The sequence below is a fragment of the Heterodontus francisci genome, chromosome 7, assembly GCF_036365525.1.
Source record: "Heterodontus francisci isolate sHetFra1 chromosome 7, sHetFra1.hap1, whole genome shotgun sequence".
Lineage (NCBI taxonomy): Eukaryota > Metazoa > Chordata > Chondrichthyes > Heterodontiformes > Heterodontidae > Heterodontus > Heterodontus francisci.
Window position 1 is genome coordinate 52,351,631 of NC_090377.1, and position 121,896 is coordinate 52,473,526.

Sequence of the window (121,896 nt, forward strand, 5' to 3'; positions counted from 1 at the left end):
GTGCAGAGCACTCACCAGCCGGTGACCCTGATTCTAAGGCCAAGCAGAAACTGACCAGGTGAAAGTATCTGCGCTGGTGGAAGATGCAGGAGAGTCATGTGACGGTGCATCCTCTGACTACTCCTCCTCAGAGGTTAATGGCTGCCCTCCTTCAGCCTCCTGTGGATGACGACCTGCATGAGCATCCACACTCACAATTCCATTCTCTTATTTGACTGGGCTCCCAACACAAGGAAAACATGTACAGGGATTCAGGTCTGCAAACTGACTGGCTGACAATCAGCTGCATTTAAAGAAAAGTCTCAAAAGAGAGCTAACTTTGCAGATATATCAAACTTCATCGAATCTGCAGTCATAGTTATAAGGAACAACATGGGCAATAATAAGTATGATTGCGTCATCCTGAAGGAAAGTCTGAAAAAGCTGTGGGAGAATAGTTTTGATGTTTTGACTCATAGAACTAAAATGTTCTGCCTTTCTAATATATAGCTTTTTTCTCTTCATAGAGACCTGGATGACTCAGAATAGACTGGATCATTACATCATATTCCAAACAAAAGCCAAGCATACATCCATCATGATTGTGTCAGGGGCCCCCCAATGTAGATGAGAATCATTTGCACCTGAACAAGTTAGTGAATCATCACAGAAGCACTTAGAATGGATGATGTAACAACTCAAGTAGTTGTTGAAGAAATCAATAAAAGGTCGCAATCACCCTAGATGATGGCAGGTGGTACTGGGAATCTTGGGGGACTGGTGGGGGTGGATGATTCCAAGGGTGAGGTTGGTTATTGCAGGAGGGTTGGTTACACCTGTAGGGGGGATGCAGGGGGGTGGTGTTGCAGGTCAGCGATCGCGGGGTGTGGGGTTTGGTAACCACGGTAGGGGGTTGGTGATTGCAGGTGGGGACCAGGGATCATAGGCTGGTTGGTGGTAGTGGTGGGGAGTCCATCGGGGGTGGGGGAGTCTGTTTGTGGGGTGGGGGTGTCTGATTGCGGGGTGTGGGGGTGGGGGAAGCTGATCGTGAGGAGTGAGAAACAGGTTTGGTTGGAGATATCGGCGGGGGTGGGAGGATTCCCAGTCAGCCAGCCTTAAAGTTGGAAGAGAGATCAAATCTGAGCATACAACCTTATTAAAATATTTAAATAAGCAACCTGCCTCCTGGGAGCAGATTAGTTTCCTACCCCCACAACGTGCAACCCCCACCCACCCCCCCCCCCCCCCCCTCTCCCCCGCTCACCACCATCCTCTATTAAAACCAGTAGTGGGCAGGTTTGAGGCAGTTTATGTTCAAGTTTGAGATTTTTTGCATTTTAACATTTCACCCAACCCAAATCCATTCGCTTTTTGGGGGTTAAAATTACTCACTTTGATCCTACCAATGTTTCGCATGGGATCTGCTATCAAAGGAGGCCTAATGTCGGGGCTGAATATTTGATGATGTGGTTTATTAGGACTTCTGAGACTGCTGATAAAACTGAAATCCAAGGGAACCAAGGGTAGAATGTGAGGCTTGACGTGCATATGGATAAAAGTAGGGAACAATGATAAGTGTAGTGTCAAAATATGTGCAGTGCCACAGGTTGCATTTATCCATGAGAGTAATTTCTCCAGCTTTTTGGATATACAGTGGTTTGCCCTCATATAAATCACTTGATCGGATTATAAATATCAGTGACGTAAGTAGACAACCACAATGGATCCAGGCCAACAGTCTTTCTTCAAATTCAATGTTGCCGATCCTCAAATGTTAAGTAAAATGTCAAAAATGATCTGCTTTCCTTTATACTTGACAGGCACCCTGATGTTAATACATGATCATGCGCAACTTAAAACTGAAGGAAGTGAACCCACCATGGCAACTATTAAAGGCCCATCACTCCCAGATATTTCACCATCAGGGAGTTCTGCAGATTCCTGTTACTTTGTGCATTATGTCATTCATTTGTGGATATGTTTCAAATTTGTAAAAGTTGTCAATGAATGTATTGAACCCATTTGCCACCAAAACCAAGTTGTCATTGACACAATCAGATTGCTAGATTAGAAATCAACTGAACGTGGGGCTATTTCTCTCACTGCCATCATTAATAATTAACTTTTCTAATATTATGCTTCTTTCTTTTAGCAAGGGGGTCAATAAAATAAATCCCAAACTTCAAGAAAATGTCATATTGATGCATTGTAATTTTACATTGTCTCCAGTTATTTTTCATACCTCTCATGCCATTTAAAATCTGAATGAAATGTAATTTTATTTAAAATTTGTGATCATAATCATATTTATTTACCCTAAAGTTTAACCCACATTGCATGTGTAGAAAGATATTAAAAATTCACATTACTTATTGTGTTCACATTTGTAAAAATATCAAAAAGCACAGATAAATCAGAAACAAGTTAAGTCATGGTGGTTTTCCTATTACCAGCTGACTCTGCATGTGTGTTTGTATTTGTTTGCCACTAGTAGGACTTGCAAAATGCCATTGACCCATTAGGTACAATGAACTTCAAGTCATGTACCTTCACCTTTAGACAGGAAGAGTTTAAGTATTTAAAGCTTGAAGCCATTAGTTACTATTTTCCAAAGTAGTGAAGCAGACCAGCAGAACTGACAGTAGCCATGCAGACGATTCTGTTTTCTGTTTTCTACATTGAATAAATCAGGTGCGTTAAACAGGATTGCTTAGTAGACCTCATATCTATGCATAGCACGTATTGTTGAAGTGCAAGATAATTTTAACTGTAATAATATTTATTACATTCTTTTCTAAGTGTTTCAATTAAGCTTGTTGCCATGTGTGTCGATCTCAACTAGTATTTTTTGTAAGTTTTGTAAATGCGTTGAAGTATGTGAAAGAAATAACAATTACAAAGTATTTGGAAATGACTTTCTTGGCAGTAAACATTCATTTCTCTGCTGCGTGAAAACAAAAGTGCACTAAAGTGCAAATTGCACTTTTCATTAATATAGAATTATTACAGTATTTTTCTTTCTCACATGAATTCATAAATTCAATTTCCTTTAATTTTGGTAAAACAGCTGTTGTTCATGAATTCAGAAATATTTAAATATATACAGTCTTATGTTCCTTTTTATTTGTACTTATCGAGTACCATAAACAGAAAACCTTCTCATTGCATTGAAGTGAGCTGGGACTTTTGGAGCTGAGATCTCATTTTGATGTGTCAAAACTGTGACTAAAAAGTATGAAATCTCAGAATTACTCACAACTGAGACAAAAAGATAAATAATTTCATGAATTATAAATTTGCATCAATGCTTTTGTTTTTCCTACCATAAATAGTCTGGCATATTTCATTAAATTGTTCATTGTTTGAAGATTCCTAACTCACATAATGTTAATCCAAGGATTGTGACATTTACTGAGGTGATGGTTTGATCTAACTACTGGCAACATTGCTTTAGTTTTTTCTAATGATGGAAATGGCTGAAATTTCCAATATTTTATGTTAATTGATAAATCCTGGCAAGAAAGTCTAAAGGGCTTGTTCTCTGAATGGAAGACAGAAAATTACACTTTCAAAGGAAAAATATCCATCCATAGCATTTTTAAGTCATATAAACCAGACTGACATCTCTCAATTATCCCTCAATATCTCCTCCAGGTCTCTATCTAGAAAGAGAAGGCGGTGGTTGGTGGGGGTTAGTGGGGTGATGGTGGTGGCACTGGCCATACTAATCTGGAGGGCCACTATACATCAATGATAGAAAATCAGAGACACACAACACATTGGTCACAATGATCTGAACAGGAACTGAAAATTGGGCATAGAGGTCTACAGAGCACCCTCCTCCCTGCAGCAAGGTGGTTCTACATTCTGTATTAATATTCCTAGACCCTAGGCTGAACGCAAGTACTTTTAAACCCCAATGCTCCCTAATGCATCTAATCCTCACACTCACCCCACTGTCCTCAAAAGAATAGACAGATCCCACATTCCAGCCTCTTCCACACACTGTTCAAGTGGTATATTTCCGACTTCGCTACCTCAGTCATACGAATCATCTTCCAATTGTAGAACTCGGCCAATTTTGATTCCATTGAGTTTAATAAACACCAGAACTTCCTCTGGGCCCTATTTATATATTGAAGGGGTACTCTGGGTGTGCATGAAAGTGCAATATTGAACATAGGTCAATATGGAAGAGGATGTCTGGGCACTTCTGGGGCCTTAAAGGCAGCAGCAATATTAAAGATGTAAGTACAGTAAAAGTCCCAGGAGAGATCTCACATCATGTAAATTTCAGTATTATGGGAGTAGGAAAGTTACCATTTCAGCTGCTGTTGAATAATTTTGAAGTTTTAAAATCCATTTTTTGCCTGCCAGATATTTAAATTTGCATGTACCTGCACTGCTCATTTATCTTAATGTGCCGTCCCCTAGCAATGTGCTCATGAAGCTGTACCAAGCTGGATGGCAATAGCAGCCCAAGCAGGAGTTAGGACCTCTCTACAGTTAGTCTTGGAAAGAGGGTTAAAAGGGGAGCACCATGATGTAAAAGGTCAAACACATACCCATGCACTTGTTTCAATAAAGCTGTACTTTTGAAGTATTATTAAAGTGAAGGAACAGGGAAATCAAGTGCGGGTGTGAAGAATGAAGGTGCAGGAATAGGAAATGGAAATAGGAAATGTTGATTTGCCTGTAAGGCTTCTCTTTTTATTCAAGGTGGCATGAAACAGTTGTATGGCTGGATGGGGGAAGGAAGAACCTTTTTCTCTGTGGTAAGACGCAGCTGTTAGTGGCTCAGGAGAGGAGCACATGAATTTTATCATCATCTGTCAGCTATGGTTGTTTCTCCTCGTCTGCCTCCAAATAAGCCACATTGCCAAAGACCCAGTGCTGAACACAGTGTAAGAGGATAGCAGCATTCGGCAACAAGTTCTGAAACAAAAAGAAACAATTTTCTAATGCAAAAAGGCCAAAAATAGAGCTCGTTATTGACTATACCACTACGTCACTGCATCTGAAAGTATCTATATGGCAGCTCAGTAAGCAATAGCTTACCCTGATTTGTGCTCAGAGCTATTAAAGGAAATCTAGATGCAGACTCATTTGACATCCACTGGCATGTAATTTACATTGCTGGCCCCTCTTCAGGCACAGTCAGATGCAGATATTAGAAAAGGCATAGAAATTTGGAGCAGTACTATTCAGACCCAGAATTGGGTAAAGGATTAGTGCCTAATTTTTCTCTGCATTACACCAGTAATTCAACTTTGCTTCCAATTTCCACCCTTCTCTGACGTTTACATGGTCCATCGCCGACACTTCCCTTCCCTTCCTCGACTTCTCTGTCTCCATCTCTTGGGATAGGCAGTCTACTAATATTCATTATGAGCCCACCGACTCCTACAGCTACCTCGACTACACTTCTTCACACCCTGCCTCCTGTAAGGACTCCATTCCGTTCTCCCAGTTTCTCCATCTCCGACACATCTGCTCTAATGATGCAACCTTCCATGACAGCGCTTCTGATATGTCTTCCTTTTTCCTCAACCGAGGATTCTCCCCACCCCCCCACTGTGGTTGACAGGGCCCTCAACCATGTCCAGCCCACTTCCCACACCTCTACCCTCACCCCTTCCCCTCCCTCCCAGAACTACAACAGGGTTCCCCTTGTCCTCACTTTCCACCCCACCAGCCTCCACATCCGAAGGATCATCCTCCGCCATTTCCGCCACGTCCAGCGTGATGCCACTACCAAATGCATCTTCCCCTCCCCTCCCCTGTCAGCATTCCGAAGAGATCGTTCCCTCCGTGACACCCTGGTCCATTCCTACATTACCCCACCACCTCGTCTGCTTCCCATGCAATCGCAGGAGATGTAATACCTGCACTTTTACCTCCTCTCCTCACTATCCAAGGTCTCAAACACTCATTTCAGATGAAGCAGCGATTTATTTGTACTTCTGTCAATTCAGTATACTGTATTTGATGCTCACAACGTGGTCTCCTCTACATTGGGGAGACCAAATGCAGATTTGGTGATCGCTTTGCGGAACACCTCCGCTCAGTCTGGAAGCATGATCCCGAGCTTCTGGTTGCTTGCCATTTCAACACACCCCCCCTGCTCCCATGCCCACATATTTGTCCTGGGGGCTTGCTGCAGTGTTCCAGTGAACATCAATGCAAGCTCAAGGAACAGCATCTCATTTACCAAATAGGCACACTACAGCCTGCCGGACTGAACATTGAGTTCAATAATTTCAGAGTATGACGGGCCCCCCTTTTTATTTTCACTTATTTTGTTATTTTTTTGTTATTTTGTTTCATCATTCATTTTTCTTACCATGTGCCTGCCCACAGTCTTTTTTCATGTTTGTGCTTTGGGCCAGGGTTGTTCATTTTTCTGTTCATTAACACCCTCTCTTCACTACAGCTTTGCCTTTCAGCACACCATTAACATACCGTTTGCCTTTTCTCCATGACCTTCTAGTCAGTTATTCTCTGTGACCATGTCCTGTCAATACTTTTACTTTTGTTATCTCTTGCCCCACCCCCGCTTTATTTGCTTAAAACCTATTACATTTCTAACCTTTGCCAGTTCTGATGAAGGGTCACTGACCTGAAACATTAACTCTGCTTCTCTCTCCACAGATGCTGCCAGACCTGCTGAGTATTTCCAGCATTTCTTGTTTTTATTTCAGTTTTCCAGCATCTGCAGTACTTTGCTTTTATTATATCAGCAATTCTGCTTTCCTTGGAGAAAAGAAGGTTAACAGGATATTTGAAAGAGGTATTCAAAATCATGAGGGATCTGGACAGAGTAGATAGGGAGAAACTGTTCCCAATCATGAAAGGATCAAGAATGAGAAGGTACAGATTTAAAGTATTTGGCAAAAGAATCAAAAACGACATGAGGAATGATTTTTTCACCTAATTTGTGGTTAAGGCCTGGAATGCACTGCCCGAGAGTGTGGTGAAGGCAGGTTCAATTGAAGCATTCAAAAGGGAATTAGACTATTATCTGAAAAGGAAGAATGTGCGGGGTTACGAGGAGAAGGCAGGGGAATGGCACTAAGTGAATTGCTCATTCGGAGAGCTGGTGCAGACACAATGGTCGAATGGTCTCCCTCTACACTGTAATAATTCTGTGATTCTGTGATTCAAGCACTATTTGGGAACAAGGTGCAGGAACATCTACCCTTGTCTTCTGCCACACAATGAGCAACTCCATGGAATATCTGTTATAGGAGTTTTGTGTGCTCTCTGATCTCCTAATACCTACAAAGACTCTCTTTCAATTTAATCATTCCGTTACTATTATTGCCATTTAGTACGTTATTTCATGTTCACACTTGATGCCCTCTGGTTATGTATGAACTTTGCATTTAAACATAAGATCAGCCGGAGTTGAGACAAGCCCGTGGAAACTCCTCCCCACAGTACATTCTCTTTCCTATTTTGACATGTATAATCCTGCTATTACACTTTGCATCAGGGTCCTACATGCAATAGGACAGTTTGTACATTACAAATGGTCTCTTAGCTGAAACAGGCAGGTACTTCAGCCACCCACCTCAGGATCCTACCTAAGATGGAGCAGCCGGATTACCAGCATAAATGGGGCAGTAAATGATATGATGCCATTTTCAGACTGGTCCAGGTAGTGGGAGTTAAAATCAGCCCTGCTATTTCTGTAACAGAATGCCATTCATATGACTGCTTTTGCATATCTGGGGCTGGTGTTTTCCCATGCAATAAATTCTTAATAATTGTCCTTGACAGAGGTTATCATGCAGCCTTGCTCCAAAAACTTGGCTTTTCTTATTTCATTGTGCCATTCTCCACAAATTCTATATTCTCCATAGCTGGATCAATAAAGTTTTTGATAGTTATCCTGGTTAAATGGCTAGTTAGCTGCTTGTCATAACTAGTTGCTATTTCTTTCATTCTCAGTAACAATCACATTTTCAAAAATGGCACATTTCAAACCACACTTTTCTGTGATTTGGTTAGCAGGCCATAAATTACTAGAAGATGGAAATTTCTCTGTTTCTATTACTCAGAGGGAAATATAGCCAAGACCATCCAGAATTACACAATGACTGTTAATTTTGTTTATATTTTTTATTATCTGCTATCTCCTAGCTATGATGTTCTTTGTATCTGCGCTTAAATGTTTCCTTATTATTTTCAGTCAATCAACTGAATTCAGTAGCCTGTGAAAGCAAAAATCTTGAAAATGTCAAATTCTGTTGTCCTGCATCGTTTTCGAACACTTGGTGAAGACAATAATGCTTTTGAGTCTGAATACCTCGGTAATAAAAACTTTTAGATGTAACATTGTTTCGGCAAAAACAGTGATTGCACAGTATCTCTCAGAAAAATTACATTCTGTTCTTTTTAAAATTATCTGTGGATCGTAAAGTATTTTGCCAATAATTTATTTTGGCTATTTTTCTCAAATTCCTATTTAATTTTGGAGTGGAATTTCTATGATGACTGTGAAGGCAACAACATGGAGTAGATTTTAACTTTCAGTTGGTCTATGCAGAAGCAGAGAAGTCAGAGCCATTGTAAGACCTGGGCCTCAATTAATTAGAATCAGCAATGCCTGTCACAAACAGGCTGAATTCAAACCAACACAATATCTGTTGGCTCAGAGACCTGCTTGGCTGGCAGCAGAGTAATTGAACAAAAGGCCAAAGCCTGTCCACTATCTACAAGGCACAAGTCAGGAGTGTGATGGAATACTCTCCACTTGCCTGGATGAGTTCAGCTCCAAAAACACTCAAGAAGCTCAATACCATTCAGAACAAAGCAGCCCGCTTGATCGGCACCCCATCCACCACCTTCAACCTTCACTCCCTCCACCAATGGAGCACAATGGCAGCAGTGTGTACCATCTACAAGATGCACTGCAGCAACTTGCCAAGACTCCTTCGACAGCACCTTCCAAACTCAGGACCTTTACTACCAAGGGCAGCAGACGCAAAGGAGCACCACTACCTGAAAGTTCCCTCCAAGCCACACACCATCCTGACTTGGAATTATACTGCCGTTCCATCACTGTCACTGGGTCAAAATCCTGTAATTCCATTCCTAACACCATTGTGGGTATAGCTACACCAAACAGATTCATCGGTTCAAGGCAGCAGCTTATGACCACTTTCTCATGGGCAATTATGGCAACAAATTCTGGCTTTGCCAGCAATGCTCACATTCCAGGAATGAATAATAAAAACAATTCTTCCAATAAAACTTAGATACATAACGCATTTTAATTTACTCACACAGACTGGGATTCAAGATAACTTGATGTCACTGTGTGTGCCAGTCAAACCTTCAGCAGCTCAACATTATTTGCATGACAAGTTAGCTCATAACTGAAGGAGTAAATGTAGACTGAAGAGTCTACATTTCAGGCCTCTGTCAGTCTTCAAGGAGGCAGTTCTGGGTACCAAGCGTATATAAGGAGTTGAGAGACTGAACCTCCCCTGACCTTTGGACTAGTATGATCCTTCTCTTGTTAATTCCTCTTTCCCTACTTAGGGACTCAGTTACTAACATCATCATGACACGGTGTATATGTAAGCTTTGTTGGAAAGGGTATTTTGCAATATACTGCTCTTGCAGGTTGCAAAGGGATTTCCATGCTGCTCAACACTCTCCATTCAGCACTTTGACATCAACATTTTCTTTTCCCCTCTCAATTACCATAGATGACCATCATTTGGTCCACTAATAGCTTATTCTGCACCACCAGTAAATAACCTTTCTGGACCAAATAGTAATAAAGTTAAGCCAATGTTGAATTGAGTGAGGAACAAATTAACTGGATCTCAGCCCAATTACCAAATCATCATCGATCCTTTCTTGAACCAGTCAGAATCTGACCTCTTGTATACTAACTGCACATGGCAATATGGAATAGAAAAGATTTAAGTTCAAGTGAATGCCATCCATGGAGCAGTCTGTTCAAGATAAAGATAGAATTGTGCAGTAAAGAGAATGATAATGCTACATCCACATTGTTGTCACTACTAGATTCAACTGTAAAAATACTTACCAGCCAGCCTCCTATCCGCCACCCTCTTTAAACTTCACTTCACCCAGCAGTTTGTTATCCATCTCCTATCCCACACTAAGTCCTGCTCACCCATCACTGCTGCTCTCAGTGACCTACATTGGCTACCTTTTCTACAATGGCTCAGATTTATAATTCTCATCCTTAAATTGCTTCACAATCATATTCTGTAAGCGCCTCCAGCCCTACATCCCTCCCTGAACTCTTGTGAAGCTCCCTCCTTTTGCCCACAATTTTCAGCCATGCCTTTAGTCTCCGAGGCCCCATTTTATAGAACTCCCTTCCCAAACTCCTCCACCTCTTCACCTTTCTCTCCTATTGGCCTTGGAAGGAATGTAATGCAAATTTGCTAGAATGGTACCAGAGCTCCAAGGATTAGATTATAAAGAGAGATGACATGAACTAGGCTTCTATCCCTGAAATAGAGAACGTTATGGGGTGATTTGAATAAGGATTTTAAGATTTTGAAAGGAATGGATACTGTCAATAGAGAGAAACTTCACTCGCTGGTGGGAGCGTCCAGGACAAGGGGACATATCCTTAAAATCTGAGGAGGCCATTCAGATTATGAAACACTTCTACATTAAAAGGCTAATAGAAATGTGGAGCTCTCTCCCACAAAAAGCAGTAAATGCTAATTCAGTTAATAATTTTATATCTGAGATTCGTTGAGGTTTGGTAGCCAAGGTTATTAAAGGTCATGGAACCAAGGTGGGTGGATGGAGTTAGAATACAGATCAGCTATGATCTCATTGATTGATGAAATAGTCTTGAGGGGCTGAATGGCCTACATCTGTTCCTATATGCTTATTTCCCTATATTACTTTAATACCCTCATTAAAGAACACCTTTTGAACAAGATTTTGGTCACCTCTAATATCTGCTTCTTCGGCTCAGTTTCCATTTTTTTTTTGAATTGCAACTTTGTGAAGTGCCTTGGGCCATTTTCCAAATTAAAATGATATGTAAATACAAGTTGTTGCTTGGTTCTGTTATCTTGTATGATGAACTTTTTTTTCTATTACAGATATTAATGTTTCTCATCGAAGGTAAGTAAGCTGATATAGTTTACTTAGGTGCTTATAAAATGATGTGCCTTTGTATCTGTGTTTTATTTTATGGACAATAAAATGTTCTGCATTGGATGCTGTCAGAATGGGAATGACGACCCTTTTCCTCTGTTTTACTCATTGACTCACTCCAAGTCATATTTCTGTTTGCTGTTTTATAGAAATGCCTACACAGTAAATGGACAACCCTCCTCAAAAACTGAGAATAACAGTGGAGACATGTAAGCCCAGAACAAAGTATTATACAAATAGTCACATAAATGTTGTCGGCTATATGCTGCTTGCAATTTATTCATGTTGGGCTGTTCAAGGGTTAAATTAACATTTAATTTTGTTGTATTTAAAGATTAACACAGAAAAAAGAAGACAGCATTAGGATCGGTTTTTTTGAGCTGGTAACTCTGAACTTTCTTATCACCATTGTTTCTGTGCTGTAAATTTTATATAATACCTTCAAGTGTTTGGAATACATTTCTGAAGAAGAATATTTAAATTAAAGTGAATTTCTTTGTGATTGTTTCTTCCCTAGATTATAACCCAGGGATTTCAATTTCATATTTGGGACTTTTGGGTGGAAGCTGGCCAGCGTATCAAACTTTTTAAATATCACAGGCCATTTTCTTTTCGTGCAAAAATTGGTGTAATTCTGGCATAAATGACCAGAATGTCGGGCATAAATCAAATGCATGGACCCTGCTCTTCATTGCTTTCCATCTCACCATGGCCTGCCATGATGGCACTCTCGTAATGACCAATGCTGCTTCCTCCATCAATATCAGATTGTGCAGGTCCAGCACACCACCAGCCATACTAGGCATCTTGAAACTGTTGTGAGCTCTCTTTTCCTGCAGGATAAGGAGACAATGATGTATGAGTGGTCTAGCCTCCCTCACTTATTGCAGCATGACATTGACAAGAACCGTTGGGCTTCTCAGTGATTTCCACTTCTCAATTGTGCCCCACATTGTGAGGGTGGCTAACTTCTCACTGATGTAACTGGCCACTTGATCTGACCATGTTAGGGAGAACCACAGGCACTCAGTCTGCTCATTCCGTGTACATGCTGGTGTATACAGAGTTAGGGCCCTGTCAGCTGAGTCTCGCTTGCCACTCACCTTGCCAGACTTTGTCAGGTCATTGAATCTTTTCCAGCACAGGACCCATGTCCTTCTGGTCACTCCTGTACTGCTGACTTCCGTCGCCACCTTCATCCGGGCCCTATGAGTGTCTCTGGGCGGATTTCTTCTGCCAGACACCAGGAATAATAGCTCTCGCCTCAAGAGAGTGTTATGACCAGGTGAAAAAGGGGTCTAGGGTTCCCTCTCTGCCTTCACCTGGTCTTACCGTAACAGGATTTAATTTTAAACGCACTTTTGTTTTAGTTTATCCTTGTTCACTAACTTCCAATTATAAGACAAAGAAACTTGCCAAACAGGTTTTCTTAGGTTTAAAGAAAAAAGGTTGACCTTTATTAAAACTTAAACTCTAATTTGGTTAATGCCTATGGATACGCGACGCACCCCCCCCCCCCGCCATTCTAGCATGCATACGCAATACAAAGATGCAGATAGAGACAGAAAAGAGCAGAAGAAATAAAGTGGAAAAGATTTAGACGATATCTGAAGATGGTTTTAGTTACTGTTCTTCGAGCTTGTTGTAAAGTCCTTAATTGTAGGTAGGTCTTGCTTTTCGTTGGGGCGCAGTATTCTTCTTAAACCTTGTTCAATGTTGGAGACTTTTCTTTCTTGAACTTCATGTGTCCTCAATGGTTCCAGAGGCTTGTGAGAAAGAGATGGGAGCAGACAGGAAGGATCTTCTCACTCTGGGAGCAAACAATCTTTCTCAGTTCAAAAACTCTGTGGCTAGTTCAAAAAACCCTGGACCAACCAGTTAGTCATGTGACCAGCGGGTTTAACCAGTCCTGATTTTTGTGGATTGTAACACTTTAACAGTCTCTGGAGTGCTCTTCCTCATACCTTCAATGTCTGGTCATCAATACCATTGTGGGTTGAACATGTCAGGAATGGTCCTTTTTGTCTCCACAAGTTAGTATGCAAATATTTTTCAGCTAAGTGTCTGGCAGCCCTTGTACCAGGCCTTCTTTTCCCAGCAAGTTTAAAATCAATGTTCATATGACAAAATGAATATGCCTCATTCTTGGGGGCCTGCATGACAAGAGGCATCTGCGAATCTTGGGGCTGCCCGTGGACGCCTGCCTGTGCCAACGCTGCGCCTCTGCGAGCCCTCCTGCACCATTTCCTCAGCAAATGGCAAGCCCTGTCATGCAGGGCTGCCGGTCACCCTTTTCAAAGGGCCTTCCATTTCTAGCTCCCACCTCCAGACAGCTCCTGGCACTGCTCATTGGGCACTGAACACGCCCTTGGGCCAATTAGGCTCTATGTATTTGAAAACCGCGTTGCATCACTGGCAGTGACATGACATGGGGTTCAGACCCAGAAACGTTCCGGCGTAGGGTTCCTGACCCTGGATTGAAAATCTAGATCCTGGTTTCTGTTCTTAAACATAACTTAGGTTTAGGCAAGCACCACACACTTGGGTGTGTTTCAGTGATGAGGAAAGAGTGGATGAATCACTTTTCTTGGGTGTGGATGAGGCATATGTGATAGCTGACAAAGGGCTGGCTGCTACTAAGTGGAGTCATAGCATTGTCGCTGAGTCTTGCTGAGTCACTTTGAAAGATTTCTTGCCTCACAGAACCAGCTGTGATATAGAGGATAGTTCAACAGTGACTTATCATTAGTCACTTGCCTGTTTGCAAAGTATGATAAAAACAATTGATACACAGTTAGGTTATGCTGTGCATCATATTCTCCATTCTCCAGACTGTCAACGAGCAGCCTGCAGCATGAGTGGCATTTGCAGGGTAGACCTCAAGTTGCTGAATAGCAAGCTCAGTTGTAGCCACTGCCACAAACACATCCACTATTCATGTTAAAGAGATATGCTCTGCACTCCATGATACAGTAATGGTTTTAAGACATTTGGAGGCAATCTTGTCTGGTAAGTTGGCATTCTTCCATCTATGAAAGGTGATGGACACGAAACAAACAATCCATTTAGGTGGAGTGTCTTCTCTTGGTACACCTTTGCTGACGGCTGTGAAGGCCAATCCTTGAGAGGCAGGTTCTGCCACAAATGTCACACGTGAAGCTGCCAAGTGACGCTGTGAGTTGTTGTTTTTAACATTGATGCCAAGCTGCTGTAGCAATTGGTCATCATGGTAGTGAACACCAGTCCATAGAATGTGTCGCTATTTCCCTCTTTCACCAGCTGGTGACTCCCAAGTGCAATAGTCGACATTTAGGGCCTTCATGTCACGCTTGCAAGCATCCGTGAAGTGGAATTTTGGGTGCCCCACTGGACATTTGGCCCCGGCTACCTTGCCATACTGAAGGTCCTAGGGAATGCAACCGTCTTCCATTCTGCGGACGTGTCCAATCCACCTCTGTTTGATTAGTGCCAATATGTTTGGGAGCTCTGCCTTTGAGAGGACTGCCGCATTTATGATTTTGTCCTGCCAGGATATACTCATAATGAGTGGCAGAGAGTAAAGATGGAAATTATTCATTTTCTTTTCAGGGTAGTTTTAAGTCATCCATGATTCGCAGCCATACAGCTAGGTGCTGAGAACACAGGTCTTATAAACCATCAGCTTGGTCCTAAGGTTCAGCTTGCTGTTATCCCATGCATGTTTTGCGAGTTGGTCAAAGGTGGTAGCTGCTTTTCCTATGCATGTATCAAGCTCTGTATCAAAGGAAAAATTTTCTGTCACTGTGAACCCAAGGCAGCAGAATTTTCTAACCTCTTTCAGTGAGGTGTTTAGTATGATCAGGGGTGGAGATGCAACACCTTGTCCCATGACCACAGTTTTCTTGATGTTTATAGTCAAGGCGAACAAGTTACAGGCATGGGAGAGACAGCATCATAAGCGTAGAGAAGTTCTCTGATCAGGACACGATGTGTTTTTGTTTTTGCTTTCAGCCTTCAGCTTTCAGCAGTGCAGTGTTCTGGTTTCAAACAGCATAGTGGCTAATGTGAGAACTAGTCTCAATTAGGGGCATAAGAATAGGTGAGTGATTCTCAAATCACCACTAATCCCTTGCCTGCAGATATCTCTGGACTATTGAAAGGAGAAACACCAATCACACGCCTGTAGCTGTCCCTGGTCAAGTGGTAGGAGAAACCCTCAAAAGGAAGGAAATAATTGCAGTCAGAAGAGAATAGACTATTTCTAAGTGGGGTAAACAGAGGTAAACAGAGTTGAATCACAAGCAGGTCCACCCCAGGATTCTCATAAAGACTCAGTACCTACTCCTACATTCATCTTTAATTGATGGTTAACAAACCTTTAAAATCCATTAACATCAAGCCTATGCAACATGTGTTAAACCGAGTTAGTCCCGGCAGGAATTTTGGGAGCCTGGCAAAAATGCATCAATGTTCCATTAATGCTACTATACTGAATAACAATGCATTAGCACGGAATAACTACATATTAATACAACTTGACCCATACATCAGCTTTAATACACAGGGTACTTTTAACCCTAGGCTAAACATTTTTGAGAGCTTGTCAGCAGTGAGGAACCTCAATCACTGCTAGCATATAGCAGAAGATCACACATTCCTCAGGCAGCCACCAAAAAAATCTTTAATTTTCTTCCCTGTTTTTAATGGATGAAGAATTTCAAAAATGCCTTTTGAATATTAAAAGTGATTGCACAATTTTTAGTGGCCTTAAACTAATTCATTTATCGTCATGTGTTGGAGTTCATACACATTGTAATTCAAGCATCAGTGACAGAAATGTTTTAAACAAAACGACTGACAATAAAAAGGCTCTCTTGAAGTTCTTCGAAATAAAACAAAATCTGTGTAAATTACCAATTTGTATGCCCAATCAAACTGCTCTGCTCTGATGCATTGTCAGTAGTGACCACATTCAACTTTTTTCCTGCCACTACTGATTCTCACTTATCAACCTCATAGGTATGTATGTATATATAGATACATATATAGATTATATATACACACAATTCGGTGGTGTGGAGTTCAGTCCTAAGATCAGCCATGATCGCTTTGAATGGCGGAGCAGGTTCAATGTATTATATGGTCTACTCCTGCTCCTATTTCTTGTGCTCATGTGAGCATCGGCCACATCCCGAGAACAAATTAAAAACAAATTGAATGTTCAGTTTCATTGGCTGGCCTGCTGTGGGGAATTTAAAAAGTATTCCTTCGTCAACCCGACAATAATGCAGCAACAGGAATACAAAAGCTGCAAATCTGAAATAAAAACACAAAATGCTGGAAATACTCGTGGTCGGACATGACAGAAGAAATTTCTTCTCTCAGAGTGTCATTCACGTTTGGAATTTTCTTCCCCAAAGAGCAGTGGAGGCTGAGTCATTGAATTTATTCTAGGCTGAATTAGACAGATTTTTGATCTACAATGGAGTCAAGGGTTATGGGGGAAGGCTTGAAAGTGGAGTTGAGGCCACTAAATTTATTGAATGGCAGAGCAGACTCGAGGGGCCAAATGGCCTACTCCTGCTCCTATTTCTTATTTTCTTATTGACAATATCTATGGAGAGAGACACAGAGTTTATGGCTGAGAATTTGTGTTGGAGACGGGGCTCCTGGCGCCAAGATGAAAAGGTGGAGGAAAGCCTTTAGTGCCCCCACCACCCCCCCCCACCCCGCCCCCGGAGCGATCTTCTGGTCCTTTTAAATCTAAGTTTCAAGAGCTTGTTATCCCACCTCCAAGAGCTGCCTGCCAATCTGAGGGCTGGCAGCTCCGCAGTATCAGCACTCCACCAGGAGCGGTAGCAACTGCCAGTAATGGAGAAGCCTTGGACACAGGCCCAGCATTGGAATCCTGGACCTCAGGTAAGTGAGGCAGGGACGCTGGGGCCAGTTCAGAAGACCCCAGTGTGGGCGGGTTGGGGGATTGTCGTGCAGTCCAAGGGGAGGAAGGCTCATGGGGGTAAAGTCATTCCCCACGGGTGTCCTCCGTGGGCCACAGATTATCCATGGAGCAGGGACGCCCCCAAGATCACAGGGAATGCGCCTCATGTTACAAGGCACCCTCTCCGCATGGTGGAGGCACCCCCGCCGCTGGTAAGATCCCAGCAGTGGCATTGGCCTCTGAATAAGATGGCCGTCGTCATCATATCCTGTCCCCAATAAGATCACTTGGTGACAAGGAGGTGACAGGCCACCCGTCGCGATTCTCTGTGCCCCCCAACCTCCGACCCTGCCTCAAGGGGGCCCATGAAATCCAGCCCTATGTTTCAAGTTGATGACCTTTCATCAGGACTGGGAAAAGTCAAAGATTTAATAGATTTTAACAAGGTAGAAGAGAGAAACAGAAATCCCATTAGAGACAAGAACAGCACTTCTTCAAGATGGGCATTCCTGGAAGAGAATTGGCAGCGAATTAAACAGTAATACAAAATCAAAATACTGCCGATGCTGGAAATCTGAGATAAAAGCAATAAATGCTGGAAATACTCATTAGATGTAGCAGCATCAGTGGAGAGAGAAACAGAGTTAATGGGCACGATTTTATCCTGCTTTGGAGACAGGAATGGAGGCAGGGTGGCACACAAAACGGCCAGGTATGGCATGCCAATGTTTTCTTGCTCCCTGCCATTTTGCCTCCCACATCCGCTCTTATTTTATGGAAGACGGAGAGGCCTGCCATTGTGTGGAGATGCTGTCAAGTAAGACCTGGCAGCCTCCTGGCGGCTTGGCGGGGGGTCTCTGCTTTGGGGGCACCATGACCCCCGGAGGCCACCCCAGTGGCAATGGCTGCCTCCCTGGCAAGACAACCCCCACCTTCACCAACAACCCCCGCAACCCCATCGCCGGGGCCTGTCTGACTGGCCCTGACAATCCCAATTCCACTTGCCTGTGTCCCAGTGTGTCCTACATTTTTGGCCTGCTGCAATATTGGCAGAGGCCACCACTCCCAGTGGCACTACTGGTACTGCAGAGCTGCTGGCCCTCTGATTGACCAGCAGCTCTGGAGGCGGGAGTTTGTCTCTTAAAAGGATGGCATCCCTGACGGCGGGCAGTTACTTGGCTGCCCACTGTGAAATTGCAATGGGTTCCAATGGAGGGCTGAGGTGGGGTCTCCCCCCACCTTCTGGCCTGCTGCCAGGACACCCATTGCATGAATAAAATCTGTCTCTGGGCTGTATTTTATGATCTCAGCAGCAAGCTTCCAAAATGGCGGTCTACCTGCGTGGACCACCTGTCGCAGAGCCGCCGTCATATTGATTGCGGCGGCTTATGATCACGGTGGCTCATTTAAATGGCCAGGGCGGATTGCTGCCCCCAATGACATGGAGGGGGTGGGTGCTCCGTCCCCGGCAACAGTGTCTGGTGCCACTGCACAGGCATCGGTGCCATTTTTAAAGGGCTTCCAGCCTTCAGTTTAATTTAAACTTTTGAAATTACAGGAATTATAAAGTTAAAGTTAAAAATTTAATAAAAGTTTCAAGCCCCTCACCCCCACCATTGACTAAAAAATGTAATACTTTCCCTCTCGCCACCCCCCCAAAAACTTGCCTTGCGATCCCAACCAACCGCCACCAATGTTTATTACCTTTTACCTTCAACCCTTTCCCACCATCTCCTCCACCAATCGCAATAGTTTTCCCCATTGCCCCCCACCCCCGCCCTGAAAACTTAACGGCTCCCACCTCCCAACAGGTGTTCTGCCTCAGATCTCTGTTCGGAGATCCGAAGGCGCAGGAGTCCCGTAAACCTGAAAATCGCAGCGGAACAGCCGACGGGAGCAGGTAGGTGATTAATTAATTAATTAACATAAATTTAAATATTTAGATCCTGCTCCCATCGCCGAGCGGTGGGGAGGAGTGCCGCCAGGAGGCCTCACCACTGCCGGTAATATGGGGTGGTGCCTTCCTGGTGTCCAGGCGGGCCTCTTCCGGAGGTATTTTCCGGGCCCCCCGTGCCACGACCCCCGATGTTGGGGGGGCCAGTAAATTTCGCCCCATTGTGTGGTGAATCATGGACACCTTTACCAATTTGTTTTGCCACTGCTTTACCCCAGTTGTTGGGTCTTTATTTGAAAATGCATACTTTTCTGTGAAAAAGAACTGTTCCTCTTACATATTATGTTAAATGGTATTTCTTTCAGTTTAGGTTTGCTTCCTGCTATGAAATCACCCTGATGGTATTTGGAGGCCTCTGTGCTCTGTTTCATGGAATAGCCCAGCCTGCTGTGTTACTGGTGTTTGGTTTGTTGACGGATACATTCATTGCATATGACATAGAATTACAAGAATTAAATGACCCTGAAAAAATATGCGTGAATAATACTATCATTTGGGCTAATGGGTCAGAGTACCAAGACCTAAAAAATGAGACAGTGCCATGTGGGTAAGTTGATGAGTGTGTTACTTACTTTCTTTTCATACTCTATCCTGTTTTTGTTCGCATGCAGGCTATTCATTGGCATCTCTTCTGCTTCAGGCAGATAGACAAGGTGATGGGATCTAAGGATGCTATGCAGCATTCTGTCAGTGTTGTTTCATTGTTAGCCAGTGGGATCATCCAGGAGAAAGCTGCAAATATCAGTTATCCCTTACAGTTTCCTGTACATATATTGTAGAAAGCGACAATGGCTGAACATCATAATCACTGTTGCCATTTCAGTGATACTGCCACAGTCAATGCTTCTCTGAACTTCCTTCTTTGTTCTTCCAAAGCTCCAGGCTTGTCATCCTTCATGGTCTTCCTAATTCTTACATATTTAGTTGGTAATATTTTTGGATAGTGGGATGGGCCTGCTGATGCAGGATTTATGAGAACAGACTGGGAAATTGATCCTTGCAGGATATGACCTACCGGTTCTTTTACATGAAATGCCCAAGAGTGTAAAATGCATTTAAATTAAGAGCATTGTGATTTCCCATCTGTTAATAATGGAATCCTACTGTGCATTCTACTCACCCATCTGCAGTGGGCAATTGATAAGAAGTCATGTGCAAAAATTCTCTTAAAGCGGAAGTGGATCTTATGGAATTTAAAAGATGCCTTTTCCATTTCTTTTGCTTTTACTGAAAATAATATTGTTATCTATTAGTTTTGTTTGTTATTCATTTTTAGAATTTTAGAATAGTTGAAAATGACTGTCTTGAAACAAAAAGAATATTCTCAAACTTAGCAGAAAACACATTATAATTTGAAGTGGGATGATCTTATAAATGTTACAACAGAAATGTCATGGCAGATCAGGAATCAACATGACTTCGAAGTAGAATCTAAAGAAACACATGGTAATCACCAACTTAAATTAAATTTAACAATGAGGGTTGACTTAAAAGTGCCCAAAATATAATATTTAATAGCTGTAATGATATAAGATAAAAGAAGTCATGCTAGAGAAATAAAGTATACCAAGGACATATAAGAAGTAGATGGTATTTATGCTGAGCTTGAAGCAGGCTTGTGGTTTCTCCTCCCTCTATTCCCTTCATGTTTCATAAGCAGGAAAATCAGGTATAGCTTTCTCCAAGGAAGTCAATGACTTTTAACCTCTGAGCTCTCTTCCATTTCAGATCTGTTCCCTTTTATTATCAAAGAACCTTGCAGCACTGTAGGCATTTGGCCCATCATGCCTGTGCTGGTAATTATCAGCCATGTTGTTGTGCTCGTAGTCTTGTGACGCTGTGAATAGAAGGAGCACAAATAGAGTGACAAATTTATGTCCAACTGTACTCCACCCTGAGTGCAATTAAGTGACCATACATTGTGAAAGCTAGGCTGCTTTATAATAATTTTAACTGTCAAGTCCTTTGAAATGGTTTCAGTTGTACATTGCAGGTTAAATGTACGCCCGACTAGAGTATGGGCATGCATGACAAGCAATGAAAGCACTGTGAGAGTGTGTGAAAGCTTGGTTTGGGCCAGCAATAAATATGGGGACGGAATTTCAACACAGTTCCCAATCATTCATCATGACTTCGGCGAAAGAGCAACTGAAACCCGGAGAAATGGTGCAATCAGGTTCTCAGTGCTTCCCCTGTTCTCCTGATAAAGTTATGACAGGACCTCAAGAGAACTCTGCAGAAATACAACACAATGGAATAGATTGGGAAGCAACATTTGTTGGTGGCATACTTTTACCAAGCTGTCAGTTAAATAATAGGGGTGGGTCATGATCAATGTTCCCTTTCAATTGCACAACAGCCCAAAAGTCCCTGCGCAAGGCATGCACAAGTTGGCCCTTTAAATTACAGCGTTGCACGGCCACGCAAAAAAATTTAAAGGAGCCATACACTTGAAGAAATCGTCTTTGCCTTCAAAAAAAATTACAGGAAATGTTGGCCATCTTACCTAGGCAGTTTTCTTTAAGTGTGCCTCCTTATTTTATTTTTTATTTATTTATTTTTATTTAGAGATACAGCACTGAAACAGGCCCTTCGGCCCACCGAGTCTGTGCCGACCATCAACCACCCATTTATACTAATCCTACACTAATCCCATATTCCTACCACATCCCCACCTGTCCCTATATTCCCCTACCACCTACCTACACTAGGGGCAATTTATAATGGCCAATTTACCTATCAACCTGCAAGTCTTTGGTGGTGGGAGGAAACCGGAACACCCGGCAAAAACCCACGCAGACACAGGGAGAACTTGCAAACTCCACACAGGCAGTACCCAAAATTGAACCCGGGTCGCTGGAGCTGTGAGGCTGCGGTGCTAACCACTGCGCCACTGTGTTGCCCACAGCATCTTAATTTATTCAGTCCTCAAATAGCACTAATCCATCACTTGCTCAGGGACTGGAGGCACGTGGAGTGGGTCTGCCACTCACCTGATGAAAGTGGTCATAAGCCTTGTGACCATATTCGTTGTGAGCTGCCTGAACATTTGGAGAAACTTGTCAATCAGGCGAGAAGGACAAGAAATCTAGTCAATTAATTGGGGGCGGGGGAGAGAGGCAATTTCGAGGGAGTGCCATGGATTGAAAGGCATTGGACAGCTCAACGTTTGTCAGGTCAGGACCATTACTGCTGCTCCTGACTTCACAAGAATCATGAAGAAAACCTACCTGCCCCATTTTTGGAGCAGCCACCCGACGTCCCTTTTAGGACCACAGGTTAGGTCTCTTTACCTCTAGTATCATTATTCAATTCATTTTGTTGTCATTAAAGTGAAGAATGATGTTGATCTGGAATGGAACATCCAATGATTACTGCTCCCAGGTCAGGTAGTAGTAAGATGGTACCCTAAATAATTCTGACGATTTACCAAACTACAGCAAGTTAAGAAATATTATGGTGATATTCATTTGTGCAAATATCCATTATATTTTAATGTGTTAGAGGATATTCTTTCTTATATGAATTTATGAATTTCTAATAAATTAACAATTCATTATGAAAAAGAGGATATTTATTTCACAGAAGTCTAATGGTGTACTGTACTATAAGCTATGACTTAATTAAGAATCAGATAGTGAAGTTAGCATTGCCTAAGTTGTAGGAATAAGACCGCTACTGGTACAAAGTGTGTCTCAGCAAGAAATGAAATCCATAAATGTTGTTATTGTCGTTCCAGGGTTTTAGACATTGAAAAAGAAATGGTCATGTTTGCTTTCTATTACATTGGAATAGGAGCATCTGTGTTATTATTGGGCTACTGTCAAGTAAGTTTTAATGCTGAATCTCATTTTCAACTGAGAATTTCCAACAATTGGTCATCGGTTTCTACCTTGAGAAATATTTTCATCCTGCAGTTAAACTGATCGGAAGCTATCAGCAAAGTTAAAATGTCTTAAATTTCCTATTATTAAACAAGACAGTAATTGGGATAGGGACCCCATTTAGCTGAATGCTGCTCAAAAGAGCCAATGTTTCCAGAAGGCATTTGATAAGGTGCCACCTCAAAGGTTATTGCAGAAAATAAAAGCTCATGATGTAGGGGGTAACATATTGGCATGGATAGAAGATTGGATAGCTAACAGGAAACAGAGAGTAGTTGACCTGTAGTTGCTGGGCTTGTCTTTACACCCTTTTTTGAACAAGGCTGTAATGTTTGCAATTCTCCAGTCCTCTGGCATCACCCCTGAGTCTAAGGAAGACTGAAAAATTAGGGCCAGTGCCTCTGTGATTTCCACCCTCACTTCCCTCAGTATCCTTGGATGCATCTCATCCGGTCCTGGTGCTTGATCCACTTAAGTACAGACAGCATATCTAATACTTCTTCTTTATCAATTTTAAACCCCTCTAATGTCTGACTTACCTCCTGTTTCAACCTTGCCTGGGTTGCATCTTCTTCCTTGGTAAAGACAGATGCAAAGTATTCATTTAATACCTCAGCTATGCCCTCTGTCTCCATGTGTAAATCCCCTTTCTGGTCTCTAATCGGCCCCACTCCTCCTTTTACCACCCTTTTACTATTTAGATGCCTATAGAAAACATAGAGATTTCCTTTAATGCTAGCTGCCAGTCTGTTCTCATGATCTCTCTTTGCTTCTCTTATTTGCTTTTTCACTTCCCCACTGGACCTTCTATATTCAGCCTCGTTCTCAATAGTATTTTCTACCTGGCATCTGTCATAAGCATACTTTTTCTTCTTTATCTTAATCTCTACCTCTTTTGTCATCCAGGGAGCTCTGCATTTGTTTGCTCTACTTTTCCCCTTCGAGGAAACATACCTTGACTGTGCCCGAATAATCTCTTCTTTGAAGGTAGCCCATTGTACATCTACCGGTTTTCCTGTCAGCTTTTGACTCCAATTTATTCGCCCCAGCTCCATTCTTACCCCAATGAAGTTGGCCTTCCCCCAGTTAATTATTCTTACCCTGGATTGCTCTTTGTCCTTTTCCATAGTCAGCCTAAACCTTATGATGCAATGATCACTATCCCCTAAATCCTCTCCAATTGGCCCACCTCATTCCCAAGAACCAGGTCTAGCAGTGCCTCCTTTCTTGTTGGACTAGCAACATACTGTTGTAGAAAATTTTCCTGAACACACTCTAGGCTGTCTTGCCCCTCACTGCCCTTTACACTACTATTATCCTAGTCTATATTTGGATAATTAAAGCCCCCATTCAAATAATTATCCAATTCTCTTTTGAAGGCCTCAATTGAATTTACCTGCACTCTCAGACAGTGCATCCCAGATCCTATCCACTCATAGCATAAATAATGTTTTTCCTCATGTCACTGTTGCTTCTTTTGCCAAACACCTTAAACCCGTGTCCTCTGGTTCTGAACCTTAGACCAATGGGAACAATTTCTCCTTTTCTACTGTGTACAGACTCCTCATGATTTTGGACAAATCTATCAAATCTCCTCTTAATCTTCTCTTCTCCAAGGAGAAAAGACACAGCTTCTCCAACCTATCCATGTAACTGAGGTTTCTCATACCTGGGATCATTCTCATGAATCTTTTCTAAACCCTCTTTAATGCCTCAACATCCTTCCTAAAGTGTGCTGCACAGAGCTGGACACAAAGGTCCAGTTGAGGCCGAACCAATGCTTAGAGAAAATTTATCATAAATTCCTTGTTTTTGCACTCAATGTCCCTACTTATAAAGCCCAGGATCCCATATGCTTTATTAACTGCTTTCTCCACCTGCCCTGCAACCTTCACTGATTTGTGTACATCTACCCCCAGGTCCCTCTGCTCCTGTACTCCCTTTAGATTTATACAATTAATTTTATATTGCCTCTCCTCATTCTTCCTACCAAAATGGATAACTTCACACTTTTCTGCATTAAATTTCATCTGCCTCTTGTTCACCCATTCCACCAACCTGTTAGGTCCTCCTGAAGTTTATCACTATCCTCTTCACATTTCACAATACTTCCAAGTTTTGTGTGATCCACCACTTTTGAAATTGTGCTCTGAACACCCAAGCCTTGGTCATTAATATATAATCAAGAAAAACAGGGGTTCCAACACCAACCCCTGGGGAACTCTACAATATACCTTCCTCCAGTCCGAAAAACAACAATTCGCAACTCCTCTCTGTTTCCTGTCACTCAGCCAATTTCATATCCATGCTGCTACTGTCCCATTTATTTCATGGGCTCTAACTTTGCTGACCAGCCTGTTATGTGGCGCTTTATCAAATGCCTTTTGGAAGAACAGAATACTGGTTGGTGAGTGAGATGCACTCAGGGGACTCCTGCACTACCTGCCTGGTCCTGCTTAACTGCTTGGCAGTCACCCATTCCCTCTCTTCCTGCATACTCTTAAGCTGCTGGGTGACCACATCTATAAACGCGCTATCCACAAAACTCTCAGCCTTGTGGATGTACAACAGTGAGGCCAGTTGCTGATCAAGCTCCAAAACACGGAGCTCGAGCTGCTTCAGCTGACGACACTTCCTGCACATATGGAATCCTTTCCTTTATTAGCCGAGGCATAGAATATCAGAGTAGGGAGGTTATGCTGGAACTGTATAAAACATTAATTAGGCCACAACCTGAGTATTGTGCACAGTTCTGGTCACCTCATTGCAGAAAACAGGTAATTGCACTAGAGAGGGTACAGAAGAGATTTACGAGGATGTTGCCAGGACTGGAAAATTGTAGCTATGAGGAAAGATTGGATAGGCTAGGGTTGTTCTCCTTGGAACAGAGGAGGCTGAGGGAAGATTTGATTTAGATGTACAAAATTGTGAGGGGCCTGAATGGAGTGGATGGGAAAGGCCTTAGCAGAGAGGTCAGTGACTAGGGGGCATAGATTTAAAGTGATTGTTAGAAAGACTAGAGGGGAGATGAGGTAAAGTCTTTTCATCCAGAGGGTGGTGGGGGTCTGGATCCCACTGCTTGAAAGGGTTTTTTTTTATTCATTCATTCATGGAATGTGGGCGTCATAGGCTATGCCAGCATTTATTACCCATCCCTAATTGCCCTTGAGAAGGTGGTGGTGAGCTGCCTTCTTGAACCGCTGCAGTCCATGTGGGGTAGGTAGACCCACACTGCTGTTAGGAAGGGAGTTCCAGGATTTTGACCCAGCAACAGTGAAGGAACGGCGATATAGTTCCAAGTCAGGATGGTGTGTGACTTGGAGGGGAACTTGCAGGTGGTGGTGTTCCCATGTATTTGCTGCCCTTGTCCTTCTTGTTGGTAGAGGTCGCGGGTTTGGAAGGTGCTGTCTAAGGAGATTTGGTGCATTGCTGCAGTGCATCTTGTAGATGGTACACACTGCTGCTACTGTGCGTCGGTGGTGGAGGAAGTGAATGTTTGTAGATGGGGTGCCAATCAAGTGGGCTGCTTTGTCCTGGATGGTGTCGAGCTTCCTGAGTGTTGTTGGAGCTGCACCCATCCAGGCAAGTGGAGAGTATTCCATCACACTCCTGACTTGTGCCTTGTAGATGGTGGACAGGCTTTGGGGAGTCAGAAGGTGAGTGGTAGAGGCAGAAAATCTCATCTCAATTAAATGGAGCCTGGATGTGCATCTGAAGTGCCGTAACCTGCAGGGCTACAGATCAAATGCTGGGAAGTGGGATTAGGCTGGATGGCTCTTTTTTTTCTTGGCTGGTGCAGACATGATGGGTCAAGTGGCCTCTTTCTGTGCCATAAACGTCCTATAATTCCAAGATTCTATATGGTTTTCCAGGACACAAGAAGCACTCCACTGGTCTGAGCTGCCCTGCCATGCCTCTATTTATTAGACTCTTAAACATACTACTTAAAAATAAGCGACTCACCAATCAGTTGCTTCCAATCTGCTTCACACTGCTCCCAACCTGCTTCACGCTGGTGCCAACCTATGTAATAGCGATCCTGGTCTGCTTCACACTGCTTCTGAACTGCATCTCAGTGAATCTGACTTGCTTCACACTGCTCTGATCCCAGTCTGCTTCACAATACTCCTAGTCTGCTTCACATTTCTCCGATACCAGTCTGCTTCACAATACGCACAGTCTGCATCACACTGCTCTGATCCCAGTCTGCTTCACAATACTCCTAGTCTGCTTCACACTGCTCCGATACCAGTCTGCTTCACAATACGCCCAGTCTGCATCACACTGCTCTAATCCCAGTCTGCTTCACAATACTGCTAGTCTGCTTCACACTGCTCCGATACCAGTCTGCTTCACAATACGCCCAGTCTGCATCACACTGCTCTGATCCCAGTCTGCTTTACAATATTCCTAGTCTGCTTCACACTGCTTTGATCCCATTCCCAGCCATGTTTCTCACAAAATCTACTGAATGATAAGAAATAATTTCAGTAAATTAATTATCTCTGATAAAGTATAAAATCATACCAAGCAAATAAAACTTTTTCCAGTGCTGGTAAATATCTTTTTTTTTAATTTAGCATTTTACAAATAGGTAGCGGAACAGAAGCATAGTGGTTATGCTACTGAACTAGTAATCCAGAGGCCTGGACTAATGATCTAGAAATATGAGTTCAAATTCCGACAGGGGTAGTTGGGGAATTTAAAATCAACTCATTAAATAAATCTGGAATTAAAAAAACTAGTATCAGTAATGGTGACCATGTAACTACTAGATTGTCATAAAAATGCATCTGATCTACTAATGACCTTTAGGGAAAGAAATCTGCCATCCTTACCTGGTCTGGCCTATATATGACTCGAGACTCACAGCAATGTGGCTGGCTCGTAACTGCCCTTTGAAATGCGCTAGCAAGCCAAGAAGGTGGGCCACAACCACATTTTTAGGACAATTAGAGATGGGCAATAAATGCTGACCTTGCCAGCAATGTCCACATCCCATGAATGAATAAAAAAATGCAGAATTATATTTCACACCTGGAGCCATTGCACTTCACTTCTGTATTAGGTCACTAAAAGATACATTCCATTTCAGGAAAAAAGTCCATTAAAACTTCACAGGTCTGAAATTCCTGGTGCAGCAGGGTTGACAGCTGTACTAATAATGGCACTCACTGGACATTTGCCCCACAGGAGGGCTAAGAATTTCAGAGCTGCAATTCAAAACGCCATTGGGTTAGTAGACAGATTCTAGCTGAGGATATATAATCAATTTTACCACATCTGCTTTCCTAGTGCCGTCATTAAGGAAGTGTCATGGTGGGCCCTACTTCTGCCAAAGTTTTATCCTGACACTCCACATGCAGCCTGTCTTTCGGGCAAAGAAATTTTAGCAGGTGGCGTTAGTCCCACCTATTCCTTTGAGGTCATCATGGGGGCAAAGATGCAAGTAACTCCCATTCCCGCACCAGCTCCCCTCCCCCCACTCCCCTCCCACCAGCACCGTCAGAATTTTTCATTTTGAAAAAGAAACAAAGACCAGCTAGTATCTGGTCCTGCCCAAATTCCGTCCCTCTGAGCCATCAAAGGCCCAGGAATTTCAAGACCATTATTTTGTTTATTAATATTTGCTTTGATACCCTATGTCTGCATCTTACACTCCGAGTCAAGTAGCTTGCCTGGATATATAGTAGAGCTCTACTGTAATAATATGCCTTACCCTTAAAGGAACCTCACAAATGCATCTTTAGGGACTAAGTTTAGATTTCCCAAATTCATTTCCTATTGAACACTTACACCTGACAGGGAGAGAAGAGACTTTCTTTCCATCATTCTGGCCTGAATTGAAAGTCCAATCTAGCTGTGAAAAAACAGTGTGTCACCTATTCTCCAAATTCTGATGGTAGTAGTAAATAGGAATTTTCTTACATCATTTTGTTGCATCTACCTTTGATAGATATGCTTCTGGGTGTCAGCAGCAGCCCGGCAAATTCAAAAAATAAGAAAAGCTTACTTCAAACAAATTATGAGAATGGAGATTGGTTGGTTTGACTGTAATTCTGCTGGAGAATTGAACACAAGGATGTCAGAGTAAGTATGTGATTTAACTTCATAAAACAGTTGTACTCTGGCTATAAAATCAATGTCCCAATAAAGAATAAAATTGGGCACACATTTAATTACACCAATAATATTCTCAACTAATAAAATAGAAGTAATGAAAATAGACTTTAAATAATTCCCCTGTTTTATATTATATGAATGCAGTACAATAGTGCAATTTATAAATTTGGCTGATGAATTATGCTTGAACTGCTATTAACAACCATATTTGAGGATATTAGTAAACTATGACATTACTCCTGGCCAATCAGAAAACATATTTGTCTTGCTAAATGGCATTCTAAGCACAATGAGCCTGTGAGCGGAAAGAAAATCTAGTTCCTACATTACAATGGTGATTGCATTTTAAAAAGTACTTTATTGGCACTTTGGGATGTCCTGAGGTTGTGAAAGTCACTGTATAATTGCAAGTCTTTCTCTCTCTCTCTCCTATGTGTAGTAAAATTTCTATCACAATCAAAAAGACTTTCGCCTTCAGCAGACTTTGGGCAGATGATGTGCATTAGGCAATCTAATTGTGCGCCCTCACCTAATGTTCTTGGTGAGAAGCGTGAGCCATTTTGATGGCCAGACTTTATTTCCATGATGCTGGAAAGCTGCGAGCACTAAATCAGTGCTTACAGACAGCTGGCGGTTTAAGGGGCAGCAAGAAATCCAGCAACTCCCTTGAGCAGCTAAATCAGCAGTTCAACATTAAAAGATGGAATGGGGAGGCATGGCATGGAGAGGCTAGCAGCAGGCTGGAATATTTTGGTGGGACCAGGAAGAGCATACATGGTTTAAGAACAGCTGGTTAGGCCACTCAACGCTTAATGCCAATGGGCATTACATTTGGTACCTCAAGATTGCATTGGTGTCCTTCAGACTACTAGGACCCCAATTTGCATATTTTAATTAAGTTTCCACCTGGATGCCTGAGCCACTCATGTAAAAGCCAAACTAAAACACAGCCAAGTGGATTAGGAGCGGGAACAAGCAGTAAATTCAGTTTCATAATTTTCAGCCTATTACTACTGTTCTGTTCCCATCCAAAAACAGGGTGAAAATCACACTGAAAATGTTGATGATGTCACTATACAAAATGTAAAATCTACTTCTTTCCTCACAAAGCCTTTGGATTTAAGTTTTGTTATACCCCATTACATTCCTCCATCTTTGCAAGAAAGTAACTGGTCTCCATTCTGTGCCTCAACATAATGGTCCAGCTGATAGCCGATAATTTCCACATGGGAATTCCAGACATGGGTTTGTCTTACTACTTCATGGCACAGAGACTGCAAATAGAAACCAGTGCTTAAAATTAATGAGTGAATACGAGCAAGATTATGCTCAGGCTATAGCATACCAGAGACCACTTTTGGAAGAAGTGAAATCTGTTGCCTAATATAGATACTTCATAATGATTTGTTTTGCTGTCAGATGTCAATGCAGAGTTTGGCTATGATTGCCTTTGTTGTCTTTGATTCTTTTGGTTTTACAACTGCAGCTCTGTTGCAGAACAATATAGAGCTAGAAACCAGGTTTCAAATGTTAGTTAAGCTCCAAATTTGCTGTGTATGTGTGGGTGCAGGAAGAGGGTGGTATCGTTTGATAACTAATATTCTTTAACTACAAAAATAATCTGATAATTCTTTAACATTGCAACTCTATCAAAGTCATTTGATGATACAAGTGCCATCAATGTTCTTCATCTTTTTACAGTGATATTAGTAAAATCAATGATGCCATCGCTGATCAAGTTGCAATTTTTATTCAACGTTTCACTACCTTTGTTAGTGGATTCCTCCTAGGATTTGTCAGTGGTTGGAAGCTTACACTGGTTATTATTGCTGTCAGTCCTCTGATTGGTCTTGGAGCTGCTTTCATGGCATTGGTGAGGAAACAATTACGTACACAAGGAGACATGATTTGTGCCATAACTGTGCATTCATCACATACTCAAGACATCAGATTTCAATTACTTATTAGTACTCAGCTAGCTAATTTGTAGACTGAATAGGGAAGCCCCTTCATGACATTGATCCAACAGTTTAATAATATGTTATGCTTTTCAGATTACATAGAATTGCACTGAATTTACAGCACAGAAACAGAACATTTGGTCCAACTGATCTGTGCCAGTGTTTATGCTCCACACTCCTTCCACCCTACTTCATTTAACCCTATCAGCATATCCTCCTGTTTCTTTCTCCCTATTGCACTTATCTAGCTTCCCCTTAAACACATTTATGAAATCAGTAAGTTCCACTTCTACTAGATATTTCCATTAGAAACCAATTCTTGTCACAGAAGTAGAAAGTATATGTATGATAATTACTTCCAGGTTATTTCTGCTGAATGTTAACTGGGGATGTGTGTGTATTGAGAAGAGTACCCACTTTCAAATATCTGCAATCTAAGACCCTTACCAGTGGCAAACCATGACCGGTAGCTGGAACCTGGAAGATCAATATTAGTACAATGGTAACTAGTCCCCTTGGGATCAGGATACACATGATAAATTCAAGATACTCAGAAAATTATGAGCTGGCAGATCACATAAGATGGGTAAAAAAGACTAAAACAAAAAAAAACTGCAGATGCTGGAAATCTGAAATAAAAACAGAAAATGCTGGAAATGCTTAGATCAGGTAGCATCTGTGGAAAGAGAAACAGAGTTAATCTTTCAGGATGATGACCCTTCATCAGAACCTTTCTCACAAAAGGTCATCAACCTGAAATGTGAACTCTGCTTCTGCCTGACCGGCTGAGCAATTCCAGCATTTTTGTTTTTATGTGGATGAAAAAGACTGTTTAATTGTATGTGGTACAGTTTAATTATCAACCAGACTTGATAATTTTCTGCTTTATTAATTTTAACAGAAGGATACAAGAACACAAGAATTAGGAATAGGAGTAGGCCATTTGGCCCCTCGAGCATGGCTGGTCTGATTGTAGCCTCAACTCCACTTTCCTGTCTGCCCCCCATAACCCTTTATTCCCTTGTCGATCAAAAATTTATCAAACTCAGGCTTGAACATGCCTCCACTGCTCTCCACATAACAAAATTCCACAGAAAAAATTCTTCTCATCTCAGTCTTAAATGGGAAACGCCTAATTTTTAAACTGTGTCCCCTATTTCTAAACAAAAGGGGAAACATCCTCTCAGCATTCACCCTGTCAAGTCCCCTCAGGATTTTATATGTTTCAATAAGATCACCTCTCAGTCTTCTAAACTCCAATGGGCATAGGCTCAACCTGCTCAACCTTTCCTCATAAGATAACCCCTTTATCCCAGGAATCAGTCAAGTTAACCTCCTCTGAATTCTTTCTAATGCAATTATAATCCCTCCTTAAGTCAAGAGACCAAAACTGTACACAGTACTCCAGATGCGGTCTAACTAAAGCCCTGTACAGATGTAGCAACACTTCCCTACTTTTATACTTGATACCCCTTGCAATAAATGCCAACATTCCATTTGCCTTCCTAATCACTTGCTGCATGTGCATACTAACTTTTTGTGATTCATGTACCAGGGCACCGAGATCCCTCTGTACCATAGAGTTCTGCAGTCTCTCTCCATTCAAATAATATATTGCTTTTCTATTCTTCCTCCCAAAGTGGACAAGTTCACATTTTCCCACATTATATTCCATCTGCCAAATTTTTGCCCAATCACTTAAACTATCTAAATCCCTTTGTAGACTCTTTATGTCCTCTTGACAGCTTACTTTCCTACCTATCTTTGTGTCATCAGCAAATTTACCAACCATACCTTCAGTTTCTTCATCGAAGTCAGTAATATATTAATTTAAATTCAGTTTGAAGGACCAAAGTCTGAGGATTCCAGGAAGAGAAATGCAGAGCAAATATAGTAACTAGTGAAGTGCCACAGGTATCAGTGCTAGTGCCTCCACTATTTACAATCTATATTAATGATTTGGATGAAAGGACCGGGTGTATTATAGCCAAATTTTCTGACAAAAATAGGGAGGAGGATACAAGGAGTCTACAAATGAATATAGATAGGTTAAGTGTGTGGGTAAAAATTTGGCAGATGGAGTATTATGTGAGAAAATATGAGGTTGTTCACTTTGGTGGGAAGAATAGAAAAACAGAATATTATTTAAAGAGAGAGAACTGCAGAATACTGCGGTACAGAGGGATCTGGGTGCCGTTGTACATGAATCACAAAAAGTTAGCATGCAGGTACAGAAAGTAATTAGGAAGGCAAATGGAACATTGGCCTATATTGCAAGGAGAGTGGAGTATAAAAATAGGGAAGTCTTGTGACAACTGTACAGGGTGTTATTGAGACCACACCTAGAGTATTGTGTACAATTTTGGTCTCCTTATTTAAGGAGGGATATACTTGCATTGGAGGTAGTTCAGAGAAGGTCCACTAGGTTGATTCCTGGGATAAGGGTGTTGTCTTATGAGGTAAGATTGAACAGGTCAGACCTATACTCATTGGAGTTTAAAAGAATGAGAGATGATCTTATTGAAACATATAAAATTCTGAGAGGCCTTGACAGGGTCGATGCTGAGAGGATGTTTCCCCTCATGAGAGAATCTCTAACTAGGGGGGCACAATTTCAAAATAAGGGGCCTCTCATTTAAGATGGAGATGAAGAGTAATTTCTTCTCTCAGAGGGTGTTTTAGGCACACAGATCAGTCATGACCTTAGTGAATGGCAGAGCAGGCTTGAGGGGCCAAATGGCCTACTGCAGCTCCTACTTCTTGTGCCTTTATGTTCTTATAGTGGAATTAGAGCAAATCATAGTTCCTCAATATGGATATATTCAAAGACATGGTGATTGGCATGAGCTGCAATGCACAAAGATGCTACATATATTAACATAATGGTTAATTTATTTTGATGCATTAAAATGGATCTGGTCTAGGCTTTAGCTGCTCTTTTTCAGAAGAAAACCATGAAAATATTGTTGCAGCCATTCAATTAGCTCATTGTAGGTAAAATAGCATAAAATATTTTAAAGTTCATGAATCTTGTTGAAATTATATTGCTAATGGTAATTTTAACATTAGCTCTGGCTTCTGAGATTTTATTCTACTACTGCATAAATTCGTGCTTTTCAATACATCAAAGATACTTTTATTAATCTAGCCATAATACTGCAATATGTTGAGTGCTGAGTTTGGGGACATTTGCAAACTCAAGGGAATACAACTCAAGTTTATGCACTGTTCTCATGATTTAACCCTTTTAGCCCAGGTTTGATTCTGTGCTGTACCCCTTCCTGGGCTGTGGTGCCAAGACTAAATGTGGTGCACCAAAATTATTCTGATCAAGGCTCTGTACAATTAAAGCTTCCTCCCCTTTGTATTCCAGTCTCCTTGAGGTGAAGGCCAAAATTCCATTAGCTGATCTGATAATATTTTGTACTTGTTCATTAGCTTTTAGTAATTCATTTACCTGAACACCCAAATCCCTTTGCTCCTCCACAATTTCTATTCTCTTGCCATTTAGAGAACATTCTGATTTGTCTTTCTTGGAGCCGACATGGATTACCTCATACTTCCCCGCATTGAACTCTCTATGCCACAGCTTTACCTACTTATTTAATCTAAGTTCCTTTGTAACTCCCTGCTCCCATCTACTGAACTTACTGTTGGTTCGACTTTAGTGTCATCTGAAAATTCCCTGTCTGCTACCTCCGAACCAATTTTCAACTTAATGTCCTAAAGTTACTTCCAATTTCATGCAGTCTTATTTTTGAGAATAACTTTATCTTCTGGAAGCCTGTATAGGCAATATGCATTGACACTCTATTCACGTCATCAGAAAATTCAATTGGATTAGTCAGACATGACCTATCCTTCACAAATCCATGATCAGATCATAGTTGTTCAAATCCTCAGTCTCTCTCTATCTCTGATAATAGTTTCTTGTAACTTCCCTACCAATTATGTTAATTTGACAGGTCTGTGGTTTCCTGGTTTCTCCCTCCCTCCTGTCTTACATCATTGCATTTGCAGTCGCATGCGGAATTTGTTGAAAATCACTGAAAATGCAAATGGATTTGCTAACGGTTTCTATGTAGGGCTCATACATTTTTATTTTTCAGGACATTTTAAAGCTGCTAAAAAAAAGTACTCAACTTGCAAAATCCCTTTTGCTACAGCTAGTGCTGAAATTTTTGCAGTTGCGTAGTAATATCAGTAAGAAATAAAGAAAACCTCACAGCTCCAGCGACCCGGGTTCAATTCTGGGTACTGCCTGTGTGGAGTTTGCAAGTTCTCCCTGTGTCTGCGTGGGTTTTCTCCGGGTGCTCCGGTTTCCTCCCACAAGCCAAAAGACTTGCAGGTTGGTAGGTAAATCGGCCATTATAAATTGCCCCTAGTATAGGTAGCTGGTAGGGAAATATAGGGACAGGTGGGGATGTGGTAGGGAACATGGGATTAGTGTAGGATTAGTATAAATGGGTGGTTGATGGTCGGCACAGACTCGGTGGGCCGAAGGGCCTGTTTCAGTGCTGTATCTCTAAACTAAACTAAACTAAACTAAAAATATGAAAGTAGTACATAGATAATATTTAAATAAGGCTTCGAAAGGGACTAGGAATTTGGGTCCATTTCATATCAATTTGATACAGCACTACAGCTCATAGTATCTATTATAATGCAAACAATTGAATATTTAAACTAACTTGTATACTGTTACATGGTTCATTTAAATGTTTTAATAAAGAAAATAATTAGTATACTGGAATAATAGTAACTATAATTATGTTACAGTCTGTCGCAAAACTGACTGGTCTTGGACTAAAGGCTTATGCTAAAGCTGGTGCTGTAGCAGATGAAGTGCTTTCATCCATAAGAACAGTGGCTGCATTCAGTGGTGAGAAAAAAGAGGTGGAAAGGTTAGTTACCATGATAAGGTTTCCCTTTTAATTATTATTTCAGTTATTAATAAACAAGAAAAAAGTGATAAGAAACATACAGTGAAGTATCTATTACAGATTGCAAATCCATAGTCCCAATAATAGATAAGGATTTAGATTTACAAACATAAGAAAGAGTCAGAGATGAGGAAATGCCCCAAGCTCCAGAATGTTTCAACGTTCCTGTTTTGGATATTAGGAAATTTTTAAAAAGTACTGAAAAATAAAATAACTTGCTAGAGAAAGATTTATTCATTCATTTCCTGATGGATCCATATAAAAATAATCACCACTCTCCTACTTCACTGGCACCACACAGCTCTTACATATTTAACAAAAGAATGATATAGAGCATGGATAGAACAAATTGCTTGCATGTATTCTGCAGAATATTTATGTTTCGAAATTTATTATACAGATATGACAAAAACTTGGTGTTCGCTCAACGCTGGGGTGTTAGGAAAGGCATGATAGTGGGATTTTTCACAGGCTACATGTGGATGATAATCTTCTTCTGCTACGCTCTAGCATTCTGGTATGGGTCTCAGCTGGTTATAGAGCAGAATGAATATACACCTGGAGGTCTTTTACAGGTATGTTTAGAGAAAAATATCCAATTATTAGTTGACAATTAATAAAGTCATAATGAATATAAAAGAAAATTTTAGACCGAGACAAATAGGGTAGACCTGGTCGGCCAGGAGTAAAATTAGCTTTGCAGATCAGCTACCTGTTATAAAAAGATGCCTGAATTTAATTTCCTATTGACCATAACTTTTAATACATAGTTTAGAACAAACCTTGTTTCACATTTACTTAAATAAATACAGGATCTGCACCATCATATTGTGCTCGTATAACTGACACCACAAGTGTTTCTGACTCAGAAAATTATGAAATCTTCAATGGGTTATTCCAAATTTAGATTGTGATCTGTTCCACTCAGTCTCCCTCAAAGTGTGATGGCAACTTTCAGATGTCCAGGGTGCCTGCCTGAAACAGGCATTAGGCACCAGAAATATGCGAAACAGGGTCCGAACACTGTCATAGGACCCTGCTCAAAACTCAACATCAACTGGGCAGAGCATACACTGCGGGCTGAATTTTCTGTGTCCCATTTCGGTGGCGGGTGAAAAAAAACAGCCGCATGTCACGGAGCCGCCGCAATCTTCCCTTTGGTGGCTCATTTAAATATCCAGGGTGGGCCGCACCCCACTCCCCGATGATGTGGAGGGGGCTGGTTCTCCGTCCCCGGCAATGGCATCAGCTGCCTGTGCGCAGGCGCTGACGCCATTTTTAAAGGGCTGTCAGCCCTACCGGAAAATTTAAATATTTAAAGGTAAAGTAAATAAAAATAAAAAAACATTCCTTCTGCCCCTCTCCCATTCCCCCAATAACAATTAAGTTAATTATTTGCCCTTTCCTTCCCCAAAACACTTACCCTGTCCATCTGACCCTCCCCCCCACCCAACCAAAACTGCATAAACTTTAAACTCTAACCCTTCCCACCATCCCCTACACCCATGACATTAATTTGACCCCATTTCCCACCCGCCCCCCCTACCCCAGCACTAATAAACTGACCTCCTCACCCCTCCCCACAGTGGCACCTCGTTTTCCTGGATGGGGATCTGAAGGCATGGGAGTGCCAGCCACCGGGCCAAAGATCGCAGCAGGACATAAGGCGGCGACATGAGTGTCACTAATTAATTCACTTCAATTTATTTAAATATGAAAATTGGGGTCCCATGCTGAGCGGCGGGAGGGCCGCCATGAGGCCTCGCCGCTGCTGGTAATATTGGGCCAGGCCCTCCCGGTGTCGGGGTATGTGGCGTAGCAGCCCTCTCCCGGAGGCATCTTCAGGCCCCATCCTGCCGTGGAACCCAATGCCGGGGGGAGAACAAACTCCAGCACTGCGCGTGCTCCTTTGAGTTTTCCTGGTTTACAGTGGTTTAACCAGCATTCTTTCAAGGGACTGCTGGCGGCTGCCCACAAGAAGGTGAGTAATCCTTTTATTCTGTGGTTTAGAAAGTTTCCTCCTGTTGGTTCCACAAAAGTATTGCAGATGGCCTCCACCCAGGACCTACCTATGGTCTGGCTCAGCTTTGGAGCTGACTGAATTTCCTAGTGTCCCAACCTAAGGCCTGATTGGCATCTACAGTTTGGTGGTTTTATGGAGCCCTATTTGCAGCGAGCTTCGGTCCAACATGGTCTGGTGTGTGTTTTAGCCATGACATCCATTTTATGCTGGATTCTGGTGCTACATGAACTTCTCCACCACAGAATTTGCAATGTTCAGCATTTGAATGATTTCTGAAAATAATTTTTCAATAGTAGTTATTTATAGGGATTTATTTCCCTTTTACATAAATATTCTTACATCAAGATTAGATTTAGAATGAGTTTTAAATATTTCATTTTATTTTAGGTGTTCCTGGGAGTACTAGTAGCTGCTATGAATCTTGGTCAGGCTTCACCTTGCTTGGAAACCTTTGCCTCTGGCCGTGCTGCTGCCACAAAGATATTTGAAACTATAAACCGAGTGAGTTGAAATATTATTATTCAAATCACACAACCTAATTCAGAATAAAATGGTGTGAACTCAGCAAACTAGTGTAATAAATTAGCTCTTCTAACTCACCTTAGGAACCTGAGATTGACTGCATGTCAGAGGAAGGATACAAGCTGAATAAAGTAAAAGGTGATATTGAATTCCACAATGTGACCTTCAATTATCCCTCCAGACCAGAAGTCAAGGTATTTAAATGCTTACCAAGACACACTTAGGTTTATTAAAGAAAAGGTTTTTGAAAAAACCTTTTGCTAGTGACAGATGCTCTGCAGTCGTAATGAAATGATTGGCAAATGTAAAAGATTAAAGTAATTAATTGATGTGATGTTAAGTGAAGCCATAAACATTCTTACAGCATGTTGACCCTGAATTTTCTTGCTATTATCTGCATTTATGCCATCATTACACTGTCATTACACTAAAAATGATCGTGGAAACTCATGTTTAGCACATTTCACTGATTATGTGCTATTAATACACTAAAATTAGGTTTCATATTAAAAGGTGAAAATGACAGACTAGAAATGTCCCACTAGTCCATCACTCCTGTCCCATATATTGTGATGCCTCATGCATCATAATACAGATATTCCTGACCCACTCAGAGCCATGTAATCTCCAGGGAAATGTGAGAAAACAAATAAAATCTCAGGACAATTAGACAAGAGGGCCCAGAATATTTCCTTTGGAGCCCCTTTAGGCAATCAAACTAGTCCAGGATATCACATAGACCTTAATTTATATTTAAGGATACTTAGCTCTTGTACAAGGCGATCTCTGCTCCAGCCAGAAACATTTTTTAAATTTCCAAAACATACTTTATTCATAAAAATCTGTAAAAATACATTACAAAATAGTTCCAAACAGCACCAAGTCAAAAAATACAAACAATGCAAAGGAGGTTTCCTTCAATACGGGAGTGAGTTGCCTCACAACCCTTCCATTTCATTTTTCATGCCATATACATTTTACAGCAAATGAAAATTTTCCCGATACAGTTCGAGGGGTTTTCCATGGATCCAGCCCCTCAGTTCACCTTGGTGGGGGGACCTTACACAGTGGTCTTTCCCCATTGAGCCTTTGCTGCGGCTGCCCCAAGCTTTAGTGCGTCCCTCAGCACGTAGTCCTGGACCTTGGAATGTGCCAGTCCGCAACAGTCGGTCATGGACAACTCTTTGCACTGGAAGACCAACAAGTTTCGGGCAGACCAAAGGGCGTCTTTCACCGAGTTGATGGTCCTCCAGCAGCTGTTGATGTTTATCTCGGTGTGCATCCCTGGGAACAGACCGTAGAGCATAGACTTCTGTGTTACGGAGCTGCTTGGGATGAACCTCAACAAAAACCACTGCATCTCTTTCCACACCTGCTTTGCAAAGACACATTCCAGAAGGAGGTGGGCAACCGTCTCTTCCCCACCACAGCCACCTCAAGGGCATTGTGCGGAGGGGGTGAGACTTCGGGTGTTCAGGAAGGATCTGACGGGGAGGGCTCTTCTCACCACCAGCCAAGCTACGTCTTGGTGCTTGTTTGAAAGTTCTGGTGATGAGGCATTCTGCCAAATGACTTTGGCAGTCTGCTCGGGGAACCATCCGACAGGATCCACTATCTCCTTTTCCCGTAGGGCCTTGAGGACATTCTGTGCAGACCACTGCCTGATGGATTGGTGGTCAAAGGTGTTTTTCCACAGAAACTGTTCCATGAAGGATAGGTGCTACAGCACAGTCCAACTGGATGGAGCGTTCCGCGGCAATCTGACCAGGCCCATCCTTCGCAACACTGGGGACAGATAGAACCTCAGCACGTAGTGACTGCTCCAGCCAGAAACAGATCTAGCACTTCCTTAAAGGAAGATGGTGAGCATTCACTGATCCACAGATCTGCTACTTTCAGGGAAAAGAACAGCCACCTCACAGCCAACCTAGTTGTGCCCTTACATAATCTGTAAGTGTGACCCCTGGTCCTCCCTAACTTAATCAGCTGAAATAATAATAATAGCAAATGATTCCTTTAAGCATCTTTCCTATTATTGAAGTTAAGATAATAGGCTTTTGGTTACCCGGTTCTACTTGGAACTAGCCACACCCCCAGCCAAGCTGTAGCAGTACAGCTACAACACTGGCATTTGCCTGACAATGTGAAAAATTACATAGGTATGTCCTCTACACAGAAAGCAGGACAAATCCGATCCGGCCAATTACTGCCCCCATTAGTCTACTCTCAATCACCAGCAAAGTGATGGAAGGTGTTGTCAATAATGCTATCAAGCAGCATTTACACAGCAATAACCTGCTCACCAATGCTCAGTTTGGGTTCCATCAGGAACACTCAGCTCCAGCCCTCATTACAGCCTTGGTCCAAACATGGATAAGAGAGCTGAACTCCAGAGGTAAGGTGAGAGTGACTGCCCTTGACACCAAGGCAGCATTTGACCGAGGATGGCATCACGGAGTCCTAGCAAAACTGAAGTCAATGGGAATCATGGGGAAAACTCTCCGCTGATTGGAGTCGTAACTAGCACAAAGGAAGACGATTGTGGTTGTTGGAAGTCAATCATCTCAGCTCCAGAACATCACTGCAGGGGTTCCTCAGGTTAGTGTGCTAGGCCCAACCATCTTCAGCTGCTTCATCAATGACCTTCCCTCCATCGTAAAGTCAGAAGTGTGGATGTTCGCTAATGATTATACAATGTTCAGCACCATTCGCAACTCCTCAGATACTGAAGCAGTCCATGTTCATATGCAGCAAGACCTGGAGAGCATTCAGGCTTGGGCTGATAAGTGGCAAGTAACATTCACACCACACAAGTGCCAGGCAATGACTATCTCAAACAAGAGAAAATCCAACCATCTCCCCTTGATGTTCAATGGCATTACCATCACTGAGTCCCCCACGATCAACATCCTGGGCGTTACCATTGATCAGAAACTGAACTGGAGCAGCCACATAAATGCTGTGGCTACATTAGCAGGTCAGAGGCTGGAAAATCTGCTCTGAGTAACTCAGCTCCTGACTCCCCAATGCCTATCCACTATCTACAAGGTATAAGTCAGGAGTGTGATGGAATATTCTCCACTTGCCTGGATGAGTGCAGCTCCAACGACATTCAAGAAGCTCGACATCATCCAAGACAAAGCAGCCCACTTGATCAGCACTGCATCCACCACCTTAAACACTCACCCCCACACACAGTGGCAGAAGTGTATACCATCTACAAGATACACTGCAGCAATTCGCTAAGCCTCCTTCGACAGAACCTTCAAAGCCCGTGACCTCTACCGCCTAGAAAGACAAGGGCAGCAGATGCATGGGAACACCACCACCTGCAAGTTCCCCTCCAAGCCACACAGCATCCTGACTTGGAACTATATCACCATTCCTTCACTGTTGCTGGGTCAGAAATCTGGAACTCCCTCCCTAACAGCACTGTGGGTGTACCTACGCCACATGGACGGCAGCGGTTCAAGAAGGCAGCTCACCACCACCTTTTCAATGGCAATTAGGGATATGCAACAAATGCTGGCCTTGCCAGCAATGCTCACATTGAAAGAATTTTTTAAAAAGCCTGTATGGACAAGTAACTGCTCTCAATACCATTCACAAGCCAGCCAGCAGGTGTATGACAGCACCTCTGATTTTGCTTGTTACAACCATTAGCACTCCCTTTGCCTTTTATTCTGTGACATTTCTGTCATTTAGTCTCTCCTGACCTCCACTGTATCACATACCTTCCCTTTTGTTCTTCTTCCCCCAACCGCCCCCCCCCCCCCCCCCCCCGCCCACCCCACCGTTACATGCTCAAAACCTATTACATCTCTAACTTTTGCCAGTTCTGATGAAAGGTCACTGACCTGAAACGTTAACTCTGCTTCTCTCTCCACAGATGTTGCCAGACCTGCTGAGTATTTCCAGCATTTCTATTTTTATAACTAATATGACTCATCTGGTTTATAACTTGCTTTTAATTCAGCTTTATGAAGTTATCTTGTGTATACATTTCACAGATTCTTGATCGACTCAATATGGTGATTAAAGCTGGTGAAACATCAGCCTTTGTTGGGCCAAGCGGGTCTGGTAAAAGCACAGCAGTGCAGCTCATTCAGAGATTCTATGATCCTAAACAAGGAATGGTATGCTTTCAAATTGTTTACAAATATTATAAATAAATACTTATGCAATTGTATAATTGCCTGCCTTTAATTATATGAAGCAACTTTCATATTGCTTACAGTCATAGTCACTTGGAATATTATAAGCTGCAGCACACACCATTACTTTCTCAGCTGTAATTGCTCACTTTCTATTCACGCCGACAATATTCAGTATGCGTTTAAAAACAATGTCCTTACCTCAGGTTACTAATTTATTGATCAAGTCCCTGGTCTTGATTTTACTCTGAGGTTGATCTCCACTCTAGATGTGCCAATGCAGCATTTCCAGTCACATGTGTAACCCAATTATGGCCCTGTTGCCTTTCCTGGGTTGGGGGTCATTATCATTTGTAGATCAAGTTCCCAGACCAGCAGTAGAAGAACTAAGAGCAGCTAACTGAGACCAAAGAGGCTTGCCTGGGGGTATGCTGCAAGGCACAGAGCCTCCAAGTTTTTAGACTTCTCAAAAGAGGTTTTATTGGCCCAAATAAGGGAAAGGGAAAGCAGTTATTTGGCACCAAGAGAGGGAGGCCCAACAAAGGAATGGCTTAAATACAGTGCAAGAAGATAGCTTAGCCAATCCATGAATCCTGTGTCACAATTACATGCTGAAAAAAATTGCATAACCTCCCCAGACTAACCAAGGTAAGAGAAGATAGTTGCAGTGTGAGAAGTATGTTTCACATTTGGAGCCATCTTACTTTTACTGTGATGAACACCAACTGCAAATTACTGGAAACATCCTTTTCAAATAAGTCTGCATTCACTTAACAAAACATGCAGACAAGCAGTAAAAGCTTCATAAATATGTGCAGTTGTCCTTTCCTGCACAGAACTTGAGCACACAATCTAAGCAATTGAGTACAGTACTGAGGAAATGTTGCATTATTTCAGGTGAAACATTAAAGCGAGGCGTTGTGTACCTGCTCAGATGGATGTAAAAGATTCCATGGTACCTTCCTCAAATAAGAGTAGAAAATTTCCTGGTGTCCTGACTAACTTTCATCCCTGAATCAATAAAGCAAAATTAGCTAGTCATTCATCTCATTGTGGGACCATGTTGTGCACAAATTGCCTGCTCTCTTCTTCTCCTTCTTCTTTGGCCTCCTTGTCTTGAGAGACAATGGGTAAGCGCCTGGAGGTGGTCAGTGGTTTGTGAAGCAGCGCCTGGAGTGACTATAAAGGCCAATTCTAGAGTGACAGACTCTTCCACAGGTGCTGCAGATAAAATTGGTTGTTGGGGCTGTTACACAGTTGGCTCTCCCCTTGCGCTTCTTTCTTTTTTCCTGCCAACTGCTAAGTCTCTTCGACTCGCCACTCTTTAGCTCGCCTTTATGGTTGTCCGCCAACTCTGGCAATCACAGGCAACTGACTCCCATGAATTGTGTTTACCTAATTAACAACATTTTTTTTTGTTATTCATTCAGGGGATGTGGGAGTTGCTGGCCGGCACTTATTGCCAATCCCTAATTGCCCTTGAGAAGGTGGTGGTGAGCTGCCTTCTTGAACCACTGCAGACCTTGGGATGTAGGTACACAGTGCTGTTAGGAAGGGAGTTCCAGGATCTTGACCCAGCAACAGTGAAGGAACGGCGATATAGTTCCAAGTCAGGATGGTGTGTGGCTTGCAGGGGAACTTGCAGGTGGTGGTGTTCTTATGCATCTGCTGCCCTTCTCCTTCTAGGTGGTATAGGTCGCAGGTTTGGAAGGTGCTGTCGAAGGAGCCTTAGTGAGTTGCTGCAGTGCATCTTGTAGATGGCACACACTGCTGCAACTGTGCGTCGGTGGTGGAGGGAGTGAATGATTGTGGATGGGGTGTCAATCAAGCAGCTGCTTTGTCCTGGATGGTGTTGAGCTTCTTGAGTGTTGTTGGAGCTGCACCCATCCAGGCAAGTAGAGTGTATTCCATCACACTGCTGACTTGTGCCTTGTAGATGGTGGCAGGCATTGTGGAGGCAGGAGGTGATGAGCTCCTCGCCACAGGATTCCTAGCCTCTGACCTGCTCTTGTAGCCACTGCATTTATGTGGCTACTCCAGTTCAGTTTTTGATCAACAGTGATGCCCAGGATGTTGATAGTGGGGGACTCAGTAATGGTAATGCCATTGAATGTCAAGAGGAGATGATTAGATTCTCTCTTGTTTGATATGGTCATTGCCTGGCACTTGTGTGACATGAGTGTTACTTGCCACTTATCAACCCAAGCCTGGATGTTCTCCAGGTCTTTCTGCATATGGACATGGGCTGCTTCAGTATCTGAGGAGTCACGAATGGGGCTGAACATTGTGCAATCATCAGCGAACATCCCCACTTCTGACCTTACGATGGAGTAGACTGATGGGGCGGTAATTGGTTGGGTTGGACTTGTCCTGCTTTTTGTGCACAGGATGTACCTGGGCAATTTTCCACATTGCCGGGTAGATGCCAGTGTTATAGCTGTACTTGAACAGCTTTGCGAGGGGCACAGCTTGTTCTGGAGCACATCTTCAGTACTATTGGTCGGAATGTTGTCAAGGCCCATAGCCTTTGCAGTATCCATTGCTTTCAGCCGTTTCTTGATATCACATGGAGTGAATCCGATTGGCTGAAGACTGGCATCTGTGATGCTGGGGACCTCAGGAGGAGGCCGAGATGGATCATCCACTCGGCACTTCTTGCTGAAGATGGATGCAAATGCTTCAGCCTCATCTTTTCCACTGATGTGCTGGGCTCCTCCATCGTAGAGAATTGGGGATGTTTGTGGAATCTCCTCCTCCTGTCAGTTTAATTGTCCACCACCACTCACAACTGGATGTAACAGGACTGCAGAGCTTAGATCTCATCCATTAGTTGTGGGATCGCTTAGCCCTATTTATTGCATGCTGCTTCTGGTGTTTGCCATACAAGTAGTCCTGTGTTGTAGCTTTGCCAGGCTCATACCTCATACTCAAAAGTAATGCATTGGCTATGAAGTTCCTGAAGGTGGGAAAGGTGCTGTCGTAAATGCAAGTTTGTTTTTGTATAAAGCAATATATAGTTAATGAATTACCAGATGTGAGGAGAGGAAGCAGGTCACAAATTAGTTTGGGTTTGTACTTGCATTGTGCACCTATTAGTCAAAATGAATATTTAAAACTGTGTCTATGTTTATGATTCAAGTTAGACCATATCATATTCCATATAGTCAATATTTCTTTAAAAAATTAATATTTTATAGGTCATATTTGAAATAATATATATATTGCATCAAATTAACTTGTTTAATACAGAATGATTCAGATATATTGTGTTATAAATTTGATTTGTTCTTGCAGATCACTCTGGATGGCCATGATATCCGCTCTCTGAATATTCAATGGCTGCGTTCTTTGATTGGAATCGTTGAACAGGAGCCTGTCTTGTTTGCCACCACCATCGAAGAGAATATTCGCTATGGTTGTGACAATTTGACAAAGGATCAGATTATCAGTGCAGCCAAGGAAGCCAATGCATACAACTTCATTATGGATCTGCCAGAGGTACCATCTAACTATCACTATTCTCGTGCGACTAGAGTAGATATTATCCAAATAGTGCAGTAGCTCAATGGAACAGGTTCCCAGGCAATGTAATTAATGCTACCTTAATTAACCTCTTTAGTTTAGAATTGTAAAGGAGCAAGTATATATAGAAATGATCAAATACTGTAATGAACATAATAATCCAAAATAAAAATGGTGCAGAAAAATAAAATCGATATTTAATAGGATCACCAATCATTTGTACTTCTATTTCAGTGTTACTTTTTCATAAGTTAGATTTGCAGGATATTATCACTGCACCGACATGATGCAGTCAGAAGCTTGTTATTCTAATCTCCTCCATAAGAGGGACACATTAGATTATTTTTGCAAATATCCTGAACGTCAGTGTTATTATTATACTGTAGTACATGTTCTGTAATATAGAAATTGAAGAAAAATATACTTGTAATCATTTAAACTATGTGAATGACTTTTTATTAAATGCTACAAAATATTTTAAGAATAGTATATTATTCCTTGTATTAGGTTCTTTGTATCTTTTTAGCAATAGCCAAGATATCTTTGCAGCCACAGAGTATTTGAATGATGTGCCATGCTCTGAAAACAAATACCTGTTTTAGTTAAATTTAGTTATTGTTGAATATTTTGTATTCTTACAAATGTCGGATGGTACGATTGGGAATGGGATAATTTTTCACTTTTTGACACATAGTCTTGATGTTAAACACTCAACTTCAGATACAATAGTCTAGGAGTAGAGTGATGTTCCTTATGCTTTGCCCTAACAAAGAAACTGAGTGCCAGCCCCCAAAAAGCAACCCTACTGCACTATTGTGCCATTTTTCACATTCCCCACACTGATAGTTAATTAGCAGTTTTGAGCTGTGCACCACACCTACATAGAACTGAGTTAACTCTAACTCACTTTATATTGAATTCTTACAGTTGTCAGATAGATAGATAGATTTTCTGTTCATCTGTCTATGCAAAATTGAAGCCTAGGTTACAAAGAAAGAATTGATAGTATGCTAACTCACTGCACCTACCAATCCTATAAATATCCTTTTTATATTTTTCTAACTCTACTTTCTCATTCATATTCAAATTTTTCAGAAATTTAACACCCTTGTAGGCGAAGGTGGAGGTCAAATGAGTGGAGGACAAAAGCAACGTATTGCCATTGCTCGAGCTCTTGTGAGAAATCCCAAAATTCTGCTGCTGGACATGGCAACTTCAGCCCTAGACAACGAGAGTGAGGCGGTTGTTCAACATGCATTGGACAAGGTGTGTTTTCATTACAAAGATTCAGAAAATCATTGAGAAATATCTCCTCTGAAACCTCCTTCAGCTTTACAACCTCCCAGAGTCTCCATTCTTGTGATTCTGGGCTTTAGACCATCCTTCCCCACCTCCTCCCCTCCCTTCATCCTATCATTGGTGGCTGTGCCTTCATCTGCCGAGGCAACTTATCTCTTTGACCAAGTTTTTGGTCGACCTTCTTCATCATTCATTCCTTGGCTTCATGTCCTTTTATCTTTACAACTTTGAGAAGCGCCTTTTGACATTTTTCTACTTAAAGATGCTGCATAAAAGGATTATTGTTGTTGCCCTATCAATTTCTCTGCCCCCGTCACTCACTCTAGCCTGTCCCCCTCTGAACTTGCTGCACTCTGTTCTCTCAGGTCTAACCCCGACATTGTCATCAAACCTTCAGACAAGGTTGGTGCTGTTGTTGTCTGGCATACCAACCTTTACCTTGCAGAGGTTCAGCACCAACTCTCAGACACTCCTTCCTACTTCCCCCTGGATCATGACCCCACCACAGAAATCAACTGTCCACAGGACTGTCACTGACCTCATCTCCTCCAGAGATCTTCCCTCTACAGCTTCCAACCTTATAGTCCCGCAACCCCAGACAGCCCGCTTCTACCTTCTTCCCAAAATTCACAAACGGGATTGTCCTGGAAGATCCATTGTTTCAGCCTGTTCCTGCTCCACTGACCTTATTTCTTCCTAACTTGACTCTATCTTTTCTCCCCTGGTCCAGTCTCTTCCCACCTACATCCATGACTCTTCTGACACCCTATGTCATTTTGACAATTTCCAGTTTCCCGTCCCCAACCGCCTCCTCTTCACTACGGACGTCCAATCTCTCTACACCTTCATCTCCCACTAGGATGGTTTGAGGGCTCTCCACTTCTTCCTTGAACAGAGGCCCAACCAGTCCCCATCCACCACCACCCTCCTCCGCCTGGCTGAACTTGTTCTCACATTGAACAACTTTTCCTTCAGCACCACTCACTTCCTTCAAGTAAAAGGTGTTGCTATGGGTACCTGCATGGATCCTGGTTTTGCCTGTCTTTTTGTGGGATATGTCAAGCATTCCTTGTTCCAGTCCTACTCAGGCACCCTCCCCCAATTCTTTTTCCGGTACATTGATGACTGTAGCGGTGCCGTTTCCTGCTCCTGCCTTGAACTGGAAAACTTTATCAACTTTGCTTCCAATTTCCACCCTTCTCTCACCCCTACATGGTCCACCTCCGACACGTCCCATCCCTTCCTTGACTTCTCTGTCTCCATCTCTGGGGATAGGCTGTCTGCTAACATTCATTATAAGCCCACCAACTCCCACAGCTGCCTCGACTACACTTCTTCACACCCTGCCTCCTGTAAGGACTCCATTCCATTCTCCCAGTTTCTCCATCTCTAACACGTCTGCTCTGATGATGCAACCTTCCACGACAGCACTTCTGATATGTCTTCCTTTATCCTCAACTGAGGATTCCCCCACACTGTGGTTGACAGGGCCCTCAACCGTGTCCGGCCCATTTCCTGCACCTCCACCCTCACCCCTTCCCTTCCTTCCCAGAACCACAACAGGGTTCCCCTTGTCCTCACTTTCCACCCCACCAGCCTCCACATCCAAAGGATCATCCTCCGTCATTTCCGCCATGTCCAGCGTGATGCCACTACCAAACACATCTTCCCCTCCCCTCCTGCCCCCTGTCAGCATTCCGAAGGGATCGTTCCCTCTGCGACACCCTGGTCCACTCCTCCATTACCCTCAACACCTCATCCTCTTCCCACGTCACCTTCCCATGCAATCGCAGGAAGTGTAATAGTTGCCCTTTTGCCACCTCTCTCCTCACTATCCAAAGCTAATGCTTTGTCTTTCAACACACCGTTAACGCACCGTTTGCCTTTTCTCCATGACCTTTTGGTCAGTTATTCTCTATGACCCTGTCCTATCAATACCTTCCCTTTTTTTAATCTCTTGCACCACCCTCACTTTGTTTGCGTAAAATCTATTACATTTATAACCTTTGCCAGTTCTGATGAAGGGTCACTGACCTGAAACATTAACTCTGCTTCTCTCCACAGATGCTGCCAGACCTGCTGAGTATTTCCAGCATTTCTTGTTTTTATTTCAAATTTCCAGCATCTGCAGTATTTTGCTTTTATGTTATTGTTGTTAGTGTTGTTCTTATTGTTGAATTGAATTATGCTTTGCCACTCACTACCAGCTATTTGTTATCCTATATAATTTAATTAATGAAGTAAATAATTATATTTAATTATCATTTTGAAAGAAAATAAATTCAGAATTTCTGAAAACATGTTGAAATTATTTTTGTGCAAAGGTTCGGTTGGGTCGAACAACAATCTCCATCGCTCATCGTTTATCCACAGTAAGAAATGCTGATGTGATCATTGGGTTTGAACATGGAAGAGCTGTAGAAAGGGGAAAACATGCAGAACTACTTGAAAGAAAAGGGGTTTATTTCACTTTGGTAACCCTACAAAGCCAGGGAGATAGAGCTCTCAATGAAAAGGCAAGACAAAGTAAGAAACTTTAAATTTTTTTGTGAAGCAATCTGTTTATTCAAACTGTTTAAAACAAAAAACTCATCAATTAATTGTATATCGAATTGCAGAAATGTTTTCGGTTACTTTCCATGTTTATTCATTTCTCAGTGGCAGCAAACTATACAATTAAAGAACCAACAATTGAAAAGCAACAGTCTTTCAGAAGAGGGAGCTATCAAGCAAGTTTACGGTAGGAAACAAATATTGTACCACAGATACCTTTGACCAAGATCTGACCTTATTATTAAGCAAATGTACAATGAGGGAAGGCTATTGCCAGTATCCAATAACACAATTTAAAAGGAGCTACACTGCCATTTAAGGAGCACATTATGTTTGTTCGAAATAAGAACAAAATGCTAGAAATACTCAGCAGGTCAGGTAGCATCTGTGGAGAGAGAAACAGAGTTAACATTTGACCCATTTAAAGACTGTCTGTCTGTCAAGAATAATTTCACCCAGATAGATGATTTGGTTTAACTCTAATGCACTTTTGTACCTAGTTGGTATTTAATCTTGTTTAGTTTAAACAATGATAGGCAGCTTAATCTGATGAAATTCTTCAAATTTTAGTAATGTTAAAGGGCAATGATAATCACAAATAAACAAATCTTTTCTTTCCTTAATACTTTCCAAATGACTAAACTGAACCTTTGGTTATTTTAAAATACATATTGGAAAATGTAACTATGTTAGAAACCTCTATGTATTTGCAGATCCTCAATTCGCCAACGTTCCAGATCTCAAGTATCAAATATACTTGCCGATCTGTCTATGCCTGGAGACATTGCTTCAGCTGTCCGTCGTCCCTCTGAGTATCTTGATGATGAAGACAAGGTTGGAAATTCTATTGATTTAATGTATAATCCATTGTCAAATACCTTCTTTAGATTTATTATTGTAAGCAGAAGAAAAGTCATTTATTTATGTATTAAGTTGACAAGAACAGGGGTAGAATTGTGTTGGCAATGAGTTGAGTTCACAGTGAATTCCTCAGAATCCAGCAAGGTGATCCATTCCTTTCTGTAATACTTTATTCTCAAAGAAAATAATACATTTTTATTGTCCAGTATAATCTTTTGAGGAAAGGTATTTGCCATTAGTTTTATCTTCAAACTTGCACAACTAGAGTACAATCTTTAAAACAAGTGTTAAATTTGTTGCTTTAAGTTCTGGTGTATTATATTTCATAACAGACTGAGTAGATCAGGAACTCTGTGGCATAACAATAAATAGCACAAAGCAGAATATTGATGTCATGGCACAATAAACTCTCCAGTCCCTCTGGAGAAATCACATTTATAATTAAACTCTAAAGTGTTCTGTCTAGGAAGTCTGCTTTCTCACTAAATTTAGGAATTTAACTGATACCTTATTTTGGGTACCATGGAAATCAGGTAGATCTGAATATTATCATCCTCTAGAGATGGACAGTGAGGCGTGGGAGCCCATAAAATTGCAACCAGGTTTCTTATATTTCTGGCACTTCAACTATTGGATTATACCATTGTAAAAGCACATTTTAAACTTGCAAATTGATGATAAAATTCCCATCTCTGATCCATGAAGCTCCTGGAAATATTAGTTTGAGTCTTGCTTGAATTCTTTGATGAAGTAACAAAGAGAGTGGGCTAGGGTATTGCAGTAGATGTAATATATCTAGATTTCCAAAAGGTCTTTGATAAGGTACCATATAATAGATTAATGAATAAGGTCAGAGCATGTAGAGTCAGGGGACAAGTAGCAGAAAGGATAACTCGCTGATGATAAGACAGAAAGCAGAGAGTAGTGGTATTGAACTTTGGTTGGACCATTCTTGGAATACTGTGTACAGTTCTGTGGGCCACATTATAAAAAGAATATAGGGATACTGGAGAGGGTGGAAAAAAGATTACAAGGATGATACCAGAATGGGCGGCACAGTGGCGCAGTGGTTAGCACCGCAGCCTCACAGCTCCAGCGACCCGGGTTCAATTCTGGGTATTGCCTGTGTGGAGTTTGCAAGTTCTCCCTGTGTCTGCGTGGGTTTTCTCCGGGTGCTCCGGTTTCCTCCCACAAGCCAAAAGACTTGCAGGTTGGTAGGTAAATTGGCCAATATAAATTGCCCCTAGTGTAGGTAGGTGGTAGGGAAATATAGGGACAGGTGGGTATGTGGTAGGAATATAGTAGGGATTAGTGTAGGATTAGTATAAATGGGTGGTTGATGGTTGGCACAGACTCGGTGGGCCGAAGGGCCTGTTTCAGTGCTGTATCTCTAAACTGTGAGGTTATACCTATCAGGGAAGGTAGAAAAGCCTGGGTCACTTTTCACTTGAAAAAGAGAAGGCTGATGAGTGAAGTTATGAACAGCTTTGATACAGTAATCACAGAAAGAGTGTTTCCACTTGTGGGGAAAAGGAAAACTGGAGGTCATCAATATTAAACAGTCACCAAGAAAACAAATAGGGAATTCAGAAGAAACTTCTTTACCCAGCGAGTGATGAGAATGTGGAACTTACTAGCATAAGGAGTAGTTGAAGCGAATAGTATAGATGCATTTAAAGGGGAAGCAAGACAAGCCTATGAGGGAGAAGGGAATACGGGGTTCTGCTGATATAGAGTTATATGAGGAAGGATGGAAGAAGGCTCAAGTGGAGCATAAACACCAGCATGGACTGGTTAGACCGACTGGCCTGTTTCATGCTGTATATTCTATGTAAGAACTGGTCGACTAATTCTATTAGGAAAGTTAACCAAAAAAAGAGGGAAAGAGGTGAGAGTCACACATACGCAAAAATGGAAAGAGGCAGAAACATACTGAGGAGGGTCCTGGTATATAGAAAGGAAGGAAATACAAAATACAGAAAAGTGTTGAGAGTGCAGAGACAGAAGAAAAGGAGGCAAGAGATGCAGAAGGGAAGATGAGAAAACAAAATATAGAAGACAAGAAGAAATAAAGGGCAGGATTTTATTCTGCTCTTGAGATGGGGAGGGAGGGGGGGGCACAAACAAAATGGCAGGGGACGCCATTCCCAATGATGCCCGGGCTCCCTATCGTTTTGTCCAAGGCAGGGAAGGCCAAGGATGGCTGCTTAAGGGCATCTCCTGCCTCAACTTCAATTTTAATGAAGGCAGAGAAGCCCACCACCGCAGGGAGAGGGAGACTCTGCCACCTAAACCTGGCGGCCTCCTAGTAGGGTTGGGGTGTCCCTCCTTTAGGGGCAATCCAGAGCCCCCCAGTGGCGATGGCCACTCCCCCCCGGAAGACCTCCCTGCTGTCACCAACCATCCCCCCCACCCCATCGCTAGGGCCTGTCTCACTTGCCATGGTGACCCCAACCTGACTTACCTGTCCTGGAGTCTTCTCCTTTCTTCCACACAGTGGCACCAGCTCCGATTGGCCGGCAACTCTGAAGGCGGGGACTCATCCCTTAAAGGGATGTCATCCCCGATTGCTGGCAGTTAATTGGCTGTCTGTTGTGGAAAAGCAACAGGGGTCTGACGGAGGCTAAGGCAGGTTCGCCTCCCACTTTCCGGCCTGCCGCCGGGATGCCCGCCACCAGAATAAAATGCTGCTAAAAGTCAAAAGGGAAGGACAAGAGAACGCAGTTTAGGCATGAGGAATTGGCTCCCTAAATTGGACTTCCCTTCTGCCTGGACAACGAGTGCAGCAAAGTCCAGTTTCACCTCCTCCCCCGCATCAGTGCCTTGACTTTGTAAAGGAAACTATTGGCAGATAGGCAGAGAATAATGGGCAAGGCACTGACTGGAGAGGAGAGATGGGTGGAACTCTTCATGTGTCTATTGTAGATCAATGCTATATTCAGTAATGAGATAGAGGAACACTTCCAAGTAATGTTATCAAATTTACAAATGACTCAATTTGTGGAACTATCATTGAGGTTCCCTGGTTCCAAGCTTAGCTGGAAAATGATACAGTCTGCAAAGGTTGGTACTGGTCATTTGCAAGTTGTTTTAATATCCCACTTTTTGTATTTTTTTGTTGTTGCTCTGGTTTTCCCCTAAACATTAGTTTGACTGCAATGCAAATCGTAATGTAAAAGAAAAAGCCATCAAGTTTTATTAGTTGGTTTCAACTGTCCTTCACTCAAAATTGAAGGACACCCAAGAATCAGTGACATCTCAACATTCAGATGAGTTTTGATTGGATACACAATCACATTCAACTAATTTACATTTTTTATTGCCTGTACTCACTTTACTCTATCACATCATAAAATTTGATTGTTTTTTTTTTGTAATAGCTGCCATCTAGTAAATTGTCTATAAATTCAATCTGGACTAATTTAATTACAGCCTAAAAGAGATTTATTTTACAATAAGGTTGTGAAGGAGGAGGAGGAGAATATTGAGGCTGCACCAGTGACTAGAATTCTGAAATACAATGTTGCTGAATGGCCGTATATGTTGTTTGGTTCACTTGGTGCTGCTGTTAATGGTGGAGTCAATCCAATGTATGCACTGTTGTTCAGTCAAATTCTTGGGGTAAGAAGCTTCTATGTCCTATTTTACTATTAGTTCAATTTGGAATACACAATCAGACTAAAAGTAATAATTGTTTCTTTCATTTTCCCAGACATTTGCTATGCAAAATGAGGAAGAGAAAAGGAATCAGATCAATTCAATCTGCTTATTTTTTGCTGTTGTTGGAATTGTATCATTCCTGACACAGTTCCTACAGGTATAAACATGTTTCTCTTCAGCAAAATATTCCTTTTTGATTCTAGATTCTTCTTGGTAATTTTTTGTCCTCATCAACCTTATATGCTTTGTGGCCTCACTGTCTGCAATAACGTCCTCAAGTCAGGTGAAGCGCAGCCGAGGTGCAAGGACAAGTTCTGTCTACTTCAGCCCAGCAATATATCTTACTCCAAACTCAAAAATACATCCACATGCACCGTCCATCTGACTGTTCTGAGCGAAGTAACCAATTACTATTGAATTTTGGACAATTTTATATTTTCAATTCATTCCCAAAGGAATATATATTCGTATGACTAGGGAAGCAGTTATAGTCCGATGTCATGGTTAACAATCCATTCAACAGCTTCAGCTGATGCAGTTTGAATGGTTGTGATGCCACCAGGAATGGATCTCTCAGGGCAAGAGTTCAATATGTGGGCAATGGTCTGACACAGTCACAATCTGGCCTGGTCCTCGTGTTCCACTGTCCCCAAAGTAATGTAACCTAATCTGTACAAATTAACATTAGTTGGGGCTTTTACATTTTGGAAAGGTGATTTACATCCCATTCAAACCCAGGCCCCAGATATGAAGGGACAGCCTTCCACTGCACCATCCAATCTTCCATTATTTCTAATTCTATTCAACACTGCAATTTTATTCTGTATCTTGTTGTCAAAAATAGGCTTCATCTTTTCATCCTACTAGGGTTATTTTTTTGCCAAATCTGGTGAATTGCTGACACGAAGACTGCGAAAATTAGGTTTCCAAGCAATGTTAGGACAAGAAATTAGCTGGTTTGATGATCGCAAGAACAGTCCTGGGACATTAACAACAAGGCTTGCGACAGACGCATCACAGGTTCAAGGGGTAAGCTATGATAATTAATATCAATAATATTAAAAAATATAGATTGTTTCATATTGAGCCTTGGTGAAGCCCAAAACATGAAGTCATGATTTTGTTGAATATTAAATTGGACAATGAAGTACAACTATCCTGAAATAAAAACTGCTACTCTTTGAAACCACCAAGGCTGATTGTATGCACTTGTAGCTGTTCAATCATTAGCGTACAATTAAAAGCAGATAGGGCCCAAAAGCTGCCACAGTCTGGGATTTCGTATAAGATCGCTGGAAATTAAATTGTGCAATTACAGATACTCAGCACAAGGCTGTGTGTTTACACTGCATTAATTTTAGCGATGATATATGCCGTAGAATCTATTAACTGTTTTTTAGCGTCTCAACATTATAGCTTTTTTAACTTTTGGAGTTTAGACTTTATAGCTTTTGGAAAGCCATTTAGAATGTGATAAATATTAAGGGAGCTAAATTCGATCACCCCTGAAAACGAGTGAGGGGATTGCGATCCCTGTTGACAGCAATGCAGACAGCACACCAAATGGTGCTACCTGCTGTTTTAAATGATTTCAGTGTCCAGCCAGCGCTAAGTAAGCTGATGATCGGCTGAAAGCCTGAGCAGTGGACTGATATGTGAGTGGCTGGCACCAGTAAAAGCTAGTCTACACTGCTTAAAGCTTGTCTGCACCTCTTAAAAGGGTGGTGCATATTGGCTGAAGCAGATGCTGACAGTCTTGCAGGAACTGAATTAGACCTGTGAAACATTGAATAATGGCACAAAAAGGCAGAGAACAGGCTCCAAGGTTTTTGGATGTTGCATTGGAGGCCTTGGTGGAGGCGATTTCCTGTATCCGCAAGAGATCCTCCAAACACACGTTCAGAAGGCAGTGGGAACGGATAGTGGTGGAGGTCAATGCCAGGAGTCAAGCTCCAAGACCTTGGATGCAAAGCGACAAGAAGTTCAATGATCTCACACAAGTGGATGCATCTTCAAATGCAATATCCTACCAATTGCACCACTAACCTCAGACACTAGTCAATTCACCATGCCCCGTTACTCACATACCTACAATCTCCATCAATCAGGCCTCATCCTAGACATTGATATGCTTCACCTCACATACTGCTGCAAACCTCACACCCATAGCTTACAGCTTGCACATCCTTCCAGCTACTCAACCATGAAAGCCACATCACCCAAACAGGTTGCACAACACACACTGGAACAATTACCTCTCTCTTGCAGGGTGAGGTAGCACAAAACTGCAGGCAACAGGACCTGACTGGCAGAGGACAGGTGCACTTGCATGTCCTGACCCCTATTATTGGGACATCCATGGCTGAGACCATGGTCAGTGGAGGGGCTGGTACCATCGAAGATGACAGTACCTTTATACTTAATCCTCCTTCTCACATTCCACCTTTCCCCATCCTGCATTCTTCTGATTTACAAACTGTAGATGGTGTAAGCTTGCACCGCAACCTTATCCTTGTGCCTTTATTCCTTTTAGATACCCAAGAAATGCAACCTGGTCAAGCAATGAAGGAACACCAGGAAGAGAGTGATGATGTAGACACATTGTCACTTGATTTCACACTCACAGCCACCAGCTCAGATACTGTCACTGTACATATCTTAGAGAATAGTTAGAGGTGGGATCTGTACGTGGTGAGACACCAGGCACGAGTGGGCTGCAGCCTGCATATGAGGCAAGGATAAGGGAGGTGCCAACGCAGCTGAGGGTGAGGTCACACATGGGTTCTGCTGCAGAGGACTCAGATGAGCACTTCAATGGGGCAATCGTCAGCAGAAGGTTGATGGATATGCACAACAAAACGTTTGGTACATTGGGAAGCCTGCCAGAAAGCCTACAGTCAATGCCAAGGAGCATGGAGGAGTCCAGCACCAAATGAGCTTTATGTAGAGCTTTGAGCATGAAAGTGGTGGCCAACTCTATTCGCACGCTTGTGGACCCAATCGTGATGCATCATTTGGTGGCCAATGTTCCAGCTTCCATTGCAGCACAAGCAGCTTCCCCTAGAAATCTGGGTGCTGCAGTGGAAGCTCAGACTGCTGCCATGCAAGCTTAGACAGCTGCCAGTATGGCTGTGGATTACAATGTGCAAAGGATCTTGCAGCGTATTACAGCAATCCAGCATTTTCCCAATGACAGGAATTAGGCTAACTGGCCTATAGTTTCCAGCTTTCTGTCTCCCTCCTTTCTTGAACAGAGGTCGTACATTTGCAGTTTTCCAATCCACTGGGACCTTTCCAGAATCTGGGGAAGTTTGGAAGATTACAACCAATGCATCCACTATCACCGTAGTCACTTCCTTTAAGGCTTTTGGATGCAGACCATCAGGTCCAGGGGACTTGTCAGTCTTTAGTCCCATTAGTACTCCCATTACTTTTTCTTTAGTGATAGAGATTGTTTTAAGTTCCTCCCTCCCTTTGCCTCCTGATTTTCTGCTATTCCTGAGATGTTTTTTGTGTCTTCTAATGTGAAGGCAGATATAAAATACTTGTTCAAAGCCTCTGTCATTTCCTCCTTTCCCATTATAAAGTCCCCAGTCTTACCTCAAAGGGACCAATGCTCACTTTAGCTACTCTTTTCCTTTACATATATTTGTGGAAGCTTTTACTATCTGTTTTTATATTTCTTGCGAGTTTTTTCTCATACTCCAGTTTTTCCCTCTTTATTATTTTTGTTCATCCTTTGCTGGTTTCTAAAGTTTTCCCAATCTTCTGGCCTACCACTAATCTTTGCAGCCTTGTATGCCTTTTCTTTCAATTTGATACCACCATTAACTTCCTTCATTAGCCATGGATGGTGCATCCTTCTGGTAGTCTTTCTTCCTCAATGGAATATATCTTTGTGGAAATTTATGAAATATCTTGTTAAATGTCTGCCATTGCTTCTCTACCTGTCTTACCTTTTAACCTATTTTCCCAGTCCACTTTAGCTAACTTTGTCTTCATACCCTTGTAATTGCCTTTATTTAAGTTTAAGACACTAGTTATGGATCTACATTTCTCACCCTCAAACTGAATGTGAAATTTTATCATGATATGAAGACTGTTGCCTAGAGGATCCTTTACTATGAGGTTTTTAATTACTCCTGTCTTATTACACATTACCAGATCCAAAATAGCCTGGTTCCTGGTAGGTTCTAAAATATACTGTTCTAAGAAACTGTCCCGAATACACTCTATGAACTCATCCTCTGGGCTACCATTACCAATTTGATTTGTCTAATCGATGTGAAGATTAAAATCACCCACGATTATTGCCATATCTTTCTTGCAACCCTGTCCTACTTTGTAGCTACTGTTAGGGGACTATAAACTAATTCCACTAGTGACTTCTTTCCTTTGTTATTTCTCTTATCTCCACCCAAATTGATTCTACATCTTGATCTTCTGAACCAAGGTTGCTTCTCACTATTGGACTGATCTCATCCTTTATTAACAGAGCTACCCCATCTCCTTTACCTTTCCCTCTGTCCTTCTGAAATGTCAAAAACCCTTGAATATTCATGTGCCAGCCTTGGTCACTTTACAATCACGTCTCTGTAATGGCTATCATATCATACTCATTTATGTCTATTTGTGCTATCAATTCGTCCATCTTGTTATGAATGCTGCACACATTCAGATAAAGAGCCTTTAATTCTATTATCTTGCCATTTTTCCCTACTCTGGCCTTATTTGCAGGTGCACTCTTGTATTCTTTCCCTTCCTGTCACATTCTGGTTCTCATAACCCGTATCATTACCTTGGAATTTTGCTTTGTTCTTTCTCTTTAACTTTCCAAATCTCCCCTCACGTGAACCCTCCCCACCACTCTTTAGTTTAAAGCCCTCCCCACCAGCCTAATTATATGATTCACCAGGACATTGCTGCCAGCGCGGTTCAGGTGAAGGCTGTCGCTTCGGTACAGTTCCCTCTTTCCTCAGTACAGGTGCCAAGGCCCCATGATATGAATCCCACTTCTCCCACACCAATCTTTGAGCTATGCATTCAACTCTCTGACCTTATTGACCCCATGTTAATTTGCTTGTGGCTCAGGTTCTGCTTTATAATTTAGCCCCTAGCTGCTCATATTCCCTAAGCAGAACCTCTTTCTTAGTACTACCTATGTTGTTGGTACCCAAATGGAACATAACAACTGGATCCTTCCCCTCCCACTCCAAGTTCCTCTCCAATCCTGAGGAGATGTCCTTAACCCCTGGCACCGGAGAGGCAACACAGTCTTTGGGACTCACGCTCTCAGCTGCAGGGAACTATCTCTATCCTCCTAAATATAGTCCCTCCTACTACAACCACATTCCTTTTAACTTGCCCCAATTGAATGGCCCCCTGCACCATGGTGCCATGGTCAGTTTACTCATTCTCCCTGTAGTCCCTGCTCTCATCCGCACAAGCTGCAAGAACATCGAAGCTGTTGGACAATTGCAAGGGCTGATGCTCCTCCAGTGCTACCTTCTGGATCCCCATACCTACCTCTCTTGCAGTCACACCCTCCTGTGCCTGGCCACAGACCAAATAAGAAGTACCTAGCCTAAGGAGTGTGACTGCCTCCTGGAACAAAGTGTCCAGATAACTTTCCCCCTCCCTGATACATCGCACTGTCTGAAGCTCAGACTCCAGCTCATCAATTCTGAGCCAAAGTTCCTCAAGCTGCAGACACTTACTGCAGTTGTGGTTACTGTGGATCACAGGTGTCCACCAGCTCCCACATACTACAGCTGCAACACATCACCTGCCCTGCCATCTTTACTGTGTTTTATTTAACAAATTAGTTCTAGAAATAACACTCAACAATTACCGGTTGTTATATCAATTGGTTTAACTAGCAATAAATTTAATGCATAATTTATATCTTCCCAGTACCAGGTAAACTACTGTCCTGTTCAGAGAAAAAAAAAACTAAAAACTCACCAACCACTCACTTGCCTGCTCACCTAATTAATACATGCGGGCTTCAGCTCTCACATCTCATTGCTGGTCTCTGGCTCCCTTTCTCAGACCATTCCTTTGTTGCAAAAGGTCAGAACAGCACCTCCCCCTCACCACACCAAGTTCCCACACTTACCAAATTCCCAAGCTCACACTGTCTCGAGCTGCGTTTAGTCACGAGCTGCTACCTTCATGCCTGCTTATGTCATGACTGCTGCTTGGATTCTGGCCATTGAACTGCATGAATCTCTGCCTATGGTCACACACCAGCTGCATGTTGAGGGAGAGAAATCCCTTTCAGTTCCCATATAGGGTGGAGTTGGCATGCGATGCCCGCAAAGCGAACCGTATTCAGTCAACAGCACCCTGCGTCATGGGGAAGGCTGAAATCCTAATTTCATCTGCTTCTCTCTGGAAAGAGAGGATGAAATGCAGTTAGCTTTCAATGAATAGAAAGCCTCAGTGACCTCCCTTATGCAACAGTGGATGACAAACTGAGGTGTTGCAAATAGCTCCAGCTCCAGCTTGGAAGGAGCCAGATGCATAAAAGTTCATCACAGTCACTGACAATGTCCGTCCTCGCCCTGCTCTGAGGTTGCAGCAGCTGACAAATTTCAGTAAGGATAGCCTAGGTGGATATGGTCTCCTGCTGAGAGTTCTTCTTCCATCTTCCTACTCCTCCATCTTCTAGCAGCTTGATCTGCTCCATGTGGCCTCTGTTCATTTTCCAAGTCATGCTGTATTCCAAGGGGAATGGCATATAGTGCACCATGTCTAAGAGCAACTGATTTGTGCAGAAGCCATAAAGTCAACAAAAAAACTCCTTTAGCACCTGCCACACCACTCCCTGTAGACTTTTGCAACTTTAAACAGCTATAGAAAGCACCAAACACTTGTAGGCCCGGACTTTATCCAGGCAATGGGGGTCTTGACCGCCAGCAAAGGTGTAGTGAAAGTCCCGTGTCACCTCCTCAGGGAAAGGACTGCCAGATCAAGTTCCAGTTAGGGACTTAAATGGCAGAGGTGGGCCTTCCCTGGGATCAAGGACCCCAGTGGCAGAGGTCCCGCCTTCTGAGAGTTGCCGGCCAATCAGAGGCCAGCAGCTCTTTAACTGAGCAACGCCACCATAGAGGCAGTGGCTGCTGCTGGTAATGGACCCAACCAGGTCCCGGGATGCAAGTCACATAAGTCACAGTGGGAGGGGTTTTGCGGTGTGCGGGTTGGGGGGATGGGTTGTAGGGGTTTGGCGGCAAGGTCAGGGGTTTGTCACTCAGTGGGTCCCTCCCTTCCTGATGCCAGTTTCCTTGATCAGGCACTAAGTAAATGCCTGCTACCCAACCCGAACCTGGCGGGTCCCGACAATGTGTCGGGTTCAGGTCGGGTCGGGTTGCACTTCCGGGTCCAGCATTCGGGCTTGGGTTGTGCAGGGTCGGACATGTTCTATCACAGGTAGGTGGCTCCAATGTTAATTTAATTTTTGGACGAGAAATGTGGTTTTGTTACAGTTATTTTAAGCTTGTGCAGATCAGCAACAAAGTGAAAAACGGAAGGTAAATTAACTGATGGTCAGGTTGGGTCGGGTCAGGCGTAAGAAAAAATGGAAGGGCTTGGGCCGGGTAGGGCTCAGGTCGGATGTGGTTCTGTCGGGCTCAGGTCAGTTTTTTTTTGCAGACCCGAGCAAGTCTTTAACACTAAGTGTCTTTTAACAAGGTAAGCAACTTGCGTGTGTTTGCTTGGCATGCTCCCCATGCAGACAGACCAGCCCCCCTCAGGCCTAATTCTGGCAATGGTGGGATGAGGCCCTTAATTGGGCATTAATTGCCTACTTAAGGGCCTCAATTGGTGGCAGGGCGGGAAGGTCGTTCACAGACCTTCCCGCCCCGGATTTCATTTGGGTGGAGGCAGGAAGGTGGCGGGGTCCCTCCCAGCCACCATCACACCTGATTATATGCTCTCCCTGCCTCAAAACCTGACATGGGGAAGAGCATAAAATTCCTCCTGTTCCTGATGATCCCTTTAATAGCAATGGTGGAGGGTCTTTCCTACTGCTAAACATGTGTGCAGCTATGCAAGATTAATAGAGGGCATTAACTGGAGCATTAAATGCCAAAAAGGCACTGCTGGCATCAAATCAGCATTACTCACTGATTGATATTATAATCTACCTGCCCTACATACTTCTGGCAGCCATTTACTGCGCCAGCGCTAATGTCCTTACCAATACAGTATTCGGTGCAACTCATCCAAAAAGTCCCCAAATGGCATAGTCAGCACTCAAAGAATGGACACTACTAATCCCAATTTTGTGCCAGTAATCTCTGTTTCCTTTGGAGAATTTAGTTCTACAGCAATGTTACAATAAGGATTATGAGTTTTTTTCAGCCTGAACAATAACAGTTATGTAAGTGAAACAGTGCTTATTGTTTGTTTAGTGGGTACAATTTCTAAAACTGCTTTACGAATGTTTCTCTTCCCTTAGGCTACTGGATCTCAGATTGGAATGATAGTGAATTCTCTCACCAACATAGGAGTGTCCTTGATCATCGCTTTCTACTTTAGCTGGAAACTAACTTTGGTTATACTCTGTTTTCTACCCTTTCTGGCACTGTCTGGTGCGCTGCAAGCTAAAATGTTAACAGGATTTGCAAATCAGGATAAGCAAGCCCTTGAAGTTGCTGGCCAGGTATATTTCAGATTATTATGTTACTTGCCTCATTAGATTTTGTCTTATTCCAGTAAACATATTCTCATTTCAATGTTCTCTTACTCTTTAGATTTCCAGTGAAGCCCTGAGTAACATCCGAACTATAGCTGGCTTAGCAAAGGAGAAAATGTTTGTGCAACTGTTTGAGACACAGCTAGAAGCCCCTTACAGAGCTGCAATTAAAAAAGCTAATGTTTATGGTTTATGCTTTGGTTTTTCCCAATCTGTAATCTTCTTGGCCAATGCTGCATCATATAGATTTGGTGGTTATTTGGTTGTTGCTGAGGGACTTCATTTCAGCATAGTATTCAGGTATGGTTATTCTGTTATATCATAAAAATATTGTGTCACATATAATACACAAAGTTTAATAGTTTTAGAATTAGTAATGTTACTTTATTTCAGAGTGATTTCTGCCATAGTAACAAGTGGTACAGCACTGGGAAGAGCCTCATCATATACCCCTGACTATGCAAAAGCTAAGATTGCCGCTGCACGCTTTTTTCAATTGATTGACCGCGTTCCCAAAATCAATGTCTACAACGGTGAAGGAGAAAAATGGGTATTGTATCAATTTTCCATCAATAAAGAGCTAGGTTTTAGTTTCAGAACAACGATGCATATACTGTTCAAAAGTTTCAGATACATCTTTTAAAGGTAATAGTTATAACAGTTTGATCAGTAACCAATAAGACAGCAACTGAAGCCAAACCCTTTATTAAACTGGTTTACCATTCCAAGCGGGGTAGTTCAGTTGGCTAGATGACTAGCATGTGTTCAATTCTTATTCCAATCTTAGGAAGGCAATGGGAAACCACCTTGTATGCCCTCTTGCCCAGCCATGCTCATCATTCCTGGGTGGAGAAAAAGAGTAGAGGACCTGCCCTTGACCAGACCACCACCATGGCACGGCACCATTCCAAGAGTGATTTATGAAAGCAGTTACCAATTCTATACAAAGTAACACAGACAGGAGTTGAGAATTGAGGCATTTTAAGTAGCCATCGACACCTAATGCTTTATTAAAGCCCATTTTACCAGCCCTTTGGGGACAGGCTGGGAGGCAGGAAGGCTGGCAAAATGGTGTGGCACATTATCGGGTGGGGTGCCCGTCATCTTCCCACCACCATGCCATTTTGGTGGCGGGAAAGGTGGAAGGCAGCCCACCCACTGGAGCCAAATTGAGCCATTTAAGTGGCCAGTTAAGGGCACCTTCCCTCCTCTACTGGCACATTACCAGCTGCTGGGCGGCCTGCCACTGCATAGGTGGACTGCCAGGTAAACCCTGATGGACTTCCAGCAGGCTCCCGAGGGAGCCCTCCTTTTTGGGCACTCTGTGGCCCATGGAAGGGTCCCCTAGCTGTAATGGCTGTCTCCGCAGCAATGGCGCCACCTGCCCTCCCCCCTGGCCAAAGCCTCCCTTACTGGTCCCGGTGCCCCCAGACACCACTTACCTGACTTCGAGGGTGCACAGCCATCAATGCACCCTCATCTTCTAGGTGCAGCTCCAGCAGTGCCACCACTAGCAGTGGTACTGCTGAGGCTGCTGAGCTGCTGGCCCTCTGATTGGGCCGGCAGTTCTTTGGGATGGGCCGCTGTCTTTAGTAGGGACAGCAGTCCCAGTGGCCGGCAAAATGCATTCCCACTGCCCACCGAAGCGGGCTCGCCTTCCCCGTTTTTGGCACTGTGGGGGGGGACACCCGCCCCTATGTAAAATCCAGCCCACTGAATCCAATGTTTTTGAAGATTATACATTATACAGAAGGTATGACAGATTAATAATAAAAGTTTTCAGTTATGTTGTATTGTATGATATAAAATGAAAGTAATAGTAAATGTTTCTTCTTACTGATCATTCATTTCTTTCACCTATTTTTGAAACTGTGCTGTTGAGAACCTTCGATAAAAGAATTGACTTTGGATGAAAGTTGGCTGATCTGTCTTAGCATTGAAATAGATCCCCTTCCAATAATGATTGAGAATTCAGTATAGTTAACAGATTGAATCAGTAGTAGGGTGGGTTTTGACTTCCACCCAAACAGGTGCAAACTCAGCAGAGCAGGTCTGCTATCTGCCCACAGCCAGTACCCAATGGCCCAAACTATATTTGCAGACAACATAAATATTGACCATGTGGTTGAAAGCAATTAGATAGCTGTAGACTGCAGGAAGATATCAATGGACTGGCCAGGTGGGCAGAAAAGTGGCAAATGGAATTTAACCCAGAGAAGTGAGGTGATGCATTTGAGGAGGTCAAACAAGGCAAAGCAATACACAATAAATGGGAGGATACTGACAGGTGCAGAGGAAGTGAGGGAGCTTTGAGTGAATGTCAACAGACCCCTGAAGGTAGCAGGACAGGCTGATAACATGGTTAAGAAAGCATATGGAATCCTTTCCCTTATTAGCTGAGGCACAGAATATAAGAGTAGGGATGTTATGCTGGAAATATATAAAACATTGGTTAGACCACAACTTGAGTACTGTGTGCAGTTCTGGTCACCTCATTACAGAAAGGATGTAATTGCACTAGAGAGGCTAGAGGGGAGATTTATGAGGATGTTGCCAGGACTGGAAAATTGCAGGTATGAGGAAAGATTGGATGGGCTGGGGTTGTCCTCTTTGGAAAAGAGGGGGCTAGGAGAAGATTTTATTGAGATGTACAAAAGAGTGAGGGGCCTGGATAGAGTGGAACGGAAGGGCCTATTTACCTTAGCAGAGAGGTCAGTGACTAGGGGGCATAGATTTAAAGTGATTGGTAGAAGGATTAGAGAGGAAATGAGGAAAACTATTTTCACCCAGAGGGTGGTAGGGCTCTGGAACTCACTGGCCTGAAAGGGTGGTAGACAGAAACCCTCAACTCAGTTAAAAGGTATTTGGATGTGCACCTGAAGTGCCGTAACCTGCAGGGCTACGGACCAAAGGCTGGAAAGTGGCTCTTTTTCTTTTGGCTGGCGCAGACACAATGGGCCAAGTGGCCTCTTTCTGTGCCATAAACTTTCTATGATTCTATGATATTCAAGTTCTGGCCTCATTTAGGAACGTAGGACCAGGGGTTGGCCATTTGACCCCTCAAGCCTGTTTCACCATTCAACGAGATCATGGCTGATGTGACCTAACTCCATATGGCTGCCTTTGCTCCACATCCCTTAACACCTTTCCTTAACAGAAATGTATCAATCTCAGAGTTAAAATTAATAATTGACCTAGCTTCAAGTGCCAATTCTGAAAGAGAGTTCTAAACTCCTAGCACCTTTTGCATGTACAAGTATTTCCTAACTTTACTCCTGAAAGGTCTGGCTCTAATTTTTAGGCTGTGTCCCCTAGAGGAAATAGTTTCTCTCTATCTACACCAGGGTTGTCCAATGTATGGCCCACATGCCAGGATCCAGCCCGCAGATATATTTCAGAGATGAGAAATTTTCCATTGTCTTCTTTCAGACTGGCTTTTAAAAAACTCGTGCTGTCAGTTTCACAGCTGACAGGTGCTGACATCAGGAACAGCAGTTTCTGAACTTTGGACAGATTTAGGTTTTCTGTCGGGTTCTGACTTTTTTTTAAAAGGCTGCTGGAAAACCCAGAATCTGCCCGAAGCTGAGAAACTGCTGTTCCCAATGTCAGCACCTGTCAGCTGTGAAGCTGACAGCGTGATGTTTTTTTAAAAACTAGCCAACCACAAAGCTGCTATGCTAAGAGCTCCTGCTCCCTGAAACTGTCAGAGAGAAAGAGAGGGGGGTGCAGAGACAGAGAGGGACAGAGAGAAAGGGGAACAGAGAGAGAAGAGGGGGAACAGAGAAGAGGGGGAACGAACAGGGGGGAACAGAGAGAGAGGGGGAACAGAGAGAGAGGGAGGCGAACAGAGAGGCGAGATAGGGAACAGAGAGGGGGCAGAACCGAGAGAGAGAGAGAGGGGGGTAACAGAGAGACAGAGAGAGAGACACACACACAGAAAGAGAGAGAAAGAGGGGACAGAGAAAGGGGTGACAGAGAGAGAGAGGGTGACAGAGAGAGGGAGAGGAGGGACAGAGGGAGAGAGATTGAGAGGGGACAGAGAGAGAGAGAGAGAGAGAGAGAGAGAGAGAGAGAGAGAGAGAGAGAGAGAGAGAGAGAGAGAGAGAGAGAGAGAGAGAGAGAGAGAGAGAGAGAGAGAGAGAGAGAGAGAGAGAGAGAAAGCGAGTGAGAGAGAGTAATCAAGATCATTCCTGGCAGATGGACATCTATCCCGAATACTCCGCATTGCTACAAGTAGTGTGTGGGCAAAGATTGACTACTTGTGCAAGCAAAAACAATGCCAGGTATCTCACTAAATCAGTGTCCAATATAGTGAAATAAGTCAATAAATTAATCTTCTCATTTAAAACTTTTCACAAAAATGCACATTTGTTGTTGTTTTCATTAGTAGTAAGATTCATTTTTAATGCCTTTATCTTTCTGAAATTGTCTCACCTATGTGAGACAAAAATTGTAATGTGACTCCCCATGCAAAAAGGTTGGACAACCCTGATCTGCACAATCAGTTGTCCTTTATAACTTGAAAACTTTAATTGTATCACCCCTAATGTTTTAAATTCCAGGGAGTACAACCTTAGTTTGTGTAATTTTGCTTCATAATTTAACCCTTGGAATCCAGGTGTCATTCCAGTAAATCTAAGCTGCGCTGCCTCCAAGGCCAATATATCCTTCCTAAGGTGTGTTGCTCCGAACTTCTCACAGTACTCCTAGTGTAGTCTAGCCTTGTATAGCTGAAGCATAACTTCTAACCTCTTGTAGTCTACACTCTAGACATAAAGGCTAGCATTCCATTAGCCTTTTTTGAATTCTTTTGTATGTATCCATGATTTTAATGATCTATGTACATGGACCCCAAGTTTCTTTGGACCTCCTCTTTAGGTCCAAAGTGGATGACCTCACACAAGCATATATTGAAATCCATTTGCCATAATTTTACCCACTCACTTAATTTGTTACTATCTCTTTGTAATTTTCGACTTCCAGCTATACGGCACAAAATGCCATCTCTATTTGTGTCACAGCAAATTTGGAGATGTATGTCGGACATGCAAAATTTGAATGTAGCTAGTTAGCTAGAGGCATCACATATGCGTTCCACTGTAGCTCGTTGGATGCAGGAGTGGGGAGATTGGCTGGGACCCGTGCTAAGCCAGCCAGCAGGCCAGACCTGGGCACAGGTGGAAGCTGAATTCTGCTCCTGCTGGCTCCACAAAATCCCTGGAAAAAAAACATTCTGGTCCCTTTAAGGCCATTCACTGCCTAATTTCAATCTGATTTGATTGTTTGCCCCTCCCTACCCACCACAACACATCACCAGCAAAAAAGCAAGTGACAAAAATTGTGTAAAACTATCTCTCCCATACCTGCATAACATAGAGGAAATCATGAATTGAACTGTGTTTCACTGACTTGATACTTTCTCTGGGTCAAAATGACACTAACGAAACATTCAAGCTTCAATGTCACACTTCATGACTTTACAATCCAGTTAACCTTTTATCCAGTATTTATTTATATGATTACTGCTTTAGTTTTGGAATTCTGTAATGAAAAGCAGCTGGCTAATCTTAGTTGGTCCTGTTGGACTAATGACACATTAAGCAATAGACCTTTATCAGAGCAGAACAATGGTTAAATTCCATTTAGATAGAATATTAAATTTTGGCAATTCTGTTGGTTGAGAGCAGAATTAATCTGCAGTAAAATGTCTCATTCCTTCAACAGCACATAGCAATATAGTCAAATAGCATACTGCAATAAAAACATAAAATGTGGGAAATACTCAACAGGTCATGCATCAACTGTGGTGAGAGAAACAGAGCAATTGGGGTAGTTTTAACCCTTAAAAGCAAGTGGGTTTGAGATGGGTGGGATCAAAAATGTTAAAAATCGCAAAACCAAGCCCGACCCGCCTCAAATCCACCCACTTCCAGTTTTCATGGAGGCAGGACAAGGTTCGGGCAATCAACCCACTCTCAGGAGACGGGATGATCTTTTAAATATTATAAATGAGTCTGCATGTCTCAGATTTATTCTCTATTTTAATTTTAATCCTTGGGGAATGGACCTCGGGAAGCCCGCCAGCTCAACGGATGTAAGGACTGCTAGATCCAGCAGATAAATGGCTTTCCACTTATCTGCTGGACCCAGCTTACTGCTTCTGCCACTTGCTCCCCTGATGATCGAGCACCCCACCGAGCCACAATCTCCTTCTCCCCCAGTCTTTTCACTCACTCTTTCCCCTGTTCCCCGGCTACGGCCTCCATTCTCGCCACCATTCCCACTCCCTGACCCTCCCAAACTCATCCTTGCAGCTCCAGATGTCTCCCCATTCCTCCAACACCAACCATTTCAATCTCCTCCCTCCACCAAAACATCCAATCTGCTCCGCCTATTACCCTATCAATCCAACTCATGACCCTTCTGATCACTCCGCCTCTCCCAAGGCCTCTGATTTCCTCCACCACCAGCCCTCCCAGTCTTCAACTACCTGAGCACCTTCCGATATTCCCTCCCAAAGCCTCCAATTTCCTCCACTACCAAGCTTTGCAATTTGCTCCCACCCTTTCCAAGGCCTTTCCGATCATTCCCCGGAGGGCTCTGATCCCTCCCTCCTCTCCACTCCCCAGCTGAGGCCTGGTGCTGAAGGCCTACCCACCCAACAGACAGCCAACCTTTCAATCTGGCTGGCTGCAGTCTGGCAATGAAGACAGAAATGTCAATCAGGTCCTGCCATTAAATTGGGCAGGACGTGAGGGAAACCCATTCTTTCAGATCTGATCTTGGTAATATTGCTAACACCTCATTTATGTAATAACTTGGTTACATAATTACCTTAGACACTAAGAAGTTGAGAGTCCCAGAAGTGCCTTATAACAGGTGCTAGGCCCCTCATTAGCATATGTATTGTGGTAGCATAGTGGCTAGACTAGTAGGGCAGAGGTCTGGACCAATGATCTGGAGATATGAGTTTAAATCCCACCACAGCAGCTGGGGAATTTAAATTTAGTTAATAAATAAATCTGGAATAAAAAGCTAGTCTCAGTAATGGTGACCATGAAACTACATAAAACCCCATCTGGTTCATCAATGTCCTTGAGGGAAGGAAATCTGCCATACTTACCTGGTCTGGATTATATATGATTCCAGACTCACAGCAATATGATTGACTCTGAAGTGACCTAATAAGCTCCTCAGTTAAGGGGAATTAGGGATGGCAAAAAATGCTGGCCTTGCCAGTAAACGCATATCTCGTGAATGAATGAAAAAAATGCGAGGAATCTGTTTTATGTGGCTGATAGGGTTGTCTGCAAAATTGCTCGACCCAACATGGGATTGGATCTATTTCAGGCAGTCTTGCAGCACGGGAGACAGCACTGTGAAATTGGTGCGTTGGTCCCTGTTCTGTGTTTTAAATTCTGTGGAAGCTAGACCATCTAATGCAAGTGTGAAAGGCATATGAAATAAAAGCAGGAAATGCTCACCAGGTCTGGCAGCATCTATGGAGAGAGAAACAGAGTTAACATGAAGCATTTCCAGCATTTTCTGTTTTTATTTCAGGTTTCCAGCATTGACAGTATTTTGTTTTTGTATTCGTGTCAGAGAGATTTCTCTGATTCTCTTTGTACAGGGAATAAATGAAAGAATTGTTATATTCTGAGCTGCTAGCAGATGCTTTTCTCATGTCTTAATACAAAAAACAACTTCCAATGCCAAGTACCATGACTTCCTATCAAGGATAATATGGTATGCAAAGTAATCTGAGATAGTGTGCTCTTGATAAACAATAGACTAATTTATTGTTTCCACTTAACACCCATGAGGGTGATTATTAGTCATACCACTTTCCCAAAATTAGCCAACAAACTTAATTGAGGACAGAATCTTTTAAAATTGTAGTAAAGTGCAGCCAAAATGAGCACAAAGTTAGTTTAAATAGCAATCATTTTGAAGTAGTTTAGGAAAGAATTAAACAGAGAAACCAATCAGTTGAGTTCCTATCTATAGTTTTGCTACAAAGACTTTTCAGGTAATAGATGGTAGATTTGTTTGGCACCTTGATAGTGCCCTAACCCCAACTAATTGTGATCATATTCATTCTTATGTAGCCATTTCTTTTTATTTGTTCATGGGATGTGGGCATCGCTGGCAAGGTAAGCATTTGTTGCCATCCCTAACTGCACTTGAGAAGGTGGTGGTGAACCTCCTTCTTGAATTGCTACAGTCCTTGTGGTAGGTGCACCCACAGTGCTGTTAGGAAGAGAGTTCCAGGATTTTGACCCAGCAACAATGAAGGAATGGCAATATATTTCCAAATCAGGATGGTGTGTGGCTTGGAGGGGAACTTGCAGGTTGTGGTGTTCCCATGTGCCTGCTGCCCTTGTTCTTCTAGGTGGCAGAGGTTGCAGGTTTGGAAGGTACTATCGAGGGAGCCTTGGCATTGTAGAGGGAACTCATTACTGCCACTGTTCATCGTTGATGGAGGCAGTGCATGTTTAAAGTGGTGGAAAGGGTGTGAATCAAGTGGGTTGTTTAGTCCTGGAAGGTTTTGAGTGTCTCAAGTGTTGTTGGAACTGCACTCATCCAGGCAAGTAGTGAGTATTCTATCACATTCCTGACTTGTGTTTGTAGATGATGGACAGGCTTTGGTGAGTCAGGAAGTAAGTTACTCACCACAGAGTTCACAGCCTCTGACCTGCTTTTTTAGCCACAGTATTTGTGTGACTGCTCCAGTTCAGTTTTTGGTCAATGGGAAGTGCCAGGATATTGATGGCAGCGAATTTAGCAATGGTAATGTTTTTGAATGTCCAGAGGAGGTAGTTAGTGTTCTATTCCAGAAAGCCAGTTGGTGAAGCATGGAACTGGAGCAAACCTTTACACCCCTTTATGTTTATTTACAGTTACACATTACAAGCATATGCCTCCTAACCCAATAACTACAGTTTTAATCTGTGTATTTTTATAGGGGCTCAAGTGAATCCCCAGTTAATGCCCACCACTTGCATACAATTAAACAATCATCAGCAAACATCCTCAATTCTGACCTTATGATGGTGGTCTTTATTATAAATGATGATGATCTTTATTGATCTTTATTAAAACAGCTGAAGTTGGTTGGGCCTAGAACACAGGCCTGAGGAACTCCTGAAGTGGTGTCCGAGGCTGAGATGATTGGCCTCCAACAACCACAACCATCTTCCTTTGTGCTAGATATGACTCCAACCAGTGGACAGTTTCCCCCCTGATTCCCATTGGCTTCAATATTACAAGGGCTCCTTGATGCCACACTTGGTCAAATACAGCCTTGATGTCAAGAAGTCACTCTCACCTCACCTCTGGATTTCAGCTCTTTTGTCTATGTTTGGAACAAGGTTGTAATGAGGTCTGGAGTCGAGTGGCCCTGGCAGAACCCAAACTGAGCATCAGTGGGCAGTTTATTGTGGAGTATGTGTCACTTGATAGCACTGTCGATGATACCTTCCAACACTTTGCTAACAATTGAGAGTAGTCTGAAGGGGTGGTAATTGCTGGATTGGATTTTTCCTTTTTGTGGACAGGATATACCTGGACAATTTTCCACATTGTCGGAAGGATGCTGTACTGGAAGAGCTTGGCTAGGGGTGTGGCTAGGTCTGGAGCACAAGTCTTCAGCTCTACTCCCAGGATGTTGTCGGGACCCATAGCCTTTGCTGTGTCCAGTGTGCTCAGCCATTTCTTGATATCATGTGGAGTGAATTGACTTGGCTGAAGATTGCCATCAGTGTTGCTGAGGACCTCAGGAGGAGGTCGAGATGGATAATCCACTTGGCAATTCTGGCTGAAGATAGTTTCAAGCACTTCAGTCTTGTCTTTTGCTCTGATGTGCTGGGCTCCATCATCATTCAGGATGTGGGTGTTCAGGCAGACTCCTCCTCCCATTAGTTCTTAATTACCCACCAGCATTCATGACTGGATGTGGTGAGACTGCAGAGCCTTGATCTGATCCATTGGTTGTGGGATTGCTTAACTCTGTGTATTCCTATGTTTTATCCCATGCATCTGCTGCTCTTGTCCTTCTAGGTGGTAGAGGTTGCAGGTTGGAAGATGCTGTCAAAGGAGCCTTGGCAAATTGCTGCAGTGCATTTTGTAGATGGTACACACTGTTGCCACTGTGCATTGGTGGTGGCGGGAGTGAATGTTAAAGGTGGTAAATGGGGTGTCAATCAAGTGGGCTGCTTTGTCCTGAATGGTGTTGAGCTTCTTGAGTATTGTTGGAGATGCACTCACCCAGGCAAGTGGAGAGTATTCCAACACACTCCTGACTTGTGCCTTGTAAATAGTGGACAGGCTTTGGGGAGTCAGGAGGTGAGTTACTCACCACAGAATTCCCGGCCTCTGACCTTCTCTTGTAGCCACCATACTTATATGGCTGGTCCAGTTCAGTTTCTGATGGTAACCTCCAGGATGTTGATAGTGGGGGATTCAGCGATGGTAATGCCATTGAATGTCAAGGGGAGATGGGTGGATTCTCTCTTATTGGAGATGGTCATTGCCTGGCACTTGTGTGGTGCGAATGTAACTTGCCACTTATTGGCCCAAGCCTGAATGTTGTCTAGGTCTTGCTGCATATGAACATGAACTCCCACCCATAGTGCCTTTTCCAAGTGATCTTCAATGTGGAGGAGTACAGCTGGGGGGGAGGTAGGTGGTAATCAGCAGGAGGTTTCCTTCTCCATGTTTGACTTGATGTCATGAGACTTCATGGAGTCCGAAGTCAATGTTGAGGACTCCCAGGGCCACTCCCCTCTAGCTCTATATCAGTGTGCCACCACCTCTGCTCAGTTTGTCCTGCTGGTGGGTCAGGACAAACCTAGGGATGGTGATGGAGGAGTCAGGGATATTGGCTATAAAGTATAATTCAGTGACTATGACTATGTCAGGCTGTTGCTTAGCTAGTCTGTGAGACAGCTCTCCCAATTTTGTCATAACGTCCCAGATGTTAATGAGGAGGATTTTGCAAGGTTGACTGGGCTGGTTGTGCCTTTGCCATGTCTGATGCCTAGGTTGTCCATCTATTTTGGTCTTATTTGACTTTCCCATAGCGGTTTGATTCAACTGAGTGGCTGGCTAGGCCATTTCAGAGCAAAGAGAAAACCACATTGCTGTGGGTCTGCAGTCATATGTACATTAGACCTTAGATTTCCTTCCCTGCAGTGCATTATTACTAAAAGATTAGTAAAGACAAATGTAGGTCCCTTACAGTCAGAAACAGGGGAATTTATTATGGGGAACAAAGAAATGGCTGACCAACTAAATGCATACTTTGATTCTGTCTTCACAAAGGAGGACACAAATATCATACCAGAAACGTTGGGGAACACAGGGTTTAGTGAGAGAGAAGAACGAAAGGAAATCAGTATTAGTAGAGAAATGGTGTTGGGGAAATTGATGGGATTGAAGGCCGATAAATCCCCAGGGCCTGATGGTCTGCAGCCCAGAGTACTTAAGGAAGTGACCTTCAAAATAGTGGATGCATTGGTGGTCTTCTTCCAAGATTCTATAGACTCTGGAACAATTCCTACAGATTGGAGGGTAGCTAATGTAACCCCACTATTTAAAAAGGGAGGTAGAGAGAAAGAAGGGAATTATAGACCAGTCAGCCTGATGTCAGTAGTGGGGAAAATTCTAGAGTCCATTATCAAAGATTTTTTAGCACAGCACTTGGAGAACAGTGGTAGAATCAGATAGAGTCAGCATGGATTTACGAAAGGGAAATCAGGCTTGACAAATCTACTGGAATTCTTCAAGGATGTAACGAATAGAGTTGATGAGGGGAAGCCAGTGGATGTAGTTTATTTGGAGTTTCAGAAGGCTTTCGACAAAATCCCACATAAGAGATTAGTGTGTAAAATTAAAGCGCATGGGATTGGGGGGTAGTGTATTGCGATGGATAGAAAATTGGTTGGCAGACAGGAAACAGAGTAGGGATAAATGAGTCTTTTTCCGAATGGCAGACAGTGACAAGTGGGGTACCACAGGGATCGGTGCTAGGACCCCAGCTATTCACAATATATATTAATGATTTAGATGAGGGAACTAAATGCAATATCTCCAAATTTGCAGATGACACAAAACTGGGTGGGAGGGTGAGGTGTGAGGAGGATGCAGAGAGGCTTCAGGGTGATTTGGACAAGTTGAGTAAGTGGGCAAATGCATGGAAGATGCAGTATAATGTGGATAAATGTAAGGTTATCCACTTTGGTATCAAAATTAGGAAGGCAGATTATTAGCTGAACAGCTAAAAACTGAGAGAGGGGAATATGCAACGAGGCTTGGGTGTTCTCATACACCAGTCACTGAAGGTAAGCATGCAGGTCCAACAGGTGGTAAAAAAGACAAATGGTATGTTGGCCTTCATAGCAAGAAGATTCGAGTACAGGAGCAGGGATGTCTTGCTGCAATTATACAGGGCCTTGGTGAGGCCACACCTGGAATATTGTATGCAGTTTTGGTCTCCTTATCTGAGGAAGGATGTTCTTGCTATAGAGGGAGTGCAGCGAAGGTTTACCAGACTGATTCCTGGGATGGCGGGACTGACATATGAAGAGAGATTGAGTCGGTTAGGATTATATTCGCTGAAGTTCAGAAGAGTGAGGGGGGATCTCATAGAAACCTATAAAATTCTAACAGGACTTGACAGGGTAGATGCAGGAAGAATGTTCCCGATGGTGGAGGAGTCCAGAACCAGGGGTCATAGTCTAAGGATACAGGGTAAACCTTTCAGGACTGAGATAAGGAGAAATTTCTTCACCCAGAGAGTGATGAGCCTGTGGAATTCGCTACCACACAAAGCAGTTGAGGCCAAAACATTGTATGTTTTCAAGAAGGAGTTAGATATAGCTCTTGTGTCTAAAGGGATCAAAGGGTATGGGGCGAAAGCGGGAACAGGTTACTGAGTTGGATGATCAGCCACGATGATAATGAATTGTGGAGCAGGCTCTAAGGGCTGAATGGCCTACTCCTATTTTCTATGACTGAACCAGATATATTTTTACAACAATCAGTAGTTTCATGGTCCCCACTACTGAGATTAGCTTTTTGAATTTATTTAATGAATTTAAATTCCCCCAGCTTCCGTGGTGGGATTTGAACTCATGTCTACAGAACATTAATTCAGGCCTCTGGACTAGTCCAGTAACATTACCACTATGCTACCATTTCTCATAATTTCTACTGTTGGAGTTTACAGCTTGCTCCATATCCACTACAGTTTAGTCAAAGTCATAACACTGGAATCTGTGAAACATCCAAAACCACTGAGCCAAGTCTAACACCTTGGCTCACGCAATTACATATAAAAAAACTATTATATATATAAAAAAAACCTTTTGAAGACCACCAGTTGAAGATACAGTTCTTCTGAATAGATTGTGGCATTGATATATGTTAAGTACTTTTAGCATTCGGGTAATTGATTTTCTTTGAAGGTTATGGCCTTGATATTTACAGAGATGCAGACAGAGTACAGGGGAGAGCGGTAGTGCAGGGAAACCCATCAAGGCCAGGGAGACAGAGATTCTGCTGAATTTAATGGCAGGACCTCATTATAAGCTTTTTCTTCCATTTCCCAATCAGCAGGAGGCTAAATTGACAGGTTGGCCGGTTGCTGGGTGGGAAAATCAGCGGCAGGAGGCCTTGAGTTGGGACGCTTTAGATGGTCCCCAGCAATCGCATCGCAATCACAGGGCTGACTATAGATAGGCGGTTGGCGAGGAGGGATGGCTGCAATCGTGCTGCAGGCTTCAGTTTGAGTTTTGGGGTCACCAATTGTGGGGCAAGCTGCATATGTGAGCTTGGGAGGTGGGTAGTTGCCAATCATGGCAGGACTAGAGAGAGGTCATGATTGGCAAAGGGGAGGCGAAAGGCTTCCTTTAGGGTCCTATGGAGAGCTCTCCTGTTCTGAAGGGGTACTATAACAAGTACTTATGAAGCTGGCAGCTCTCATCTTTTTGCTGCCGGGTTTCCCCGAGTCTGGAGAAACCAGCAGGACAACTGTTAATTATAAATCAGATTCCCAATTACACTGTGGGAGCCTGATTTCACAGAATTACAGAATTGTTACAGTGCAGAAGGAGGCCATTCAGCCCATCATGACCACACCGGCTCTCTGAAAGAACAATTCCCTCAGTTCCATTCCCCTGCCTTCTCCCTGTAACCCTGCACATTCTTCCTTTTCATATAACTGTCTAATTCCCTTTTGAATGCTTCAATTGAACCTGCCTTCACCACATTCTCAGGCAGCGCATTCCAGACCTTAACCACTCGCTGTGTGAAAAAGTTTTTCCTCATGTCACTTTTGCTTCTCTTACCAAATACTTTAAATCTGTGCCCTCTCATTCTCAATCCTTTCACGAGTGGGAAGTTTCTCTCTATTTACTCTGTCCAGACCCCTCATGATTTTGAATACCTCTATCGGATTATCTCTCAGCCTTCTCTTCTCTTCTCCAAGGAAAACAGTCCTAACTTCTCCAATCTATCTTCAAAACTGAAATTCCTCATCCCTGGAACCATTCTCGTAAATCTTTTCTGCACTCTCTCCAGTGCCTTCATGTCTTTCCTCAAGTGCGGCGCCCAGAATTGGACACAATACTCCAGCTGAGGCTGAACTAATGTCTTTTACAACGTCAACATAACTTCCTTGCTCTTGTACTCTATGCCCCTTTTAATAAAGCCCAAGATATTGTATGCTTCATTAACCACTCTCTCAACCAGTCCTGCCACCTTCAATGACTTATGTACATATACACCTAGGTCCCTCTGCTCCTGCAAAATTGTACCCTTTATTCTATATTGTCTCTCCATGTTCTTCTTACCAAAATGAATCACTTCACATTTCTCTGCATTGAACTTCATCTGCCACCTGTCTGCCCATTCCACTAACTTGTCTATGTCCTCTTAAGTTCCACACTATCCTCCTCACAGTTCACAATGCTTCCAAGTTTCGTATCATCTGCAGGCTTTGAAATTGTGCCCTGTACACCAAGGTCTAGATCATTAATATATATCAGGAAAAGCAAGGGTCCCAACACTGATCCCTGGGGAACTCCACTCATAACTTCCTCTAGCCCGAAAAACATCCGTTAACCACTCTTTGTTTCCTGTCGCTCAGCCAATTTCATATCCATGTTGCTACCGTCCCTTTCATTCTATGAGCTACAAGTTTGCTCACAAGTCTGTTGTGCAGTATTTTGCTTTTATTTTAGTGCTCACAAGTCTGTTGTGTGGCATTGTATCAAATGCCTTTTGAAAGTCCATGTATACCACATCAACAGCATTGCCCTCATCAACCTTCTCTGTTACCTCCTCAAAAAACACCAGCAAGTTAGTTAAACATGATTTTCCCCTAAGAAATATATTTACATATGATAAAGAATGGATTGACTATCCACACTGATCATAATACTGTTACATTTTCCGGCACCTTATTTTCAATGACTGCATCTAAAATTATACCTTTTTTTAACAGAACAACTTTAAAGGAGAAATTAACTTCATTGACTGCAAATTTACGTATCCTTCTCGGCCGGACTTCCAAGTTCTCAATGGCCTTACAATTTCAGTCAGGCCTGGGCAAACACTTGCTTTTGTTGGCAGTAGTGGATGTGGAAAAAGCACTAGTGTGCAACTGCTTGAGCGATTTTATGATCCTAATCAGGGGAAAGTGGTGAGAGCATAAATTCTATTCCACTCTGTTGTGTCTGTTTATAAACAGTTTACTTTAACAATAGCCTTTTCTTAAATTGGTCCTTTTGTCCTGTTCCATTAATTTCAGTTAATTGATGGCCGTAACACAGAGACTGTAAATACTGTCTTCTTAAGATCAAAAATTGGAATAGTGTCCCAGGAGCCTGTGCTTTTTGCCTGCAGCATTGCAGAAAATATTAAATATGGTGACAACAGCCGTCAAGTCAATATGGATGAAGTCATTGCAGCTTCAAAGAAGGCTCAGCTCCATGACTTTGTGATGTCATTACCAAAGGTTTGGTTTGTTATATTCTAGATTTAGAATTGGAATTTATTTTTACCGTATAACATGCTCTGGCCATTAGTTATCATGTAATATGAAATCACCAGAATTGTATAATAGCTGCAAGTTTCTTTGATGGCTCAGTTGATAAAGTCAGCATTAAACTAAGCCATCCAGTAAGAAAGTTGGATATTCAATTCCTAGCATGTGTTGAGCTAGCTGACCTCAGCTGGGATGATATCAAGGGGAATTGCAATAGACCTCAGTTTCCTAAACTAGGAAGGGGAAAATCATCCAGAGTTCTTGCTTCTGATTGTTATCCAGTGATTCCATCCTCAAAGTTTGTATGCGTGGGCATCAGGTGAGGGCTGGATTGGATTCAACCACAAAGAATCATGAAACAATCATAATCAATGACTTTTCAAATATTGAGTTGACCAAGATACTGAATTTTTTATTTTCTGTAATATTATAATGCCATATTCTGGAATAGTTTTAAATGTTCACATCTGATATAAAATGCTAAAACTCCTAAAAGTTGCCTCATTCAAATAGGTTTCTTTATGTGTATTTTTGTACTTTTTCATTCAGAAATATGATACTAATGTGGGTGCCCAAGGTTCTCAGTTATCTCGTGGACAGAAACAACGTATTGCTATAGCTCGAGCAATCGTCCGGGATCCAAAAATTCTTTTACTGGATGAAGCAACATCTGCACTCGATACAGAGAGTGAAAAGGTACTAATAATGAAAATATTGTTATGACTGGTGGGAAAGCTTTTAGAAACAATGGGCTGTATTTTACAGCCCCTCCCAATGTCGGGGGTCGTGGCGGCGGGTGGGGGGAGCCGGAAATTACCTCCAGGAGGCCTTGTGGTGGCACCCCCGCAACTCAGCAATGGGACCAAAATTTACATAGGCAAATCTATTAAAATAAATGAATTAATGACTTATCCCCTCCTGCTGTCCGTTCCAGGGTGATATTGCTGCCAGTGGCCAGCACTCCCGTGCCTTCAGATACCCATTCAGAGTTCCGATGCGGGACACTGGTGGGGAGGGGGGAACAGGTAAGTATTTCAGTGTGGGAGTAGGGGGAGCAGGGTCAAACTAATCTGAGTGGTGTAGGGGATGATGGGAAGGGGTGAAGTTAAAAGTTTGTGAACTTTAGGGGGGGGGAGAAGGTCAGGAACACAAGGTAAATATTTTGTGGGGTAAGAGGGCAAGGAAAGAGTGTATAGTTATTGGGGGGTGGGAGAGGGGCTAGAAACATGTATTTAATTTTTAAAAATACATTTTAATGCACTATCGCTTTAAAACTTTCAATTGTAATGTAGGGTTCGAAGCCCTTTAAAAATGGCGTCAGCACCTGCCGTTGCCAGAGACGGACCCTGTCTGCCCCCACCCAATCATCGGGTGGGGGGGCAGTCCGCCCTGTCCATTTAAATGAGCCGTCGCGTTGAATATCACGGCGGCTCTACCGCATCTGGTCTGCATGGGTGGACTGCCACGGTGAGCTTGTAAAATCCAGCCCAATAATTTGTGGCAAATGTGGATTAATTAAGGAAAGCCAGCATGGATTTGTTATGGGCAAATCATGTTTAACTAATTTGCATGAGATTTTTGATGAGGTAACTGAGAGGGTTCATGAGGTTGTTTTGATACCATGTTGCATTTACCTCCAAAATTAAATTTTGAATAAAATAATTTTTTAAAAACCTTACAAAAAAATTGTTACACATGTCCATTAAGATCAATCTTTAACATTGCCTTTAATAACTTTCCCTGTACAAATGCATTTCTTTCTCCAAGACCTCTATCTTGCTTGCCAGTATTTTCTGGTCTCTGTTGATTGAGCTCAGAACTTCTCTTGGAACCTATGTGTACGCATGGCCTACCTATGATTTCATCCCCAAAAATGTTTGCTATTCGAGACATCACAAATTCAGCCTTTGCCAACTGGCGCATAGAGGAAGTCAGTGATCCAACATGTGAGCTGGCCACTAGGTGAAAACAAAGTATGTTATGACCAACCAACAAAATGGCATGATGACACTGATGGTGATATGTATTCCACCACCTGCCACAGTCAACGCCTACGACCATACGACCATATGAATTAGGAGCAGAAGTACGCCATTTGGCCCCTCGAGCCTGCTCCACCATTCAATAAGATCATGGCTGATGTGTTTCTGACTCGAATTCCATACTCCCATCTACCCCCGATGATCTTTGATTCCCTTGACTGACAAGAATCTATCTACCTCCGCCTTAAAAATATTCAATGACACCGCCTCCACCACCTTCTGAGGCAGAGAATTCCAAAGTCGCACAACCCTCTGAGAGAAAATATTTCTCCTCATCTCTGTCCTAAAAGGGCGACCCCTAATTTTAAAACAGTGCCCCCTAATTCTGGACTCACCCACAAGAGGAAACATCCTTTCCACATCCACCTTGTCAAGACCATTCAGGATCTTATATACTTCAATCAAGTCACCCCTCACTCTTCTAAACTCCAGTGAAAACAAGCCCAGTCTGTCTAACCTTTCCTCAGAATGCCCTGTATAACTGAAGCATAACATCCTTGCTTTTATTTTCAATTCCTCTCGTAATAGAGGATAGTATTCCATTAGCCTTCTTTATTACTTGCTGTACCTGCTACTAACTTTTTGTGACTCATGCACTGGAACACCTAGATCCCTCTGCACCTCGGAATTCTGCAGTCATTCTCCGTTTAAGTAATACTCTGCTTCCTTATTTTTCCTGACAAAGTGAACAAGTTCACATTTTCCCACATTATACTCCATCTGCCAGATTTTTACCCACTCACTCAACCTATCAATATTGGTCTGCAACCTCCTCATGTCCTCCACTCAATGGCCTGAATTTTATTCATGCGCCACACTCCTCAGCAGCGCGCTTTCAACTCGGCGGCCTTCCAACGCCGCTGAGGATCCCCCGCAATATCACACGTGGGGACTCATTTAAATAGTGGGAACGCAGCAGCTGCCCCTGATGATACGTAGAGGGCAGCCACCACGTCCCCAACAACCGCATCCGGCACCACTGCATAGGTGCCGGCGCCATTTTTTAAAGGGCTTTAAGCCCTTAGCAGAGATTTTAATTTTTAAAGGGACCAGGACTTTAACTTTTAATAAGAACAGTAAATTTTACATCAAAGCACCACTTCCACCTCCCCAATGATCACACAATAAATTTATTTCCCTATCCCCAACAAAAACCATTCTTGACAGTCCCGAACATTAAATCCTAAACTTTGCACTCTTTGACCTTCAACCCCTTCCCACCATCACCACAGCCAATGAAAATTGTTTTCCGTCTGGAGTTCCGAAGGCACATAAGCTGCGTTCAGAGTCGGTAAAATCGCGTGGGTCATTCGCCACCCATGGCGTCGAGGGGCCGGTAAAATTCAGCCCAGTCTGTCAGTATTTCAAGTGTATTACTTATTGTCTGACATTGTTTGATAAAAATGTAATGCATTCTCTTGAATTTAGATTGTCCAAGCTGCTTTAGATGAAGCAAGACAAGGAAGGACCTGCATTGTGATTGCACATCGGCTGTCGACCATTCAGAACTCCGATATCATCGCTGTCATGTCTCGAGGAGTCATTATTGAGCAGGGATCTCATGAGGAACTAATGGCTATTAAGGGGGCTTATTATAAACTTGTCACAACTGGTGCTCCTATCAGTTAAACAGCATCAGAACAAATCCACACCATTTATTAGGCAAATTGGTTTCTGAATGACCATTCAAATCTTGCCAGTTACTCCAGGTTTTTTGTCATAAAGTAAATACAGTAACTTAACGACAGTAACAGTGTAAAGTATGTGTATACTCTATTTTTTATGCCTGCTCCTTTGCAAGTAGAATTCCTTTCTACACTGCCTTTGTAGTTTTTATATATCGGCAGCACATTCACCTCAAATTTCTTTAGCTCTGCTAGTGCAATCTACTAAAATGTGATTTCTCTATAGTATCAGTGACTTTAAATCAAAACTGTAACTTCAGTAAGAGTAACATTACCAAGAATTTCGTAGAAAGTGTATTAATAACATTGAAGAATTTAAAACACTTACAATGAATTGCAGAAATATCTTTAATATATAATTTTTGTCCAAGTTAAAATGACTTTCTTGAATTGCAAAAATAAACATGATGGTATTATTGTCCATATGCAGTGTTATTAACATAAATAATGGTGCAGATTTTGCGGTGCCAATAACGGCAATGCATACTGTTATGGTCCTATCGTTTTTTTCGGAATATGCAGTTTGCCTTAAAGGCTTGCAAAGGATCAGTATTGCTTTAAGAGCTGGCAAGCCTTAGGAGTTATAGGAAAATGCATTTTCGTTGCCTTAGAAACAGCCATTTGGAGACTGCGATTCAAAGGGTGCATTCTCGTTGCCATAGATATAGCCACTGGGAGTGAGCCTGATGCGATACATTTGTTACAATTCAGTTTTGAACTGGCTTTTAGTGGAGACAGTTTGTGCTAACAGAAGACAGACACACAGACACACAGACACGGAAGACACAGACAGCTGTGGTGTTCAGTCACCTGAAAAAGAGCTCTCAACCATTTAAACTGAAGGAATAAGGTTTTAGTCTGTTTAATTATTATCTCTTAAAATTCTAAAAACATCAAGTCAAAACAGAGATCTCTGGTAATTTAAATTGAAGAAAGGGAAATTAGACTGGGACAATCTTTTATCCCTCAAAAACTCTAAAGTCAGATTGATTCTGTTGAAAGTGTATGCAAGTCATTAATTGTTGCAATTCTCTGGAGAAGGAGTAATATCCTGTGAGGACTTCAAGAAACATCCTGGACTGTAAATTTGCAAGGACTCTAAATTTTTTCTATTTAAATGTTGTTTATATCTTCATAGTGTTTAAAAATTTAGTTCTTCTAATTAAAGAGTTAATTTATTGATGTTGATAACCTGGGTTGGTTAGCCTCATTCGATGGTACAATTTGGCTGGTCTTTCTTTAATTTGAAAAGTTTTAAATGATATGTTAGGTGATCTGTGGAGCAATGGGATTGAATTATCAGTGCGTCTCTCCCACCACAATCAGAATCGTATATTTTGATTGGGAGCTTTGACAGGAGTGGTTGATCGTAACAATACACCTTCACCATTATCAGACATTGGAGTAGTCACCCAGCTCCCGGTGGTGCTGCTGGGACTGAGAGCTTCTGGCCTGCTGATTGGCCAGCAGCTCCATTAGGTGGGACTTCCTGCCTCAGATAGGTGGAAGTCCCGTCCAAGGCCAATTAAAGGGCTGGGGAGCATAAAATCCCAGTGTGGCTCCCCAGGCCCAGAGGAGGCAGGCTCGCCCTCGACCTTTTGGTCGGTAGGCAGGGCCTCCTGCCCAATGTAAAATTCCAGCCATAGATGTTACTTTTTATCACACTTTTCAAATGTTTCAATGTATATCACCATTTAAAATGATTTATCTGCCTTCCTCAAAATATGAATAAACATGTTTTTAATTGAAATTATCACACTTTTTAAAAATGTTTACATTTTTAATTTTGTAAAATAATTCATGTCAAATAAGTCTGATGAAATCATTTGTTCAAATGCCTTTTCACTGAAGCAGATTGGTTTATACAGATTTTGTGGTGCAGTGACTGGAAGCCCTGCCCACAATAGCCTGCCGTTTTTGCCTGAGCTACACAGCACTGCTGAGCCTCGCTGAGGCCAATGCTGGGAGGGAATCCTCCCTTCTTCAAGTTGAAATTCTTGCCATGGGGATCGCAGTTTGGCAGTTCATAGTTTGATTCCAGGTCAGTGGCGATCACCGTCACTGTGCTGCTGACTGTGAAATCTGGCCCCTTATATTTACTCACTTGGTTTTATTCTTAGCTGTCCAATCATAGTCAAAACATTTCCATAATGGCTTCTATTCCTGCCACCACACCACTACCTCTGGAGTCTCTGAAAGATTTATCCTTGGCCCCCTCCTCTTCCTCAGCTATATCCTTGGTGACATCATCTGACGATATGAGATCCGCTTCCAAATGTACACTGATAACACATGGCTGTACGGCTGTGTTGTGTCTCTCACCATACATGTCAAATAAAGAATTTAAGATGAATTCCTTTATTCGGAGAATGGTGAGAATGTGAAACTTTCTGCCACATGGAGAGATTATCAAATAGAATCACTGAATAGTTACAGCATTCAGCCATTGAGCCCATGCCGGTATCCTACAAGAGCAATTTAGCTAGTCCCACATCCCCTATCCCCTGAACCTTTCCCCCTAGCCCTGCAAATCCTTTCCCTCAGGTTTATCCAATTCCTTTTTGAAAACCACAATTGAATCTGTCTCCACCACTCTTTCAGGCAATGCATTCCAGATCCTAACCACTCGCTGTGTGTAAACGGTATTCCTCATATCAGTTTTTGTTCTTTTGCCAATCACCTTAAATCTTTCTGAGTTCTGAAGAAGGGTCTCTGACCTGAAACTTTAACTCTGCATCTCTCTCCACAGATGCTGCCAGACCTGCTGAGTATTTCCAGCATTTCTTGCTTTTATTCCAGATTTCCAGCATCTGCAGTATTTTGCTTTTACCTTAAATCCTTGTTCTCTGGTTTTCGACCCTTCCGCCAATGGAAATAGTTTCTCTCTATTTACTCTACCCCTCATAATTTTGAAGCAGATGGCATTGATGCATTTAATAGGAAGTTTGGTGTGTACATGAGGGAGAAAGGAGTAGAGGGATATGGGGAGGGGCCAGGGTGGGAAGTGGTAATTAGAGTGCGAAGAGGCATGTGTAGAATGTAAATACTGGCACAGTCCAGTTGGGCCAAATAGCCTGCTCCTATGCTGTGGATTAAATGTAATTCTATGTAACCACTGCAGTGCCTCTGTGCTGCCAGACTGCCTGTCTGAGATCCAGTCTTGGATGAGCAGCAACTTCCACCAGTTGAAGATTAGGATGATGAAAGCCGTTGTCTTCGTCTTCGACCCCACCACAAACTCCAGAAACTTGCCGTGGATTCCATCCACCTCCTCAACCAGTTTCCCAGGTTGAACCAGACTGTTTGTAATGCCATATCCTTTCCATCATGAAGACAACCTACTCCCACCTCCATAGCATTCCTCACCTCTCCCTTCTTCAGCCTGCCAGCTGCTGAAACTTTCAACCATGCCTTTGTCACCTCTAGACTCAACTACTTCGATGCTTTCCTGACTGGTTTCTCATCCTTCATGCTCTGTAACCTTCAGTTCATCCAAAATTTTCCTGCCTTTATTCTCTGGACTCCCTCCTATTGTTTCCTATACATTTTCCATTTACTATCAGCCTTTTAATGTATCCTAATAATGGCTATGTAACTAGGCTTATGTAATTTGAGTTTTCCTGTGTCCATTCACAAGGGAACAAATCCTATCACGGCAGCTGGTGGAATTTAAATTCAATTAATTTATTAATAAAAATATGGAATTTGGGGCAGCACAGTGGCGCAGTGGTTAGCACCGCAGCATCACAGCTCCAGCAACCCGGGTTCAGTTCTGGGTACTGCCTGTGCGGAGTTTGCAAGCTCTCCCTGTGACCGTGTGGGTTTCCTCCCACAGCCAAAGACTTGCAGGTTGATAAGTAAATTGGCCATTATAAATTGCCCCGAGTGTAGGTCGGTTGTAGGAGAATGGTGGGGATGTGGTAGGGAATATGGGATTAATGTAAGATTAGTATAAATGGGTGGTTGTTGGTCGGGCACAGACTCGGTGAGCCGAAGGGCCTGTTTCAGTGCTGCATCTCTAAATAAATAAAATAAAAAATAAAAGCTAGTCTCAGTAATGGTGTCATGAAACTAGCATCGATTGTCATAAAAACCCATCTGGTTCACTAATGTCCTTTAAAGAAAGAAATCTGTTGTCCTTACATGGTTTGGCCTGCATGTTACTCCAGACCCACAGCAATGTGGTTGACTCTTAACTGCCCTCTGAAATGACCTAGCAAGTTACTCAGTTGTCAAGAGCCATTAGGGATGGGCAAAAAATGCTGGTTTTGCCAGCGACACCCAGATCCTGTGAAAGGATTTTAAAAATTCATAGATCTTCCAATTTAGATATCAAGTTAATCTAGTCTCTAATTACTGCAACCCATATCATCTAATACTGACATTTTGACTTAGCTGGAAACAGATTGGGAAATAAACAGAAAAGATGCTCTGAGGATTTCCTACAGTTGATATAAAGTTTACAAAGTTCTGCTAGTTCCAGTAGTTTGCTTGTTGATGCTGAATGGACTTCATGTCTGTATAAAGATTCATAATTCATGCACACTTACTGGGCTGAATTTTACCGACCCCCAAAGTTGGGGGTTGTGGAGGGAGGCCCGGAAAATGCCTCTGGGAGAGGCCCACCACGGGCCTTGACGCCAGGAAGGCCTGTCCCCAAATTGGCGGCAGCGGCGAGGCCTTGTGGTGGACCCCCGCCAATCGGCGACGGGAGCAGAATTTAAATATGGTAATTAATGCAAAGAAATGAATTAATGACTTACCTGCTCCTGCCGGCCATCCCACTCCAATATTGTGGTCGGTTGCCTTGACTCCCGCGCCTTCGGATCTCCATCCAGAGATCCAATGTGGGACACTGGTGGGTAGGGGGGGTGGAGATAAGTATTTCAGTGTGGGAGGGGGCAAGTGGGTTCAAACCAATATGATTGGTGTAGGGGATGGTCGGAAGGGTTAAAGATAAAAGTTTGCGAACTTTGTGGGGGGGGGGTGTGGGTGATGGTCAGGTACACAAGGTAAGTATTTTGGGAAGGAGAGGGTAAGGAATGAGCTGTCTGGTTATTGGAGGGGTGGGAGAGGAGCTAGAAACATTTATTTATGTCTTTTCATTAGCAGTGGCACCAGGCGCCATTGCCGTGGATGGACCGCCCACTCCCTCCATGTCATTGGGGACGGACCACCTGCCTCGGCCATGTAAATGAGCCGCCACATTTAATATCACGATGGCTGCTCAGAGTAAAACCCTTGCGTGCGCACCGCCATCTTTGAAGCTCGCCACCGATCTCGGCGGTGAGCTTGTAAGATGCATCCCATCCTATTGATTGAAGCTGCTTTTATTGTTAAACTGATTTCTGATATCTTGGCATTATATGAGTGATGAGATTAAATGCTGTTGATATGGGCAGACGTGTGGACCTAGCACATAAGAGGAAAAGCCTCTGCAAATCAAGTGGGATGTTATACTACAACACAAACTGAATTGCAGTATCTGATTGGGTTAAAATTCTAAAGTATATGTTATTTACCCTCAAACTATCTTTGTTTCAATTCTCCATGAAGCTTGGAGTGCTTAGTCACATACAGGACTTATTAAATGTTAATGGCTCCACACATTTTGAAGCACTGATAGTAATTTACTTTCATCCTTTGTTCACACTAATTTTGAAATTATTCTACATAAAACTTTAAGCCAGATACTCCTACATATCAGGCAAGAAACTGATGGTTAGACACCCAGACAGATTGCACACAAAGCAAAGTTAACTGATATGGAGTACATAAGGTACTTTCTGTCATCTGTTCAATTAAATGCAACTTCGGTATTATTTGAGTTTCCAGCGAGGAGAAATTTCCATTTGATAAGCTCATGTTAAGTGCATTAATTATATACCATTACATTGTAGCTCTGGGGCACAGACTAAAGGAAAATCCCTTAATAGTTAATAGTTTAGGTTGGTCTGCTGCACTGTTTCCAGTTTCTGTTTTGGGGAATGCAACATTTTTCAAATGAAAGTAGCTGATTCTCCCATTAGATTGCCCATGGTTTTAAGACTGGAGAATTATACTAAATAATGGTCCCAAGTTCCACAAGCTCCAATCTCAGTAGTTGCACCAGGATCACGCCGGCTAGTGCCAACACTAACTTCTGTTTGAATTTGTGGTGTCAGTGGGGCAGCACCCCAATTGCAAGTGCAGGTGGGTGCAAGTGCCATTTTGGTGTATCATTGGCATCTACCTGTACCATAACCCCCAGAATAAAACAGACCAAACCAGGTATCTTTAGACAACAACAAATTAACTATTTATTAATAAACTAAATCTTAAACACTATTAAGATAAATTAATGTCTTATAACTCCTTATTTATTCTAACTCCCCAATTCTCACAGATACATTCAAAAACTAATGGTTAATTGGTTTTAAAGATGGTGTTTTAAAAATTAGCTGTTTCTTAAGAATAAATAAATAACTGGGTTGTAAGTCTTTGTGAGTTACGTTCCTGGTTGATAAGGTGTCCAGATTAGAACAATCAGATGCCAGTCGACGTCTCCATGCGAATTTGATGAACATTCTTTACTTGACAGCACTTTGGCTGCAGCAGGTATCACACAGTTCTTTCAACATTGTAGTATAACGACAGGTCTATATTTGGATTTTAAAATTGGCAGTCTTTAAGCCAAAACTTTACTGCCAATTCCATAAAGACAATCGGCCAAGAGAGAGTCAAGCTTGAAGCAAAGACTTCTTGGATTGGAAGTAAAGAAAAGGAATTTTGCTACCTCCAGCAATACAAATGATCTCTTCAAAAGGGTTTCTTTTTCTCCTTAGGCAATTAACACAGCTTGTGTTTCATTGTAGAATTTCTGCTGAGAGATTTCTCTTCCTTCAAGGTAAGCACGCTTCACTGGGGCATACGGCTGCAGAGAATGCGGCTGGTGCTGCTGCTGGTTGTTGGTGTTGATGTTGCTTCACTTCTTGTTCCTCATTAGAGGTGCAAGGTGGATCTGCATAAGCTGCTCCCATGCTGTGGTGAAGGCTGGCAGCAGGGAATTGCAGCTGAAGGTGAGTGAAGAGCTAGACATGTGAACTGACTTCCAGCAAGTTGGCAATCACCTGTCAAGCAGTGATAGCACTCTCTGAGAGAAGTGTTTTGAATAGCAGTCTCTCAATGGCCACAGCGGTGCATTCATCTCGACCCTGGCAAGTGGCTGATAGGTTGGGAAACAGGTGCTCTGGCTGTTAAATCCAGAATTAAGGCTTAAAACAGTGCTTAATGAGCTATTTGATTATTGTAATTACTTTACCTGACAGCTGCACTGGGGGTTCCCCGCTCATCTTCAATCCTGCCCCAGTAAAACTCAGAAGAGGGAGGGATGATTTCTAACCTAACGTCACTTTTAAAGGATTTAACTCCCTGCGTGCACCCAAACCCTCCGCCCATTGCCTGGGAAGATTCCACCCAAGATTGCAAATAACCCACTTCCATGCTGTAAATGTTAGCGAATACATATACGACATAATGGTTGATGACAAATAGGCAAATTAGTGTTTTCTATTGTATACAGGATATATTTCATAACAAATGGCTAATCACCTCACTAACTTCCTATCTAATATTAAGTCCCAGTAAAAATGTTAACACTTGCAGGATTGAATTGATAGTAACCTATCAAATGAGTTGAAAGCATTTTCATAGGAGACAATCATTAGTTAGCATGCCATAATAATGACTGGTTTTATATTTAGCACTTGATCTGTGACTGTACAAAATAAATCATTTATATAACATTAAATGGACTGTAAAAATCACATGAATGCTAAGCTAGTAGATTTCAACTGGCACTATCAATTTATGAAAAGATGTATTTACTAAGGCTGTTATGAGTTTGATCAGTAACTGCTCAAAGAAATGTGGAACCAGAAGTGTGGAATTTTACTGCCAGCTCTAAATTCTGACTTCTCTGACCAGGAAAAGCAGAATTCCACTCAGTAGTACACAAAAGCAGGTCAGATATTTTATATTAGCAAAAGCAAAAAGACAGTTCTGCCTTGGCGAACATCAAAAATGTTCAAAAAAATTATGCTTAAAAGGGTTTCCAAGTGGTCTCACACCACTTGCCACAATTTCATCTTGATGTCTGCTTTCTTGAATTATATTTCATGATTTGCATTAATATAAATAACAGAAACTGTCTATATTGCCTCAAAATGTGTACTATTATCAGGAGAAACAGCTTTGCATAGGGTTATGAAGGTGTCGAACTCACTTCCAGGGTTAATGACTGCAGCAGAAACTCTGGGGAGGATAATTTTACCAGGCCCTTGGAGGGAGGTTTGGAGCTGGTGGTGGTGGTGGGAGGGTGGAGGGTGGGTATGGTGCTTCTTCTTTAGCCTCCTTGTCTCGAGAGACAATGGATACGCGCCTGGAGGTGGTCAGTGGTTTGGGAAGCAGCGCCTGGAGTGGCTATAAAGGGCAATTCGAGAGTGACAGACTCTTCCACAGGAGCTGCAGATAAAATTGGTTGTCAGGGCTATTACGCAGTTGGCTCTCCCCTTGCGCTTCTGTCTTTTTTCCTGCCAACTGCTAAGTCTCTTCGACTCGCCACACTTTAGCCCCGCCTTTATGGCTGCCCGCCAGCTCTGGCGATCACTGGCAACAGACTCCCACGACTTGTGATCAATGTCACAGGACTTCATGTCGCGTTTGCAGATGTCTTTAAAGTGGAGACATGGACGGCCGGTGGGTCTGATACCAGTGGCGAGCTCGCTGTACAATGTGTCCTTGGGGATCCTTCCATCTTCCATGCGGCTCACATGGCCAAGCCATCTCAAGCGCCGCTGACTCAGTAGGGTGTATAAGCTGGGGATGTTGGCTGCCTCGAGGACTTCTGTGTTGGAGATACGGTCCTGCCACCTGATGCCAAGGATTCTCCGAAGGCAGCGAAGATGGAATGAATTGAGACGTCGCTCTTGGCTGACATACGTTGTCCAGGCCTCGCTGCCATAGAGCAAGGTACTGAGGACACAGGCTTGATACACTCGGACTTTTGTGTTCCGTGTCAATGCGCCATTTTCCCACACTCTCTTGGCCAGTCTGGACATAGCAGTGGAAGCCTTTCCCATGTGCTTGTTGATTTCTGCATCGAGAGACAGGTTACTGGTGATAGTTGAGCCGAGGTAGGTGAACTCTTGAACCACTTCCAGAGCGTGGTTGCCGATATTGATGGATGGAGCATTTCTGACGTCCTGTCCCATGATGTTCATTTTCTTCAGGCTGATGGTTAGGCCAACTTCGTTGCAGGCAGCCGCAAACCTGTCGATGAGTCTCTGCAGACACTCTTCAGTGTGAGATGTTAATGCAGCATTGTCAGCAAAGAGGAGTTCCCTGATGAGGACTTTCCGTACTTTGGTCTTCGCTCTTAGACGGGCAAGGTTGAACAACCTGCCACCTGATCTTGTGTGGAGGAAAATTCCTTCTTCTGAAGACTTGAACGCATGTGAGAGCAGCAGGGAGAAGAAGATCCCAAACAGTGTGGGTGCGAGAACACAGCCCTGTTTCACGCCGCTCAGGATAGGAAAGGAGTCTGAGGAGGTGCCACTGTGCTGAATTTTGCCTTTCATATTGTCATGGAATGAGGTGATGATACTTCGTAGCTTTGGTGGACATCCGATCTTTTCTAGTAGTCTGAAGAGACCACGTCTGCTGATGGGGTCAAGGGCTTTGGTGAGATCAATGAAAGCAATGTAGAGGGGCATCAGTTGTTCGCGGCATTTCTCCTGTAGCTGACGAAGGGAGAACAGCATGTCAATGGTCGATCTCTCTGCTCGAAAGCCACACTGTGCCTCAGGGTAGACATGCTTGGCCAGCTTCTAGAGCCTGTTTAAAGTGACTCGATCAAAGACTTTCCCCACTATGCTGAGCAGGGAGATTCCACAGTAGTTGTTGCAGTCAACACAGTCACCTTTGTTTTTATAGAGGGTGATGATATTGGCATCGCCCATGTCCTGTGGTACTGCTCCTTCCTCCCAGCACAGGAAAAGCAGATTGCATATTATTTTCATGGTGCTCCGACCTCCTGTTGTGCACTCACCTCCTGTGAGGTGACAAGCTGCAGTCACTGCAGGGTCCCCGTGTGCCGCTGGTAAAATTCGGTGGGCATGGTGCACAATGAGGAAAATTATAAAAAATTACGTCAGACAGGAATGCCAATGCAACATCTTCCCACCTCCTCCCCCAGGAGGCAGTTACTGCACTGACAACAACCCAGCTGACAGGTTGTTAATGAAGCAATTAGCAGGCATTTTCTGATGGCAATGGAATTTGACCAGCGGCACACGGGGACCCTGCAGTGACTGCAGCTTGTCACCTCACAGGAGGTGAGTGCACAACAGGAGGTCGGAGCACCATGAAAATAATATGCAATCTGCATTAAAGTGCAAATCAGCAAGGCTGAGGTCGTCTGCAGGCAGAAGTTTGCAATTGCATGATTATGTCCCAGAGACTGATGTCATGGATAGTGCTGGTGGTGAAGAGGTGGCTGCCATTTCCTCCAACCGTTTCATGCCTGCATTTCATCCTGCCCTCTCTTATCCCATTCACCTCGGCAACACTCTCATTGTAGATACAGTGAAGGCTGCCCTTGTAATCACGTGCCCTGAATCGCACTCCCGCCTCCTCAACCCACCCGCTGCGCTTCCGGAGGCGCCCTCTTAATTGGACGCCTCTTGGAAGATTGGCCAGAATTTTACGTTGGGCGAGAGGCCCGTCAGGGGTGAGCCCACCTCTGCCGGGCCTCGGGGCCACACCAGGATTCTATGTGCCACAGGCCCTTCATTGGCCTTGGGTGGGACTTCCACCTCTCTGGGCTCCAAGAGCTACCAGCCAATCAGCAGGCCGGGAGCGGTGGCCACTGCTGGGACTGCAACCAGTCACAGCAGCAGGAGGGACACCGGCTTGGAAACAAGGCAAGTGTCTGGGGCCTCACTGGGAAGAGTTGGCTGGGCCCTGGCAAGAGGGGGAGTCAGTTTGTGCAGTGGAATGTAGTGCAGTGGGGGCAGTGGCAAAATACCAGCAGCAGCGGGAGGAGGCCCTTAAGTGGCAGTTAATTTGCGACTTAAAAGCCTTGATTGGCCTGGGGAGGGCAGGCCATTTCTCACCATGCAAAATTGCAGCAGGAGCAGGAATATGTTGAGAACGGCACACATCCCGCCTCCCACTTAATTTTACGACCCTCCTGCCAACAGCCCATTTCTGTGGGGTGGGGGCGTAAAATTCTGGCCATTGTACCCGTGTTCCTGCTGTTGCAGTGATCGGATTTGGGAGCAGAAAACTGTCCCGCCATCCAGAAAAAAAAGGCCGGAATTTTCCCATCTTCTGTCACCATTCAAGATTAGATGGGATAGATGGATAAAGAAAAAGGGGCTGAAGGCATATGAGAACAGTATGTACTGAGAAAGTGTTGCAGTATCAAAGGTGCCACATTTCATATGATGGGCTGGATTTTAAGGAGCCCTCAATGTCAGGATCCGTGGCACGTGGGCCTGCAGATGGCCCCGGATGAGGCCCGCCAAGGACCGCAACATCAGCAGGGCATGGCCCGATCCTCCCAACGGCAGCGAGGCACCATGGCAGCCTCCCCGCCACTGGACGACGGGACCATAATTTGAATATTTAAATCAATTAATTTAATTAATTTAAATATACTTACGCCTCCTCTTGATGGCCCGCTGGCACTCCCAAGCCTTCAGATCCCTGTCCAGGGAAACAAGGCGCAGCATTGGTGTGGAGTGGGGAGGAGTTAAGTTTCTCAGTGCACAAGGAAAGGGGACGGGATTAAATTGGTCATGGGTGTAGGGGATGGTGGAAAGGGTTGTAATTTAAAGTTTGTGCATTTTGTGGGGGTAGGTCAGATGGTAAAGGTAAGTGTTTTGGGGGGAAGTGCAAATAATTAATTTAATTGTTTTGGGGGTGCGAGAGGGGCAAAAGAAATGTATTTATTTAATTTCATTCAATTGATTTTAAATATTTAAATAAGCTGGTAGGGCTAACGGCCCTTTAAAAATGGCATCAGCGCCTGCGCACAGGCAGCTGAGGCCATTGCCGGGGACAGACAGCCCACCCCCTCAACGAGATTGGGGGGCAACCCACCCCGACTATTTAAATAAGCCACTGCACTTGGGATCACGGTGGCTGTTTGGTGTTTTGAAACTAAAATCCAGCCCGATATGTCAAAACAAGGCCCTGCTTGTCTGTTCAAGTGACAAAAGATCCCATGGAGCTATGAAGGGCAAAGAATTCTCTTTTCTGCCCTGGTCACCTGCATTCCTTCACCAAAAACAAATGATATGGTCATTCATTTGCTGTTCGTTGCACCTTGCTATGTAGAAACTGACCTCATTTCATATGTAATCTATTGATTGAAAAACATATAGGGTTGTGACAAGGTGCTAAATTTACATTTAATAATGTATTACTTGGGAAAGTGGCAAACATGCCACTGTATAGTAAAAAGATCTGCTATTTGGCAGTCTCATACGTGCACACTTTATCCTGTATCTTCCTCTGCCTCAAATATTTATCAAATTTTTGCTTAATAGATGCAATGTTTTCTGTCTCAACCACTCCTTGTGGCAAAGAATTACATTCTCCAACAAAATTTCTCCTTACCCCCTTGGGAATGACTCCCCAACCACAGGAAGCATTCTTTCCGTATTCATTCACAATTCACAATGATCAAAACACTTCATCATTTTAAAAACCTCAATTAACCATCATTGCTCCAATGGAAATAGTCCCACTATCTCAAGTTTCTCCTCAGAGTAATAGTTTCCCATTGTGGTGAATCTATGGCTTTAAAGCCTTTTCCATAATGGGACTCCCAAAACTGCACACAGTCTTCTAACTTTGGCCTAAGCAATGTTCTGTACAAATTTATAATTACTTTTCTACTCTTGCACTCACTCATCTATTTTTAAACTCCAAATTGTTGATGGCCTTCTTTATGTTTCTATTTATCCACACTCACACTTTCATGGAATTATGACTCAGAACAATATAATTACAGTTTAATACCAATTTTTGGCCACAAACAGATAAGGAAAATTGGGCATAAATAATGTCTGCCCATTTTTTTACACTAAGCCCCAATTTCCTCAATCTTTTGTGCTTATGAAGTGAAACATCTTCAGAAACCCTCCAACACATAGCTTTGCCCACCAGAAAATGGTGGGATAAAGAAGCAAGGTGAAAGGATATAGCGAGGGGCCTACTGGGCAGAAAAGGTGGCCTCTGATGATGGACTAGAAAAAGCAGAAAATAACAAAAACAACAGAACAGTGGGTGTATATTGGGATATATGGCTGAAGATGATCACAAAGGCAAGGCCAAATAGGAATGTTGAAATCATATCACTGGGGCACATTAGCCAAAGAAGCCCAGTAAGGAAGAGATGATGGGAATGTTGCACTTTGAGCAGATGAGGACATGGGTCATGGCATTGTAAATAAATTACAATTTGTGGAGGGAGGATGCTGACTGGGAGAGTGTTGGAGATGTCAACCCTCAAGTAGTGAAAGCCTGGATTAAGGCTTTGTCAGCTGTGGGGAGAGAGGTAAACGTGGAGATTGCCAGTGTTGTAAAGGTGAAAGAAAACAATCCTGGTAATGGAACTCAACGTGGTGAGGAAGGTTAGCTAAAGGTCAAGTAGTACACCAAATTTCTGCTTCATTCTGCACCTCCAGACTTGCCTGACGCAGCAGCTGAAAAGATTTCATGCAGACAAAGCCAGAGGCATGTTGGTGTTGGAGGGAGTCAAATACAATGGCTTAGGTTTTCTTAAGATTAAGCTACAGGAAATTTCAACAATTCATAATATCTTAGTTCTCCACAAGTATGAATCAAGACCAGTAGTGTTCTAGGCCAATTTGCATCTGGTCATCTTGCCTGAGGTACACAGTCAAGTAATGGAACATGAGATATAAAATGATACAACTTAAAGTGGAAAAGAAAACATAATTTGCTACTTTTATGACAGCGTCCTACTTTTTCCAGGACACTGTTATGACCAGGTGAGAAAGGTGTCTAGTGGTCCCTCTGAGCCTTCACCTGGCCTATCGTAACAGGGTTTAATTTTAAACACACCGTGTTTTTAGCTCCCCCTTGGTAGTTCACTGCCTTCCAATTAAAAGGTAAAGAAACCAGCACAAACAGGTTTTCTTAGGTTTAAAGAAGAAAAGGTGAAATTTATTAAACTTAAACTCTAATTCAGTTAACGTCTACAGATACACGACGCGCCCATGCTAGCATGCATACGAGATGCACAAATGCAAATAGAGACAGAAAAGAGCAGAAGAAAAAAATAAAGTGGAAAAGTTTGAGGCAATATCTGAAGAGTTTTTGTTACAGTTCTTTGAGCTCACTGTAGAGTCCTTGATTGTAGGTAGATCTTACTTTTCGTTGGGGCCCAGTATTCTTCTTAAACCTTGTTCACTGTAGGAGACTTTTCTCTCTTGGGGTTCATGTGTCTTTGGTGGATTTAGAGGCTTGTGAGAAAGAGATGGGAGCAGAAGAGATCTTCTCAGTCCAGGAGCAAAAGTCTTTCTCTGAGTTCGAACTGTTTTTATAATTCAGAAAACCCAGGTTGCCAAGCAGGTTAGTCATGTGACAAACTGGTCTGACCACGTCTTGGATTGCATCACCTTAGCAGACTCTGGAATGCTCTTCTTACATACAATACCTGATGATCAAGGTCCATTGTGGGTTGAATGTGTTAGGGAATGGTCCTTTGTCCTTCCAAGCACCATCTGTTAATGTGCAAATGTTTTTTCAAGCCACGATTGATCTGTTTAACAAGTCGTTTCTTCACTCCAGTAAAATCAATGTTCATGACAAAATTAATGTGCCTCATTCTTGGCAGGTGGGGGTGGGGGGCCCAGCATGATAATACAAATATTAAATTAATTGAAGGGTTTTAAATGCTGCCTATCTTCAGATCTAATTCCTGGTTCTGCATCACCAGAAAACTTCTAATCTAACCTAGTCTCTTTTGTCATGTAATTACTTTCATCCACTGATGATATGCTTCACTTCTCCCTTTGCCCACAGAAAAGCTCCACTACAGCTATAACTTGCAACCTACACACAAGCCACTGGGCGTAGAGACTTTACCCACTGATCACAAAATCAGGATTTCTTAGCTCTCATACTGCTGAATGGGATAGTGGAGGATATTGGGATAAATGAGAGGAGTCTGCAACCACTGACACAAAGACTATCCACCTGAAAATCTGTGAGAAAATCTCTGAATAAAACACAAATCACACGATTAAGAAACTGTGCTGAATTTCAATGCTGACACAGAGCTCTGAATTTCTGTGAAGAATAGCTTTAACTCAATCAGCAACAGGTTCATTTTAATCTTTTCATCCAGTTTTAATGTTTGGAATAGTGTCTGGAGTATAGGTTTCTGTTTGTAATATTTAAAAAAAAATTCTTAGACAGTGAGACAAAAGATGAGGCTGCTGACCAGCAGATCTGATTCATAGAATCATAGATGTTTATGGTACAGAAGAAGGCCTTTTGGCCCATTGTGTCCATGCCAGCCAAAGAAAACCTTTCCAGTCTAAACCCACTTTCCCGTAGCTTTGTAGGTTGCAGCACTTCAAGTGCATATCCAAGTGCTTTTAAATGCAAAAGGATTTCTGTCTCTGCTACCATTTCAGACAGTAAGTTCCAGATCCCCATCACATCTGGGTGAAAGATTTCTCAACTCCCCTCTAATCCTTCTACCAATTACTTTAAACCTATCTCCCCTGGTTATTCACCTCATTGCTCAAGGAAATAGGTCCTTCCTCTACCGTCTACCAAGGCCCTCTCATAATTTTATACATCTCAATTAAATCTCTCCTCAGCCTCCTCAGTTCCAAAGAAAATAACCCCAGCCTATCCAATCTTTCCTCATAGCTAACATTTTCCAGATCTGGCAACATCCTCATAACTTTCCCCTACACCCCCTCCAGTGCAATCACATCCTTCCTGTAATGTGGAGACCAGAACATAATGCAGTACTCTAGCTGTGGCCTAACTAGTGTTTTATACTTTGTAGCACATGATTTCCCTTTCATTAATCCAAGTGTCCAGTTAGCGCATCCTTTATAATGGATTCCAGAATTTTCTCTATTACTGTTGTGAGGCTAACAGGACTGTACTTCCCTGTTTTCTCTCTCCTTCCTTTCTTAAATAGTGGGGTTATACTTTCTACCTTCCAATCTTCAGGAACAGAATCTATAGAATTTCGGATGTTTTTCCCACACTAAAGGCACTATATGAATGCAAGTTGTTGTTGAAACAACAACAGATGTTCCAGTACTCAGCAAGCAAGGCCCAGCATTGTGGGGTGGAGTGGAGTTAATGTTTCAGGCATTGCCCATCATCAGAACTACAGTGAAACATAAATACGAAAGCAAAATACTGCAGGTGCTGAAAATCCGAAATAAAAACAGAAAAATGCTGTAAATACTCAGCAGGCCAGGCAGCATCTGTGAAGAGAGAAACAGAGTGAATGTTTCAGCTGATGACCTTTCATCAGAACTTCAGAGAGAAACATTAAGATGTCACTTCTTTCCACAGCTGCAGGCATCGGTTGCTGACTGTTTTTAGTGTTGTGCTGTCTCTTTTTTAATGTAGAGCAGTTAAGTAGATCAATGAGTCTTTTCAAGGATGGACGCTGGCTTGATATTCAGTTTCAACAAAACATCCTTCATTACCTTAACTATTTACATTGTACACGTTACTCAGGTCCAGGTCTTGTCCATGCTGCAGTGTGTCATTTTTTATTCTTTCACGAGATGTGTGTGCCGCTGGCTATGCCAGCATTTATTGCCCATCCCTAATTGCCCTTGAGAAGGTGGTGGTGAGCTGCCTTCTTGAACCACTGCAGTCCAGGTGAGGTAGGTACACCCACAGTGCTGTTAGGATGGGAGTTCTAGGATTTTGACCCAGCGACAGTGAAGTAACAGCAATATAGTTGCAAGTGAGAATGCTGTGTGGCTTGGAGGGGAACTTGCAGGTGGTGGTGTTCCAATGCATCTGCTGCTCTTGTCCTTCTAGGTGGTAGAGGTTATGGGTCTGGAAGTTGCTGTCAAAGGAGCATTGGTGAGTTGCTGCAGTGCATCTTGTAGATGGAACACGCTGCTGTAACAGTGTGTTGGTGGTGGAGGGAGTGAATGTTAAAGGTGGTGGATAGGGTGCCAATCAAGCAGGCTGCTTTGTCCTGGATGGTGTTGAGCTTCTTGAATGTTGTTGGAGCCGCACTCATCCAGGCAAGTGGAGAGTATTCCATCACACTCCTGACTTGTCCCTTTCAGCCTTAACCTGGTCTTACTTGTAATAGGGTTTAATTTTAAACACACCGTGTTTTGAGCTCCCCCTTGATGAATCCTTATTCACTGCTTTCCAATTATAAGGCCAAGAAATGAGCACAAGCAGGCTTTCTTAGGTTTAAAGAAGTAAAGTGAAATTTATTTAAATTTAAACTCTAATTTGGTTAACGCCTACGGAAATACGCCACGCCCCACGCTAGCATGCATATGCGATATACACATGCAAATAGAGACAGAAAAGAGCAGACGAAAAATAAAGTAGAGAAGTTTGAGGGAATCTCTGAAGAGGGGTTTCTGTTACTGTGCTTTGGGCTCGCTGTAGTCCTTGCTTGTACGTAGATTTTGCTTTTCGTGGGGGCCCAGTATTATTCTTAAACCTTGTTCACTCTAGGAGACTTTTCTCTCTTGGGATTCATATATCTTCAATGGATTCCGAAGCTGGTGAGAGAGATGAGAGCAGACAGGAGAGGCTGTGGCAAGCCAGCCACGAGAGGTCTTTTCAGTCCAGGAGCAAACAGCTTTCTGCCAGTTCAAAACTCTGTGGCAAGTACAAATTCAAAAAACTCAGGTTGCCCAGCAGGTTAGTCATGTGACTAGTGGATGTGACCACAGCCATTTGTGTATTCAGCCATCTTAGCAGTCAACCCGGAATGCGAGCTCCTCCACCCTCAACGTCTGATAATCAAAAGTCCATTGTGGATTAAATTGGAGCAGGGAGTAGCCCTTTTGTCCTTTCCAAGTACTGCCTGTTAATAATATGCAAAAATGTCCTTCTGGCCAGGGACTTGGCAACCCCTTGGCTTTCTTTTCTTCCCAGCAACAATTTTAAAATTTAATGTCCATGCAGCAAAATTAATATGCCTCATTCTTGGCAGGTGGGGGCCGACATGACAGGAGTCTGTGCTCCACGGGCTGTTCCCAGGGACGCACACCGAGATAAACATCAACTACAGCTGGAGGACCATCAACTCAGTGAAGGACGCTCTATGGTCTGCCTGAAACCTGCTGGTCTTCCAGTGCAAAGAGTTGTCCACAACGGAGTGTTGCAGGCTGGCACATTCCAAGGTCCAGGACTACGTGCAGCTGCCACAAAGGCTCAATGGGGAAAGGCCATGGTGTAAGGTCCTCCCGCCATAGCGAACCGAGGGGCTGGAACCTGTGTAAAACCGCTCAGGCTATATGCACCAAAATATGGTTTTGCTGTCTAATGCAAATGTACATTGCATGTAAAATGGAATGGAAAGGTTGTGAGGTAATTCACGTTGTGTATTGAAGGAAACTGGCCCTCATCCTGATGACCACCTTCGTGTGCGGCTGCATCAAGCTATGTGTAGATCCCCAGTACGCAAACTCCAAGTGTCACTACGTGCTGAGGTTCTATCTGTCCCCGGTGTTGCGAAGGATGGGCCTGGTCACATTGCCACGGAACGCACCATGCAGTTGGGCGGCGCCGTACCACCTATCCTTCGTGGAGCAGTTTCTGCGGAAAAACACCTTTGACCACCGGTCCATCAGGCAGTGGTCTGCACGGAATGTCCTCAAGGCCCTATGGGAAAAGGAAACGGTGGATCCTGTCGGATGGTTCCCCGAGCAGACCGTCAAAGTCATTTGGCGGAATGCCTCATCACCAGAACTTTCAAACAAGCACCAAGACGTAGCTTGGCTGGTGGTGAGAAGGGCCCTCCCCGTCAGATCCTTCATGCACACCCGAAGTCTCGCCCCCTCCGCACAGTGCCCCCGCGTTGGCTGTGGTGGGGAAGAGACGGTCGCCCACCTCCTCCTGGAATGTGCCTTTGCAAAGCAGGTGTGGAAAGAGATGCAGTGGTTTTTGTCGAGTTTCATCCCAAGCAGCTCTGTAACACAGGAGTCTGTGCTCTACGGGCTGTTCCCAGGGACGCACACCGAGACAAACATCAACTGCTGCTGGAGGACTATCAATTCGGTGAAAGACGCCCTTTGGTCTGCCCGAAACTTGCTGGTCTTCCAGCGCAAAGAGTTGTCCACCACCGAATGTTGCAGACTGGCACATTCCAAGGTCCAGGACTACGTGCTGAGGGACGCACTAAAGCTTGGGGCAGCCGCAGCAAAGGCTCAATGGGGAAAGACCACAGTGTAAGGTTCCCCCACCAAGCTGGACTGAGGGGCTGGATCCATGGGAAACCCCTCGAACTGTATCGTTAATATTCTGAATTGTTGTAAATGTAAAACTGTAATTGACATGACAATTGTGAAACGGAAGGGTTGGGAAGAAACTCATGACAGTATTGAAGGAAACTGATCTTCCTTGCAATGTTTGTATTTTTTGGTGCTGTTTGGAAACTGTTTGGCAATGTAATTTTTACAGATTTTTATGAATAAAGTATATTTTGGAAATAAAAAAAAAAGGAAACTGATTTCTTTTGCACCTTCTGGAATGTCAACTTGGAATTGTTTTGTAACGTATTTCTTTGACAGATTTTTATGAATAAAGTGTATTTTTGCGGGAAAAATTGCTGTAAAGAACTGGTGAACCTCCTGGTTCTATTGTTAAACTGGGGAGAATCGATCCTGGAAACCATATCACTCAAAGTTTTCTCCTACATCCCGTAATAATTCACTATAAGTAACAAAAATATTAATTATTGCCAAAGGAGACAATAATGTATCATAAGTAAATGGAAATTGTGTAACTGCTTCTATTCGATTAAATCATTCTCCCCGCCCCTTCCAGCAGATGGGCGCGACCGTTCGGCCATTTTGTGCTCGGGTGGGTGAGCGCGAGCTCAGTTTGAAATGTCTGCGGTTGTAGCAGGAGCTGGAGGACGAGAGCAAGGGAGAGGGCCGGCCTGGGGAGAGGAGGGAGAGGACTAGCTGGCTTCACCCGGCCTGGGGAAGAGGAGTGCCTGGCTTCACCTGGCCTGGCGAGCGGGAGATAGAGGGAGAGGGCCGGCCGGCTGGCTTCACTCGGCCTGGGGACTGAGGGTAAGAGGGAGACAGTAATGGCTCAGCACAGGGCACGATGCATGAGGTTTCATGCGGTTGAGTGGCTCCGGCGAGCCGGACTATTACTGCTGGGTAAAGCTGCTCTTTCGGGGTTAGCGGTGGGGCCGATCGATCCTGTGGGCGGCACTCGGCCGCAGCGGCGACCCAGGATACTCCTGCGGCGGCTTGTTCGTCGTCAGGGCCGGTTGATGACCAGTGAGTATTGGAACCGATTCCTGCTGATTTCAGCCTGGGCCTGCAAATGAGAGCGTGTGTGAGGAGGAAATCGACCTCCGGCTGGGCCCCGGCTCTTCTCGGTTATTTGAGGGGAGGGGAGGGGGGAGGTGGGGAAAGGGCGGAGGGGAGCAGGCAGTGAGGGCGCTTGGGTTCGGATTTCCGCTGTCAGAGTAGGGCTGTGGACTGAGCACCCGGTCTGGGAGTGGATTGGGCCGGGGTTGGGTGGGGGTAGTTGGGCAGAGCTCGCACTCAGTGCCGGCCTGGGAAACAGCAGCCATGTGCTTATTGTGAGGAGCTGTGTCCGTGAACCTGGACTCCGTAAAGTACGCTTTTAATATCTGGAGTGTGGGTGACGCTGGAAAGCCAGCATTTATTGACCATCGTGGGGTATTAAATCAATTGCATAACTTAACTCACAAGCCTCGATATTGTCTCTCGCCACGTGGTTAACTGGGAATTAAGATGTGACTGGTTTTATTTAACACACCGTCGATGGACATGTTATCTCGATACTTGTGGGGATCGATGTGCACTTCAATTTTTATATATTTTTTGATAAAACGATAAACCGTATGCGAGTATTGTTTTAACTGCATGCGTTACTTTCGTTAGGGAATGGTGTTAATATAGAAACTTGTTAAGTAGCTTTGCTGAAGTGAGTGCAAAGCGTGTTCTACTAAAATTGTTGCTAGTGGACAACACTGCTGTAGTTTACTATTCCGGTACTATAGCCACGGTTGCACTTATTAATTCGATATTAGTACTTGATCTCCTGTGGTATTGCACCGAGAATAATTTTAATCTAACCCGTCAGACGACATACTGACGCGAGTAACACGTTTTCCAACCCGATCCATTAAATGGAAAGTAACCGGGCGGATTGTTAAAATGACACTAGTGTGTAATTTCGAGTATGCGGTTAAGAGGATGCAAGAATAATTTGAATACATTTTCGCTGTAAGTCATAAAAGATAACTATATTTTATACACTTTGATTTTATATTTATAGATTAATAGAAAAATGATAGTTTAGGAAGCCGAGGAATTGGGAGATACAAAACGGAAGTATTACAGAGCTGCCACCAGGGAAAGATGTCATTGAGTATGGCATTGATAGGTAAGTTCCATTTATAAACAGGTCTTCTGCAATTTCTAATCGATAAAATCGACGTGTATCGATGCAATTTACCTTTTAATAGAAAATTGAATAGTATTCTGGGGAAAACAAATTTACTCAAAAGATTATGAAATTGCAGGACAGGAATCTAGTTGCCCTGAAAGAGAGTATGGATGTTTGTAAGTATGATTTAACTTTCCAGTCAATGCTGATTGCAAATGTTAAAAGGAACCCTCCAGTCAAAGATTGACTTGTGAAACGTAACAAGTTTACATCATACGTGGAGGGAAGATAAAATGGAAGATACCTACGACTGGCCAGGTTTTGCTCACAGTTTCCTGGCTGGTATACACTAATTCCAACAAATTAAGTCTTCATGTGCCGCAGTTACTTCTATTTTAATTCACGTTAGTAGCATTCATTAAAAGGAGTGAGCTGACACAACCGTGTTTTGCAGTATCAGTGTTAAATATTTACGAAATTGTTTTTTGGGATTGAATTCCAGTTATTTAGATTTTATAACTACTGATTTTAATGCAGTATTGTAAAACTTTACTTCTGTAATACTTGTTTTTTAAACTATGTGTCACTGTCATAGCTTAAACTACTTTCTACAAGCCCTCTGCAGAGAGAAATTGGTGTACAACTGTACTTCAACATCTGCTTTCCTAGTTGTAATGTGTAAATTTTCAGCAAATTTGTTCATTAAATCCCATTACTGCTTCACTCCACTCAACTTCTGCCATCCTGTACAGCTGTGTCCCAGCATGCACTCTGGTCTTTCTGTCCTACTGGGTGTCTGGGTCCTATCTTCCCCCACCTTCAGTCACACCCACCCTTGAACTCTGGAATTCTTTCTCTAAATTCCTACTTTGCTAAATCTCTCTCCACTTTTAAAAATCATTCTCTCAAACCTACATCTTCAGTTTCTTTGGTCATATCCTATACCTTCTACTTACTGCATGTATATCTTCAATCACTGTCTAATTTTCTGGATATTTGTTACATGAAAGGGCTATACAATTGCAAGTTAAGAATAAAGTAGATAAATATGTATGAATGATAAGACTATGTACTGGGGAATAATAAATCTTAAATCTCCCTAAGCCTTTTTGTCTCATACCTTTCTTTCCTCCTCTAAGTCGCTCCTTTAAAATCTGCTGAATTGACCAAGCTTTTGGTCATCTGTCCTAATCTCTGCATATGTGGTTCAGTATCACATTTTGTTTGCTCCTGTGAAGCGCCTTGGGATATTTTACCACATTAAAGGTGCTAGCTGTATAAATGCTTGTAATAAATTATAGTCAATTGGGCTGAGTATTGCAAGGTCTATTCAGGCTTTTTTCATTTTTTTTTTAGTTCCCTGAAGTTGCATTTCAAAATTAGTGTCTTGACTTTACTGAAAGGACTTCCCTCTTGTAATAGAAGCTGAACTATTGGTAAGATTCATTTTCGGAATAGCAATTGTGATCTTGGATAATACAATTAAAGCATACAAGTAATTGTGTTCGATTCAATTTGCTGAGTCACCTAATGGAATTAAGCAGAAGCTTTTAAGCTGTATAATTATACTGACGTACATGGCTAAGATTATTCTGCTCTAATTAGAACGGAAGTCTCAGTGTGGGCTATTATAGTTACTAATTATAAGAATTTAATCCATCATTTGTCTTTTAGCAGTGTTTTTGGGGGGATTTAAGAGTGAGCTTTATTAAGGATCCTCCCACAAAGGCATGCTTGCATTGTTTTGCTTGCAAGCTTGTAAGAAATGGAGGTATATGAAGTGAATAGATACTTTTGCAATGGACTATATATTTGTGAATAGTTCATCCTAGTGCATATTCGTACACTTATGAATATTCTGAATAATTAGCTTAAGACGTGTGTTCTCTTATTTTACAGATTTAGATGTTGAGCCAGAGTGTTCACCTTCCCAATGGCACGTGCTGTGAAAGTCTAATTATTCTGTAAATGGTATTCATGCAGAGGAGCATGATGTTTGGAGATAGCAAGCTTCGGTGGTGTTACAACTTCTCAAGCACGAAGAACGACTGTTTCATGATTTGACATAGGGTGGCGCAGTGGTTAGCACTGCAGCCTCATCGCTCCAGCGACCCGGGTTCAGTTCTGGGTACTGCCTGTGTGGAGTTTGCAAGTTCTCCCTGTGTCTGCGTGGGTTTCCTCCGGGTGCTCCGGTTTCCTCCCACATGCCAAAAGACTTGCAGATTGATAGGTAAATTGGCCATTATAAATTGCCCCCAGTATAGGCTGGCGGGCAGCCATAAAGACAGGGCTAAATTGTGGCGAGTCGAAGAGACTTAGTAGTTGGCAGGAAAAAAGACAGAGGCGCAAGGGGAGAGCCAACTGTGCAACAGCCCCAACAAACAAATTTCTCTGCAGCACCTGTGGAAGAGCCTGTCACTCCAGAATTGGCCTTTATAGCCACTCCAGGCGCTGCTTCACAAACCACTGACCACCTCCAGGCGCGTATCCATTGTCTCTCGAGATAAGGAGGCCCAAAAGAAAATAGGTAGGTGGTAGGGAAATATAGGGACAGGTGGGGATGTGGTACGAATATGGAATTAGTGTAGGATTAGTGTAAATGGGTGGTTGATGGTCGGCACAGACTCGGTGGGCCGAAGGGCCTGTTTCAGTGCTGTATCTCTAACTAACTAACTAACTGCCTGTGCGGTGTTTGCAAGTTCTCCCTGTGACCATGTGGGTTTCTGCCGGGTGCTCCGGTTTCCTCCCACAGCCAAAGACTTGCAGGTTGATAGGTAAATTGGCCATTGTAAATTGCCCCTAGTGTAGGTAAGTGGTAGGAGATTTGAGGGAAGGTGGGGATATGTGGTAGGGGTGGTTGATGGTCGGCACAGACATGGTGGGCCGAAGGGCCTGTTTCAGTGCTGTATCTCTCTGATAGCTATCTTGAAGAAATTTGGCAGTTTAACATTTTGATGTGAATTGCATATGAAATTGCATTGAGAAATGGATTTTTAAAGCTAGAAATTTTAATCAGTTGAAAATGCTCTTTGCTTTTAGATGTCAATCTGTTGTGCCTACCTATCGAAAATAAACTCTTTACTGTAAATATTTTTCTTGGCATAATTGCTATTTGCAGATAATAAATCATTCTTTTTGTATACAGTTAAAATTTTCTATTTTAGGAAAAGCTATTACCTGAATGAATCTTGTATTAATATTTCTCGTCCAACACTTAGCTAGGTAAAGTGTATTGTTACAGACAGGTGGTAAGGGGTGTGGATGGTTCCCACTGTTCACCTGCAAACTGACTACAATCGTGTGTTTTGTTTAAAATGATCTAGACCGGGTGATATACTTGCCAAATAGACAGTGACAGGTTTCCTTGTAGGTTTAAAACAGAAGATTAACTATTTATTGAACAATATTAATTTCCTGAAATGTTTGCAACACCATTCACTTGCATGCACTCTGTTGAAGATAGTAGGTAAAGGGTAAGAGTTCAAGGTGTGGTGGGCGTTTGTGGTTTATGGTAAATCTGTTGAATCTTATAAGTAGGACAGTCTTTTAAAGTTGCAGGCCTGGGTTTGTAGTTTTGAACTTGTTGAGGTGTTGTAGATTCAGACTGGAGATGGCAGTCACTTTCATTTCCACAGCGTCTTGCTAGACTGCCTTTTCTGTGATGTTGCTGTGATCTCTGTCCAGAAGGTTACCTTTTTTATGGTCACATTTCATCATTTCTGGTACCTGAAACATGGCCGTCTCCCCTGGTGTGAGCACATAATGGACCAGGATGTGGCGTCCATTAATGTCTGGATGAGTATCGTTCTGTTATGATGTATCTGCTCCACATCTTTGTCTCAGAAGAAATCTATTCAATTCAGGAATGAGTCTTGGTTTCAGGATGGGTGTCGTCGATACCTCTTAGGACAAAAGGGTACATTCGAGATTTTCATAGAATCATAGAAATTTTACGGCACAGAAAGAGGCCACTTGGCCCATCATGTCTGCACGGCAGAAAAAAAGTCACCCATCCTAATCCCACTTCTCAGCATTTGGTCCGTAGCCCTGTATGTTGCGGCACTTCTGGTGCACATACTGGCACCTTTTAAATAAGATGAGGTTTTCTGCCTCTACCACCCTTTCAGGTAGTGAGTTCCAGAACCCCACCACCCTCTGGGTGAAAGATCTTTTCCTCCTCTGCTCTAATACTTCTACCAGTCACTTTAATTCTATGCCCGTAGTCACTGACCTTTCTGCTAAGGTAAATAGGTCCTACCCATCCACTCTATCCCAGGCCTTCACAATTTTGTCCATCTCTAATCAAATTTCACGTCAGCCTCCTCTGTTCTAAGGAGAACAACACCAGCCTATGCAATCTTTCGTCATAGCTGCAATTTTCCAGTCCTGGCAACATCCTCGTAAATAATTTTGTACCCACTCAAGTGCAATTGCATCCTTTCTGTAATGAGGTGACCAGAGCTCCAAACTTGGGACCTGTACAAGATGGGCATATTACACTTTAACAGGACCAGGACTAATATCCTGGCAGGGAGATTAGCTCGTGCTACTGGGGAGGGTTTAAACTAGCTTATCAGAGGGGTAGCTCAAATTGGAAGGAAGTAAAGCTGATAACAGGACGTAGAAAAGTAGCAAGTGAAATTAGAAGGCGGGTGAAACAAAGGTGAGCGTCAACTAGGCTTAGAATGCATAATAAAGTCAAAAAAAAAAAGTTACGGCCACTCTACTTGAATCCACGCAGCATTTGCAACAAGGTAGATGGGTATGATCTAATTGCCATTATGGAAACGTAAAGGGTGACCAAGATTGGGAACTTTATATTCAAGGATATTTGACCTTTAGGAAGGACAGGCAAAATAGAAAAGGAGGTGGTGTTATGCGGATAAGGAATGAGATCAGTACGTTAGTAAGGGAGGATCTCAGCATGGAACAACAAAATGTGGAATCAGTTTGGGTGGAGCTAAGAAATAGCAAGGGGCAGCAAACATTGTTAGGAGTTGTTTATAGGCCACCAAACAGTAGTGGTAGTGTGGGGCATGGTATTAATCAGGAGATTAGAGAAGCGTGTAGCATAGGTAATACAGTAATGGTGGGTGACGTCAATCTGCATATAGACTGGGTAAACCTAATGAGCACTAATGCTGTGCAGGGCAAGTTTCTAGAGTGCGTTCGGGATGGTTTTCTAGAGTAGTATGTTAAGGAGCTAACTAGAAAACAGGCTATTTTAGATCTAGTATTATGTAATGAGAAAAGGCTAATTAATCTTGTTTTTAAAAAAAACCTTGAGGGATGAGTGACCATAATATGATGGCATTTTGCATTATATTTGAAAGTGAGTTAGTTCAATCTGAAGCCAGGGTGTTAAATTTGAACAAAGGAAATTGAGGGGCAAATTGGCTGAGGTGGATTGGGAAAATGCATTAAAAGGTATGACAGTACATAGGCAATGGATAGTCTTTAAATAATTATTCCACAGTTTACTGTAACTATACATTCCTTCAAGGTACTAAAACCCAAAAACAAAAGTTAGTAAACCGTGGCTAACAAAGGAAGTTAAGGATTTTATAAGATTAAAAGAAAAGGCCTATAAAGTTGCCAGAAATAGTCGTAAACCTGAATCTCCCCTTTGAATGCCTCCCACTACTGACATTGATTTACCTTCAAGTAGCTGTTTCCAGTCCACTTCTGTTAAATCACTTCTCAGCTTAATAAAATTGACCTTACCCCAATTTAGAACTTTAACTCCTGTTCTATCTCTGTCCTTTTCCGTAATTATGTTAAAGCTAACTGATCACTACCACCAAACTGCTCTCCCACTGCTACTCCTTCCACCTGCCCAGCTTCATGACCTAAAACCAAGTCCAGAACCGTGCCCCCTCTTGTTGGACTTGTAACATACTGGCCAAAAAACGTTCTCTTGAATGCACCTTCAAAATTCTGTTCCTTCCATTCTTTTCACACTAAAACTATCCCAGTTAATATTGGGGTAATTAAAATCCTTTACTATTACTGCCGTATTGTTTTTGCACTTCTCAGAGGTTTGCCAACATATTCTTCTATCTCCCTCTGACTGGGGGTCTATAGTACACTCCCAGTGGTGCGACTGCCATTTTTTTGTTCCTAAGCTCAATCCATGTGACTCCTCAGCTGTAATTGCTTCTCTAACTGAAATTGCCACAACCCCCTCTCTTTTTAATCCCACTCTATCATGTCTGAAAACCCTGAAACCAGGAATGTTGAGCTGCCAATCCTGTCCCTCTTTAAGCCATGTTTCTTTAATAGGTATGATATCATACTGCCATGTTTTTATCTGTGCCCTCAGCTCATCTGCTTTATTTGCTGTACTCCTAGCATTGAAGTATTTACCCTTGAGCACTGCCAAACTTTCTTTTAATTTTCTATCTTTTGTTTCCTCTGCCTTCCAGACTCACAAACTAATATTCTGCTTTCCATTTCTGATTTTGCCCCATCTAAGTCTACCCTCAGTTCCCATCCACCTGCCAAACTAGTTTAAACCCTTCCCAACAGCACTAGCAAACCTCCCAGAAAGGATATTGGTCCTGGCCCGATTGAGGTGCAAATCATCTGGTTTCTACAGGTCTCACCTCTCCCAGAACCAGTCCCAACACCCCAGGAATCTACAGCCCTCCCTCCTGCACCATATCTCCAGCCACACATTCATCAGTTCTAACCACCTATTTCTACGCTCACTAGTGCGTGGCACTGGGAGAAATCCAGAGATTACTACCTCTGAGATCCTGTTTTTTAATGTATTACCTAGCTCCCTAAAATCTGCTTTTAGGACCTCATCCCTCTACTAATGTCGTTAGTAACAATGTGAACCATGACCTCTGGCTGTTCAACCTCCCCCGCTCCCCCAAGAATGTCCTGCAGCTGCTCTGTGACATCCTTGATCCTGGCACTAGGGAGGCAACATACCATCCTGGAGTCATGTCCACAGCCTCAGAAACACCTGTCTTCCCCTAACTATCGAAACCCGTACCACTATTTCTCTTCCACTCTTCTTCCTTCCCGCCTGTGCAGCTGAGCCACCTGAGATGCCCTGAACTTGGCTTTTGCTACACACCTCTGAGGAACCATAGCACTCACCAGCATGCAAAATGGAAAACTGGTTTGTGAGCGAGATAGACTCGGAGGACTCCTGCACTACAGGCCTGGTCCTCCTAGACTTTCTGGTCACCGTGCCCTCACTGCCTGCATGCTTCTAACCTATGGTGTGACCACCTCCCTAAACATGCTATCCACGTAGTTCTCAGCCTTGCGGATGCGCCACAGTGATTCTGGCCGCCGCTCAAGTTCTGAAACATGGAACTCAAGTTTCTGCACCTAGTGACACTTCCTGCAGATGTGTTCATGAAGGCCACTTGAAGCGTCCACAACTTCCCACATACCACAGGAGGCACATTCCACTCAGCCAAGCTGCCCTGCCATATCTTAATCTTACTTTTGAACTAGTTGCCTGTAGAATTTCTGACCCTCACTCACCATTCAGCTCCTTCACCTGTAGGTAGTTAAGGATTATTTAAAACTTTTACAATTTCCTATTATGCAGCTATGTACACACAATCCTTTATAGTGGATGCTCACTGACAAGATAAGTTGCACTCTTCTCACTTGGAAACAAAGGAAGAAAAACTTACCAACTACTGAAGGCTTAAAAAAAGGTAGAAGAAAGGAGCACCTCCTTCCCCTCTTCACCTTACTAGTAGTAATAAATTTTGCTTAAAAAAAGAAAAATAAGACAGCAGTTTATTCACTAGATAAGATAAATAGGAAATACCAACCAATCACGTGATGTCACACCCCGAGTTTTCTTTCCGAAAGCTGACAACCTACAGACTGGTTGTTATTGCATAGAGTCTAGCCCCACTCTACATCTGCTGCTTCCTGCCACTCTCAGTGAAGTCTCGCTCTGTCTCTTGGGCTGTTTATGCCCCACTCCACTCTCGTTTCTTGCTGCTCTCAGACAGTGAAGCAGTGTTTGAATACACAGGTCATCATCAGCCATTTTGCATCACATTGACTTTCCCTTTTTAAAAAAAGTGAGCAATTTCAGAGTCCACATTGAATAAAGTTTGTATCTTAAAAGTAGGAATATGATCCATCTTTACTGGGCATGACAGTATGAAGGAACATTAAGGCACTTGATAAAGTGTCACATAATAGGCTCATCAAAGTCCATGCAATAAAAGTGACAGTGGCAGCATGGATATGAAGTTGGCTGAGTGACAACAAACAGTGGTGGTGAATGATGGTTTTCCAGACTTGAGCAAGGTATACAGCGGGGTTCCCAGCAGTCAGTACTAGGGCCACTGCTTCTCTTGATCTAAGTTAATGACCTAGACTTGGGTGTACCGGGCACAATTCCAAAATTTCCAGATGAAATAAAACTTGGAAGTATTGTGAACTGTGAGGAGGATAGTGATAGATTCCAAGAAGACATAGGCTGGTGGAATGGGTGGACAATTGGCAGATGAAATTTAATGCAGAGAAGTATGAAGAGATAGATTTGGTAGGAAGAATGAAGAGAGACAATATAATGTAAAAGGTACAATTCTAAAGTGGGTGCAGGAACAGAGACCTGGAGGTATATGTGCACAAATCATTGAAGGCGATAGGGTTTGTTGTATGATTGCTTTAAGAGTGACGTCCCTTTAAGTACCAGGATGTAGTCATGTGACTAGAAGCCATAGTCACTCTGCACTATAACACCCTGGACAAAGGTTCTGTATATAGTTTGCTCTTTATTGTACGTACTAGTTTAGCTGTTAAACTTTCTAGAGATCTTCAAGGAACTGGAATCCATGTACCTCATTGTGTTGCTTAAGATAACACAAAGAAACTCATGACAGTGTAGGTTGACAAAGTGGTTAAAAGGCATATGGGATCCTGGGCTATATAAATAGAGACAAAGAGTACGAAAGGAAGAAAGATATGATGAGCCTTTATAAAACACTGGTTCAGCCTCAACTGGAGTATTGTGTCCAATTCTGGGCACTGCACTTAGAAAAGAGGTGAAGCATTTTGAGGGTGCAGAAAAGGTTTGGGAATTTTTCTGAGGATGAGAGACTTCAGTTATGAGGATAGATTGCAGAAGCTGGGGTTGTTCTAGAAGGTTGAGAGGCAAGTTGCAAGAAGTGTTGAAAATAATGAGGGGTCAAGACAAAGTAGATCGGGAAAAACTTCCTGTTGGCGGAAGGGTCAAGATTTAAGATGATTGGCAAAAGAAGCAACAGCGACATCAAAAACTTTTATGCAGTGAGTGTTTAAGATCTGTAATGTACTGCCTGAGACTGGTGGAGGCATATTTAATTTGGGTTTTCAAAAGGGAATTGGATAAGCACCTGAAGAGAAAGAAAATTGCAGGAGGGTAGGGGAGTGGGACTAGCAGAGTTGCTCTTGCGGAGAACCGGCACACAGATGATGGGGTGAATGGTCTTGTGTGCTATAACCATTCTATTCTATGAATGAACATTTTGAAAGAATAGCTGGGGGAAAAAGCAAAACTGGCTCATTCCCAGGAGAATAAAAGGGACTTATAACTTGAATGCTGACCAGTGGTTAAAATAGACATGAAATGCCTTCAGTCGAACAAACTTCCAATTTAAACTTATCCTTCACATTTTGAACATGATTACTTATCAGGCATTGTGATGGTAAGTTCCCATAACTAGCAATACAGCCAATTTGGAAATAACCTGTTGCCAATGAGAAACTTGCATTTGTTATATTTAGCAAATGAGTAATAGGAACAGAAGTAGGCCAATTAGCCCCTTGAGCCTGTTCCAGCATTCAGTGAAATCATGGCTGATCTGTGACCTAACTCCATAATCTGCAGCTGGCTTCTCTACAAGTACTGAAGTTGATCTCGGACAGTGGTGTTGTTAAATCGCTTTTGTTGTAATAGAGATAAACCTAAAAGTGGAAGAAATGTCTAGGGAGTACATTTTGTTCAAAATCTTTAGAAAAAAGTACCCTTTCATTTGGGTCTCACTAAGCTGCTTTGGGTATCCCATGGAGTGGGAGGGAGTACCAAAAAGGAAACCGTATTGCCTGGAGTGGTCCTCTAAGAAGCTGAAGAGCTACAACTTTCAACTGGCTCGAGAGTTGAAAGCCCTTGGGAAAGCTGAATCCCCATATGGGTTTGTGATGTCCCATGGCACTCACCATTCATGTCATAACCAGAGCAACCCAGCAAGTAGGAAGACCTGACTCTAGGGTAAACATGCCAATAAGTGATATCAACGCATCTTTGAAGGAGGAAAAAATTGCAGGGATGTAGGGGAGAGTGGGATAACCGGTGCTGTTCAAAAGGGCAGGTGCAGATTGGATGGGATGAATAGCCTCCTCCTATGCTATGATTCACTTTATGAATGGAGTACTTTGAACAATATTCCAATTAATTGGTAGGAAGTTGAGATTCACAGCTATTGTTAGGAATAATATATAACTGTTTATAGCTGTGAACCGAATGGTCCTCTTCAACTTCACCATTGTTGTGATATCACTTTAACAGGTAAAGTACTCCACACATCATCAAAGGAAGTGATGTCATCCAGCATGTGATCTGTTAGTTGGAGTTGTTTGAGAAACCTTGTCACCTGGATATGATAGAACTTTCTTGTAAATGTGTAACTTTATAATAAAGAAACCATCATTTTATAACTACCCGACTTAAGATTATTTGGTACTTTATTGCTGCATGAAAGCAATAACACAATATGTTAGCAGTGTGTAGTCTCTGAAGAATCACACCATTTTCGACATCTCGGCAGCATGTGGTCTCTGAAGCAGCGCACCGTTTGCGATGTGATAGCGACGCACATTTGAAGATCACAGCTTTGAAGCAGCACTACTGCAGAGAGGCTCAGGAACGGTAGTCACGGGGACCAGCGATCTTGGGCAAGACATCGAGTCCAGCAATTCAACAGTGGCAACTTTGACGACCTTCTGTAAACTTGGTGTTCAAGAAACAGAGAGTACATGCCGGGGGGCTGTTCAGATTGGCAGTGGCCAGAAGGAAAAGGTGGAAATCGGGCAGATTCGAGCTTGGGAAAGGTGAGCAAGGTCAGTTCTCGTTGGGGCTGTGGATCAGCTCCGCCATTATGTGCTGGGTGTTTTCCCGCCGTTAGTGCTTCATGAGCAGAGCTTCCTTGAGCGCGGGCTGAAAGTCTGTGCTGCAGGCACAGAGTTCGGGGTGTGGCCAAAGCTCAATGCTACAGACACAGTAGACCTGCAAGTTTTTTTCCCTCCAAGAAAAGGCTCAAAAAAAACAAAGGCTGCAACTTAAAGCGGAAAACTCCAGCTGCAATCTTTGTATCCTGGGAATTTGGCACCATATCCACCAAATACCATTCCATGAATTGGAAAGCCCAAGACCTCCTCCACCAGTTTCAACTCTTTATAAGCAATGCATGGAGTTGTGCTTCTTGGATCTGGCCAAGATGGGGCTGGACAAGCAAGTGGTCAAAATAAAAATAGCAATCGGTAATGATGGACTACACCAGATTAACACCTCGGGTCTTTCTGAAGTGGAACAGAAGGATCCAGCAAGACCATGGTCTATGTTAGAGAACCAGCTCAAAGTCAGGATTAGTTTCAGAATCACCGCCTAGAGCTGATGACATATAGGCAGCAATCAAGAGAGACCATTGACCAATTCATTAGCAGGTGCCACAAGAAAGGCAAACTCTGATTTCTCAGATGTGAAGTTATCTGAATGGATTAGGGAATAGGTGATTGCATCTACTCCAATAAAAACTTTTCAGAAAGAGCTACTGGACAAGGAAAAAGGGTACAATGTCAAAAGTCTCCTAAAAGAAGGCAGGAAGTTTGAGACCATTACTGCAAGCAGGCACTGTATACAAGCACTCGGTATAACAACCATAGGTGAGGTAACCAGGACACCTCAGCCAGGAAGGTATGTGGCAAGTGCAGCCCGATGCAACAACCGAGGTATTGTCCTGCCTACATGGACAACTGCAAGGTGTGTGGCAAGAAGGGGCACTGGGCAAGGCTGTGACAGAACTCCAAGAATGGAAAACTGGACAGAAGTCACATCAGACCATGAGCTGACAAGAAGCAGACACTACTCTGTGGAAGAAGCAGGGATACATTTGCCAGAGGCGAAACCAAACGCAGACATGTTCACGAGATTGACAGTGGTGTGAGCGGCATACAGGGCACTGAAGGTGATCAAGACATTCACACAGTAACCATTGTACACCAAATGGTTGTGGTTACACAATGGAAAGCATTCACAACCATTGACAAAGTATGCTGAGAGAAAAGTGGACAACACATGTTGCAGATCAGGTTCGACACAGGGGCAAGTGCAAACATTTTGCCACCGAGAATAGAGAAGAACATGTACATGGCGAGATGGGAAGCCATGATACAACCAATGAAGACAAGACTCACCCCTGTTACGGCCAGGTGAGAAAGGGGTCTAGGGTTCCCTCTCAGCCTTCACCTGGTCTTACCGTAACAGGGTTTATTTTGGAACACACCGTGTTTTTAGCTCCCCCTTGGTGAATCCTTGTTCACTGCTTTCCAATTATAAAGCAAAGAAACCAGCACAGATAGATTTTCTTAGGTTTAAAGAAGAAATGTTGAAATTTATTGAACTTAAACTTAAACTCTAATTTTGTTAACGCCTACGGATACACGATGCGCCCACGCTAGCATGCATACGCGATACACACATGCAGATGGAGACAGATCAGAGCAGAAGAAATAAAGTGGAAAAGTTTGAGGCAATCTCTGAAGAGGGTTTTTGATACAGATCTTCAAGCTCACTGTAGAGTCTTTGTAGGTAGATCTTGCTTTTTGTTGGGGCCCATTATTCTTCTTAAAACTTGTTCGCTGTCGGAGACTTTAAGTTCAATAAATTTCAACCTTTCTTCTTTAAACCTAAGAAAACATGTTTGTGCTGGTTTCTTTGCTTTATAATCGGAAAGCAGTGAACAAGGATTCACCAAGGGGGAGCTAAAAACACTGTGAGTTTAAAAATAAACCCTGTTACGGTAAGACCAGGTGAAGGCTGAGAGGATACCCTAGACCCCTTTCTCAGCTGGTCGTAACAGAAATTTGGCCCCTTTGTCCTTCCAAGCACTGTCTGTTAATATGCAAATGCCTTTCCAGCTAGGGGCCTTGTGATTTTTTGAACAAGTCCTTTCTTCACTTCAGCAACAGTTTTCAAATCTATGTTCATATGACAAAATTAATATGCCTCATTCTTGGCAGGTGGGGGTCTAGCATGACACTATGTACAACAGTGGACCAATCAACTGTGTAGATACACTAAGGTTGAAATGCCACTTTGGAACCTCTGGTCACAATAGGTTTTCTACATTGTCAACATGAATGGTCTAGCAGTTGCAGTTCTAACAGCATGTAGCGAACTCCATACCAATCCATGGGATCAGCAGTATTTTAAAGACACACAACCACAATAGGCATGACCCGATCGAGTCTATCCAAGATTTACAAAGAATGTACCCAGTCTGTTTTGACAAGTGGGAAGTTTCAAAGGAGATGCTGTCTTACATGTGAAGAATAACACGGTTCCTTCTTTAGATCAGCTAAGGAAATGTAGCATCCACATCATGGATCAACTTAAAGCAGAGCTGGATACTATGGAGAGACAAGGAATCATCAGGCATGTTCAGCAGCACACAGATTGGTGCAGCTCGATAACGGCTGTAGTCAACAAAGATGGCACCATCTGGGTATGTTTGGACCCTAGATGGCTGAACAAGGCCCTAAATCGTTGTGCTCACAAAAACCCCACATTAGAAGAGCTGAATCTGAAATTCTCAAAGACCAAGTTCTTTTTGAAACTCAATCCAAAGCATGAGTACTGGTCGGTCCATCTCTCTGAAAGTTTGCAACAGTTATTGACTTTCAGGACTCTGTTTGGGCGATATTGCTTTTTGTGCCAAATGTTTGGCTTATCAGTAAGCCAGGATTTATTTCAGCAACATATGGATCACGTTACAGAGAATGTGCCAGGATGTGTACGTATTGCTGATGATATCGCAGTTGTGGGCACCACAAAAGAAGAGCATGACAGGAATTTACATATCCTGATGGAAAGAGCCAGGAAAGAGGGCCATCAACACAAGACATATCAACTTCTTTGGCTCCATATAGTCAGACACAGGTCTAAGACTGGATCCCAGCAAGTTAGAGGATATTGACAAAGAAGACTTGCAAAGATGCCTCGGTCTCTTCAATTTCTTAGCTCCTTACATTTCAAATTTCTCTGAGAAATCTTTGATTCTAAGGGAACTCCTCAGGAAGGAAACACCATTTCTGTGGCATAAGGACCACCAGAATGCGCTTGATTTGCTGAAGCAGTCATTATCAACAGATGCATGTTTGCAGCATTATGATCCCAACAAGGATACCAGTCTCAAAGTAAATGCTTTGCAAAAAGGCCTTGGGGCAAGCTTGGACAGATGACCAGTAGCTTTTGGTTCGAAAAGCTTATCCCCAACACAGTTCAATTATTCTAACATAGAAAGGGAAACACTAGCACTGGTGTTTGGAATCACAAGGTTTCACACTTAGCTCTTTGGAAAACATTTTGTAGTCGAAACAGATCATAAGCCATTAGCGACGATCTGGCAAAAGCCGCTCACAAGCGCACCTCCTTGGCTGCAACAGCTGTTGATAAAGGTGCGAGGATATGACTGCAAGGTCAAATATAAGCCAGGGAATCTCATGATGACCTCTGACGCTTTAAGCAGATTATCTAATCTGAGGAAATGGGAAGATATTCAACTAGACATCCAGGTTGACGAGGTTGACATTGACATTGAGCTGGAAGATGGACACCAAATAGATTTGATGTATTTTGGGCAAAAGAAGTGTGAATAATAAGGAAGAAACCTCTAAAGACCCAGTCTTAAAGTGTTAAAAGATGGTCTGACAGCATAAAAGAGGTTTCTGGGGAGCTCAGAACCTTCTGGCTGCGCCGAGATGAGTTGAGAATTTCTAGCAGTGTTATCTTCAAAGGCACAATTCTCCAAACGCTTCAACCTGACATCCTCTCACAGTTACATTATCGGCTGTATCGGTGTTGAGAATTCTATAAGACTTACGTGCAAGACTGTCTACTGGCCGGTTATGAACAGTGAAATTGAGTGAGTGGTAAGGTCATGTGGTGCATGCCAGTGGTATCAACCATGTCAGCATAAAGAGTCACTTCTTGCTCACGACATCTGTCGCATCCTTGGTTAAGAATAGCCACCAACCACTTCACAATCAAAGGTGACAATCATTTGTCGGTCACCGATTACTACTCCAAATTTCCGATAATACGTCAATTAAGGGACTCTTGGAGCTCATCAGTTGCCAACACCATCAGTGCAATTTTCAGCTTGTTTGGTCCCCCAGAAACGATAGTATCAAACAATGGTCTGCAATACATCGCCATGCCATTCCAGGATGTGTGGAAGAAATGGGGTGTAAACCATGTCACTTCTTCACTGCATGACCCTAAGTCGAATGGCCAAGCAGAAAGAATAGTATGTACAGTCAAATTACTGATTGTAAAGGGTTGTGAAACAAAACAGATCTACATATAGCCATGTTACACTAGAGGGTGACACTAATCGACACTTGACTACAATCCCCTGCGGAAATTATATTTGGAAGGCAAGTTAAGACAACACTTCCAAATCACCATCTCTCGAAATCATCTTCAATACAAGATAGGCTCCTAGCAAGACCAGAAAAGATGAAAACTATGCACGATAAGCACATGGGTGTGGAACTACCATCGTCACTGATTGGGCTGAAAGTCAGAGTAATTCATCCACAAGAAAAAGTGTGATTCCCTGCAGAAGTGTCCAAAGTCTGCACCGAACCAAGATCTTATGAAGTAACCACCCCTAACAGAGAAGAAACTGATGTCAGCTAAGGGAACAAGCTAACAACATTGTGCCTGACAACCCTTTTGCATCAGGAACATGGGCACACTCAGATGTGCAGAATGTAGCAAAGGACAGTAACAAGTGTATGCTCGAGCACAGGATGACTGTCAGAACACACACAAAAGTCGAGCAAAAAAAGTTGACAAGTCTAGTTCTCAACCAAGCTACACTGTGATGAGATCAGGTTGAGTCAGTAGACCACCTGTACGGTTCAAAGGCACTTGACTAAAGGACACTAGAGTTAATGCATGTGCAAATATTCAAAGTTGCTTCATTCCATTATGTACATAATTTTCCTTTTCTGTATTTCCATTTTAGGGAAGTGGGATGTTGTGATATCACTTGAACAGTGTAAATACTCCACACATGATCACAGAAAGTGATGTCATACAGCATGTGATCAATTAGTTGAAGTTGTGTAATATACCTAGTCACATTTGTATGATAGAGCTGTCTTGTAAATATGTTACTTTACAATAAAGAAACCACAGTTTTATAACCACTCAACTTAAGATTGTTTGGTACCTTATTGCTGCATAAAAGAATAACACAACACCCAAGATTGCACTTTTAGCTTGCGAAATAATTGAAGTGTGGCCCCTTTCTGGCATTTTCAATTTCTGCTTTGGAAACAAACTTGCACTATCGCTGTGTGCTGCAATTACCAGAAGTAGAACTCATTCTATTGCATCCAAATGAACTGAATTATTAAAATCTAGGAACTTCCCACTTTAACTTCACTGGTGTACATAGATTTTCAAAAGTATTTGGAATTCTTGAGTATTAAACTGCAATACTCTGGAATTTTATAATAATGCAATATATTTATGAAAATTAAAACTTGATTGCCTTATGCTTTGCCAGCATAAAATGGCTAATGCAATTAAAAATAAATACACATCAGTTTGAGTAATGACCTCATTTAGCTTGCATGAATGAGCCGTATTGGACTCCAGTGGATGAAGTGTTGTAGCTGTAGAAATGGGTTGTATTAGTGGTATGATTTCCCCCGAGTCATTTCTGCTGCAGTAGAATATTAGCTATCATAACTTGGGTGGGTTACAGGCTTATATGGGAGAGCAGTCCAGAATATTGTGAAAACTGCAACTCTATGCACAACCTGTTATCCTAGAGCCACATTGCAGCTTTCCAACTCAAAGCAGTCAACTCTGTCTTATATGCACTTGTATTTCTTATTTGCTCGTTTGTATTGTTTGAAAATTGTGGGACTGTAGGTTTGGAAACAA

General features: G+C 42.8%; 1 protein-coding gene and 1 long non-coding RNA gene across 6 annotated transcripts; both read left to right on the forward strand.

Moving 5' to 3' along the window:
- The first annotated feature begins 2,582 nt into the window (after positions 1-2,582).
- LOC137371984 (bile salt export pump-like) lies at positions 2,583-84,744 on the forward strand. 3 transcript variants are annotated; one of them, XM_068035178.1, is made up of 30 exons: positions 2,587-2,670; positions 4,699-4,754; positions 8,174-8,294; positions 11,091-11,112; positions 11,295-11,354; positions 11,480-11,528; positions 19,322-19,563; positions 22,756-22,843; positions 28,857-28,990; positions 30,725-30,896; positions 35,764-35,888; positions 36,328-36,502; positions 38,338-38,451; positions 38,556-38,666; positions 42,483-42,608; positions 45,921-46,124; positions 47,244-47,414; positions 49,772-49,973; positions 50,106-50,187; positions 50,714-50,834; positions 54,321-54,482; positions 54,574-54,678; positions 55,389-55,550; positions 62,983-63,186; positions 63,278-63,519; positions 63,613-63,769; positions 78,725-78,922; positions 79,031-79,237; positions 79,817-79,963; positions 82,738-84,744. In XM_068035178.1, the coding sequence occupies exons 3-30, from the start codon at positions 8,219-8,221 to the stop codon at positions 82,936-82,938; spliced, it is 4,059 nt and encodes a 1,352-aa protein (XP_067891279.1). In that variant the 5' UTR covers positions 2,587-2,670; positions 4,699-4,754; positions 8,174-8,218; the 3' UTR covers positions 82,939-84,744. The 3 variants fall into 3 exon arrangements, with proteins under 3 accessions (XP_067891278.1, XP_067891279.1, XP_067891280.1); XM_068035177.1 differs by lacking the exon at positions 4,699-4,754 and having other exon boundaries at positions 2,583-2,670; XM_068035179.1 differs by lacking the exons at positions 2,587-2,670; positions 4,699-4,754; positions 8,174-8,294; positions 11,091-11,112; positions 11,295-11,354 and having other exon boundaries at positions 11,486-11,528; positions 19,327-19,563.
- An 18,365-nt stretch (positions 84,745-103,109) lies between these two features.
- Positions 103,110-107,775, forward strand: LOC137371985 (uncharacterized). 3 transcript variants are annotated; one of them, XR_010975327.1, is made up of 5 exons: positions 103,110-103,546; positions 104,577-104,684; positions 106,044-106,123; positions 106,587-106,951; positions 107,215-107,775. It is a non-coding gene; the product is annotated as an uncharacterized lncRNA (long non-coding RNA). The 3 variants fall into 3 exon arrangements; XR_010975325.1 differs by lacking the exon at positions 107,215-107,775 and having other exon boundaries at positions 103,114-103,546; positions 106,587-107,043; XR_010975326.1 differs by lacking the exon at positions 107,215-107,775 and having other exon boundaries at positions 103,115-103,330; positions 106,587-107,043.
- Positions 107,776-121,896: the final 14,121 nt, after the last annotated feature.

Bases quoted from the DNA above. Each gene is read 5' to 3' on its own strand.
- LOC137371984 (XM_068035177.1), top strand. From the start codon at position 8,219: ATGTCAAATTCTGTTGTCCTGCATCGTTTTCGAACACTTGGTGAAGAC. The intron at 36,503-38,337 runs GTATGTTTAGAG...ATTTTATTTTAG, and splicing joins CACCTGGAGGTCTTTTACAG to GTGTTCCTGGGAGTACTAGT. The intron at 50,835-54,320 runs GTTGGAAATTCT...TTTTACAATAAG, and splicing joins ATCTTGATGATGAAGACAAG to GTTGTGAAGGAGGAGGAGGA.